This window comes from Crinia signifera, chromosome 3 (assembly GCF_055691185.1).
Source record: "Crinia signifera chromosome 3, ASM5569118v1, whole genome shotgun sequence".
NCBI classification, from domain to species: domain Eukaryota; kingdom Metazoa; phylum Chordata; class Amphibia; order Anura; family Myobatrachidae; genus Crinia; species Crinia signifera.
The window spans coordinates 180,887,762-181,007,222 of NC_139219.1; the positions used below are offsets into that span (position 1 = coordinate 180,887,762).

Genomic DNA, 119,461 nt, shown 5'->3' on the forward strand with positions numbered 1-119,461 from the left:
ACTCCTGTATCCAGCCTGCTTAGCCAGCTCCAGGACCAGCATGATCGGGGAATGGTCCGAAATACCACGTGACTTGTATTCGACCATCTGAACTTTGTTCAAAAGGTCTTTGGACAAAAACACCAAATCCAACCGCGAGAATACCCTATGTGAGTCAGAATAACATGAGAATTGTTTACGATCGGGATTTTTTAGCCTCCACGGGTCCCACCATCCCACCTCTTGGATGAAATCCCTAAACTTGCTGCCCTCATGCGTCGGGTGCACACCCGGCCTCCATCTATCTAATCTAGAATCTAGGACTTTGTTGAAGTCGCCAAGGCATACAACCGAGGCACGAGGGAAGCAAGCCGCAAATTCCACTGCCTTCTTGATAACATCATAAGAAAAAGGGGGAGGAATATAGACCGCCAATATACACAACTGGATCTGATCGATACGGCCCTCCATAAAAATATACCGCCCCCCCGGATCAATTTGATGGCTACCGAGAGAAAATGCTAAGGATTTCTTAATTAATATAGCAACCCCCCTAGACATATTAGTAAATGGGGCATGAATGACTGAACCAATCCAGGGCCGTTTCAGGGCAGAAGACTTTCCAGCACATAAGTGGGTTTCTTGGAGGCATATTATCTCTGCCTCATACTTCTTACATTGACCCAAAACAGTCGCCCTCTTGACCCTGTCATTCAGGCCCCTAACATTCCATGACAAAAAACGTACTCCCATAAAGATTCAAAGAAGTTATTTCCCACCCCAGCCAGTAACAATAGTAATGATCCCAACATCAAATCTAAACATTCTTGGAGGTGACCGGACCACGTAGGTTTCCCAACACACTTAAAACATACAACTACACAACCCCGACCCTCCTCCCCCCTCCCTGTAGGCCCATCCAAGGGCATACCTACCCCAATACACACGTACCCCCCCCCCTTTTTTGAGGCTTAGTCTAGTAACCACAAAAGGACCCCTCCCAACTCCCCCCTTCCCCCGGCCTGATTTACTTCCAGGCCACCAGTAAAGCCGATATCAAAATGTAGCCCCCCAAGTCTCCACATAAGGGACCCACCACCAATTTAGCTAACCAAGACTTGACGCTTTCCAGGATATAAGCGGTCTAGCCATTCCGCAACATCACCTGGGGAGAAGAAAATGTTAGACACACCATCAACCACCACTCTCAATTTGGAGGGGTATAACATATTAAACTGAATGTTCAAATCTCGCAAGCGGGCTTTAACCAGTTTGAACCTCATTCTGTCCCTCTGGACCTCCAAGGGAAAATCGGGAAAAGTGGAAATCTTCTTCCCATTATGTCCCAAGTCCCCCTTATCCCTAGCCAGCCGCAGAAGAGTATCTCTGTCCTTGAAATGCAAGAACTTGGCAATAATTATTCGTGGTAAAGCCCCTGGCACAGGGGGTCTCCCTGGAATACGGTGGGCCCGCTCAATCGCAAACTGGGGGGAAAAAACCTGTCTTCCAAACGTTTGGACCAGCCAGTCCTCTAGAAACTTTTCCGGCTCTTTACCCTCCACTCTTTCGTCAAAACCTAGAAATCGGACATTACTCCTTCGCAACCGCCCTTCCATGTCCGTAAGTTTTAACTTCAACTCCCCCACTTGTGAGGAGATGCTTTTAATTTGAGAGTTTAAAGGGGTGGTCATATCCTCTAGGGATGAAATACGGGCCTCAGCCTCTGTCATTCGTTCTCTCATTTTTTCAGCGTCTTGTCGAATTAACATAATATCCGACTGTACCTTGCCCAGCTGTTCCGCAAGGCGGGTCTCACATTTATTTATAGCTTCAATAACCTGCTGCAAGGTAATGTCCGGCGTAGCCTGGGCCCCATCTCCCTTGTTGGGGGAAGATGTGGGAGTTGATGTACGGGAACTACCTCCCGGCTGGGTTTGGACCTGGGTTCTGGCATACCTCTCCAGCCTGGCAGCGGCCGCAGTTTGACCTGTCTTTCCCATGCTCATCAGACAGAATGAAGCCACCTGCTTCCTTGATGATATAAATAATAGTCACTAACGCCAGCCTTAACCGCACACACCGTTAGCCCCAAATGAACAAATAAACAATGGGCAGAGGGCCGGTGTCTCAGTCCAGAGTTATTAAGCTCTAGCCTGCTTTGTCGTGCCCTGCTTCACCGGAGATGCCGGTTATATTTATAGTCGCCGACTCATAAGGGCATAATGGGTCCGGTCTGAGCACCTTACATCCACTTATCACACACTGAATCAGGGCACTCACGGTTACAGCAGATAACGAATGCGGCCAGAATCTTCAGGCACGTCAGCCACAAACTTCGAGCAGACCAAACACCAAGCCAGACTGCGGATCACACAATAATTCTCCCACTAAGGGGCAGGACCCGGGCTATTCGGGCAGACGGGATCCAGGCTAAGGTATCCTCACACGCGCCAAACTGCACTGGAGAGATGCCACTCACGTGGACGCCAGATGTCCCGGGCTTTCGGCAGGCGCGTGCTGATGCTGTGTCCACGTGCAGCTTACTCCGGAGCGTTGCTCTCCCCCAGGGCTCAGACAGCAAATCGGGTCAGCTTAGGAGGCATGCGGGAGAAACGTAGCCCGCAGCAGGTATCGGCAGCCTGGCTCCGTCATCGGGCTTCCATACCCGCCGGAGGGGGAGGGAGGTGGGAGCGCGTCATCCCGCGCTACGCAACGTGCGCCGTGGTCCGCCTCTTCCCCGCCAGTGAGCTCAGCTAATTAGTTACACCTGGGTAACTCTCTCCTGCAGGAGAGTTCAGTGTAAACTGAGCATGCTCAGCCCACTGATTAGTTCACCTGTGGGTTCCCTGTGCTTCCTATAAAGGGCAGCCTCTGGGAGACAGAAGCTGCCAGAGTATAGGTTCACACCAGCTCCAGCGTCCTTGTGCTTAGTATATTTCCAGTTTCCTGATTACCATATTTGACCCCGGCTTGTTCCTGACTATTCTCCTGCCTGATCCTTTGGTACCGTATCCAGTGACTCTGTGTATGACCCAGCTTGCCGTTTGACTATTCTTCAGCCTTATCCCAGTGTACCGCGAACTGTGCTTCCAGTGTATGACCCGGCCTGTCCTTGGATACTCCTTTGCATTTCCCTTGTGTTCCTACTTGCCCGCACTGATACCAACTCGGCTAGACGACCACGATTCCATATTTCACAAGCTACCGCCACTCATACGGGGAACCTGACCAGGGGGCCGCGACCGACGTGTCGGGTGCCGCAGAAGCCCATATCCCGCTTGGAGGGGTCACTGGCAGAAAACCCCCGGCACGGTTAGACTCCGCGCCCCTGTGTCAGGTCTAGCCAATCCCCGAGTGGTAGTGCACCCCAAGGTTGTGACAGAATACTCTGGCAGCCAACTGGAATATGGAGTCCGCTAGTGGTTTGTCTCAGAAAGAACTCCTGGAACTCCTGCTGGTCCAGGTTAACAAGCAAGAACAGGACCAAGCTCTGATTATGCAAAGCTTGCAGACCCTGCAGCAGCAAATAGACTTCGCTCCACCCTCTCCAACACCTGCTATATCAGATCCAGGCACTATTGGAGTGCTTCGCCAGCTAATACAGCAGTTACAGGGGCTGCTGGCCAACATCCTCACTCTTGTCATTAAATTGCTTGGCGATTCCGCTATGGGTTTGGTACCTGCTAGACCCTTAGATTCTAGTCCAGGAACCCCATCGGCAGATGCATCTGTGTCTTGTAAGGACAGGTTCCTGAGTCAGCCTCGTCCTCAGCTGACAGATGAGGAACGCCAGCGGCGCAGGTCCTTGAACTTGTGCTTCTATTGTGGAGCCCAGAACCATTTTATCCAGGATTGTTCCCTCCGTGAGGCCAGGATTAAGAGTACTGCTTCTACGCTCACTCCGGAAAAGTTCCGTGGTTATCACTGGGGTCCCAGAACTAAGATCGTTTTACATAAAGACAGTAAAATTTTGGGCAAGCCACAAGAGGAGATCCTGTCGGTCCCAGCCCCAAGTGGGGGTCTGCACACATCCAGATGCCCAAAGTCTCCAACCCCAACAAGGGGAATTCCCAAGCATTTTGCCCCAAGAAGGGTTTCCAAGTGTTGTGTTCCAGAAGGGGCATCAAAGTACTACACCCCAAGTGGATCCTCACAGCGTCGAGTTCCTAGAGGGATCTCAGAATAGTGAGCCCCAAGAAGGGATACAGAGTACTTCACCTCAGAAGAGGTCTCGGAGGGTAATTTCCCAGGAGGGTTCTCAAAACTTCAAGCCACAGAAAGGGGTTCAGAGTGTCATGCACCAGGAGGGGTCTCAGACTGTCAGGCTCCAAGCAGGGTCTCAGAGTACCACACCCCAAACAGGGTCTCTGAGCATTGCGCCCCAGGTGGGTTTCCTGAGCACTGCACCCCAAGAGGTGTTTCTGAAGGTGGTACCCCGAAAAGGGCTTCTGAATTCATTACCCAAAGAGGAATCTCCGAGTGTTGCACCCCAAAAGGACCCTCTGGACGTCACACCCAAAGAGGAGTCTCTGAGTGTGGCTTCCCAAGTAGGGCCACCGAGCACTTTACCTCAAGAAGGGGCTCTGTATGTCACCCCAAGTGGGGGTTCCGAGTCTATCACCCCAAGTGGGGGTTCCGAGTCTATCACCCCAAGTGGGGGTTCCGAGTCTATCACCCCAAGTGGGGGTTCCGAGTTTATCACCCCAGGTGGGGGTTCCGAGTCCGTTACCCCAGGTGGGGGTTCCGAGTCCGTTACCCCAGGTGGGGGTTCCGAGTCCGTTACCCCAGGTGGGGGTTCCGAGTCCGTTACCCCAGGTGGGGGTTCCGAGTCCGTTACCCCAGGTGGGGGTTCCGAGTCCGTTACCCCAGGTGGGGGTTCCGAGTTAAGCACCCAAGAAGGGTGTCCCCAGTTAATCACCCCAGATGGGGATTCCGAGTTAATCACCCCAGATGGGGGTTCCGAGTTAATCACCTCAGAAGGGGATTCCGAGCCAATCACCCCAGATGGGGGTTCCGAGTCCTTCACTCCAGACAGGAGTTCCGAGTGTGTCACTCCCAGTAGAGATCCATCTGCCCTTGCCTTTGGGCATGAGGACCCATCTGCCCTTGCCTCCGGGCATGAGGACCTATGTGCCACGGCCTCCGGGCCTGTCTCCGTGGCCTCCGGGCCTGCCTCCGGGCCTGTCTCCGTGGCCTCCGGGCCTGTCTCCGCGGCCTCCGGGCCTGTCTCCGCGGCCTCCGGGCCTGTCTCCGCGGCCTCCGGGCCTGTCTCCGCGCCCTCCGGGCCAGTCTCCGCAGCCTCCGGGCCAGTTTCCACAGCCTCCGGGCCAGTCTCCATGGCCTACGGGCCTGCCTCCAAGGTCTCCGGGTCTTCCTCCGCAGCCTCCGGACCTGTCTCCAGTACCATCAGGGTCTCTAAGGTTCCAATGCCTGCCATTCAGGAAGATTTACCTGCCGTGCTGGAAGTCCCTACCCTACCCGAACTGTCCTCCCAGTCCATTCTTCAGGGGAATCCAGTTCAATTAGATCCATCTAAAGAGCCTCGGTTCGTCCAATTTGATGGAAATCTCACCCATTTCCAAGCCCTAGCAGACTATTATTTAGATGCTATGAACTCTGATCCATCCTCTGGGGTTAATTTGGCAAACATTGTCAAGTACTTAGTGTTGTCATTCAAGGGAGAAGCTATGGAGTGGGTTAGTCCACTCATTGAGACTCATGATCCCAGGCTAAAAGACCTAATTTCTTTTTCCAGGGCTGTGGTTGAAAGATTTGGACCCAAGACTCCTGGTGAGAGGTCTATCCTTGCCGCACCTGAAATCAGTCAGAGTGGTGAGTCAGCTAGACTACATTCTAAAATTCCCAGAGCATCTCCAAAAAATTTTTTGAGACCAGATTCCTTGAATTTAAGAGGTGGAGTTATATGTGTAGGTTCTTCCAAGTTGGTGGTGGATCCTCATGAACTCCCTACACTGATCATGGACAAGGATTCAAGTTCAGAGTGTGGCTCAGATCATGATGTCACTGCTTTGTTGGGACGTCCAATATTCTCTACTGCCCGTTTTGTAGAACCAAAGGCCACATCTCAATCAACCAAATCCAAACGATCTTCCAAAAAGACGAAGCACCGCAGACGACCTTAAAAGTATCCATGTGGGGTGTTCGGAGCCCACCCCTAGAGGGGAGGGTAATGTCACAACATTCAGTTATTGTATTGTTTCTTACCTGGTTTGTGGCTTCTCCTGTCTGTTCAGCCTGCTCCATGCTGCAAGGAAGTTCTGTGTGGCCTGAGCTTTGCTAATTACAGCACCTGGAGGAGTCCTTGCTGCTGACAATCTCTGTATAGCTGAACTGTGCTGTGAGATCTGAGCTCAGCTAATTAGTTACACCTGGGTAACTCTCTCCTGCAGGAGAGTTCAGTGTAAACTGAGCATGCTCAGCCCACTGATTAGTTCACCTGTGGGTTCCCTGTGCTTCCTATAAAGGGCAGCCTCTGGGAGACAGAAGCTGCCAGAGTATAGGTTCACACCAGCTCCAGCGTCCTTGTGCTTAGTATATTTCCAGTTTCCTGATTACCATATTTGACCCCGGCTTGTTCCTGACTATTCTCCTGCCTGATCCTTTGGTACCGTATCCAGTGACTCTGTGTATGACCCAGCTTGCCGTTTGACTATTCTTCAGCCTTATCCCAGTGTACCGCGAACTGTGCTTCCAGTGTATGACCCGGCCTGTCCTTGGATACTCCTTTGCATTTCCCTTGTGTTCCTACTTGCCCGCACTGATACCAACTCGGCTAGACGACCACGATTCCATATTTCACAAGCTACCGCCACTCATACGGGGAACCTGACCAGGGGGCCGCGACCGACGTGTCGGGTGCCGCAGAAGCCCATATCCCGCTTGGAGGGGTCACTGGCAGAAAACCCCCGGCACGGTTAGACTCCGCGCCCCTGTGTCAGGTCTAGCCAATCCCCGAGTGGTAGTGCACCCCAAGGTTGTGACATGGTGCCCCCTAGCACCGCCACTAGTTCCGCCTCTGACCCTGCTCCCCTTTCCCAGCACCATGAACCCTCATCATAGCAGTCAACATTTTGGTGCTCCTACCCGCAATATTTAAATAGAAACAGTGCACACATTCGGTGCGCAGTCCATACAGGGGTGTGTTCTTGCTGGGAAGGGGCATGGCCACCCAATAGTACACCCAATTCAAATTATGTCACACAGTAGTGCAACTTTATTCACAATATATCATGCGATGGTGTCCCTTATTCACGTTACATCACACAGTAGTACCACTTTACCTTATGTACATTACTCCTCACATTATTCACATTATACCCTTAGAAAAAAATCCCAGAAAATATTGTATTTTAAGCACCTCCATGGCCACACTGCAACCCAGCACAAAGCAGTGTGTGCTGGGCAGAGGTGAAGAGCTGCAGCTGCTGCGGTCACTTAAGGGGAGGGGGCCCAGGGCCCCCACTTTGCCTTTCCTTCAGACTTTGGCCTGGGTAATTTGTACCCCCTACCCCTTTCTCTCCGCACCCCTGATAATAAAACACAGTAATGCCCCTTACACATGACACACATTATTAATGTCCTTATAACCATAATGCCCCTTACACATTATGCCAACCATTTTTAATGCCCTTCATACACATAATGACACACATAATGCCCCTTACACATATGTTGCACATTATTAATGCCCTTATACACATGACACACATAATGCCTGTTACACATGTCGCATATTATTAATGCATTTATACATGATACACATAATGCCCCTTACACATATTCCAAACACTATTGCACAACCAACCCACCCGCAGACAGCACACGCACAGCCACTAACACTGTGACCTCTGCCTCTGCTTGGATACAGATGTTTCCTCATACATCTTGCCTCAATAGGCCATGCAGCTCCTGGTCAGTTCTGCTAATGTTGGGTGCATTTTTTGCTGAAAATTTATCTTATTTGCAGGACACACAAGGAGCTTCTGATTATTAAAATGATATGTGGCATGAATATATTCTGTGTGCGACTGTGGCTGTACCTGCATACAGAATGCTATGTTACAGTGATTTCCATGAATACACTATTTCATATGCAGATACAGCCTCATACTGCTTTCACATTGCAAAAACCTGCTTTCAACCCGATTTTCTAAACGTGTCTTAAAACTGGTCAAAAGCCAGTTAAACCCCTTTCATATTGCATGATGTAAAGGTATATTGCAGTTTAAATACCGTTTTGTACCTTTCAGATTCAACCCGTTTCACCCATAGAAAGCCATACAATGTCATTTAAAAAAAATTTTTCCTGCTTGTGGGCGGGGATCAAGTGTGGGTATCATTTGTAGCAAATACCGTTTCTGAGCTGTTCAGACTGCAGGTAAAACGGCTCAGAAACGTGTAGGATCCTTCTTTTAACACGTGTCAAAATACCGATTTTCTGTAACCGGTAAATTGACAATGTAGCTTTCACATTGCAGCTGGAACCGTTTTAAAGCACTAAAAAAACGGCAATATACCGTGTTACAGCTGCAATGTGAAAGGGGTATCACTCACACACAGAATATAGTCATGCTGCATATCATTTTAATCAGCAGAAGCTGCTGATGCCCCTAGGCATTCCAAATGCCCTAGGCAATTGCCTAGTTTGTCTATGCCTAAGGCCGGCTCTGTTAGTAAACGTACCCCTAAGATTCTGCCTAAATTCACCTTTTTGGGGAACAAGAAAACAGAGATATATACATTCAAATAGAATCTCCAGTGCAATGTACCTACATTATTTATAATGAATAATGATCTATATGGCTTCATGCATTTTAAATAAGGTTTCTCATAGCCACTTAAATGAAACTCCTTGTAAAACAAAAAACATAAACAACCCCTGTCACGTACCTGTCATCTACAAAAGTTCTCTGATGACTCTGCTATTGTGGGCCTTATTGTAGATGACAAAGATAGGGAGTACAGAGAACTTGTGCAGAACTTTGCTACTTGGTGTCAGGGGAACCATCTTCAACTCAATACGAGGAAGACTAGGGAGTTGGTAGTTGATTTCAGGAAACGTCAGCATACCCCCCCAACTCCTGTGAGTATTCAGGGAATGGATATTGAGATTGTAAGAACTTACAAGTATCTGGGTTTTCATCTGAACAATAAATTGGACTGGACTGATAATTCTGCTGCTTTATATAGTAAAAGGGCAGAGTAGACTTTATCTGTTGAGGAGACTGAGGTCCTTTGGAGTGCAGGGAGCGCTCCTGAAGACCTTCTTTGACTGTGTAGTGGCATCAGCCATATTCTACGGAGTGGTCTGCTGGGGCAGCAGTGTTTCAACAGCCGACAATAAGAGACTTAACAGGCTGGTAAGGAAGGCCCGTTCTGTCCTAGGAATGCCTTTGGATTCTGTAGAGAATGTGGGTGAGAGGCAGTGGTGAAAGTGTGGCGGTACGGGGTGGTACGGCGTACCGCTATAACATATTCCGCCGGTACCCCGTACCGCCATAAGATCCCGGCACGCATGTCACTGCGCATGCGCAGGTTTGCGCAGTGACATCAAGCCGAGGCACGGCGGCAGCACGAGCGGCTCAGACATGCTGCCGACGTGCTGGAGACAGAGCCGCAGGGGGAAGCAAGGGGAAGGCTGCCTGTCACTGTAACTTCCGGCAGCCTGTGCCTCAATAGCGGCGCTGGGAGCAGGAGACTTCTAAAGCAGCGGCGGCCAAGTACAGTGAGAGGAGCAGGGGGAGGGGGGGGGCTGGTGTCTGGACACTGGACAGTGGCGGCAGCAGATGATCAGCGGCAGTGTGGCAGCCAACAACCATGATAAGGGCAGCAGCGGCCGGGACCACGTGAAGGTAGCCAAATGCCATATCAGGTGAGCAGCAGTGGCAGCCAGCAGAGGCCGGCCCCTGTGAGCCACCCAATGTTAGTAAGAACAGATCTACTTTCTCTTGTACCACCTCTTACTTCCCCCTCTGCCACCTCTTCCCCTTTCACCAAGACAATGTGACCTCACCCCCTGTCAGCATGCCCCTCACCCCTCTTGCCTCATCCCACCACCTCGCCCCTTCTCACTTCATCCCAGCACCTCTCTTTATACCACTATATACCACCACCTCGCCCCTTCTCGCCTCATCCCACCACCTCACCCCTTACCTCAGCCCATCATCTCTCCCTTTCTCACCACAGCCCGCCACCTCGCCCCTTCTCGCCTCAGCCCGCCACCTCGCCCCTTCTCGCCTCAGCCCGCCACCTCGCCCCTTCTCGCCTCAGCCCAAAACTTCTAACCGCAGCCCGCCACTTTGCCACTTCTCACCGCAGTGGTGCAAGTATTGTGGTATGGCGTTATGGCATGGGTAATATGCAGGGGTGTAAGCATGAAACATTGAAACCCCTGGCATTGAGCATGAAACCCATAGCAATGAGCATGTAGGTAAGCGGCACTTATGTGGCATATTATGTAGTGAGCATTACAGCGTGTGTAATGTATGTAATGGGTATTACGGTGTGTGGTATTATATGTAATTGGCATTACAGTGCGTGGCATAATGGTGTTTGGTATATAACGTGTAATGGGTATTACGGTGTGTGGTATTATTTGTAATAGGTATTATGGTGTGTGGCATAATGTGTAATGGGCATTATGGCATGGGTAATATGTATTGGGTGTGTGACGTGTAACCGGCAGTCCTGTGTACATTTTTGCCATGCGCCTTCGGCGTGTAATATCCCTATTATGGTTTGTCTGGCTCCTACACTTTGATCCTGACCCCTACATTTTTTGTTCAGGATGCAATGCACAAGCCCAAACAGAAATGTCATTGTGCTCTAAAGTTTTGTCATGTAGCCACTCCCCCTTGTGTCATATGACCACGCCCCTTAACTTCGCCCTGACCACGCCCATTTTTCGACGCGTGCCTTCGGCACGCAGCACAGTACCACTAAGACTTTTTTTCTACTTGCACCACTGGTGAGAGGAGAATGATCAGCAAGATAACATCATTATTGGATAATGCTTCACACCCTCTCAAAAATATTTTGACGGATCTGTGTAGCACTTTCAGTGATAGGTTGCTTCACCCTCGATGCTCAACGGAGAGGTACCGCAGGTCTTTTCTACCTGCTGCAATCAGAATGTACAACTGTCATGGTCTGTAGAGACCTACATGTTCTTAGATTCTAGATTTATATTGTTTGGACTTCTTATCTTATTTGCTATTTTCACCCTTATCTGTACTTGAACCTTGCTGTAACAATTGTAAATTTCTCCATTGTGAGACGAATAAAGGAATTCTATTTTCTTAAAAAAGTACAGTAGATCCAGTGGCAAAGGCAGGATTTCTAGAGGCGGATTTTCAAATGCAGGCCGCACGCTACCACTCTGCAGAACATTCGCGCAAATGTGAGAGTCTGGGGGAAAGGTTGAAGGATCTAGTAACGACCCTGGAAATAGATGTACACATTGTTCTTTTTATACACTAGATAATATTTGGAATACTATAATAATATTTAACAAAATAGGTCAATCATTCCCAAATGTTCCCAAACTTTTTGTGTCACAGCGCCCTAGGGTATAAGAATTTTATTTTACGGCACCACTAGACCAAGTTTCTTGAAGAATTTAGTTAAAAATATTAAATTAAGTAAATTGTGTTTATATGTCATCCATAGGTTCAGTTGTGTGGTGAGAGACAGGATTCACTTCTTTTTGTCCACATATTTTATGATGGGATGCCACAAGTACTAGTTTGATTTTTATACTGTCCAATTTGAATTTTAATTACTCCTGGACCACCAACCTGTAGCACCCCTGCAAATATCCCAAGGCACCTCAGGGTGTAGTTTGGGAACCACTGCTATAGCTTGTCTATAGTATAAACTGTATAAAACATTTAAATAGTATAAATAAGTGGTCAGGAAAGGTAAACTTACCATAACAAAAAATACATACACAAATATAATAGAATTAGTATTGAATATGTTTTCGAACCTCATGGCAAGGCTCCTGTCTCTTATTCCTTGTAGATACTCTTTGTTCCAGTGCACTGATTGAGTACTCAGTTACACACACACACACAGCAAACTTGGGAGAATAAACTGCTACCACTGGTCATGTGCAGCAGCTCTGCTCTGTACCTTAAATTGCACAATGTGGCTGCAGCTCTACTAATGGTCTTATATACAGCTGCTATAATTGTCATAATTTGAGCCACTTGCCAAGAGAAGGGGAGTAACCCCCCTCCCCCCCAGTTTGCCTATGAGATCTTACGAACTGCTCTGGGCTCATCGACATTTGGATGTAAGTAATTTTATGTTCAGCATGTGCCTTCACAATCTCCATGAAATGCTTTTTCAAAAGTAGGCAAGTATGCCTCATAGTCGTCTGGGTACGCACTATATTATGTGTGTACCTCTCACCCTTGCACCCCGCTCCCTCCTTCTATCGCTCTTTCTCTTATATCACTCTCTTATCCCTGTACCTTACGTCTTCCTTCCATCTTTTAACCACACACCCAGGGGCGTCAGAACATTTTTAGGTTGGGGGGAGAACAGTGGTGTAAGTTCGCCCCAGTTGCCTGGAGGCAAGATAAATATTGGTGCCCCCCCCCCCACACACACACACACACACACACACACCATCTTATAGGTATGTATGGACACAGAAGGTCTATTTTACGTTTTGGATGTCACTCTTGTCTTGATAAAGGAGAGACACACTCTAAAGTGAGCGGGATGTCTGTTGCCCTACTAGGAGGGGGAGTTAGCCACAGAAGCAATATCAAGCAGGGGAGGAGAGGTACCCCCTTGGGAGCAAGAGCCCGGCGGCAGATGACTCCATTGCCTCCCAGTGTTATGCCTCTGGGGAGTAAGATATAATCTTAGTTTGGTGTCCCTAAATTGCTATATGTCGCCCCCTGTGTTATGCCTCATATCAGTCCCATTTTTACCTAGTACAGCCGCAACTTTTTGCACCCATAGTAGTTATACCACTAGGTACAGCTGTAAGAAACCATAACAGCACTTATCTGAGGATCTTATGCAGGCTTTTAGCAAACAAAACCTAGTAGGGAGTCCCTGGCCTAGGTCCACAGACAGGATACAGATTGGGACCCTCCATCACGCACACAATCCCCTGACATTGACAAATATAAATACATAGAGACACTAAATTATTTAGTGCACCACTTCCACCTCTAAGCTATATTTAGAGGATGCCACAAATATTTATGGGGAACATGTGGATGCCTATGCGTGCTACCATTTAGCCGAACTCAAATAGCCTATGCAGCCAAGACTTGGCCCTTCCAAGGCAACAGATATAGGCTGATCAAGGCCAGCGTTGACTTCACACATCCTCCTTTAAAACACCTGGGCAAGCCTAAATTTTTCTGACACTCCCAGAAAACAACTGGTTACCACCCACAAATGCATGTTTCCTGCCAGTCAAATTGTGAGAGAATTGCAATTACAGGAGATCCTTTTTCTATATGTAACTATTTTGGCTCGTGCATGTGCACCATGATCTGTCAATAGATATTTGAAGAGATTGCAAATTTGCACAAGAACCATCAACTCTGAATCAGGCCCTTACTCTGTAATTCACAAATTGGGTTCCTAGGCACACTGGTGGGCTGCGAGACACTTGGAAGGGTGGCCTGAGTTAGTTGGTCAGGACCAATTCAAATTATTTATGGTCAGTGTTATAGAACAAACCAGTGCTTGTAGGTTCCAACAATAAAATATATGGGCACACACACACAGAAGCACAACCCTGTCCACTACCACATAACTGAACCTAATGATGACATAAACATAATTTACCTCATTCACCATTTTTAAGGTTGCCAAGAAGAGATAAAGCAACAGATAGGACAAACATTAATCCAATTGCATGTGAAGGGTGTGTGCCATTGCTGTGGAGTTTCAAGCCTGGCATCGGCACCTGATCTCATAAGCTTTGCAGGCTGGTTTCAGCCCCAAATCACACAAAGATGCTCGGAGGCCTAAGTGGCAGCGAGTACTTTTGCGTGAGCTCCAGTCGCCGTAAAATGCTGCCGTAATATATCACACCAGCTAATTGTATTCAGCCCATAGATAAATACATGTATTTACATACTGTATATACAGTATAGTACACTAATAGCAGGGCAAATACCTGTATATACATGCAAAGTGCACACCTGTCATCAGTGGTGTAGCTATAAATTTTGCTCCCCCAGCCAAAATAGTTTCTGACGGCCCCCCCCATAGTGCCCCCTTACACTATAAACCGCATACCATATACATTACGCTACACACCATGATGACACTTAGGTTAGGCCTCTCCACCCTCCGACAGCTCCCTCCACCTCTGTACCGCAGCTGCCATTACGCAGCTCCCACTCCTCACCTGGGTCGCCCCCGCACAAGGTTGGATTCAGAAGAAAATGAAAGGAGAATGTTAGCGGCCAGTGGCAAGTATTTTTGTGGGCACTGATGCACCATACAACTTTGCTGGGAGTTATCACAACTGCTAGATGATCACATTTGCTGGAGCTGCTGCTTTTCTTCTTCGGGGAAAAAATGCTTATGCCCCCGCATATTTCTATGGCCGCATAGCGAGGTCTGAGTCCTGCTATGGCATAGTGTAGGGATGGCGATAGCAACAGAGGAGGTGCCCCCAGCCAGCCACAAAACACAGCATCCCGTGACTGCCGGTTCATTAAGTAAGTACTGTACCTGCAGCAGCACCAGTTTATTCATGGCGCTCCCCACCATGGGGTCTGCTACATGATAGTTACGCCACTGCCTGTCATTACTCTTTCAATCCCTGGCCCACCCACATTCCCACTGCCATTGCCTGGTGAAGAGACACCGATGGCGGACCAGTAGAGGTGTTAGAGATAAAAGTACATTACAGTACACATTACTTTGATACTCTCCCCCCCCCCTCCCAAGCCAGCATTACTGTGACATTCTCCCCCTCCACAGGCAAACATTACTGTGACTCTTTCCCCTCCCCCCCAAAGATTAATGTGCCACTCTCCCCCCTCCCCCCAAACCTTAATGTGACACTCTCTCCCCTCCCCTGAAAAACCTTAATGTGACACTCCCCCCCCCAAAACCTTAATGCAGTGGTTCCCAACCCTGTCATAGAGTAGGCTCAGGCTAAGGCAGCAGCGCACAGCCAGGGTAGGCAACAGGGGGGTTAAAGGTGACACTCGTACCGGGCCCTGACCAGTTGCAGGGCCCCAAAGCTTTGAGGGACTCAGGGTCTCTATACATGGCTGCCTAATCACCTGTCTGGCTACCCATTCTAATGAGTTTAGTCACATCATGGAACACACCAAACCACACAACACGCAATGCTGTGCCCTCCCATCTGCCCTTCCCTATTATATTGCATTGTAAATATAAATTATCTATTCATTTCTAATAATAAAAAAAAAACACATTCAATATGCAATGTAATAACAATCTGCATTCTGTGTTGGGGGGCCCCAGAGATATCAGTGTTCCAGGCCTCGAGATTTCTGTTGTCAGCCCTGCGCACAGCATTATATCTACAGCGCACCTGACCTTCCGCTGCGCCTCTGTTGTATTACACAGGCGCTTGTTATGTTTATGTTTGCAGCTTTCGGCCTCACATGCGACCGGCCTCCTGGGAAAGTTCCCGGTGATTTAAATGGCCAATCCGCCCCTGCCTTTAACGTATGGGACGGTTGGACACCTTCTACATATACAACAGTACCATTTTCCCACTCCCCAAAGTGAGCACAGTGTTCCCCACGATTATAAACACAGCTAGTACAACAATAAAATACACACAGAGTAAACTAATAAAACAGAAGTGAAAAAGCTACAGTAGCTACTCTTAAAAAAGAGTTTTGCAAATATCCTCTGTGTGCATTTATATAACACTAGTTAAATTCCTGCCAAGATGGCTTCTGCTTTACTAAGATTGGAGTTCTATTTCACATGGGATGTTGCTACTTACTATTTATTTAGCACCTTCTAGAAAATAATAGTATTTGATTGGTTGCCCCTAGCAACATCCCATGTGAAACAGAACTACCATCTTAGTAAATTTCCCCCAAAGAGAGGTACAGTCATGAAACATACTGTAAACACAAGAACTTTAAAGGTAAGATAGAAATCTCTCCCCCCCCCCTTTCTATATAGTATATACACACATATAGTATATACACACACTGCTTGCAATAATATACCAGAATTTGGTGATTAAATAATGTATTTCATTGAAAATTGGTGACTATTATAATGGGCAAGAAAAATGTATTATATTATTTGACTTTAGGATTACAATATTACAGATTTTCATAAATAATGCAGTGTTATTTTGAACATTACTTTTACATGTCAGTTGGGTTAAATTAAGCTTACCTTGGACTATTAGATGCCATATCAGCAGACACTGCAGACTAACAACACAAAATACATCTCACACTCAGCTGTTTTATACCAAAGAGTGACATCCCAAAGGCTATTTATGATGTACTGTAAGTCAAATAGTCACCATAGTCAGCTGTTACAGCTCAACCTGTCTGCAACCACTGAGTTATAATCACTCATGGGCATCCTTACAGGTATAAATGAATGCTCTGTAGATACAAAATAAGTTCTCAAACAAGATTCTGGATTTCTCCTGTTGATATCAACCTAAAAGTTCCAAGAAGTTTTATATTTTAAGACAAAAACCATTGATATCCGTCATATTATACATAATGTACTTGTAGTAAATTTCCTGGTGAGTGCAACAGTATCTATCTACACATCTTGTGCAGCTCAGCGGGTATGTGTTCCCTGTGTGATAACTGTACTGTCCCTGCTTATATTGCTACCTACCTGGCTGCTACAATGACCAGTGGCGCCGCTGATGGCTGCCTAGGCGCTGTGCAGCTCGGCGGGTATATGTTCCCAGTGTGATAAATGTACTGTCCCTGCTTATATTGCTACCTACCTGGCTGCCGCAATGACCAGTGGCACCGCTGATGGCTGCCTAGGCGCTGTTCAGCTCGGCGGGTTCATGTCCCTTATGTGATAAATGTACTGTCCTGCTTATATTGCTACCTACCTGGCTGCTGCAACGACCAGTGGCACCGCTGATGGCTGCCTAGGCGCTGTACAGCTCGGCGGGTACATGTCCCTTATGTGATAAATGTACTGTCCCTGCTTATATTGCTACCTACCTGGCTGCCGCAATGACCAGTGGCACCGCTGATGGCTGCCTAGGCGCTGTACAGCTCGGCGGGTACATGTCCCTTATGTGATAAATGTACTGTCCCTGCTTATATTGCTACCTACCTGGCTGCTGCAACGACCAGTGGCGCCGCTGATGGCTGCCTAGGCGCTGTGCAGCTCGGCGGGCATGTGATCCCCGCAAGTGATGTCTAAATGCTCTCAATGTAATGCATATAATGTCTCAATGGAATGTGTATAATGTCTTAATGGAATGCATGTAATGTGTCCCCCCCCCCCCTCCCCCCCATTTCATCCCTGCTTGATGCTGCACTGTAATCCACAAAAAAGTCCTAGTGTGCGCAAGCGCACATGGCCAATAAAGTTGATTCTATTCTATTCTATCTTATGTGTTCTGAAAGACAGTCCATGATTGGACACATTTGGAGGGTTAAACAGGTGTGGTAGATTTACTAGTCCTGTTGCATTGATTTGCCATATGCAATTGTGATCATTTACTAATATAAGATCTGTGTTGTTGATCTATTTTTTATAATACAATATAAGAAGCTAACCCATGCAAAAGAATGCCCGCTGCGATTGCAATTATGTACAGCAACACATGATTGCATTATCGCACATCTGGTCGCCATGCAGAGCCAGAGTGTCTCTGTAGACACAGGCCTCTCCAGTAGCAAGTGTGATCACAACTACTAATGTACAGTATGCACACCCAGAAAACACCAACCGAATGGCCATAACACACCTGCATTTGCCCGATCACTCCCCATTGCTACCCACAAATGCTGACATCTTGTCAATCATTTTGCAACTAAAAATCTTGCTTCAAGCACACTTATTAGTCCAGCGGTGCGTGTGCGCACTTTGTGTCACCACCAAAACAACCCTGTAGACCACATGATTGTGCATTATTTCCCAATGACCGGACACCTCCCAGCAGAACTGCATACCTGAACTACTTATAATGGTCACCAAAACCTCATTACAGAGCCAAAGCGGTGTCACTCCACAACTGCAGCACTAGCAGCAGACAGAAACACTACTCACAATAAAAAGTAAAAATGCAACTCACTGTTTCACTGACATACACGTTTCTGACTGAAAAGTGACAATAAATGTCAATATTACCACATAATTCCCTGGATCTGACCCCAAAGGTTACCTATTGGTATATTGCATCTAGTCTTGACTAACTAATCATTATTATTATTATTATTATTATGGATAATGGACTCTAGCATCTGGACTCTGCTTTTTTATTATTATTTATATTTTGAGTCAGTGACTGGACAGTTATCTACCTGACTATACGAACAGAGCAGGATACAGCAGCTAGTTTAATATAAAATGTGAATGAAAATAAGTGAAATGTCACATCTAGCAGATTTAGAGATTATTAATTCATTGGGCATGATTCAAGTTCACCCGCAGTTTTGCTTAAATAGCAAAACTGCGACTGCTTTCTCTAACATGCTGGGGGTTAGGCATGGCAAGGCCATGCCTAGATTCTGCCTGCAATGCAATTACAATCGCATCATATAAACCCGTCCAGACACGCCTGCATTGTCCAGATTGCTTCGCCTTCCTCCACCGTCACTTATGGTGTGTACACACGGTCGACATGCTGCCGTGCGATGCGAGTCCCGATGCGATCTGATGGCATCGGGACTCGCATCGCACGGCAGCATGTCGACCGTGTAAGAACATGAAGGAGAGCAGAGGACAGTACCTGGGTGCCGGGATGTCAGTGTGCTGCGACACCCGGGGCCGCGGCACATGAAACAGCTTCCCCCCCGCTGTGCAGACATCAGGCCACACCCCCCGCCCTCCTCTATGTGCGGACTTCTTCCGGGTCATCAGCCCTGCAGCGCAGCCCCTCTCCCTCTGGCCGCCGGAGCTATAGTGAGTATTCAGGCACAAAGACTATATAGTGCAGATCTGCACTATATAGTCTTGGCTGCCCTCACTATGTCGCTGCCGATTTGCGCTCACTCGGGAGCGCACATCGGCAGCGCATCAGGCTCGTAAGCCCTGAAAAGTACACAACCGGTATACGATATGGCTTCCAATGTGCACTATATCGTCAACATCGGAAGCCATATCGCACCCGTGTGTACACACCTTTAGACTGTGGTCGTGTCACGGAAGGATTTGAGCCTTTGCCAAGACTGGATATTGATATTAATACAGGCTGAATATTCCTTATCCAAAATACTTGGGACCACCAGCATTTCAGATGAGGGATTTTTACAGTTTTACCATCGGGGGATTTACCTGGTCCCCCGATGGTCCCACAGCGTCCTCGGCAGTCTTAAGGATCTTCTTCAGCAGTTCCAGGGGTGCATTGCGCAAGTTTGCAGGCATGCCGAATACATCACCGGCACACCCGCGCAATGCACTGGGACCGCTGAAGAAGATCCGTTGTAGACATTGGGGGACTTAGCAAGTATGAAAAAAAGGGCAGGGGAAAAAAAAAAAATCAAGTTTTTGGGGAATATTTTGGATAGAGATCTATCTAGAGTGATTACATTTATATGGATCAAATCTAAAAAGCCATAAGAGAGATAATTGCAAGAATATAAAATTAATACATGATTGAATCAGAGTCAGCTGGGCAGTAATAAACCTTACATATTTAAATATTACCAAGTGCTTAAATAAAATTACATTATAAGGATACCTAAGAACACACAGTCCTAGGTACAGTGCAAGTTTAGGGGTGGCCTATAAGCAGCCCTACAGCAGCTGTAGATCTATATAGTAAGGGCACAGGAACAAAATATAACCTGGATTATTTCATTTATAAATGACAAATGTGCTTCTAGTCCTAGCAGTGCTGGATAAAACCCTGTGGAGGCCCTTAGGCAGTTGAAATCACTCAAAACCACCCCCCAATTATCTTATAATAAAATTTTAATTCTACCAACCGTTTACAATCCAAAAGTTGAAATAGGAATATGGTTTATGTACTCTAAGCTGTTAATGGTACATTACATTAATAAGGAATTTCTCTAGTCTTTAATGTAAAGTTTTCATTTGACTCAATTAATTTTTTCGGTACTTGTTTCTTATCACGGCCACAATCGTGGGGATCGTGTACCTTTAAGTTAAGGTACACGATCCCCACGATGGACCCGATTTCCTTTGAAATCAGGTCCATTTAGCCGGCAAAGGTACAAAATCGGGGGCATCGCGTCGGTCGGGACCATTAACATTGGTCCCGACGCGACCGACGCGATGCCCCCGATTTTTCCATAGACTTCAATGTTAAAATAATTTTTAACATTGAAATCGTGAGCATTGCGTCGGTCTTGTGCCATTATAATGGCACAAGATGAGATGGACTTGATTAAGTCCATCTCACATTGAAAAAAATGTGAAAAATGTGAAATGGGCCAATATAACCCATTTCACATTATATATGGCCCCGTCGTCACCCCACGATAGACGCAAACCCGAAGAGTGGCGAGCGCAGCGAGCCCGCGAGGGGCGGCGGTGCGCGTCCTCCGACCTTTTCATTCCCCTACTATCCACGTCGGCGTGGAGTTGAGAATATATAGTGTGGCGAGCGCAGCGAGCCCGAAGCGTGGCGAGCCCCACGAGGGGACGCGTATACCTGTGAAGTTATACGCGTCCCCGCTCGGTGGCTCGCTGCGCTCGCCACACTATATATTCTCAACTCCACGCCGACGTGGATAGTAGGGGAATGAAAAGGTCGGAGGACGCGCACCGCTGCGCTCACCACGATTCGGGTTCGCGTCTATCGTGGGGTGGGGTTTACGTAGTACAATTTGGGGGTCTAGGGAATATTTTACATTGAATCCAATGTAAAATCGGGTCCCAGGGACCCAATTTACATTGGATTCAATCAAAAAATCGGGTTGGTCGCATCAATCGCATCGCATGCGACCAAATCGCATGCGATGCGATCAACGCAATTTTTCCGACACGACCACCCTGATGTAAATCGGTGTGGCCGTGCTAGGAAACAAGTACCATTTTTTCCTATCCGGAAACAATTTAATAAATCATGATTGTTATTTTCTTTAGAGATCAAATCAATTTTCTTCCGTTGTCGTGGGGCCTATCGGCTGGTGCCTACTCTGCCTATTTGGTAGTTATCAGTAGTTCATAGTTAGGTATGATGTAGAAAATGTTAAATAATGTAGTGAGAGCAGTATTCAGTGTATAAAGCAGTCACCGAGTTGGTCATGTTTGCCCTATTACAAATGTAATCTAAAATGGCCACTGCACTTGATCCCATCACCATGCACATTTGTATAATTTGCTCCCATGGCTCATAGAAAAGTATTGAGCAGCAATCTCACAGAATGGCAATTCCATACCATGGCCCTTTTTCAGATCTAATCGCAGTACAAATTTGTTTGGAAAATGGGCAAAACCATGTGCACTGCAGGTGGGGCAGATGTAACATGTGCCAAGAGAGTTCAATTTGGGTGGGGTGTGTTGAACCTGAAATCTAAATTGCAGTGTAAAAATAATGCAGCCAGTATTTACCCTGCACAGAAACATAACTCACACAAATCTAACTCTCTCTGCATGTTACATCTGCCCCACCTGCAGTGCACATGGTTTTGCCCATTTTCCAAACAAATTTGTACTGGGATCAGATCTCAATAAAGGCCCACGTGTGCAATTTTGGTGTGCAAAATACGCACATACTGCCAAATTGTGGCAACTTTGAGTACGGCAACATCTGTGGGGTATATTCAATCTGTTTAGGTAAGCTATGACGGCAAGCAGTGCCTATTGCTTGCCATCATCATCAGCCCTCAGTATTCAACCAACCACCCTTCATCTGCGGTTTTCACTTAGTTGTTTCCAAAAAGTGAGGTGGAAACGGCGAGTGCAGCCGTCAAAACGGCGAGACTCATGGGTATATGCAACGGGCTCTCTGCATTTGTGGCAAACCTTGCCATTCTCTGGTGACGAGCATTTCCCTGGAACATAGAACAAGGCGAGTGGGTTAGACGGCGAGGATGGCTTGTTTTTAGCAATCCTCTCTGAAAAAAGCCATCCTGGCCATACAAACCCCCTTGCCGGCCGCATTGAATATACCCAGTATATCTAAGTGTATCCTAGATGCATTCAACGAAACAGACACATGCAATAGATGTCATTGTCATCAGCTTGCAAGTTGTACCAATGGTCGAATACATGCTAGTCGACCTATTACACCTTTGGCAAAGGGAAACACAAGTGTAAGACAATATATAATATGAATAGTAGTGTGGCGCCCTACAGTAATGATTTACAATTGATGATATCACAAAGTATGAAATATCTTACATCAGAGGAAGATTGATCCTCTGTTTAACAAATAACTTTCTTCACTTCCGCTAATTTTCCATGTACATGTAAAACAATAAATACAAACAGACCAATGTGCGGTAAAAGTCTTTCTTTACAGCAAGGAAAATTGTGCCCCTGCTCTTTTAGTCCTACATCTTAGTTCCACTTTCTACGCAAGTTAAAATATGTACACATTAAAACACCAATACAAATTATATTTATTCAGCTAAAAATACAATTAAAAGTACAGTAAGGATTAAACATTTTAAGATGAAAGTCAATTTCTAAAGAATAATATACAAATACGTTTTTTTTTCAAATACATATTTTTATTATCCTTTTGCGAGTAAACATAGGGGACATCTCTTAGAGATACTTAGATGACAAAATGATGCTTGGTAAACGCAAGCAAATATTTTTCCATTTGTGAATATAGTGTGACCACTAGAGGCAGCGTTGACTAGGAGCTCAAGGACCAATTAGCATTGGCTAATCAAAACATCAGCTTCCACGTTCAATAAAATAAGGAACTAAATAATATTCTCTGTGCACAATAATCTTTGTGCATGTATATCTCTGAACATTTATTGTAAAGTAAAAGCAAAAATGAAGCCCGAATTTGGGTATACTATTGCAAGAACATGCTGCATATTTTACATTAGGTTTTTAATCCAGTTTAGCATTTATTTTATGCTCAGTGATTATGGGGGTTAGGAGAAACCAAGAATTCTGCTATCTATTTGGCTAGTCTTCAGATGCAGAGGATTTTCTAGGTCGGAGAACAAGATCTTTGATTGTAGCAGACAGCTCTTGAAGTTCTTTTCTAATGCTATCTGACGACTTCTCAGGTTCATCGGTTAGATCTCCGGTCATGTCTATATCATCATCTTCCTTTTGCTTTGTGTGACTTATTAACTGTTTAACCACAAGGCTTTGGTAGTTGGCCAACAAGCTATGCTGATCCTGAAGCAGAAAACAAACAATGTTTTACTTTGGTCAATTACATATCACATTTACTCACTGCTCCCTTATGCAATTAATCATGGGACTAATTCTGTGTATACACGGTGCGAATTGGGCTATCGATTTCAACTTTATAGTCAAAATCAATAGCAAGTTGTACTGTGTGTGCCCACACCAGATCCAGATTCAAACCCAATGAGCGGCCCCATGCCATTGGAATACAGCAGTCTTTTTCTTCCATCTAGGAAAAGGGCCATGCTACTCAGTGCAGCATTGCCCCCGCTACCCCCCTCCCACCCGATGCCGACACCCCGCTGGCATCCAATGAGCCCCTGTGTACACACCTTTAATCAAGCAGCAGAAATAATCACGTCCTCACAGATGCACCTTGCACAGATAACTGAAGAGCATAGCAAACATTTTATTGCGTCTATAATTTGGTGCATGTCTGCAATTACCCATTATTTGGACAGCTCTGAATACTGATATTAATGAACCCTAATGTCCACAGGGACATGCTCTGTGTTCTCCTGGCAAATGGCCTGTGGCATTGTGCTTAGTACATTAGCACTGTAAGGTTATGAGCTTCGTATCACAAGAAGTTCAGGACATTTCAAACCACCAACTTTAAATAATTAGCATAATAATGAGTTGTCCTGCCACCCCTTTCATAATTACGGTAACGTCAGCGGTTACACTGCGCACACTATCATATCGGCCCTTATATTCATGATATTGCAGCTCCCTGTGAAGCCTAGACCCATATGAATCCCAGTCTTCTTCACACCAAGGTGCTGGTCCCGTTACCTCCTGCATTGCCTGCCACTGACTATGTATGCGATACCATTCGGACATCGTACTGTGCATGTCTATCATTATGTCTGCTTGATGTACGACATACAGTAAATGCTCTGCTGAGGGCTACTATTATGTTACATTTATTTGAGGTTTACCTCTAGTTGTACCCCTTCAAGGGTATATTTACACTGTTTATCCCCCACTGTCTTGAGCCCTCTGTGGTTTGACATGCAGGAATTTCATTAAGACCCCGCCATGGGCACATTGTCAACATTATATTACTCTGTTTTATTTTGTACTTTTTTTTTTCTTTCATTGTTTATTATTTATGCACTTTTTAGGGTTAGATTACCCTCATCGCAGCGTGCCACTACTAGCACCCAGTGGACGTACCTGTATGACATCACCCTGCTGCACAAGGTAGAGCTGTGGGCGGTTCATAGTAGTTCTATATTATAATATATAGTTGCAGCCATGCGAGGGGACGCAGTGCACTTTTTCGGTGTCCATGTCGAAATTCGGGACAAAAGAGTGAAAACCCCATTTCGACTGTCGACCTTCCCATATTCAACCTAATATTTGTGTCAACCTTTTGATCCTGCCGACCTTTTCCAAGTGTTGATCTAAGCCCTGTTGACCTTCAGTGGTCAACAATGCATGTCGACCTTAATTTGGTCGACCCAATGACCCATCCATGGTTTGCTGGGGGGGGGGGGGGGTTTGCTGGTCTGCGCACACTGTGGACCTTATTCTAGTTCACATGCAGCGCTGCAAATTTTGCAGCACTGTGTGTTGTTTTAAACATGTAGCCGCACTAATAATCACAACATGTAAAAGTTGTGAAAAAAGGGAGACTATGCGTTAAAATGTGTACAGTTTGTATATTCTTGCCGTGCGTGCATGGGTTTCCTCTGGGTACTCCGGTTTCCTCCCACAATCCCAAAAAATACTGGTAGGCTAATTGGTTCCCAACAAATTAACCCTAGAATGAATGTGTGTGTGTGTGGGTACTGTACATGTGGTAGGGAATATAGATTGTAAGCTCCACTGGGGCAGGGCCAGATGTGAATATTCAAATATATAATAACAAAATTAAAAACTTAAAAAATAATAATAAAAGGGGAACAAACCAACATTTGAATACCCCCCCATACTGTACATATATTAGGGCCAAGTAATTCAAAAGTCAAATCAACATTTGGGTGAGTTATGTTGTTTCTGTGCAGGGAAAATACTGACTGCTTTATTTTTACAATATATATCTCACTTTGAAGTAAAACCTGCAGAAGTTACATCTAACCCCCCCCCCCCCCCCCCGCAGTGCACATGATATTGTCAATTTGAGAAGGAATTTGCCTTTGCGAGTGAACCAGAATACCCGTTTAGTATTTTATTGTAATATTACTTTTATTCCAGAACATATTGATTCAGAATGCAAAATTCAAAATAGACCTTTATAACTGTACACATTGTGAATTAATGACTGTTAGTGTTTCTACCTGGGCTATAAAACTTCTTCAAAATGTTGTGTCTTAAGCAAGAATTCATGTAACTGATAATATTTAATTATAGGAAATACAAGGTCACTGCGTCAGACTCTGAAATCCATTCAGCAGCTGATTTGTAACAAGTGCTGGTGAAAGGGTTACCAGCGCTACATGGTTATGTAACAATAGCAGGCATTAAGAAGGATCATGCATTATTTATCTTATTTAGAGTTTCTTATATTGTGCAGCAGATTCCGTTGTGCTTTACAATTGGAGAAAGGTAGAGGACCTAAAACTGAGCCTTGTGGATCTTTCTGCTGTGTTTGACACTGTTGATCACACTCATCTCATACAAACACTACACTCCTTAAGTCTTAATGATACAGCACTTTCCTGGTCCTCATCTTACCTATCTGATCGCTCTTTGTGTTCGCTTCTCTGACTCTAACTCCTCTTCACTACCTCTGTCAGACACTGCAGAAAATGATGGGACAGACCCTAGCCTAGACAGAGGAGGGGACTGAATGGTGGACAGAGAGTGGCAGGATGGCGCCGAGTAGCAGGCAGATTGAGCTTTCCCATTTTATATTGGGCCCCTTTACTACTACTACTACTACTACTAATAATAATAATAAGTAATCTGCCTACTCTTTTGTGTGAAGAAAATACTACACCCCGTGTACTGTAGGTGTATGGATTTGTTTTCAGGATTCATTGCTGTGCTGTGTCTTATTCATCACCTTACCTCTGGGATCTTTGTGCTTAGGAATGCAATAATCGGTGGGACGCATCTTCCTGGTGCATGTAGCATACAATGTGTAGTCAACTGGAACAGTAAGACGGATGTCAAATGTAGAACAAGAGCTGCATCTTCTGTAACTTTAAGCTGCTCTATAAGGGCTTGCCTGTGCTGGAACAAAACTTGCCTGGAAAACCAAAAATATAGCATCCTTAAAAAATTAAAATACGGATCATTCCATACATTTCACAGAGCATCCTTAAATCACTTTACATGGATGTCAACTAGCGTGACATGTGCTGGTACATTATCAACAGTATAACTGCACACTTGAATATTAACTGTAACCCGTTTATGGGGAATCATCGCAAGGCGTTTTTTAAGAACATAAATTAAGCATTCCTCTAAAAAAGGGTGATGTATATTGTAATAATTAAATAAGCACTATGCTGATATGTAATTTATTCCAACTAATGTTGAGTAAAACTGCGGCATGACCACTTCTTCTTACAGGTAATTATGGATTGGTGCAAAATTCCAGAAAAACAATCTTTACGTTGGTCACTGATTTACCATTCTGTGATTTACTGGTACATTGTGCATAGACGACTAGAGGGAATTTTTAAACAAAAAAAACAACAAGTTCCATGGAAGACAAGTGGAATGTTGTGTGTGTCTTTTATTTTCTGAATTGAATGGAGCAGAGAACTGCCCAGATACAGTATGTGCAACTACAATTGGTCCATCACTAACATACAAGGCAAGCAGTTCATATTTTCTGAAATATATGTACATTTTTAGAATGTACAACACTACTTTTGTTTCATATACTTTATTGCACTGATGTAGGACTCAAAATAATACTGTGTGACATCCTTCACTACAATTTAGATGAACTTCAGATCAGAGGTTTATTGTCATAACAAATGATAAAAAATAATAAATGAGTGTAGGCCTGTTAACAATCTCAATCTACTGCGGTCTTGAATTAATTCTGAGGAAGCCGCTGACATCACTTGTAGGTGGAGAAACATGTCAATGCCCGACTGACCGGTGGAGAGCCTGCAAAGAAGCCCCCCAAACCACTTCCAGATAAGGCTACATTCTTGGGAAGCACCAGAAGCCAGAAAAAAGGGACAGGAGAAGCTTACAGGCATCACTGGACTGATTCTAACACTCAGACAAGTGAGGTACTGCAAAGCAGCAGAAATATAACCTTTAACAATAATAAGTTGATACGGATGGATACTAACATGCATGTAAATAATTTTGTTGACAAAAATTGAACTATAGTTTTGAATAGTTTTGGAGTTGCACTATTGTTTTTGGAGATCCAGCAGCAGCAGGACTGCGTTTAGCACTCAAGATTGTCCATTGTGAATAATTCTAGTATTTTTTATTGCCATAAAGCTGGGGCACATTTTGAAGAATCTTCATGACACATTTTGGTTGCTATACTACGTAAGTCCCTTAACATTTTAACAGTCTTCTGGACTTTCACAAGCAGGGACCTCTCTACTCATGTTTGTCTCACGTATTTGCCACCTTGTCTATACTTGCATTATTTGGGGGATTATATTTTGCATGCTCTGTAACCTATGCCCACGCTGTGGAATTTTGTGGCACTTACAATAAACAATGATGATTACAGCACTTTGACATATAAATGAAATAAGCATGGGATCACACAGTGCACACAGGCATTGTAAAACTGACACTAATCTAAGTGTACTGAACCTTGTACTTTGTTCTTTAGCAAAGATGGGCTTTAAGGTTTCCCTGGAGAACAATATAAAATGTATTTAAAAGTCCTACCCATATAACTGCATTGCATTTTACAGCGTGCCAATGCTTTAATCTCTGTAGGGAACATGACGCTTGTTATAAAAAGTGTGTGGTTACAGAAGTGCAGCTGCTAACACTATTGTTTGGACAAAAAGAATAAAAGCTAAATTATTAGACTTCAAGATTGCATGATATAGGTTTTATGGTGCGTACACACGGGGGCGATTATAGCAAATATCACTGGCAATATGGTCGCTTAGCGACCATATTGCCAGTGATTGGAGTGTGCACCAGCGATAAATCGCCGGGTGCGCGCTCCCGTTTTCAGCCCCTGAATGGTCGGGGGAGCATGCTCCTCCGACCAGCGACTTCCACTGCCTCTTCTCCCGGCAGTGTGACATTTTCATCTGTGACCATCTCTGGTTGCAGATGAAAACGGGACACTAAGCAATATGATTGCCGAGCAATATATTGCCGAGCAATATATTGCAGCGATCATATTGCCCCGTGTGTACGCACCATTAGAAAAGAAACACCTGTAAAACACTGCCATAAATGTTTGGTTTCACTTTTTTTCCTACAATGATTAGCTTAATAATGATTCATTCATTGTTATATATAAAACCCTGTACTTGTGGTTTTTGCTATTCAGGTACTATTGAAATCTCCTGAGAATCACACCAACTGTACTAATTTGGTAATTTTACAGTTTCAGAGAAGCTCCACAATGCATAAATCAGGGCTCATCAAGATGCAAGCACATACCTTTCCTTCTTCTTATCTCCTTTCTTCACTAAAAGGCCACATGCATCTGCAGCTGAATCCAGGCCAGACAGAAATTCTTCTATACTCTGTGAGATAGAATGCACACAGGTAATATATGTATCTTCCTAAGAGCAACACAACTAAATTGCAAGTAAATATAGGATTATAATGAGAAGAACATAAAAGCTGCTCACAGGGATAGCAATGATGGAGACTGTGTTACAGATGAGGGAGGTGGTATAGGTAAGGTGTTTGGGTAAGAAAGAGGTTTCCAGCGGTTAGGGGGTGGGGCAGGCAGAAATGTCCCAGAGGCGTGCTCATGGCCATGCATCCTGCAGCATTACACATATGTGATGCCCATAGGAGCTCTTTGACCATATTGAAAGATGTGTTAACGTCAAAAGGGTTTTACACGCAAGGTGTATTTACAGTAGTTATATTTTTGAGCAAGAGTCATTACAGCTCTTTCAAATGAGCACAAGCTCTAATTTATAAAGAAACTATTCAGATGCATTATATATATACTTATTTTGGTACTTATGTAGTATCTGGGAGTCCGATTTTGTGATTGTATGCCTTAAGCAGCCCATACACGCTGCTATAAGGGCTGACCCGATGTGTGCTTTGAGGTGCGCGCTCCCACGCACCTCATCGCACAGTACAAAACGTATGTGCTTGCACATACTTTTTGTACCTAGTTCTCATCAAATCGCATCGCATTGCATGCACAACGTGTGCACATGCAATGCAATGCGATTTGATCCGTGCTAGTACAGCACGGAACGCACGCTCACAAAGCAGCGTGTATGGGCAGCTTTACCTTAAGGCAGGGGTGGCCAAAGCGTCGATCGCGATCGACTGGTGGACCGCAGGCCTGTCCCCAGTCGATCGCGATGCCGAGCAGGCAGCTGTCGGGAGGCTGAAGCGCAGGTGTCCTTCCCCATGTCATGTAGGAGGATCCATACTATAATAAATACACTGACACTGGCAGGATCGAGTGCCAAATCATCACAGAACTACTGAATACTATCTATTTTAACCTGTTCATGTTGGTGCTCGTCCTCCCGGTGAGTGTGACTGGTGCTCTCTGCTCTCACAGGCTCTCTGCAGCACGTACGGAGAGATGAAGCCGGCACAGGAGACACACTGCACCGGAGCTGAAGCGCAGGTGTCAGACCCCTGTGTCAGATGCTGCGGCTTGCTGCAAATACAGAGGGACGAGGCACAGGAGACACACTGCACCGGGGACACACAGCCAAAAGGGGTCTGACACACTGCACCGGAGCTGAAGCGCAGGTGTCAGACCCGTGTCAGATGCTGCGGCTTGCTGCACGTACGGAGAGATGAAGCCGGCACAGGAGACACACTGCACCGGAGCTGAAGCGCAGGTGTCAGACCCCTGTGTCAGATGCTGCGGCTTGCTAAACGTACAGAGGGACGAGGCCGGCACAGGAGACACACTGCATCGGGGACACACAGCCAAAAGGGGTCTGACACCTGCGCTTCAGCTCCGGTGCAGTGTGTCTCCTGTGCCGGCCTCATCTCTCCGTACGTGCTGCAGAGAGCCTGTGAGAGCAGAGAGCACCAGTCACACTCACCGGGAGGACGAGCACCAACATGAACAGGTTAAAATAGATAGTATTCAGTAGTTCTGTGATGATTTGGCACTCGATCCTGCCAGTGTCAGTGTATTTATTATAGTATGGATCCTCCTACATGTGCGGTTTCAGTGCTTCAGCGGCGCTTAGCTCATCACTAACAGGGGAAGGACACCTGCGCCCCAACCCAAAATTGCCTACTCTACCATAAAAATAAAGTACCTTTTAATAGTGGAGGGGTCAGCTATGTTGGCGACAGGATTAGAATTAAAGGGGTTAACTGTGTCTTTGACAGCACTGGCAGGAGAGGGGTTAACAGTGTCGGGATACAAGAACCAATCAGACGCTGTGGTCTCTCCTGCCCTGTAAAAGCTTTGTTCTGGGGAAATGGGGAGGGGCCATTCAGTTCCACTCTGCACTAAACGGGCTGTGATTGGTTCACAGCCTGCCTGTAAGGGAGGGAGACATTCTATTGGTTGGGCTAGGAAGCAACTGTACCTCCGTCACCCTTACTGCCCGCCATTTGCTGTGAACACTGACACACAGCAGTCGTGTTAAGTGAGCTCTCTGTGCAGTGTAGGAATATATCTAAAATAGTGAGAAAATCTGGGCGTCCTAAGTATTCTGAGCCTGTTCGCTTTCATTATCTGAAAAATCCATCCAGGGATCTGGGTGCGTCCTAAGTATTCTGAGCCTGTTAGCTGGCATTATCTGAAAAATCCATCCAGGGATCTGGGTGCGTCCTAAGTATTCTGGGCCTGTTAGCTGGCGTTATCTGAAAAATCCATCCAGGGATCTGGGTGCGTCCTAAGTATTCTGGGCCTGTTAACTAGCGTTATCTGAAAAATCCATCCAGGGATCTGGGTGCGTCCTAAGTATTCTGGGCCTGTTAGCTGGCGTTATCTGAAAAATCCATCCAGGGATCTGGGTGCGTCCCAATTATTCTCTGCCTGCTAGCTTGCGTTATCTGAAAAATCCATCCAGGGATCTGGGTGCGTCCTAAGTATTCTGGGCCTGTTAGCTGGCGTTATCTGAAAAATCCATCCAGGGATCTGGGTGCGTCCTAATTATTCTGAGCCTGCTAGCTTGCATTATCTGAAAAATCCATCCAGGGATCTGGGTGCGTCCTAATTATTCTGAGCCTGCTAGCTTGCATTATCTGAAAAATCCATCCAGGGATCTGGGTGCGTCCTAAGTATTCTGGGCCTGTTAGCTGGCGTTATCAGAAAAATCCATCCAGGGATCTGGGTGCGTCCTAATTATTCTGAGCCTGCTAGCTTGCATTATCTGAAAAATCCATCCAGGGATCTGGGTGCGTCCTAATTATTCTGAGCCTGCTAGCTTGCATTATCTGAAAAATCCATCCAGGGATCTGGGTGCGTCCTAAGTATTCTGGGCCTGTTAGCTGGCGTTATCAGAAAAATCCATCCAGGGATCTGGGTGCGTCCCAATTATTCTGAGCCTGCTAGCTTGCATTATCTGAAAAATCCATCCAGGGATCTGGGTGCGTCCTAAGTATTCTGGGCCTGTTAGCTGGCGTTATCTGAAAAATCCATCCAGGGATCTGGGTGCGTCCTAAGTATTCTGAGCCTGTTAGCTGGCGTTATCTGAAAAATCCATCCAGGGATCTGGGTGCGTCCTAAGTATTCTGAGCCTGTTAGCTGGCGTTATCTGAAAAATCCATCCAGGGATCTGGGTGCGTCCCAATTATTCTGAGCCTGCTAGCTTGCATTATCTGAAAAATCCATCCAGGGATCTGGGTGCGTCCTAAGTATTCTGGGCCTGTTAGCTGGCGTTATCTGAAAAATCCATCCAGGGATCTGGGTGCGTCCTAAGTATTCTGAGCCTGTTAGCTGGCGTTATCTGAAAAATCCATCCAGGGATCTGGGTGCGTCCCAATTATTCTGAGCCTGCTAGCTTGCATTATCTGAAAAATCCATCCAGGGATCTGGGTGCGTCCTAAGTATTCTGGGCCTGTTAGCTGGCGTTATCTGAAAAATCCATCCAGGGATCTGGGTGCGTCCTAAGTATTCTGGGCCTGTTAGCTGGCGTTATCTGAAAAATCCATCCAGGGATCTGGGTGCGTCCCAATTATTCTGAGCCTGCTAGCTGGCGTTATCTGAAAAATCCATCCAGGGATCTGGGTGCGTCCTAAGTATTCTGAGCCTGTTAGCTGGCGTTATCTGAAAAATCCATCCAGGGATCTGGGTGCGTCCCAATTATTCTGAGCCTGCTAGCTTGCATTATCTGAAAAATCCATCCAGGGATCTGGGTGCGTCCTAAGTATTCTGGGCCTGTTAGCTGGCGTTATCTGAAAAATCCATCCAGGGATCTGGGTGCGTCCTAAGTATTCTGAGCCTGTTAGCTGGCGTTATCTGAAAAATCCATCCAGGGATCTGGGTGCGTCCCAATTATTCTGAGCCTGCTAGCTTGCATTATCTGAAAAATCCATCCAGGGATCTGGGTGCGTCCTAAGTATTCTGGGCCTGTTAGCTGGCGTTATCTGAAAAATCCATCCAGGGATCTGGGTGCGTCCCAATTATTCTGAGCCTGCTAGCTTGCGTTATCTGAAAAATCCATCCAGGGATCTGGGTGCGTCCCAATTATTCTGAGCCTGTTAGCTGGTGTTATCTGAAAAATCCATCCAGGGATCTGGGTGCGTCCTAATTTCTCTGAGCCTCCTGGCTAGTATTATCTAAAAAATCCAGGGATCTGGATGCTCTAAAATCGTTCTGGTCCTGCTGGCTTTTATTTCTCTAAAAACACAGGTGTACCCTGTTGGATTCATTCTAAAATACATTTTTATATTTAATTTGTGTTTTAGCATACTTGCTGAGCATGAGTGTTTCTAAAAGGCCCAAAACGTACCATTTTCATGAAGAATGGGAACATGATTTTTTTTTTACAATGTTTAAAGACAAATGCATATGTTTAATATGCCATGCTAAGGTTGCTTTGGCGAAGAAGGGGAATTTACAGAGACATTACTCAAGTCTGCATCAAAAATATGATGAAGACTTTCTGCCTAACAGTGAACTAAGGAAGATTAAAGTGAAATCCCTGAAAACTCATTTAGGAGCGCAACAGCTCACATTCACAAAACCTATTGTGCAGTCCCAGGCTGCAGCTGAAGCATCTTTCCGTATAACAAATATTTTAGTGAAACACAAGAAACCTTTCCAGGATAGTGAAATGTTGAAGGAAGCTTTCCTTAGTGCTGGAAGTGTTTTATTTGAAACATTTAAAAATAAAGATGACATCTTGAAAGCAATTAGAGATATGCCACTATCTCGTCAAACTACAGTGAGACGAGTAGAGGGAATTGGCAATGACTTACAGAGGCAAGTGAGAAAACACATCAGTAACTGTTGTTACTTTTCCTTGCAGTTTGATGAATCCACGGATATAGTGGATACTTCACAATTAATTGTGTTTATAAGAATGGTTTTTCCTGATATGAGTAGTATGGAGGAGTTTTTAACTCTCATCCCTATGAAGGGAAAAACTAGAGGTGAAGACATTTACCAAGGCTTTCTGAATTTTGCCAAGGAAAATAATCTTCCTCTTAGCAAACTAGTGTGCATTGCCACAGATGGAGCCCCAGCCATGGTTGGCAAGAATAATGGGTTTCTTGGACTATGTAAAAAAAATGAGGATTTTCCTGATTTTACAAGAATCCATTGTGTTATACATCAGAATGCACTGTGTGCTAAAGTTTTAAACATGGATGATGTTATGGACATTGCAATGAAAATCGTAAACTCAGTTCGGGCAAGGAGTTTACGAAGACGACTTTTCCGTACTCTACTGGAGGAAAGTGAGGCTGAATATGAAGACCTGCTGTTGTATAATGATGTAAGATGGCTTAGTCGGGGGCAGTTCTTAGAACGATTCCAGTCCTTGTTGCCTGAAATAACGGAGTTCTTGGAATCACTTGGAGAAAGTCCATCTCAGCTGCATGATTCATCATGGTTGCTACAGCTAGCTTTTCTAACCGATTTAACCAGTCACTGCAATGCATTTAACCTTGAACTTCAGGGCAAGGATAAAAATATTATCCAATTAATAAGTTCAATAAATGCTTTTAAATCAAAATTGCAGTTTTTAAAGTCACAGCTTTCAAAGGGAATTTTGAGGAATTTTCCCAGTTTTGAGAAAATGATAGACAAGAATCCCAAGAGCAGCAGCACATATGATACATTCTGTGCTGAGATCCAAAATCTTTGGGAAGAACTAGAGAGGCGATTTCAGGACATTAAGCAGCTTTAACCTATCCTAGCCTTCATGTCATTTCCATTTGCTGATGTTGACATTGCTGACATTTCTGGTAATATCTCCTCTATGTTCAATCTGAATACATCAAATGTAGAGGAAGAAATATTAAAACTGCAATCTGATATCCCTTTGAAAGCAAGAGCTTCTGATAATAATTTTTGGAAACTACTCAGTGCAGAACTGTATCCATGCTTGAGATCAGTAGCTCTTCATTTGACGGCATTTTTTGGGTCAACCTACCTTTGTGAATCTGCTTTTTCACAAATGAAAATAATTAAATCAAGATATAGAAGTCGTATGACTGATGAGCATTTAAAATACTGCCTTCATATGTGCCTAACTAGCTTGGAACCGTCGTTTAGGGAGTTAACACAAGACATGCAGCCTCATGCAACAACTTCACATTGCCAATAATTTTATGTGTAAAACACCCTTTCATTAGAGCCTAAAATGAATGTTTTGTTTGTTTATGTATCGCATTATGATTGTTTACTATGGTAGATCCCAAAAGATTTTTTACATTTACAGTAGATCCCCAAGTCCGAAAGTGTGGCCACCCCTGCCTTAAGGCATACAATCAGATGCGATGCAATGCGATTCGATGCGATTTTGCATAGGATTCAATGTTAAGAAGGTCCTGTTCATTTCCCCACTATCCAAGTGGGCATAGAGTTGATTTTATATAGCGTGGCGAGCGCAGCGAGGGGACACATATTTCTTAAAAAGTATTCTGGCTACGCTCGCCACGCTTCGGGCTCGGTGGCTCGCTGCGCTCGCCACAGGTTTATATCCAACTCCATGCCCACTTGGATAGTGGGGAAAGGAAAAAGACCCCTTTTTCCCATTGAATTCTATGTTAAAATGGACTCAGACCATTTTAACATTGAATCCTATGGAAAAATCTTGACCATCGCATCGCATACGATTTGGTCGCATGCGATGCGATTTCTAAATCGGACGCCCAGATACTACATAAGTACCCTTATTTTATTATAAGTTTGGCATAATTTTGTATGAATGAATTACAGATTTTCTAAATATTCTTACAAAAGTTTATCATTGTGAAATTGAGAAAATGTTAACACTAAACCACATTGTGGTAGGGTACTTCATGTTCTGACTAGAAATCTGTGGAATGGTTAAAGTTGTTGAGAGAACCACTGCTCATTGTTTGCCTAAAGGCCCATACACACAGCGATTTTGAGCAAAGCCACCCAGCGTGTACAGCCCGTGATGAACGGCTTTCCCGGCGATGATGCGGGAGCGCACATCTGCTGGTATTACAATGTCCTCTGCAGATGCATATTTTTCTATAACAATTAATAAAAAAGTGAACCAAGTGTAAATGAAAGATAGGTCTCTAAAATCTCTCACCTTTCCAGACAACAAACTGTTTAGCTTCGTCAATGGGCCTTTGGCTTCCTCCTGGAATTTACTTATCATTTTTTTTCTAACCTGTTAAAATAAGCATACAGTATGTTGAGTTACAACTTTTTTGGGTCCACAGAGAATATGTAACAAAATATTTATTGTTAATATATTGTTCAAGTATCATATGGGATGTTCTGCCCAGTAAAACAAATCATCAAAAGCAACTTAATTTAACAAGAATACATCAACCTGCTAATTATACGCCTCCTGTTTTTGTGTTTAGTGTAGTCCAGAAGAGGACTTAATAATTTCCTCCTTACTGTCAGACTTTCAGGTACCTTCTTCCTGTGCACCTTAAACCTTACAGGAATATTTAGGGAACCTGTTTCATAGACAAAGGATGACCTGAATAAAATATGGACAAAGAAGCTCCACATGGGACAACAATAGGTTGATTGATGTGGAACTTGGAGATACCTTTCAGCAAAAAGGAAGGTTTAGTATGGAGCACCACCCGGTCATCAAGAAAAACAAGATATGGAGAGAAACTTAGACACCCTCCTGGCTGAGGCAATTAGTAGGAGGAAGATGGTTTTCCAAGTAAAATATTTCAGGTCCATTATGTAAAGTGTTTCAAACAGAGCTGACAGCAAGAAATCAAGAACTAGATTGGGGTCCCATGGAGTTGGAAGGAAGAAATATGGGTTGCAGATAGAGGACCCCTGCCTAAATGTCTGTAGCTCAAGAAGCAAGGCCAGTTGATGCTGAGAAACTATGGACAGCACTAACACCTCCACCTTTAAGGATCCCAGGCATAGGTGTACATTCAGACCAAGATACATTAGCCCCCTCCTCCCCCATATATGGTGGTAATGTTGAGCCGAGACTGATTTGTGAGCCTTCAGCAGGGATGGAATTATAATTCAGAAGACCCTTTGGATTGCAGCCCCAGAAAATGCACTCAATGTAAGATGGGACAACCGGCCTTGTAGAAGCAAGTGTGCACTATATGGATCACAGTCGCCTATTTCCACTAGATACAATTCAAGACCTGAGAAAAAAGCTGGAAGCGAGAGATCAGGAGAAAATTCCACAGGACAGTAGGACTGTCTGCTGCCAGAGCTCCTGGATTTCTTGTTGTAGAGAAATAAAGAGGAACCTTGTGGTCCAGCAGAGACTCCACCACATATCCATCAGGTAGTCTTCATCAAGCTAGCAGATTCTAAAAGATATTTACAGTAAGTGAATGGAGAAGAGGATCCTGGTGTAATCGGTCTCACAAATTTTGATCCCGGGTGTAAACAAGCCAACTGTAGACAGAACGTGACTTTCTGGCCACTAAGGATGCGTGTTGCCTCCGTGATGTTATAATATAATGTTGAGCTGCTGGCAAGCCATTGGATAGTGCCCCAATTTACAGTACACTGATGGGCAACAATCCAGTTACCAAACATCACTTAACGGATACCATTTAAATTTCTGGAAATGTAAATGATCATTCAGAGATTTAAGATTGGTAATGGGTTTTATAGAACTACCCACAATCAAAATAAATTAAAATTCTCTATTGTACCCTACAGAGTGGCTACTCCGAACTTAGGCAACAAGTTTGATACTATACAGCAGGGGTTCTCAAACTCACCCTCAGGACCCCACACAGTTAATGTTTTCCTGGTCACCCGGCAGGTGCACATGTGCATTCATTACTCATTGACACATTTTACAAGGTCCACAGGTGAAGTTAATTATTTTACTTGTGATTCTGTGAGACCTGCAAAACATGCACTGTGTTGGTCCTGAGGACCAAGTCTGAGAACCTGTGCTATACAGCAAGGGCTGAAAACACAACACATTCCCTCAATAAGAATCCGTTGATTAACCCATCATATGGAAGGTTTACCTCAATGGCCTTCCGGCGATGGGAGTGGCAGGAATGATGCCCTTTAAATCGGTCACCCCTGGCAGAGGACAAAAGGGACCATGGGACCTACAAAAATGCAGCTTACCAGAGGATCAAAAGGAGTGAAAATAAGGGCCAGAGGAGCCCTGTGTTTTGGAATAGAGGATAATGGTATAAAGGAACACCTTCGCCAAAAGCCGGGGCAATGATATTGTCCACCTTAGGAATAAAAAAATAAAAAATCTCCTGAAAAAAGAAGCACTTCAAAAGGTTGACCAGGTTCAGCATGCCCCAAAGAGCCCTGTAAGCAGCAATAGCCAACCGGAAACCTTGCAACATATTAGTTCAACTTGCAGCCCTCCAGCTGCTCATTCCAGCATATGCCCTTACACAGTTTTGTTCTAACAGCAGAACTGTGTCAGGGCATGCTGGGATGTGCAGTTCTCTAGTAGTTGGTCAAGTGCAAGTTGAATACCCCTGCCTTATAAGAATCAGCTGGTTGACTGTTACAATCAAGTCTCAGTGGACAACAAGTCAATGGAGAGTGATGCTGCCATTAAGAGGGAATGGACAAAACTATACCTAACACTTGTAGCATCACCAGTCTTTATTACATTAAGCCTATCTGTAAGTAATTTAGCTAAACAGATGCTAGTTATTTATTAACAATTTCTTATATAGCGCATACAAATTCCGCAGAGCTTTACAGAGAATATTTGAACATTCACATCAGTCCCTGCCCCAGTGGAGCTTACAATCTATGTTCCCTACCACATGTACACGCACACACAGATATTCTAGTATAATTTTTGTTGGAAGCCAATTAACCTACTTGTATATTTTTGGATTGTGGGAGGAAACCGGAGTACCCAGAGTAAACCCACACAAGCACGGGGAGAATATACAAACTCCACGCAGTTAGAGCCATGGTGGGGATCGAACCCATGACCTCAGTGCTGTGAGGCAGTAATGCTATCCATTACACCATCCGTGCTGCCCCAAGATGCTAACTAAGATTTCAACAACTTCAGGAATTAAAATAGTGTTTACAATGTAGCAAGATTTTGTTAATTCAAAAAGAAAAGTAAAAGAAAGCTGCCAATACAGTACCTCACTAGTAATAGTGGTATAATCTTCCACAGCCATCATTATATCACCAGCCAAGAAATTGAAAATGAGGTTGGTAATATCTGTGCATACTGTCTTCAGCAGATGCTTGGCAAGGTTGCTTTGTGTTTCATCTGCATAATAAACAAAACAGTCATACAAAAATGTAAATACTATAAACTGCATTTATAAAGAACAAAATAAGTATTTCAGCATTAAATATGTATATTTGTTTCAATATTGATTGTCCTATTGTTTCATTACATGTACATGCTGGACATCCGTCGTGTTTGTATGACCACGTTCCATATATTTCTATTTTTCATGAAACTTTCCATAATGAAAGAGTACTTCTAACCGAAAAGAACTGTCCTCAGTAGGACATCCGCTGAGGTCTGATCTTCAAGACTCATGAGACTATATTGTCCTGCACTAGCTTTTGCACAAAATAAATAAGCTCATTCAAAATGAACAAGTGCTTACATAGGTTAGATACCTCCTCAAAGGGTATATTCTATACAGTTGCAAAAAGACTGATAGGAGCAAATTTACTAAGATGGCAGTTCTATTACATGAGATGTTGCTATGGGCAACCAATCAGATTCTATTTATTATCTTTTAGAAGGGCTAAATAAATAAGTAGATTCTGATTGGTTGCCCATAGCAACATCCTATGTGAAATAGAACTCCCATCTTAGTAAATTTCCGCCATAAAGTGATCTTGAATTATATTGAGAACTGGAGAGTATGAATATATATATATATATATATATATATATATATGAAAAAACCAGAAAGCGCACAAGTAAGCTTGTATGAAAGTACAAATTTTACTGAAATAATATGCTCACATACATGTAAGTTAGAGAATGCAGGTATGCGGTAATATAAACCCAGCACGGCAGAAGTCCACAATCAATGAACGGCACGGCGGCTAAGCATCAGCGGCTGGAAGCGGAGAACCCGGAGACGTCACAGCGTGAATGTCTCGTCATCAACGTCTACCTCAACCCAGGAACGCCCCAACGCGTTTCGTCAGCTTGTGACTTCGTCAGGAGGCGTGTCATGCATCACCAAAGAGGTACTTGTGGAGTATCACGGCTCCCATGACCTGCATCGTATGCAGATCGTATGCTAAAAATCGCATCGCATCGCATGCCATATGTAGTGGCATACGATGCGATGCGATGTTTTACCGATTTTTTGAGCATTTTTGCTCAAAAATCGTATGCCATCGCATGGCATCGTATGCCATATGTAGTGGCATACGATGCGATACGATGTTTTACCGATTTTTGAGCATTTTAGCTATTTTATTGTATTTAGTGTATTACGTGTATTTTTTATTATGTATTTTTACTATGTATTCATTCCTCGCTGTATTGTTGCTGCTCATTATGCTTTTAATGATAAATGCGGGTATATACCTTTAAAGTGATTAGTGAAAGTTCACGCAGCATACCTGTCGCTGGGTATATTAGTTCTATCTTTGGTATGCATGGCACGCCTCCTGACGAAGTCACAAGCTGACGAAACGCGTTGGTGCGTTTCTGGGTTGACGTAGACGTTGATGACGAGCCATTCACGCTGTGACGTCTCCGGGTTCTCCGCTTCCAGCCGCTGATGCTTAGCCGCCGTGCCGTTCATTGATTGTGGACTTCTGCCGTGCTGGGTTTATATTACCGCATACCTGCATTCTCTAACTTACATGTATGTGAGCATATTATTTCAGTAAAATTTGTACTTTCATACTAGCTTACTTGTGCACTTTCTGTTTTTTTCCTGCATGTTCCTACCTTTGGTGTTTGGTGAAACACCTAACGGATCACAGCTGCACTGCATGTCATATTGATTACGGACAGACCCTTTCCATTCTGGGGCTTTTTAGCGTAAAAATGGATTACCTGTATGTATATATATCTTACAGGATTTAGTAGTTTCATGTATACACATGGTTTCCTGCAGAAGCACTTTGCAGACATGTGACTGTAATAAAGGTTATACGTATATGTATTGTGATGTACATTTCATGCATTAAGAAGAATTCTTTATTTGGTCTGCCAGTACATTGGACTTGACGGAAGTTCTGCTGAGTGCACTATAATGCACATAAACATATGTAAATGTAATGATTTCATGCCAAATACTTTGGGCTCATTGAATAGAGCAACTCCTGTAAGAAACAAGTATTTCTGAATTTAAACATGTACAGTGACATCATTGACCTGCAATGTATAGAATTACTATTATTGTAGCTTCGTCATAATTGTTGATTTAGCCCTTTTGCCAATTTGTGTATCACAAGGTGCTTTAATGTTGTTGATGAATTTGTTAAAAAGGTAATTTTTAGTTGAAATTTGATGGATGGGCTCTGGTCTTTAATGTTTTGAATGAACCTTTCCTGGATATTTATCATTATTAATTTAGATTCCACTCCTCAATTTCCCCATCAAAGCGGCATTGTTAATATACACTGTGAATAAAAATATCTACCGGCTCAGGGGAATGGGTATGTCTGAGTATCAAACTAAAGAAGTGTACATCCATCCCACATAGACGGTTTAGTTTCTCATACATACAGACCTTCGTCTGTGTATTTCAGCATTAGGTATGCCATTGTACATCTAGGTGAATGTACAGATGTTTAAACTCCAAATGTTGTACCTTTCCGATGAGCTGGGTATTTTTAATGTATAAGCACCTGCTTGTAAAAATCCTCACCTGCATTAGATTTAAGCTTATGACTGCCAAGGATAAAAGGAAATATATAATTTTATTTAAAAAAAATATTTTCTCAAAGATTATACTACATTGTACAGTAGTAGATGCAATGGACAGGTGAAAAAAGTACTGTAGGTACAAACAGAATGGGCTGGCCACACCTTCATGTATGGAACACGATCATACAAATTTGATATGACATGACAAGCAAGAAACGTTGTTCTGTTACAGATATGAAAGTTGCAGACCTGTGAAAAGTTTGATTCCCTTTTCAAACAAGCGAATATTGTTATAAAGCGTAGAGAGTTCTTCTTGGAAGTCTTTCATAGTTTGTTTTCTGCTGGCCCCAGATGAAGATGAAGTTGACGACATGAAAACCGACCGCACCACCTCTTGGTAACTTTTTGTTAAAGGTCTGCAAAACATAATTGAATAAACCTAAGCTAAGAAAAAAAAATACGAAAGGCCATGAGTAGTTCATGCAGTGCACCTCTTTTTATGTAGATGCGGTAGTTCTACCAAATGTAAGGCCCATACACACTGGGTGACTTTGAGCTGAAAGCAGCTCAGTTAACTATTTTGAGCTGCTTTCAGCTCGAAAGTCGCCCAACGTTAACAGGGCAGCGATGAGCACTGATGAGCGCTCTCGCATCCTCGCTGATCCGGACGCTAATCTGCTGGTATTTTCAGAATGTCCTGCTATAGAAAGTCGTCCACCCCCGGAAAAAAAAAAAAAATCGCCAAAATGGGCGAAAAACACTTTTATTGTTTAGTTGAATGTTTTTCATCCCAGCGATTTTCCCCATCATCCATTAGCATACACACTGGGCAAAATCGCCGAGTGCATATGGACCTTAAGTATGTTGCACTTCTATTTAGCTCTAACACTGCTTTTGTCTTGTAGCTTTATACGGACTTATGAGGCATATACATGGAGCGATTTAAGCCCCATTTCTGACTAGATTGCTTAGAAATGAAGTATGGATTGCTCCATGTGTACACCCATGTGATCCTGCGTCTCAACATCACCCACAGAGATAGACAGTGCATGCACTGTCTATCCTGCTTAGATCGCAGTGTTTTGCCTATAAGCATAGGCAAAACCCTGCTCATCATAGATTACTCAGAACACATCGCAGGTGCATCGCATGTGTACAGCAGTGTGTGCTTAAGTACCTCGCTCAGTACGGAGACTCTCTTGCCCCGTGTGTATGGGGCATAACTGCAGACTTGTAAGGCTTTTATGGCTTCTTAACAGTATGTACTTACATTAATTTACCTTTACATCAGCCCGATAAATGACATAATGAATGTATTTTAATATGTTTTGGAGCAAAAGGTAGGCATGAAAAATTTAGGGCACAAATCCCCTGGTTTCAATGATGCATTTTAAAGGTGCCTTCAAATGTACATGATCTTAAAGATCACTATTCTAAGCGAGTCCATAAATATCTGCATTACTTGGAACACTACTTCCCACATTACAATTTGAGATTGGATGACTGTATTGGCTCTAATGAGCACCATGAAAAGCCTCAGTGGACCATACAAATGTTACATAAGCAATACCTTGGAAAAAAATATCAACCTCTGGAATGATAGCCAACCACTTTTAGAAAAAATTTAAAATTAAATAAATGTAAATTGTCAAGAAATCCAACATAACACCTGCCTCAAGATCAGATAATCTAGATAGCCTTAATTAAGTTGAAATGTTTTTACTTTCATACAAGGCAACACGTTTCCATGCACAATGATAAAACAAATATTTTATATAAAAATATAAAATTTACACTGATTATTTCTTTAGCTATTGCCATGCATTGTGCAATGTTTAACAAAACGGCAGTTCTAGAGCTAAAACACATCTGACGACTTGATCACATCTGATTAACCAACCTTATTAAATTTTCAGACAGCTCAACAATCAGCTCATCTGGAGAATCTGGAACATGTTTCCTTAAAACATTTTGAATTTCTTCCAGGGACATAAATGGGATCTCTCGTTCCTTTGGCTTATCTGATATAGAATCATAGTTAAACTGCAGGCAACATACATTATGGTGTCAAACATCGCCAGACCAGTATGACCACTATTTATCAATTTTATTACACTCAGAGGGAGGTACAGTGTTTCATTATTCCAGATTAATCATGGGAAAAACTGCATCCTGCCAAGTAGTGACTGAACTTTTGGCAGTTCAAAAATGCAGTGTGACCATGATATTATATTTTATTCGTTATAGTTTAAATTAATGCATTACTCTAAACTAGTTGAACAGTTTTTCTTACCGTTAAGGTAATTGTATAGAATAGAAATATATATTTAATGGGAAAAGCTGTTCAGTAAACTGCAAAAAGTAATAATAATCAGGCAAAAAACAATATAAATAACAAAAAGTAAAGGATAGGCTGGACATATTGCGGTTCAAGTCCCGCAGGATACTGGATGAACGTGGAGGTTTTTTTAAAGGGGCAGTCATTTACAACACATGGTTTTGCCTTATAAATGACTGTCCCTTTAAAAAAAACTTCAGAGTTCCGCCAGCATCCCACAAAGTTGCAAGACTTGCACTGCACTGGCTTTTAATAAACTGCTATACACTAATAAATGAATGGCAAAACGTTGTAGATTAATGTTCTATATTCTGATAGGGTTAGTTACTTGCGCTTGCAGCTTGTAACTCATCATCGCTATCTTCATCCTTTCTTGATTTCTTCTTTGCTTTTTTAATTTTTACCTCTCTGGCATTTCCCAAACCACCTCCTTTACTGCTTCCACCGCCCTCTGGTGAGAAAAATCACAAAATGCATGACCAACATTTCAGAATATGCTTTCAATTAATCAAGATGTGCCTGTAATATCTGCCTGCATTCATTAAATAACATAATCTGAAGCATCTGTTCTGAATTTATCACTCAAAGGGGGGTATTCAATGTCAGGGGCACGGCTGTCGAGCTAGCGCGACAGCCGTGCCCCTGTCCCGTTCTCGGTGAGCTCGCCTGGAGCTCGGCAGACGGGATTCAATGTCCCGGCCGCCGAGCGGCGAGAAGGGGGCGTGGCCGCGAGTTGCGACCGGGAAGTGACGAGCTGCAGCCGGCAGCTCGTCACTTCCCGGCTGTTCTCGGCAGAACGAGCCCGACAGCTAGAGATGTCGGGCTCGTTCTGCCAGGAAACCCTGTTCAATGCTGTCGGGGAAGACAGCATTGAATAGGGCCCGTCGAGCATCTCCCCCACGGGAGATGCTCGACGGAGATTGAATATCCCCCTTGGGATATTCAATCTCCGTCGAGCATCTCCCGTGGGGGAGATGCTCGACGGGCCCTATTCAATGCTGTCTTCCCCGACAGCATTGAACAGGGTTTCCTGGCAGAACGAGCCCGACAGCTCTAGCTGTCGGGCTCGTTCTGCCGAGAACAGCCGGGAAGTGACGAGCTGCCGGCTGCAGCTCGTCACTTCCCGGTCGCAACTCGCGGCCACGCCCCCTTCTCGCCGCCCGGGACATTGAATCCCGACTGCCGAGCTCCAGGCGAGCTCACCGAGAACGGGACAGGGGCACGGCTGTCGCGCTAGCTCGACAGCCGTGCCCCTGACATTGAATACCCCCCTTAGTGTCCAACTCTTGAGTCACTATTAACTGTGTGTTTTGTTTTTTTTGGTCACAAATGTTATGGACAGAAGTATTTTAGATATGGTAGTTTTTGTAATATGGAATATTTGCATACCGTAATGAGATATCTTGGGGATGGACTCCATGTCTAAACCAGCCACCGTTAACCACCTGAATTCAGAGATTCTGCCTTCAATTGGGATTACTGTATGTGTGCGCTCAAGTCCCATTACACAAATAGCATCTAATATCATACATTTAAGAAACTTACATTTAATAGAAATATGCACACACAAAAAGATAAACCATACCTCCCAACAATCCCGATTTCAGCGGGACAGTCCCGATTACCGGGTCCTGTCCCGCTGTCCCACCTGCGGCCGGAGGTGTCCCGCTGGGGGGGGGGGGTGTGTTCGCGGCTGAAAACGGGGATGCGGCTCATTTGCATAGGCCACGCCCTTGTTTGCATAAGCCGTGCCCCCTTTTCTGCAGCCGGAAAGTTGGGAGGTACGGATAAACTTTCCAAGCGTCTGGGACACACAATCCGAAGCATACTGAACTCTTTAATGTACTGTATTGTACATTCACACTTTCTCTATAATGCCTTTCCCCAACCTAAGCGATTGTAGTATCAACTCTGCATTTACATACTATGTTGGCAATCTACAGTATTCACTGTGGCTTCCTTGACTTTGAAAAGAGCAGTGTCTCAGGGGAGGGGGAGGTGACCAGCCAACATAAACCAGCTGCATTCAGAGGTGCTGTGTGTGTCCATGTCCCCTAGAAAAATCAGGATTTCAGAGACACTTTCAGAAATATTATATTGCGAGAGCCAGAGATGACATTGGTTTTACTTGTCTAAGGGCAATGCTGCTCGGGCGTCTCATTATGCTAGCTAAAACATAGGCAATGGGGAAATTGTATAAATCCCATAGCCAATATGGCCAATGAGCTGCTGGTTGGAATGATAATCTGTCCTTCTCGAATTATGAAGTTGTAACAGAATTAGAAAGGTTGTTTATACGATTAATATTTTAAATCCTCCAATATTTGTAGAGTAACAGCTGTTTCTCCATTTAGAAGTGCATAATAATTAAATGAACGGTATAATGACAGTGGTATAGTGTTCTCTAGTTACAACACAGCAAATGTGGATTTGTTTTTAATATATAGCTGCATTTACCTGAGACAACCTGCAGTTTTCCACCTCTGTCTAGCTGACACTTTTTTGGTTTACTTGGGTAAAAGGAAGCATTTAGTAACTACATTTATTTATCACTTCATAGGAGCCGATGTCTCTCCAGCATTAGTAATCTGATATAAAATTTAAATCCGGCAGTATGCCTGAAATCAATTATGTGTTTAATAATAACCTGAAACACAATGTTGTAAGATTGAAATCTCAGAACCAGGTTCTTATGGAAGGGGAGACGATTAGCTACTGAGGATATTGACCCAAAGATTCTATGATCCCCCACATCAAGGCTAGCAGCAAGTGTTGGAACCCATGGTGGGTTTGAATTAACGGGCCCATTATAGGCTATGGGAAAATGGGTCCACTTTGCGGCCTGATATCTCCGGCAAGCAACCGCGCTTCGGGTCCCCTCCAATTGTCTGCCCAGCTTCCTCAGCAGCCATGATGGCACTGCTGGGCTGCGGGGAGGTTATACTGAGCAATCCTGTGCTCCATTGGCTCAGCTCCTGTCAGGTAACCAGCTCCCTGTTGCACAGCAGGTGTGCCCAAAATTGGACAGCAGTGCGGGTAGGGGACCGGAGCTGCGGGTTGATCAATGCAGCATCTGTGCCTTTGTCAGCAGCCCCAGTGCGTTTTAACTAGGAGAATGAGTCGCATCTACAGCATTACCCTTATACATGTAAAACCTATGCCCACAATCCAAAAATATACTGGTAGGTTAATTGTCTCCTAACAAAATGAACCCTAGAATGTCTGTGTGTGCGTGTACATGTGGTAGGGAACATAGATTGTAAGCTCCACTGGGGCAGGGACTGATGTGAATGTTCAAATATTCTCTGTAAAGCGATGCAGAATATGTGTGCGCTATATAAGAAACTGATAATAAATAAATTATACAGTACAGTAGATGCATAATATATGCAATAGCATTTTCTGAAAAAAGTCTATTTAACATACAGTACTGTATTGCTCTATAGTGCATTTCAATGTAGACTTCATGCATGCGCAATGGTGATTTTTCCCCTTTAGTATTCTATTGGACATCTCACGCATGCACAGGGTTGATTTTAACAAGCGAAATCTGATGGATGATTGCTGGTTTTACAATCACCAGCAACACCAGGCTGTTCACCAAGTTGCGCTGCCTTACGCCCAGGCACGCTGCGACTCGTTATCGCCATAGGCAGATGAGGCAAACTCCATCTGTACAACTATCAATTTCTAAGCTACAGTTATCATTGGCCCATCACCACAGCAGAGGCAGCTCTGTCCTTGGCTGAGAAGCTACCAGGCTGAATAAGAGTACCAAGATCTCACACATGGCCAGTTGAGCAGGCTGGGAGGGGAGAGACAGTGCATCAGCAATAGGCTGCGGTGCTGTTAGCTCTACTCCCTCAATTCAACAAACAAGATGCTTATACATCTTGTCACTACTACTTCCTGCTACGTCTCGGTTGAGAGGCAACATAAGTAGCGCAAATCCGGACAAATTGTTTAGTTATAATACATCTACACCTATGTTTGGTAAAATATTTAAAAAAGTGACCTGGCAGTTACAAAATGTGTCCAATACAACTGGTGCTGAAATAGTGTTCCCCCTTTAGTGCCGGCGGTCGAGCCCACCCCTTTTCATGACGGCGCCGTCCGGGCCCGCTCCTTTTTTTGTCACGACGTGGCCCGGGCACCCCCCTTTTGTGACGTTGGCGGCCCGGGACCGCCCAAAACAGTGACGTCGGCGGGTCCAGTCCGCCCCCTTACACTGCCCCCTTGCAGTGGCACCCTGCCCACCCTAGTTCCTAGAAGGAACACTGTAAAAGGGTCCGAGGACAGCCTTCATACAGCCACATACTTCAGATGTGTTATATATATCAATAAATAGCTATTTGAAATTAACTTTCATTTCTTCTGTCCATATCTCTTAAGCCCTATTGCTGTGTACACACGGGGGCGATAGGGGCTGAAATCGCTGGGAATATGGTCGCTGAGCGACCATATTGCCAGTGATTGGAGTGTGCACCAGCGATAAATCGCTGGGTGCGCGCTCCCGTTTTCAGCCCCTGAATGGTCGCTGGTCGGAGGAACATGCTCCTCCGACCAGCGACATCCCCTGCCTCTTCACCCAGCAGTGTTTAAAATTTTCATCTGCGACCATCTCTGGTCGCAGATGAAAACGGGACATGGGGCAATATGATTGCTGAGCAATATATTGCTAGCAATATATTGCCAGCGATCATATTGCCCCGTGTGTACGCACCTTATCAGACATCTATAATTGCAATAAATAGAGGGAAATGAAAAAAATAAATAAATAAATTAGAAAATACATTAAATAAAATGTTCAGACTTTTTGAACTGATTATATTCTTAGGGGACACCCTTTATAGTAATTTTGATTCTGACACATGGAAAGTATAAAGTATATGAGATGCTCTATTTTCAGATTACCATTACATGTTAAATGCCCCCATATCAGAACTACTTATTTTAATTGCAGTCCTGATTGAACCAGTCTTCTCGTGCTGAAATTATTCCAACCTCCTGGAGATTCATGTTCCTGTTTCAACCAAACTAGATGATGAGTTCTAAATTTGCATGCAATTTGTGTAGTTTATCTTTAGCCTCCAGTTTATTTCAGATCCACACAGCCTACACTGCTCGAAATGTATTTGCAAAGAATGTGCTCAACTTCTGTGGAATCTCTACACATTTATTATGCAGGAATAAACCACCATAGAACTCACACATTTAAGTAGTATCTATAGCGAAAATGTGGTGGTGTGCTGCAGACCACCAGATCATCAGAACAATAATACATCTAACTATAAGCAAAGAAATGTTTAAAAGCTTGAATTTAACCTGCAGCTTTCTTCCGCCTCTCCTCCTTTTTGTCTTTTTTGCCAACGTACGTGGTTTCCAGTATCGCTGCTTGCTTGAGGTCATCTTCCGTTACTAGAAACACCGGACTTTTTTTCATTTCCTGGAAATCACATCACACAGTTATGCTAGAAACAAATCTACAGTTTCGCATACTATTAATTAGTAGACATGCTACTGAAATTTGTATTGGATTTCATTGGTGCTCACGAAGTGACAAATAAAATACATACATACCCTTTCAGCTTTGTGCTGCATGAGATCGTTAAATTTGCCGATGCATTCACTTATAAACTTCTCACTGACAACAATAGTGTCTCCAAAGATTCGAGCAGATGACGCTTTGTTTAATGTTCTCATCACTTGCTGGAGTAAGAATGAAGCATCTTCCATAGAAAAGCAACTTGGCAACAACGGCTAGGATTAAAAAAAAAATTAAAATAAAGATTTTTTTTTTGGGATGCTTCTACTATGGTCTCTTTGTAAGAAATGTAATTAATAAAAAAATATGATCAAAGAAAAAAAAAAAAGGGACCTCAGATTACATATATCTGACAGTTGTTGTGTAATTATCTGTACTAATTACTGATAAAATTGCATGATTAAGCAGCATCTGTACACATTTGTATAAAACAGGCAAGATCAGACACAAGGAACAGAAGATGCTGAATTACACATTTAGTTTTCTCAAAATGAGCTTCATTTGTTTACACCATTAATATTTTATTTAATAAAAATGTAGAAGTAAAACATTTCTTTGTAAGAAATGGGATTTCTATACGACAAGATCAAAAACCAATGCTAGATAAGCAAAAATGTTGCAACATCTAACCAGCTCCATTAAGCAGCAATAAAAATTAAGTAATGATGTCAAAATGAAAAAAAAAAAAAAGCATACAAAAAACAAACTTAAAAAGAGTTGAATAGAGTACTGTATATATGGAATGGGACAATAGATTAATTGGAAATTGAATCCAAACTGTGATATAACTTTAGTCAATCTCAAATTTTGAATAGTTCATACACTTGTGCCTGGTGAGTCCATTCCAGGGCCAGGGCAGCAAATCATGAATGTTACATTTTAAATGGTTACATCTTTCTGAACATGGAAACCACTAAAAATCTTTCTGGCAATCAATTAAAGTCAATGCAGTTTGTCATGTACTATAAAACAATACTTTCATTTTTTAATTCTTTAGGTGCACCCTAACCAAAAGACTGACTTGCATACCACAATGTCCAGCCAGGATCCTGAGCTTATTGCTTCTTCAGCCGAAGCTTCCACTTGATCCATAATACCGTGACCAACACATATTGACTTCAAATAAACCAACTGGGCAGACTTGTATCTTTTCCGGATATAACCAACAGGGTCTGGGATTCCGAGCCTAGATAATGAATCAAACTCTGGCACACAAAAACAAAAAATGTACATATCATTTTATATATTTTTTTTAAACTATTACAAAGTGTAAGAAAACTCTCTGGAGCATATAGACACTTGCTGTTCTGGTAAAACATGTTTTTCAAGGTTTTTACTGAACATATTATATTTGGGTCTCCGATCACATTACAACACAGTATGCTATGTACTTATCAACATGATCGCTTATTTGTAAGACATATCAGAAGCGGGCAGATGTGATACAGATTTTAGATAAAGGGACTGCTGGCGAGATCATACAATTTCAATGACTTGTAAAGCCTGTAGATATCACGACAGATGCTGTGTTGCCAATATATGACATCATTAGAGAAAAAATAAAAACAGATTTAAAAAAATATATACATATTTACATACATACATATGAATACTAGCGGGCCCGCTCAAAGCAAATGCTTCGAAACCTATTCTGCTACCTTGTGATTGCCTCTTTATTTGTGCATGTGTGAGAGAGAAAGATGTAATTTCACTCACTGCCAACAGATTGTGTTTTGGAGACACACAGAAACTAGACGTATATACACACACACACATATTATAATTATATATATATATATATATACTGTATATATACACATACATACATACATACATATATACACACACACACACACACACAATTAAAATAGCGTATTTTAAGCAACAGCATTGTTCAGTTTCTAGAACAAAAATGTGCACATAAAGAAAATGTGCTTGTTATGAGGCACTACTCATCTCCATGGGTGCTGGTTGCTTAAGCACACATTGGGGGGGTTTATGGACTCCCAATTTAACACCTTGCCAGTCCGGATACACACCAGGGACTCTATGGCAGGTATTCAATGCTGTGGGCGAGTGGTGACAGTGAGCAGAGCTTCCTGCTCGCTGTCACCACTCACCCTGACAGTATTTAATGCAGCAACCTCATACGCCAATTACCCCCTCGCTCCATTTTTTGAGTGAGGGGAAATTGGCGTATATGCGGCTCCTGAACCAGCGAGACTCGCGGCTAAATACAGCGAGTTTCCTGCATTAGCCGTGGGTCTCGCTGTTTTGGGGAATTCCCCGGAACATTGAATAGAGCGAGCGGCCAGCGCGGGGGTTAAACAGCGAGGATCGCTGGTTTTCTGCAATCCTCGCTGTTTAACCCCCTCGTTGGCCGCTCGCTGCAGCATTGAATACACCCCTATGACCGATTGATCAAGAAGCTACCACACATCAGTCAGTGGGACTCCATTAAGTATAAAACCTCTCTTGTCCACTACATAAGCATTGATTTTATTTGTGCATTTTAAACTTTTACTGTGATTTATATGTGCTACTAGATATATCCATTTCAAATATTATCAGGAATTAATAAGTATCTTTTATTGTACTACCGTATTGATCCATTTACTCATTTTTTAGCGCTCCACCAATCCCTGTTTTCTGATTATCACAGACGCTAGGATTTGAACATTACTGGCCGAAGCAATAAGGGAAATAACAGAAAGAGCCATTATAGAACTCCAGGGTATATGTATGAAGCAGTGATAAAGAAGGAGAAGTTAGCCAGAGGAGAAGTGGCCCATGGCAACCAATCAGCTGCTATGTATAATTTTATATTATGCATATTATGTTACTTCAGTGCTGATTGATTGACATGGGCCAATTCTCCTCTGGCTCACTTCTCATCGCTTATCACTGCTTCATAAATCTACTCCTCTGTTTGTGGGCTAATCGAACCTTTAAATTTGAGGGACAAAATGTCAAAGGCACTTACAGATAGTGTTCCCTCTAAGCTTCATTTGCAGGGTGCCGCACCTCTGCCCGTTTTTCAAACCTCAAAATGCATCCTGCCCTTTTTGTGTGTGTGGCACTGTGCACCCTTACGCTGCCCCCCCCCCCCTCCACACACACACACACCGTGCGGACATGCAGCTGAGAACTTTTGGTGTGTGGCATTATGTGTAATGGGTATTACAGTGTATGCCATCATGTGTAATGGGCATTATGGTGTGCGGTATAGTGTATAAGAGGCATTACAGTGTGTGCCATAATGTGCAATTGGCACTACGACAGAACATGTAATGGGCATAGCAGAGTATGAATGTTCAATGGGCGTAATCCTAGTACAGTGTGCAATTTTGTTTTAATATATGTTTTTTTTTTTTCCTAATGTAAAATTTCTAATATAAAATGTGCCTTCCCGATTGAAAAAAGTACCCTGCCTGGTGGTCAGCGCCCTGCCCTAAAAAATCCTAGAGTGAACACTATACAGAGGGTGCAGATTTTAGATATGGGAAATTTCTTCTCCTTACAGTACATGTCAGGCTGCATCTTATGTATATGCATTTTAAAGCGATACTGATTTATAAAAATATGATACAAAAAAATAGAAACATTATTATTATAGTTATTATACTGGGTATGGATCATATGGTCAACTATAAGTTGGTCAACAGTCATTAGGTCGACACGCTGAAAGGTTGACAGGTCGACACAAGCTTTAGGTCAAAATGGGCAAGGTCGACAGTCAAAAGGTCAACATTGGGGGTTTTCACCATTTTTTTACCCGAATGGTGACACAGTCGACATTGACACTGAAACGTAGCACCACTGCATTTGCCATGCTTCGGACAGGGCACATGTCAGCTCAAAAAACAGGGGAAATCCCCATGCGGACCTAATGCTTGTGTTGCCCTAATGACCTGTCGGCCTTGGCCCATGTCGACCTTTCAGCATGTCAACCTAATGACTGTCGATCAACATGCTGTCGACCAACTGACCGTATCCCATTATATTTGTACTGGTGAATGTTGCATTTATAAAAACTCATGGTATGGATGACTGGTTTAATAAGAGATTGTAACTTCCTCTTTCTCTGCTGCAATCAGACTATATCCTACTGTACATTTCTCCAAAATGTTAAATAATATACAAACTAACACAAAAGTTTGCTAGTCTAGAAGCACTGAAAAGTTAGCTTTTCCTGCCAGAAGGTGCATTCTCTAAATTACTTTAATGTAGTTCAAAACAAGATACACAAAGACCTCCTTGTTTCTTATACAGAGGGAAAAGAGAGTTACCTAGGTAACCGTTTTGCTTGAAAAAGGCGTCTATCCAATTGCTTTGTGTCCTGGCATAAATGTCAGGAATAAACACAGCCTTATCCTGTCTCCCGCCGACCACTGTGCCCTTTAAACGTCCACAGTTAACAAGCTCCTCCAACAGAGCTGAAAAAAAGGATGAAAGCAACAAGCACTATTCAAAGAATGTCTAAATAGTAGTTCTTAATTGACAAAGCAGCCTGAAACACACTGCATACAAATGTAAAATGCATTATGGAACGCTCCTTTAGAATTATAGAGCATACACAAGGTGAGATACAGTAGGCACTATTTTTTCAATACGATTTTGCATATAGAAGCAAAATGGAATGGACATCAAATGGTTTTTCTACATTCCCATGTAGTGTAAATCGAATAGAAAATAGTCTTGGCAGACAAGACTATATTGTGGAAATCTAATAGTAGATAGTGCAAATCGAATGTGTTCTCTGCAGCATTCGATTCCATTTCCTGACTGAAGCCAGTGTTGATCTAATAGCAAATCGAATGGATAATCAAATAGAACATAGTGGAAATTGAAAAGGAGTAGAACAAACTTCAGAGCAGGTCCAATAGTCCATATCTAATAGAAATGAAATCGAAAAGGAATGGAACAGTGTGTACGCACCAATAGTTTAGAAGACTGTGGCACACTACAGATGTAACAGTTTTGGGTACTTGTTTCCTAGCACGGCGCCCATCTTATGCCATCGCATACCACTAATTAAGGTATGCGATGGGACCCGATTTTTGGGTTCTAAGAGGCGAACTGTACCATTCTAATATCACGTCGCATCGCATGCCATTATAATGGCATGCAATGCGATTTGTAATTGTACAGGCACCCTGATGGGGTGTTAAATGCACCCCATTGTTAACGCCACCCCCACTATCAATGCCAACCCAAAGTGCGGGGAGCGCAGCGAGCCCGCGAGGGTCGGCAGTATGCGTCCTCCGACCTTTTCATACACCCACTATCTCCACGACGGCGCGGAGTCGATTTCATAAAGCATGGCGAGCGCAGCGAGCCACCGAGCCCCGCGAGGGGACGCGGAATATATGTAAATTAATCCGAGTCCCCTCGCGGGGCTCGCTGCTCAACTCCACACCGATGTGGATAGTGGGGGTATGAAAAGGTTGGAGGATGTGTACCGCTGCGCTCGCCACGCTTCAGGTTGGCGTTCATAGTGAGGGTGGCGTTAACAATGGGGGTGCATATAACATAGTAATCACCCATCAGGATGCCTGTACAATTAAAAAATCGTTCTGATCTCATCGATTGCATGCGATCTGGTCGCATGCGATGCGATCAAAACAATGTCATAAGATTAAAATCGTGGGCGCCGTGCTAGGAAACAAGTACCCAGTTTTGCTATAATCTGTGGTGAATAAAAGCAAACTGCATAAACGAAAGCATGATGATATCCATCAACACAACTACCACTTACAGAAAATAAAGGGCAGACGCAATAAACACAGGGTTAAAAATGTACATACTTACAGTATAGAAGATGCTCTGGAAAACCATGTTGAGAAATCAAATTAATTACTGGTGTTGGTCTAAAACAAATAGAATAAATAACATTACTCTTGTACAATATTTAAAAAGGTTCGTAAAGTGGATGTTCAAAGTATTCGGCCACTTGTTTAAATACTGTGAAAACTGTTTAGTTGCATTTGTTTAACTGCACACATATTAGGCGGGTGTGGTATAGGGGTCCGACAGTCGGGATCCCGACAGTCATTATGCTGGCGTTGGGATCCCGACTTGCCGGACCCAGACAGCATGGCGAGCGCAACCAAGCCCCTTGGGGGCTCGCTGCGCTCGCCACGCTGCGGGCGCGGTGGCTCGCTACACAAGCCACCTATTCTATTCTCCCTCTATGGGGTCGTGGACCCCCATGAGGGAAAATAGCCGACGGCCATCGGGAACCCAGCTGTCAGTGTTTTGAGAGCCGGGATCCCGACGTTGGGTGAATGCCTGTCGGGATCTCGTCCGGCACCCTATTAGACAACAGTTCAAACCACATGAAATAGAACGACAAGTCATAAGGACATTTTGTGGTTATTGGGTTATACGTGCAGTTAGTGATGTCCTCTGTCGTCTGTACATGCAGCTCAATCTGAGGATATCCTCAACAGCTTACTCGTGCATGTGGCCACTGACGTTATCATTTGTGAAATTGGTCATTGTATGCACTATATTCTTTGTCAGGGAGTTGTCAAGGAAAATCGCGAGTGACATTGCATCGTTTGCATTATTGTTTAATGTGTTTTTGAAAAAGTCCACACTTCCTGAGAAATAAGTCAATTAGATAACCGAAATGTCATTTTGTTTCACTTGCCTGGATCCAGAAAAATAACATAGATTTTGGTTGCTCATGGCAAGATCCCAAGTGAAATAAAACTTCCATCTTAGTAAATTTCCCCATTAGTATCAACCTTTTTAAGAATTTTCTTAATATGCACAAAATGACCCTAATTCAGACCTGATCACAAAGCCCTTTTTTCACAAAAGGTCCATGATGCACTGCAGGTGGGACAGATGTAACATGTACAGAGAGATTAAGATTTGGGTATGGTATGTTCAAACTGAAATCTAAACTACAGTGTAACCATAAAGCAGCCAATATTTACCCTGCACAGAAACAAAAAAAACTCACCCAAATCTAAATCTCTCTGACATTTTACATCTGCCCCCCTGCAGTGCAGCCCAAGTCAGCTTATTGCTGGATTGGTGACATCACTGCCGATAGGTCCCAAGCCATTGGAGAGTTAGAGTTCGTTTGCAGGGGGGTGAGAAGGGAAAGGTTAGGCTGGTTTCACACACTCCGGCTCCTGCCGGACGGTGAAATCCCGCACGGCCAGGGACCCGTGCCGCACACAGTGGTTTATCATGGAGGGGATGGCCACAGCCCGGCAGCCGTCCCTTCCAGTGGCGGGATCCGGCTGCAGCCGTGCGGCCGGGCCGCGGCCGTCCCGTGTGAATGGACACAATAGTGTCCATTCACAACAACTGTGTGCGGCACGGCTCCCTGGCCGTGCGGGATTTCACCGTCCGGCAGGAGCCGGAGTGTGTGAAACCTGCCTTAGGCTGCAGGTAGAATGGGGTTAGCATGCATACCTAAAAGATGTAAGGATCCGGTCAGATCGCACCCTCTGGTGCGATCTCATAAAATAGCTACTGTAGTGCAAACTTTGGAAAAAGTTAATGCTGATAATGATAGAATCATGCCAATGCCGACCCAAGTCCATCACCAGAGCCTACATTGGCCATAAGAGTGTGATAATTGAACAATGGAGCAATAGAAGAAGGTGGTCTGGCCTGCAATATAATGTTATGTTTTGAACCATGTGGACAGCCAGGTGCGTGTGCTATGTTTAACTGAGGAATAGATGTAGCCAGGATGCATTACAAGGAGAAGCAGCGTGATGGGAAATGATCTGCTGGGAAACACTGATTCCTGGTATTCAAGTGGATAGTCCTATGACACATACCAACTACCTTAACATTGCGGCAGACCAACTAAACCTTTTCATGCCAATTCTATTCCCAGATGGCAGAAGCCTCTATCAGGAGGATAATGCACTCTGCCACAAAAAAAGGTCAGGAATGGTATGAGCAACAGGACAAAGGGTTCAAATTATAGACTTGGCCTCTAAATTCCTCAGACGGACACCCCGACATGTGAAATGTAGGAGGTATTTGAGAACTGAAGCTGAAAACCCCTGAAGTACATGCATGTTTTAAAAAGCTGTGAACAGAAAGATGCATTTACAAAAAAAGTGTCCCATTAACTACCCCCTTGTGAAGGATTCTGGGAAATGCTCATATACAAATAAAAAAAATAATAATAAAAACTAACCTTGTAATTGCAGTGAAAAGACCACGGATTCGTGCCTTGTGGCGAGCAACAAATGTCTCTGTATATATGACACCCCTGTTGTTTTGATCAATCTTCCCTTGAATAATATTTCCAAGTCTCAGGGTCAGTGACTGTGGTCAAAAGAAAAGAATGAAGAAATATATAAAAATACTTTTGCCATTCCAGCTATTGCTGAACTGCATTTGGTTAAAGGAGTATCGGTAACAAATAAAGTGGTCATTGTTACCCATTCCTGACATTGCTGCTGTGCTTCACATACAGTATTACACACATAATCTATTCACATAGAATAGAACTTAAGGTGCATTCACACGGAACAATGTTGGAGCTGATCCAACATAGTTACCGATGATCTTTCATCGTGCGTACACACAAAACTATAAATACTTCACAAAAGATTGGTCTATGATCTTCCTGCATGCAAGAAAGATCACAGACCAATCTTAACGTTAAAATTGATCGGGAACGCCCACATCGTGCTTCAAATCGTTCCGTGTGTATGCACCTTTAGAGTGGATGGCTGCACCGCATCAAATGAAAGGCCTCAGACTTCATTATAAGTTACATATTGTGTCACTAATGCAATACATAAATGATCTGATCAGTTTTTAGTTAAGTGTAAAAGGCATCTGTAATGTATGAGAATCAGCTTATGTTAACCATGAAAACGATATTCCACAAATGTCATCTGTGAGGTGTAACCAATGTATGCTCTAAAGCAGAAGTGTATATATATATATATATATATATATATATATATATATATATATATATATATATATATATATATATATATATATATATATATATATATATATATAATAAATGCAGAGCTGCTAAAATAGGAGTCAGGCTGAGCCCTTTCTCACCTCTGTCAGGAAGTCTCCTGGAAGGTCGTACAGCTTACACAGTTCTGATATAGTCACTTGGCCGGCTTCCTGCAGTTTATCATTAACCTCCTCTGCTATCTGGTCCAGATAGTTGCTAATAAAACAAATACAGGTTGGCCATTTTGACATTTAAATCTAAGCTTAAATTCTTAAGCCCCATAACTTCATCTTCGGATTGAGATGAAGCGGGTCCAGAAAAGAGCAGCATGTATGATTCTACCTTCTGACTGTGGGAGAGTGTCTGGCAACCTGAACTCTCCCACATTAGGCATTCTTTATTGCCGCTTTGGAAAATACTGAGCATCGTGCACAGGTGCTGTCAGTATGGCACCCATGGCTTATTTAAAAAATAAGTATTATAATTTTTTTTTTTTGCACAAATCTCTGGCCGTTGGAGCAAAAAGCCAGGAACATTGCTTTGTGCGCAGTAACAACAGCTGCAGCGGTTGGAACAATCAGTGCCACTTGATAGCACTTTGGCATGCTATATTGTAAATAGTAATGTTGATAAAACCAGTGGCACCAAATATACCCACATCTCCACATTCACACATGGCTGCCTTGGGAGTCCACCAGACGCCACCTGCACGGCTGTGAATGGATGTTTTGCATAAACATCCATTTGCGGCCTTGGGTGCGGGGGAGAAATCATTAGATGGGCTGATTTATCCAGTCCTCTCTGGTGTCGCAGATCTGCGGGTGCCCCGTGTGGGAAGCAGACATCCGCTGACATCAGCTTCCTGCCCCCCACACTCGCGCCATCGGGGAACCACCATGAGAACGCCCAGCATTTTCTTTGGAATGCCCATGAAACACTGGGCTTTACCAAGGGCTCCACTGTTGTGTGCGAGTGCCCAGCCGCTCGCACACATCAGCTGCACATGTGCATACATGACTATGCACAGTTGCTAAAAATCGCTCCCCGGGGAGTGCATGTGGGGGAGTGATTAAACTAGAATGAAGTCCCTGGGCAGAAGCAGTATCAGTGCACATAACATGCACAGATACCACTTTACCAAGTAACAAAAAACAACGGTACTTATATGTTAGTTGGGAGCCCACTAAGCTATTTGCTTAGTTTTCTGCATCCGCTCGCCACGCTTCGGGCTCGGTGGCTCGCTGCACTATATAAAATCAACTCCATGCCGACAAGGATAGTGGGGGTATGAGCGTACTTACTATAGTGGGCGCCCAACTAACATACAAGTACCAAAAAAATATACTGTATCAAGGTAACAATTGCCATTTGAGAAGAAGTGCAACAAACATCTTTGAATGCAGCATTTTTCCATAATTTTTAATGAACTGTTCTTTATATAGCACAAACATATTCCGATGCACTTTGCATGAAATATTTAGCCCATCACAACAGTCCTTGCCCCCATTCCAGACCCCATGCACGTGAGGGTCCATTTTTGTTGGGAGCCAATAAACCTTAAAGTATATTAAAAGATTTTGGATACAAACCCTGTTGAAACTCATGCAAGCTAACACTTAAGGTGCCCATACACAGTGCTCTCCCGCGGTCATCCCATCCCATAGCACATAAAGTCTGTGCAGCCTATGCTTTTTGAACTAGGTATGATTGCATTGTTCACAAATTGATATGATAGCATGCGATGCGGTCTAGTTCAAAATGCACAGAATATTGTACTGTGTATGGGCACCTTAACACCCACTGTGCTGAGACACTTTTCATGATCCTGTATTACTCATAATGCAATTGTTTACTTACTTGTCCACAAGCTGTCCAAGTACCAGCTGGACACTTTTATCTAATCTAATGAGATCATTGGCTCTGCTTTCAATATGAGTCAGATCAACATTGACAACCTGTTAAGAAAAAGACAGAAAACAAGTTAAGGGCCTCATTCAGAGTGGCATATGCGGCTGCATCAAGGGACTTCGCACATGCATCTCTGGCTGCCTGTGTATCTTTGCAAATGTATGCACAATTTAAACCCCCACATGCACCTCAGTGGGTGGGGTCAGTGTGTGTATGGAGTCACACTATTGTCATGCATATGCATTCTAGATGCAAAATTCAGATGGATCCCATGCACATAACATAAAACACCCTGTTTGCAAGTAATATGCACTCAAAATGAGGCTGTAATTGGACCCAATGTCAAACTGATCCAGGCACTAAGCTGGCCATACATCAGGACGACCAGCATCAGATTAGAGTCGTCTGCTGGCCATACATCTGCAGATTGATTGTCAGATCTGGCTGGTTGGAACAAAAACCTGGTAATGGATGAAAGCAAATGACAGTTGAACATTCAGGTTTTTGTCCCAACCAGCCAGATCTGACAATCAATCTGTAGATGTATGGCCATACAGTTTCCCCCGCAGCTTCCCAGACACACACTTGATCTTATGTGTGTAATTTTACATAAGATCTATCATAAGATCTGCAACTCCCAGCATACTGGTCATTATCAGCATCTTCAGAACTTCCGTGTAGCACATAAAATCTGAGGATCAACCTCATGACCTGCAGGACTACGGATCGTACCGAAACACCTCAAGATTTGCACTCCAAACACACAAAATGCACCGCAGGACCTGTCTAAATCGCAACTAAAATCATTCTGATGTTTGGCCAGCTTAAGCCTGTATATTAGAAACATATTTTAGCAGATTGCCATTGGAAAGCAGTAATATTGAATTTTTCTAAGCTGTCAAATAGAAGTATAAGTGAAGCAGGGTTTACTGCAGTGAAAAGTATTAAGGCAAATAATGTTTTTGCAGATAAAAAAGGTTTCTCAGAACAGATAATAATCACAGGAGAAGCTGCCATCCACAAAAGGATATAGACACTCAACTGAGCCATTGCAAAGTCCTTAGCAACTGCATCAGCACAACATTGTTGTAAGTCTATAGCCACATGGACTAGCCATGGCAGTAGCGTCCCTGGCAATCACATCTGAAAGTAGATACATGTCCACGTTTTTGCTGCCACACCCCATTGCATTCCCCAAACGGTCCCTTCCTATTACTCTGCATCGAAAATCTCACTGCATGCTGAATCGCAATGGTACGTTGGTGCAATTTGCAGCGCGATTACGGCAGATGCGCAGGCTGCTCAGAAAATCTCAGTTGTGTGACCATTATGTATGAACTAGGTGCTTAATACTTAGCACTGATACCCTTTTGGCTGCAATAAAGTCTGCTGCTTCTGTATATTGAAATAAATAGTACATTCACTGAAGCTGATACTTAAAACGACAACCAAAAAAATGTGGCACTGTACCATGTGATTGCAGATTGGGACTGGAGCTGGCACCTAAATGTAACTGTAGATTTAAAAGTAAGCTCCTTACCCTGCAACCTCAGAATTCCAGTACTTCTTTAATCAAGTCCAGGAAGGAGAAGCAGTGACCATGTGAACCTATTATCACATGACTGAGCATGAGGGAGGGAACAGTTTTTCTCAGCAACAACAGTGACCAAAAATCTGCTTTACTCTTTCAGCAGGGCTGTGGAACACTGGACCATGTGACACTCAACAGCTGTCTCCAGGCAGGGCCCTAACTAGGGGGGGGCTAGGGGGTCACGCTCACCGGGCGCTGGAGGGTGGGGGCGCTAGTGTGAGGTCCTGGGGATGGGCAGCGGGGGTCCAGGGACTGGTGGGTTAACGCTGGCTCCTACCGGGGTCCCGGGGACGGGCAGCGGGGGTCCGGGGACTGGTGGGTTAACTCCGGTTCCTACTAGCGCTGCCGGGTGGTAAGCAGGTTTTGAAAAGACTTGCCGGACGCTGATTGGCTGAATTCAGCCAATCAGCATCCGGTAAGTCTTTTCAAAGTCATCAGCGCTTCCCGCTGCCAGGCAGATAGCGCTAGGAGATGGAGTGAGCGAAGGCTGCCGCTACACCAGTCCCTGGACCCCTGGACGCTGCCTACCCCTGCTGGCTGCACACAGGTATGTTGGCAGCGGGGGTCCAGGGACTGGTGTAGCGGCAGCTTTCACATACACAGCCGCTCGCTATTTGCCTGGCGGCGGGAAGCGCTGATGATTTTGAAAAGACTTGCCGGACGCTGATTGGCTGAATTCAGCCAATCAGCGTCCGGCAAGTCTTTTCAAAATCTGCTTCCCGCCCACCGCCCGGCAGCGCTAGGAGCCGGAGTTAACCTTCTCCAGTCCCCGGACCCCCGCTTCCTGTCCCCAAGGCAGTAATTTGGTGGGGTTTGGTGGGGGGGGGGGCAAATGACTGCCGACCCGGGCACCGAAACACCTAGTTTCGGCCCTGCTCCAGGGGAGGGAACCCTCAGGCTGCCGGACCGAGAACAGTATGCCCAAAGGCAAAAACCTGAAAGCACTGAAAGCTGCACAACATATTTGTTCATCCAAAGCCTCATGTTGTGCCATCTTGAGTTTGTCACTGCCCTTGTGGAATGTCCTAATACAGTACCAGGTGTGGTGCTGGATGCTACCTAGCAGAAAACCATAAGCTAGTATGATGACCGAGAGCAGCCAACCTTCCAATGGTCTGCCTTGAAGACAGCCAACCACATTTATGTGCACTGTAAATAACAAGCAGAGAATCTATGCGTGCAGTGGACACAAACATTGTCCAAGTGAATTCGCAGATCACGATTTATGTGCCTGATTCTGGCTGGTTGGCAAAAGCAAACTCCTTCTTTACTGGACAAAACCATATGCACTGCAGGTGGGGTTGAAGTAACATGTGCAGGGAGAGTTACATTTGGGTGAGTTATTTTGTTTCTGTGCAGAGTAAATACTGGATGCTTTTTTTTTTACATTGCAGTTTAGATTTCAGTTTGTACAAACTGGAGTTTGCTTTTGCAAACCAACCAGAATCACCCCCTATGACTGTAGAGCCAGATAATCTTGGAAACAGGAAGTTGCCGAAGTACAAAAAAAACCCTGGTAAAGAACATTTGTGTTTTAGTGAAAATAACATTTGGCTGGAACAGTACAGAGAACCACTTTATCGTCATGGAAGACGAGACAAAGGCGGTTTGCAAGACAAAATCCATAATGTCGTAACAAACCAAGCTGTGGCAATAGTCATAATGAAGACTGGTTCCTCATAACAAATTGAAAATCTGCTTAATGTAAGTTCTCAAACAGAGCATGTTAAGAGTTTATAAGACCAGATACAGAACGGTAGTGGAACACCTCCCGTAAAACGGTATGGGCCAAACGCTGTTAGAAATAGATCGAAAGGGATGAAATCTGTACTTTCAAAGAACAAAGCTTTACAGCAGCTTCCAAACCCCCTAAAGAAAGGCCAAACAACAATAGGGGGGAATCTAGAATGTATGAACCCTTGTTTTGATCACACCACAAGATGTACAGTGTCTGCACTCTGTGGCAAGTGGATGACAAAACTGGATTCCTGTTTTTAATTACAGATAACTGAGGAAGAGCCACGGGTAGGGACGGACCCTGTTGTAGCAAGCCTAGGTCCCGGTCTTTGTAGACACCGGAGTGCACTAGAGAAACCAGTCAGCTGTCCCTTCCCCACCATTGAAAATGACAAGCCCCCCGTGGCTCCCTGCAGCCACTTCAATCTCGCTGCAAGCAACGAACAGACCCTATGCAAAAAGAAACAGTAAAAACGTACAAATGAAACAACTAAGGCAGCACTGAATAGAATGTGTCTTTCTCTACAAGGCATGTAAAGAAACTGCAATCCCATGGTCCAGTGTTCTCCAGCCTTGCAGAACAAGAAATTATTAAATACTATAAAACAAATATAATAATGTGGCAAGTAGAAATCTGCCCAAAGTCAGACTTTTTGGCACACCAAAATCCAGTGCATTTGGGCACAACATGCACAGTAAGTAAGGGTAGCCCACGGCAATCTGGGACATCTGCAGAACAATTGAATATCATCCTTTGAGCGCCCATTACTTACACTGGCCCAAAAACAATTGAATTCCCCAGGGTTTTCTTTTTTTATAGTTTTTTATCAGTGACAGCAAAGCAAATATGCATGAACTTACCTGTTGTAGATCAACTATGTTCACTCTCCCTACAAAGAGAGAAAAATCTAATCAAGAATTAAATCAAACATGACCTGTCAAATAGTGACAGCAAATTTAACTAAAGCTCCCAACACCCCACTCCCCCCCTAAAAAAAATGTCTCACTCACCATCTCTAACTTGAAGCTCATCTCTGATCTCTTTACTTATTTGCGATGGTGTGATATATTCTTTTCCATCAAGAGTGTGCACTACATCCAGCTGTTTCTCAGCAATGAGCTTGGAGACAATCTCAATGCAGTTGCGCTCAGATAACCTAGAGGTATAAATTTGCAGAATGAAAACTTAATTTAGAAAAACCTTGTCCGGTTAAATAGAGACACATCACAATAAGGAATAGGTCCTAACTTGAGGAGGATCGACATTACTAGAATTTGGCTTCTTCCACACACCCCGTAAATGCTCCCATGAAACATGTTAAAATAATTTGGTACAAAAACAATAGATGCCACAAAGAATGAAAAACATATAGGATCTCGAAACCTATAAACTAAAGCCCCATACACACTAGCCGATATTGTTAACATTATCGCCTAGTGTGTATGGGGCTCTATCATCCACAATATCATCTAGTGTGGACACTCAATATTGTTATGTATGCGCGCTATGGCAATATAGCCAAATGACCCGCATGTTCGGTGGGTCCTGGTGATGTCATTGAACGGTATCGGCGGCTGATACCATTCACTGAGTATGGTTAACTATATCAGCCATGGCCACTGTCAGGTAATGTGTATGGGGCTTTTAGGTGTCAACATAAACAGATGGTGACAATACAGAGTTGGTAGCAACCTGGTGGTATCTGTGCACCCTTCCTCAAGCTCCACAGGCAAGAAAGTATTTAGAGTGGAGATACTTCCTTAGGACACAGTGGAGTAGGGATGCATAAATAAGTCCTGGAAAGGACCGGGGAAAGACACATTTCCCTGTAGCATGCACCACAAAACCCAATGGTCAAAACAGTCATCTGTATTCACTTAAACCTGGTAGAATTTTCTTAAATGTGTACATGGGTGTCCATGCTGCTGACTTACTTATGTAAATGATTCCAGGTGGTAAACATGTAATTCAATGATGAGTAGTGTAATGGCAGCGACAGGTCTCTTACAGAGTATTTATTGTGTTATCAGCACATAGGGCCTTATTCTAGTTCACTCTTTCTGACAAGTTCCTTCTTAGATGGACAAAACCATGTGCACTGCAGGGGGCAGATGTAACATGTGCAGAGAGAGTTAGATTTGGGTGAGTTATTTTGTTTCTGTGCAGGGTAAATACTGGCTGCTTTATTTTTACACTGCAATATAGATCTCACTTTGAAGTAAAACGCCATCCAAACCTAATTCTCACTGCACAAGTTACATCTGCCCCACCTGCAGTGCACATGGTTTTGACCATCTAAGAAGTAATTTGTTAAAAAGAGTGAACTAGAATAACCCCCATATTTTATGGATAATTCTAGCTTTAAATGTTACCCAAGTATTAAGTGATCCCTGTGAAATATCAGTTCAACAGATGGAAACTGATCCAGATACTGTTGAGGAATGAGGGACTGGATAAAAATTTACCTACAGTATGTTAAGATAAAAAAGAGAAATAACTTCAGGAAAGTGAGGAACATCTGCAATGGTAAAACACAAAGGGACAGATTCAGAGGAGGATACATTTATTATAGCCGCTACGGCTAAATTATGCTAATGAAACAAGATGCGTCTTGTGTAAAAAGATGCCTCCTGACAGCTTATGCGATTCATGGATCACATTATCTATCTGAGGGCTACTCAGGTGGCCGTCTCAGATCTGTAGCAGAGGCCAAGAGAAGGTAAATAGTAAAACAGTTAAAGTGTAAAAATATTTCAGTTGGATCGGAGAACCCACCCAAAACTTGTGGTTTCATTCCATAATGTATGCATACCTCCCAACTTTCAAAGCATTGACACTGCTAAATTTGGGGTGTGGCCTCACAGAAAAGGGGTGTGGCATTCAAATGACATCACTCTCGCTAGGTCAACCCCCCATTTTGACACTGCTGCCCCTCTGCCTGCGGGAATAGATGCAGATCTATGCTGCGCCATGGCATACGATCAGGGCGGCACTGGAGTGTGGAACCAGTGACTAACCAGTAGTTCACCATTTTGCTACCCTGAAAGATGGAGTAGCTACATTGCGACATAAGATTATAGACCAGGTGCCAACCTCACCAAGGGGAGATAACCGGGGTAAAAAATGAATGCAGTTGGAAGCAAGATGGATACACAAATTACATACAGTCCACCCGAGAGGGCTTAATGATGCCCTTTGGCTGGGCTCTTATAATTTTAATATTTAGTTAAGCAATGTATGGGTAGTGTTCTGTATTAATTCAAGCTAGAGGGTAACTACTAAAAAAATTAAAAGCAGTGGGTTAGTCAGTAAAGTATAATAAGTAGTTTGTTGATCATGATATATATATATATATATATATATATATATATCTATCTATATATATATATATATATATATCTATCTATCTATATATATATATATAGATATATATATCTATATATATATATATATATATATATATATATATATATATATATAGATAGATATAGATATATATATCTATATCTTGTTGGTCATAATTTCTTAAATACAGAAATATTTTATATATATTCACATTGCAAAACAAATTTTAGTAAAGCGCCAAAGCCTTTTGCTAAGGCGCTCTTTTATAACGGGCACCTTGTACTGTTATTTTTGCAGAGTACCTTATATACAGTATCACATTATTCAGTATCACATTATAGTTCTTATCACTTATTCCCCAGTTTTGGGGGTCGTATTGGTTACAATATTTTGTCTAAATTGTTTTTGATTATGTTGTTTTGTCCATGTATGTAATGTATTGTGTATAACAGTGGGGGCTCCCATTCACCCCACAACATCGGGAAGTGGAGTGTCTCCTGCAGTGCAGCCAAGAGTTTCCGGCGTACACTTTCGCCAGTCACAGAGGGAGAGGTGGGAGCTGGGCGTCTCCATGATAAAAGGACGCTGTGCAGTCTGTGCGTGCAGGGACCGGTACTTCTGCTGTTGATGGCGCAAGGAGGTGATGCTGGATGCCTGCCGTGGGGTGATGGATGACGCTCAGACAGTGGGGATCCCAACAGTCAGTATACCGACACCGGAATCCCGACAGCTGGTGCTCCAACAGGGGGGATCCTGACTCACAGGGGCTATTCTCCCTTGTGGGGGTCCACGACCCCTATAGAGGGAGAATGGAACCTGTAGTGAGCCACCGGGCCCGCACCGTGGTGAGTGCAGCGAGCTCGCAAGAGGCTTCTTTGCGCTCGCCACACTGTCGGAGCACCAGCAGTCAGGATCCCGATATTGGGATATTGACTGTCGGAAACCCCATACCACACCCTGTGGTGCACGGGGAACGACTTCTGAACAGGAGGGAGGAGTTGCAGGTATTTTGGGTATTTATAGAGCACTATCATTGTTTGTATTCACTTGCTGTGCGGCTTGAGAAAGGGGTGTAAGCCCCGAAACGTCGCCTAATAAACTTCATAGGTTTTTTACACCAGTTGATGGTCTCCGAGTGCCGCCTTCTCTCTGGAAGAAACCTATGGACACATTTTCATGGTCACACATCCAAATGGTTTTCATGTGGCTCACAAAATTGATGGCTCTTGTCTGAACACTTAAGAGAAATATAAGGATTCATTGTGAGGGCCATGCTATGTATATTGTTCATGTACTGTATGTTACAGAACATTATATATCATACAGTCTCTTAATTTAAAAAGAATAACGTATGTCACAAAGACATCATGACTTAATACACTGACACAGTCACGTCACTGTACAAACTGAAGCATCACCTATACATATTATAGATGGGTTAATATGCTAAAGATGTGTTATTGTTTGACAATTCTAGCTGCAGCATAATTTCTAAATGAGGCACTTAGCATAATATATTAATTCATATCTATGCATAACACAAGAGATAATCATGAAATTTGATATGGTAAACTTCATTTTATTGATCTCAGGGGCTGATTCAAAGATGCTCATAGCTGCTACAGGAAAATATGCAAAAGCAGCATGTGTCCGACTCTAAAGTACAGTATGTGCCTATGCACATCCTTGCTGGCGGGTCGCCAGAACGTACGCGCTGGCGACCCGCCAGCGAGGAGACTGAGACGCGCGTGCGTCTCACGCGCGTCTCAGTCTCCGTCGCTAGCGTGGCGGAAACCCTGTCCGTCTCCGCCTCAGGGAGACGGACGGGGTTAGGGGGGGGTTAGGGGGGATGCGGGCAGGCGGCGGCGCCATCCCCTGCCAAGATGGGAACAGACCCATCTGTATATAGACACCCCCTGCAGGCTTGTGTAATCAGCTGCTGCATCCTTTGTGTGAAGATCAGCCTTCTGAGGAAATCTGGATGCAGACCCTGGACTGGGAACACCTATAAAACAGTCAACAGCAATGCACCAATAAGGCAATGGCTCTGCGGGAACTTCCGTGCAACACATTTAGCACATGTGCAGTTCTTCCCCCCAATCAGACACTCAGTTTATTAGTTGAAGCATTTCATTCAACATCTTCTGCCCTGAGCAACAGGCAATTCCTTTATCCCTACTGAAAAAACATTTGCTTTCCCTCTCCTTCCTACAGCGTCCCTGCTCCTTTATAGTCTCTCGCTCCTCATGGCTTTCATACATAAAGGTTCTGATAAAAAGATGTACAGTGGTGAAGTAGTAGCTGCATCTTTTGTTGTGGCTGCTACTGCAAATATAAAGCTGATTCGCATACACAGGGTGCTCCCACAGCAAACAGACTGTTTGCCGGGTGCACGCACCCAGAACAGCGGACAGGGGGCAGGGAGAGGGCCGTGGGGCGGTGTGCAGCCCCATTAGCATATGGGATATCAGCTGCCCCCCCATTTCCTTCCCAGCATGCACACATATGTAAGTGACTTATGCATGCATCTTTATCCCTGCTCAGTGACCATATTGCCAGGGATATGTGCTTAATATCACCCTTTGTATACATAACTTTAGGGTTAGTCAACAGCAGGCATGTCCAACCTGTGGCCCGCCAGCTGTTGTGAAACTACACATCCCAGCATGCCTTGCCATAGTTTTAGTATTCCCTAATAGCTAAACTATGGCAAGGCATGATGGGACTTGTAGTTTCATAAACAGCTGGTGGGTCATAGGTTGGGGACATGCCTGGTCTACAGAGAGAGAGAGGGTTAGGCACATAGAAGGGAAGGTTTTTCTTAGGCTGCAGGTTAGGTGGGGTGGGGGGGTTGGTTTAGGCAGTTAGGCACTGGCAGAAAGGGTTAGGCTGCGGGGGAGGTTAGGGTTAATATACGGAAAGGGAGGGATAGGGGGTCAGGGTAAGTATACTTAGTGTTCATTTTAGCACCCGCCATCTTAGAAAACCCATGCAGTTCCTCTTCCCTGCCTGGAATGTTGTTGTCTGCTGTGGTGTTTCTGGCACAGGTCTGGTTTGCATATCAGTGCTGATATACAGACCACACCGTGCTAGAAGCACTACAGCAGACAGCGACACCATAGGCAGGGAAGAGGAACTGCATTGGTTTTCAAAGATGGTGGGTGGTAGAATGAACACTATGTACTTATACCAGCATTCCCTGCTTTGGGTTGCTGACATCAGTATTCTGAATGCTGGTATCCCTAATCCTGGTCATCTATATGTATCCCATATAAACACCTAGTTTGTCGAAGTGATGGAGTGTAAATTCACCCCCTCTGGCGATCCTTGCTAGAACCCATGGTGCATCTACTGCTAATGCGCTGTGTCTCTTCCCCTGGGCGGCTGCATTAGGCATGATGCGATATCCTGTGTAGCCCGGAGCTGCTAGCTGCCAAAGTAAGGGACAAAGCAGTCTTTGCTATGAAGAATGGGCAACCGATACCTGCAGCTGTTAAAATCAATAGGAGTAGGAATTGTTAGTACTAATATTGATCGTTTAGATATTACCTCACATATCGTTAATAAATAAAATATCAATATGCTAGCTTGAAGATATAGGGGCAGATATATTAAGCCTGGAGAAGAGATAAAGTTTAGATACAGTGAAAGGAGATAAAGCACCAGCCAATAAACTCCTAACTGTCATTTACAAACTGAGGGGTAGATTTATTAAGCTCAGTGAAGTGATAAAGTGTCTGGTTTTTATCACCGCCCAATCAGTTCCTACCTGTCATTTTTCAAACCAAGCCTGTAACTTCACAGTTAGAAGCTGATTGGCCGGTGATAAAAAAAAAAAACAACAAAAAAAAAACAGACAGTTTATCACTTCACCGAGCTTAATAAATCTGCCCCACAGTTCATTGGCTGGTGCTTTATCTCCTTTCACTATAACTCCAGTTTATCTATTCTCCAGGCTAAATACATCTGCCCCAATGTGCGGATATACAGTAGATGTGCCCAGATCAGTGAACACACACATATTATATACAAGGGCGTAACTACCACAGGTGCAAGGGGTGCAGCTGCTATAGGGCCCAGAGCTGAAGGGGGCCCATCTTTGCAGTCTAAGTAATGTGGGGTACACACCACGACGACCCGCTCACGATGCACATTGTGAGCGGGTCATCAGTGTTTCTGCAGACCCGCTCACGATGATGCGGGGGGGGGGCACGACCTGCTCACGATGTGCACCGTGAGCGGGTCCGATCCGATGGCGAGCCGCACCCAGCTGTATGGTCGTTATTCAGATCCTACCTGCAGCAGGTAGGATCTGAATAACGACCGACCCACGCATCGGATCGGTATCGGTCCACACCAGGACAGAAAAGGGCCCAATCAGCACACAATCTACATCCAATTGGTCGGAATTGGATCTAGATTGAGGGGATCGGGCCCTAGTCGTCCTGGTGTGTACCAGGCATAATATGTTTTACATACATTTATCACCATCAGCTGCTAAATAGGGGGCCCATACAAACTTTTGCTATGGGGCCCATGAATATGTAGGTACGCCTCTGAAATTTATATATATAGGAGAAGCAGTATCAGATTAATCTGCCCTATAAAACAAGATAAGATCCTTGTGTGTGACAGGAGAAGAGCAGCAGCCATAGGAAGACTGGTGAATGGTCAGACAGGGTGAGGAAGCATTAACAGCTGCTGTTGCTCAGGAACCCTACTATACCATCTCAATTCATAAAGATGTTTATGTAACAGTAAGTAACCCTGCATACAGTATTCACTGCAAATATTGTATTAGGAAGCAGTTGCAGTCTGTGCAGGGAAAGGGTTATGGTGACAGCAAGGTACAAACTACATGATGCCAGCTAATAATGGCTCCCACAGGCATGCAGCAGAAGTCAGACGGCTGGAGAGGCACCGCTGCGGACTGTGTGCACGTTATCTGCATGTGTAGCAGGGTGTTCTAGCTTCCGGCAGTCCGGTGTTACCTCTGCACGGTGTCACTGAGCTGGGCCCGCTGAAAGTCGGCCGCCAGCCGCCGTATCTCTTCCCAGTCGGCAGACATGTCTGTAGCGTAAGCGCAGAGCTGCCAGTTCCCTAGTCACACACGTCATCCCTCTAGCTACGGCGAGCGGGAGGTATCATGAGAACGAGTCATTGGAAACTGGAGAGTACCTTCGCGTTTAGATAATTATGCTTAGCCTTAGGGCCAGACTTGGCGGCTGGAAAACAGCACCCACCTTGACTATAGTAATATCTGCTAGACATGCTGTGCTGGAATTCTGTCATACAGCACTGACACATACCTCCTAACATGACCCTCTCCAGGAGGGACAGAATGCTCTGTTCCTGGACTTCATTGTTAAAATGCATGATTGCCATCACCTGTGGTGAACCACATTTCTGATCCATTAACTCAGGCATGTCCAAACTATGGCCCTCCAGCTGTTGTGAAACTACAAGTCCCATCTTGCCACGGTTTTGCTATTAGGGAATGCTAAAATGATGGCAAGGCATGCTGGGATGTACAGTTTCACAACAGCTGGAGGGCCATAGTTTTGACATGCCTGCATTAACCTGTTCAACAAAGGTGATGGCTATCATACATTAAGAGCAGGGTTGCCGACCCTCCCGGAATTTCCGGAAGGGTGGGCAACCCTCCCGGATTCAGGGGGGACCCCCGCTGTCCCCCGGATCGCGGCATTAAAATGCCGCAATCCTCGGGTCTCAGAGGAGGGTGCGGAGCTAAAATGGCACAATCGCGTCGGGGCTTAGTGATGTCACTCGTATGCCCCACCCCCTGAGCGGCTGCTGAAACTCTCCTCTCCGGACTTCTCCCGGAGAGGAGAATCTTAAAGTCGGCAGCCCTGATTAAGAGGGAAGTCCAGGAAAAGAGCATTGTGTCACTCCTGGAGCAGGTCGTGTTGGGAGGTATGCTGACATTCATACTGTAATGTACTTTCTATAGTCGCTGAGAAAAATGCTGTTATTTATTATGATAAATCGCAAAGCCCCTCATGATACATACAGTATGTGTAAACTAGTTCCCAGCATGACAGAATGATGGAACATGACATAACAGTTAAGCTGGCCATACTGTACATTGGGGCAACTTCTCTGGCAAACGGAAGGATCACATGCAAAATATCGCATGCGGTACTTTTGCATACGATATATCACATGCGATCCCATGGCTTGGCTGCAATCAGATATAGCTCTCCTACTGGCAGTATAACTTGCAGGCTCCAATGCGATGTGCACGGGACTGGTGTTCATCACATTGTACCTGCTGTCAAAAATGTGATTTGGAAACCTTTTATGTGAATGATTGCCACAAGTGACCAAATCGCTTGTACAGTATATCGCCCTAGTTGTGTATGGGTGCCTTAATGACTGCAGAGGTGATATTGCGCACCTGAACGTAGCATCACTTGAAATGCTCCGGTGGACGCCATGTACTGGCCGCAGCCAGTACGTGAAACAATCAAATTTGCCCATAGTGGTGAGGAACAGCGTTAGCCTTATATTATATGCGATCAAGCTTAAATACTCTTATGAGAAGGCAAGTTTCCCATCCAGCCACCTATCTCCCAACTGTCCAGATTTTCATGGAACAGTGCTTGCGCACAGTGTCTATTCGTTGAGGCAGTGTGAGAGGGGGAATGAACAACACCTCACAAAGCGCTGCCTATGCCCCAAACAGTGACGTGAACAAGCACTGCTTCAGATCGCGGCATTGGCACAAAGCCATGCCTATTTGTGTGAGTGTGAGTGTGGGGGGGGGGCAGCTACTGGGGAACCTATAAATGTTGAAAGGTATGGTATGCAATGCACCCCCCCTCCCCTCAGAGCCGCACACATCCATCTCACAGCTGGACAGATAGGGGAGTTAGGCTTTCCCTCTTCCAGAAGGGTTCTCACAGATGGCCATTCTTAAAATGTTTACTTCCTGAAAGCTACCTTCCCTCAAGATTTATTATTGGATTTGGAGGACCTACATTACTTTAGCTTAGGCATTCCCAACCACGGTCCTCAAGGCACACCAACAGTACAGGTTTTAGTGATATCCAGGCTTGAGCACAGGTGACTTAATTAGTACCTAAGTGATTTTGATTAATCCATCTGTGCTGAAGCCTGGATATCACTAAACCCTGCACTGTTGGTGTGCCTTGAGGACCGTGGTTGGGAATGCCTGCTTTAGCTGGTGTTTTACTCAAGACTTCAACTACAGATCATTCTGGCCCTTACAAGTTCTGTCTTTCTTGCAGGCAGTTTTAGATTAAAAGTACGGGTTTCTTTTGCAAACTCTATCCATTGCTATCCCACACTCTTGATTCATAGTACTCCACTGTATAGTTAGAAATATTGGGACCAATCAAGATTCTATTATCTAATTATCGAATGACCACACATGCGCACAGTTTTCTGCACATGTGTGAAGTCCCTATGTGAATGAACCAGTAATGTCTAGCCATTGTTGGCTGTTCGCAAGTTGATTGACAGCCAGGTATCATTTGTAGGTGCACCTCAGCGTTTTCTGGGAATGCCGCCTAAAACACAGGTTAGTCTGGCCTGTGGGGAGGGAGCAGTGGCCTCCATCTCCCCATAGCCTACACTCAAGCCGTGTACACACGGCAGCGATAGGGGCTGATATCGCTGGGAATATGCTGGCGTGATAAATCGCCGGGTGCGCTCTCCCATTTTCAGCCCATTCTAATCGCTGGTCGCAGGAGCAAGCTGACTACCTCTGTGGCACAGCCGGCAGAGGTTTCTTTTCATCAGCGACCATCTCTGGTAGCTGATGAAAAGGGGGCATTGAGCAATATATTGCTCGGTGATAGATCGGCCGGCAATATATTGCCCTGTGTGTACGCACCTTTACACAGTGCTGCAAACAGGGGGAAAACCATTAGATGGTTTGTGATTGTGAATGGTTTCTCCCCTGCATGTATGACTGCAAACATATTCACAGCTGTGCATAAGGGCAGGGAGCCCCCTCAGACGGGGCCGCATTTACCTGATTGCTGGGCTCTGAAGATTCACAGCCCAACGATTTGGTCTGAATCAGGCCCATTGTCTGTATTGATTATAGGCATTTTGAGAAACATTGGTCCTCCAGCTGTTATTAAACTACACATATCAGCATGCGCCAAATAGCAAGAATTGAGCAGGGCATGCTGGGATATGTAGTCCAACAACAGCTGGAGGGCCAAAGGTTCCCCATGCCTGCTGTAGCATGTCAGACTTGAGCACCTTGTCTTATCACTCATAGAGGGGTATTCAATCTTCGGGTCACGGCAGACGAGCTTGCTCGCCTGCCGTCACCCAGTCCCGTTCTCGGTCAGCTCGACCGAGAACATGCAGGCAGGATTCAATGTCCCGCCTGCAGCGGGACGAGAAGGGGGCGTGGCCGCAAGTTGCGGCCGGGAAGTGACGAGATGCAGCCGGCATCTCGTCACTTCCCGGCAGAACGAGCCCGACAATTAGAGATGTCGGGCTCGTTCTGCCAGGAAACCCTGTTCAATGCGGTCGGGGAAGACAGCATTGAATAGGGCCCGTCGAGCATCTCCCCCACGGGAGATGCTCGACGGCGATTGAATATCCCCCATAGGCTTTTCTTTGAATGAAATTAGGCAACCTCCCTAAGGTAGTTTCAAGACATCATATAAACCAAGGGATTGTGGTCACTTCTTTACAAGTTCCCGATTTTTCAATGGAGGCCCCTTGGTTGCCATGCGGGATTTATGTGGACTGGACAAGAGATCTTCATTTTAAAAAAATCCTTTGTCTTTAATTATTTTTACAAACAGGGCGGACTGTGGTCAGATTCCTCCATCTGCCAAGCTTATTCTGCACCTGACCTTTCTGATCCTTCCCTGGTGATTTTTTTCCACCAAAGCAGTGGCGACTTCTTGGGCAGTATGTGGCAACTCTAGTAAAGTAGCCAATTGGTCCTCTGCCCATAAAATCATCAGCTTCTATACCTTCATTTCTGTGGAAAAAGTCTGTGCGCAACAGTTTCTTAGTGCAGGTCAGGAGTGTCCACTCCTTTAGGTTGGATACCCCAGTATTATCCCGATTTCCTATGCCTTAAGATGAAAAGAAGATTTAGGTTTGTACCAGTTAAAAGTTTTTTTTGTTATTTGAAATCCATAGAGAACACAGGGTGCCTACCCTGACACACCTGGTTGCAGGGGTTTTCCATTTTTACTGGTTCCTCTTCACATCCACTGTATGCCTTGGGCTTGTTAACTTAACTGGATGTCTGTGGCTGGGGGCAAAGAAAACAGAAGGGGGATCCTGGGTTGCTGGAAAATAAATATTGGTGCCCAGACTCTAGCTCACCAGTCTATACTCAGTGTTATCCCTGTGTTCCCTTTGGATTGGAAGAAAAATACCATTTTACGCTGCATTAATGCCATACTTTCATGGATTATTGTGGCTAGATGGCACCGGTACCACCCTATTTCCAACTACTGTAAAACAAAAAAAAAACTAATATATGGCAATGACAGCTACATACCATATTGCTATATACAGATGTGTTCACATACATCTAGCCTCCTAGTTGCTTTATACCATGATGTAAATTGGTACTTATTTTGTGTGTGACTGCGGGTGTATCTGCATACGAATTGCTACATTAGTGTTTTACTGGAAAACACTAACATACTGTAGCATTATATATGCAGATACCGTGGACACGCACAGTATATAGGAATGCTGCATATCATTTTAATCAGCAGAAGCTGCTTGTGTGTCTTACACCATTTTGTGAATAAGATGCATTGTAATGGAAAAAGTTCTACGATACCAAGTTACACAGAGCATTAAATGTAACAAGGCTTGAAGTGCTGGGAGGATAGATATCTATGGACACATTTGTAGAATAGAAAGTGTGGCATGCGCTCTGATGCAACCCTTTTCAGTTCAGTACGTTCCACAACATTTTAGTTGGATTAATGTCAGGACTATGATTTGTCCATTCCAAAACTTTACATTTTATTCTTCTTTAAACTTTGGTCAAATGAAGTTGTGTGCTTTGGGTCCTTATCTTGCTGCATGTCCCATGTTTTCTTGAAAAGCCGCTCACAGAGAGATGTCTACATTTTCTTTAGAATATTCGGGTATATTTCAAATTCATATTTTTTCTGAGTCAACAACGTATATAGCAAAAAAATTGTTGAATTTTCAAAATGATGTTTCTAAGTACAGCATGATTGCCCATTCAGTCAATTCTGATGTCTAGAGTGCCATGATTCAAAAACGTTTGTGAACCATTGGTATAGTGGAATTTTAGAATTTACTTGTCACGATTTTCATTTGTTTTTACTGAACTTCATTTCGTTTGCTCTTCTGTTCTATTTATTGTTTTTACTCAAGGTAAAAAACCAACAAAAAAAAACAAACTAATTCATATACCAAGGTGTCAGAAACAATAAAAATTGCATTAAGGACTTTTAAAATTATGAAGATAGCCATAGACAAGCTTAAAGTACACATCTGTCTAAAAGAACCGAAAAGCCACAACATATGTATGAAATGAAAAGATCTATAATGAGATTTATTTAGTCCTCATGCTATAGCTGAATACAGTCCAACTTTCTGTGCTGTAAGTGTCATCACAACAAATGCATCACAGTCCAATGAAGAAACACACTACAGAAGATTTTTTTTCTTTATAAATGAAATATACTGAATGTATTTTATACATTTGATTATTTTGTAAAATGATCTATTAAGTAGATTGTCAATATTAAAAACTAGAAGCACATAGCAGTGTATAATTGCTAGGTTGTAAAAAAATGATTAGAATTCTGAAGACCTTTAATATGCCAAGTAGCAAAGTTATTCACATTCCATTTTCTTCAGGTCAATTTGGTTATTCCAAGGAATAGTGAGGATTACGAAGGTGCAAACTGTGCTCTAAAAGACAAAAAAATGGTTAGCATTTAAATTTTTCATGGAACAGTTATTTTATTATGTATACATTAGTAAAACGTATGGCCTGATGCAGTCTGCTGTAATCGCACCTGTGCTGCATGCATGGAACGGTGTGTATGCATCTCTGTGTCTTTACAACTCCCATCAAAAGGGGGTTTTTGTAAGAATTTACCATTCTAATCCCTTTCTCTGAGTCCATCCTGTGACACAGCTCAACCTTGGATGTAGGAGGGTCCGCAGGAGACAGGCACCTATGCTAACTTCTTTGAGAGGCAGGCTCCTCCCTTCTGCATCCAAGCATTCCTTAGTTCAAGTCCCAGAGCACACTACTACTACACAAAAACAACAACAACAACAACAACAACAACAACAACAACAACACATTAATATGCATCAACGATAACCATATAACATGATAAATGAACACGAAATGGTATAAACTTACTGAGCGTAAGGGAAGGATCGCTGTGTCACCAGGATGGACTCAGAGAAAGGGATTCAAATGGTAAGTTCTTACTAAAACCCCCTTTTCTCTTTCATCCATCCTGGTGACACAGCTCAACCATGGGACATTCAAAAGCCAGTCATTTGGGAGGGTATGCTCAGGTCTGCAGTTCTCAGCACTGCTTGCTTAAATGAAGCGTCCTCTGACGCGAACTCATGAAACCAGTAGAATTTGGTGAAGGTGTGAACAGAGGACCAGGTGGCAGCGCTGCATAACTTCTCTGCTGTAGCCCTGTGACGCACAGCCCAAGAGGAAGCAACTGACCTAGCAGTATGGGCATTAATCCTGGTCGGAACTGGACTGCCAACTTTTGTCGGTGGATACTCTCTATAGGATGAAGAACACAATAGATTAGTCCAGTGAGTGCCCGGAATTGGGAATCCTTTCTCTCTTTTGTTTGATTTGTACTAGTAACAATTATTCCTGGGAGAACCTCCAAAATTCAACAACTGACACATCTGGAATCGACTAATATGATATCCAAGAGATAACAAATGTCTGTGGGGACACTTCCAACCCTTCCACTGTCAACTTTTGTTTAAGCAAAGGCAATAACCGACCTCAACCAACCAGCAATGGTCTGCTTAGAAGCTGGCCACCCTCTCTTATGTACGTCATACAGTACCAGTAACAAGTCAGTTTTACAAAACTCCTTCACTGTCCACATAAACGCACAGCACGCGTACCACATCCAATTTTGGTGAAGAATGGATGGAAGAAATGGATGGAAGACGCCATGACGCTATTGACAACCTCAGAATGTCCGAATACCAGGACCTCCTGGGCCAATCAGTGCCAACAGAATGATCCTCGACCCCTGAGTCCTCACTCTCTTGAGGACCCGAGCGATCATGAGAAAAGGAGGAAAGACATATGCCAGGCTGAAACTCGACGGGACCTTCTTGGCTTTTACTGCCCACGCTATTGGATCCCTGGTTCTTGAACAGAACTTGGTCACCTGACAATTGTGTCTGGACACCATCAAATCCACCTCTGGGAGCCCCCAGAGACACAATGTCTTGAAACACCTCCGGGTTCAACGCCCATTCCCCTTTCAGCAAGTCCGATCTGCTGACAAAGTCCGCTTTTACATTCCGAATCCCTGGAAAGAATTCAGCCAACAGGGCCGGAATATGTGGTCCACCCACTGAAAATTTGAGACACTTCTCGGATCGCCATCTTGCTGCAAGTGCCCCCCTGTTGATTGAGATATGCCACAGCTGCGGCATTGTCCGACTGGATTCTTATGGGAGACCCCATCAGTAACTCCTCCGCCTGCTGAAGCGTCCTCCACACTGCTTGAAGCTCCAATGTATTTATTTGTAAAGATGATTCAGTGCTGGACCACAGCCCCTATAACCTGTAGAGCCACTGCTCCCCATCCCTTGAGGCTGGTATCGTTTGTGACCACCAACCAGTCGCACGACTGAAGGGAACGACCTAACTGAAGTGTTTCCAGATCCATCCACCAAATCAAAGAATCCCTTGTCTCCTGAATCAGGACAAGGGTTTCCTGCTTCATGGATTTTGAATTCCCTGACCAACTGGCGAGAATGTTCCATTGAATTGGCCTCGAATGAAACCTTGCATACTGTAGGGTCTCAAATGTTGCCACCATCTTGCCCAACACCTTCAAAACACATCCAGACCGAAGGTTTGAGTGATTGAAAGATGGAAAGGACCAATAGACGAATATCTCTGGCCTTCAATTCTGGAAGAAACACTCGATGCAGGTGTGTGTTCAGAACCACTCCTAAAAACTGCAGTCTCTGGGTGGGGTTCAATTGGGATATTTAATATCCACCTGTGGTTTTGAAAGAATTGTGTCGCCACTGTCAGGTGCTCCTGCAACTTCTCAGCCGACTTTGTCTTGAACAATAGGTCATCCAGGTATGGAATGATAACAATTCCCTTTAACCTCAGAGCCACTGCCATAACAGCCATCACCTTTGTGAAGACCCTTGGGTGCAGTAGCCAGCCCGAAAGGGAAAGCATGAAATTGTAGGTGTTGAGTGTCTATGGCGAAACGCAGCATAGACTGATGTTCTACGCAAATAGGCACGTGCAGATATGCATCCTGAATATCCACAGATGCCAAAAAATCCCCTGGTTCCATGCTTAAAAGCACCAACTTTAGGGACTCTATCCTGAAGTGATCCACCCACAGATAAATATTTAAAGATTTTAGATTTAGAATAGGCCTGAAAGACCCGCCTGGTTTGGGTACCAGGAACAGAAACCCTTCTTCATTTCCCCTGGTGGAACAGGGACCACAACTCCCTTCTTGAGAAGAGAAGCCGCCTCCCCCACAAGGGCTTTCCTCATGTGAGCCTCCCGAGGTAAAGGTGTTGGAAGAAACCATCTTGGTGGGACCCCCTTGAGGTTGATCTTGTAACCCTGCGAAATTACAGACTGAACCCAAGGATCCTGAGTGGAAAAGGCCCAAGTGTCCCAAAACTGCAGGAGGCGACCCCCCACTCTGATCCCAGAACAGGGAGTCTCCCGTCATGCCGAGGACTTATCCTCTCCTTTGGAAGACTGCTTCTTCGCAAAGGCGCCAAAATGAGACCTGGGTGCCCTTCCCTTGCCAGAGGGAAATTTGCCCCTACAGGGCTGCCCTCTAGTGGACGCTCTCCCTGAAAGGAGGAACGAAAGGGTGAACGGAAGGATCCAGACTTAAACCATGTTTTGTTGCTGCAGTAGGAAGAAAAGGTACCCTCCCCCCATGGCCTGTTTGATCAGGGACTCAAGTTCCGAACCAAACAAAAGCTCGCCCTTGAAGGCCAGTATTTCCAGTGACTTTTTGGACTCACTGTCAGCCTCCCATGCTTTGAGTCAAAGAGCTCTCCTAGCTGTTACAGATATGGCCGACACCTTTGACGCCATCTTAACGCCCTCTTCACTGGCTTCACAGATATATTCAGCCGCACACTTTAACTTTTCCACTAAGGAAAAAGCTTCTGAATCGGGTTGCAGCTGAGCACACAAGGTATGAGCCCATACAATCATGGTCTTAGAGACCCAGGCCTATGCAATTCCAAGGCGCAGGGTGAACCCTACCCCTTCAAACATAGCCTTAAGACAATCTTCAATCTTTTTATCAACAGGGTCATTGAATGCAGCACCCCTTTGAACAGGTAAAGCCGTGGTCTAAGTCCACCTTGCCACAGGTTCATCCACCAACGGAACCTTTTCCCGCAATTTCACATGCTCCTCAGGCATGGGATACAAATTGGCAAACCTTTTGGGCATAATTAGCCTTTTATCAGGCGTCTTCCACGCCTCCCCCAGAAGGTCCTTCATGCCCTCATCATAGGGAAAAGTCACCACTTCTCTGCGCGGCTTCTTAACAACACCTTGTTGTTGTACTTTATCAATATCAGCCAGATTCAAAGCCTCCTTAACTGCCAATATCAAATCGTCAATCCCAAGGGTAGAGGTCTCAATATCCTCTCTCTGGCCCCAAAACATGTCCTCTGAACATTCACCTTCTTCCTCCTCAGAGTCTAGATTAAGCTGAGGTGGTGTGGATAAGGGGTGTCAGAGAGTGGTAACCTCAGGAGTCTTAACAAATTGCTCCATAAATGCATTCATTTTATGGACACTCTGTGCAGTTTCCTGCATAGCCTGCAATAAGGCAGGATCCCCTTGTGATGGACCGAGTGAGCTCACAGAGGTTTTGTGAGGAAGGGAAAAGCCTTGAGGACCTACTGAGATTGTGCCTATTTAGAGCCTGCAGTAAGGCAGCCATGGATTTCCCCAGGGCAGCTGCCCATGCAGGTTCAGGCTGCTCAGACCTCTGCACTTGAGCCCCACTGGGAACACTTGTATGCAGGGCACAAATCCCCCTGGTCCATCTGTTCAGCAGTTAATTTGACACCACAAAACCTGCAGTCTATTAACATGGAAAACGCTCCCTCTCCCACAACAGCAGAAATACAAAATCAGGTTATTTTTAGGCTATTCAGCTAATCTTTTTAAAAAAGGTGTTACTAAACAACAAATGTTACTTTTCTTAATTACTACACAACCTGACTTTACTGTGCAGTGCAACTATCTTTGTTCATATATTTGTTTTACCTATAAGGGGGTGACACCCCTTCTTATTGTTGAAGGCAGTTTACTACAGGCGCCCTATCCAGATATTCAGGGGGAAATTTACTAAAGGAAATTTGTAAAAAAAAATAGGTGTATTTGTATCCAGAAATACAGTAATTTTTGACATTTACTATCCCGAAAATACGGCAATTCGTATTGATGTGCTATCAATACGAATTGCCGTATTTTCGGGATAGTAAATGTCAAAAATTACTGTATTTCTGGATACAAATACACCTATTTTTTTTACAAATTTCCTTTAGTAAATTTCCCCCTCAGTATCTGTTTTTAACAGCAGAAATACACCTTTCTGTCATAATATTACACTCACAGTGCAAAATGTCAGGCGTTGTTACAGAATAATATACCAGTGTACTTGTCTATCACCGGGGAAATCGATGCTCAGAAGAAACGGTCACTAAAGTCTGCAGTGAGAAATCTCCCTTTAAGCTCCCCAGTGTGGGGAAAAAGGCACCAGACCTAAGTGAAGGAAGAGACCAGTAGTTTTTTCTATCTTTCAGTGTCTCCCCTCCAAAGGGATAACTTGTAATCGCCCATCTGTGCAGGGCTCCTGTACCAGGTTTCATCTCCAAACATGGAGTTTGTCTGTAAGCCCAGTAAATGTTGGCGCCACCGAGGGGGGGGGGGTCAGTCACACATGATCCCCCTCTAAGCAGGGAGCTGGATCCAGGGCCCAGGAGACCTCTCTATAAGGAGGTCAGAGCGCTGTGCTGAGAGACCAAGCTGAATCTCTCAACACACAGAAATCTGACAGGACACGCTTCTGTCAGCCTCTGCTGCGCTGTCAGTGTAAATAAACTTCTTCTGGAAGCTTCATACTGTAATCTGCACTAACTAGGAGAATATTCATAAAAAAACAAACCCCTAGCTACTCTAAAATAAACCGGCTGCAGCCCACAGCCCATCAGCATAGCACCCACTCCAGTGGGCACCTAAAATGAACTGGGAAATGCTGGGATGCAGAAGGGAGGAGCCTGTCTCTCAAAGAAGTTCGCATAGGTGCCTGGCTCCTGCGGACCCTCCTACATCCCATGGTTGAGCTGTGTCACCAGGATGGACGAAAGAGAAATAGGTTTAGTTTCATAAAAGCCACCACTTACACTAGCTCTCTCATCTATGCACATGTCCTTTACTCAGGCCCTCATTCAGGTTGCTTGGACACCCTGCGTGTTCGCAAAGGGGAGCGATGTTGTGCAACTGCGCATAAATTTTATGTGCAGCTGCTTTGTGTGAGCCTGCACAGTGAATTGATTATTCACTGTCCTGTTTGCATGCAGCAGTGTGGATGGGTGGAGTGGAATGGGGGGGCAGTCGTTGCACCCATGGGAACGCCCAATGTTTTATGGGCATTCCCATGGAAATGTACCGGTGACGCGGGTGCCGAGGGCAGGCAGCTGACATCACCGGATGTTAAGATGACCGAAAATTGCAACTTTGCGGGTCAATCAGAAAGACCTCCTTAATGTGCGATTACCACCAGTTGTGCCCCACCACCACAAATGGGAATGTGAGTCCGCAATCGTGCCAAGTTGTGTATACTCATAGCCAGAGCATATGCTGTGTGAAAACCATGCCAGATACAATGGCAAAACTGACTAGCACTCATGTCTCCCTCAGCACTTTAGAGTCTTGTGAAAAAAAAGGCAATTTAAAAAAGTTTACGTAAATTGATATCTATTTACATTTACTAAATAAATACATTATATAGTAAAATACCTTCGCCATGGTGGGATCTGGATGAGATGGACAGTTGTTAATGTCTGTGGCTGGCTTTCTACACTCAGTTCGAGTCATTTCCAGGTTCAGAGTATATAGTATCCCAGAAACGAGCTTAATTGAAAAAAAAATAAAAAAAATTAATGAGATCTTCAAAGTCACGCATGATGATATTTTAGCAGGAAAAACCTGTGGAAACTGTTTGCAAACTAAAACATACTAAGGATACTTTTTTTTATTTTATTTTTTAGGTATTTCAAAGGATTTTCCACAAAATACTTTTATTATGTTTCTTCGTGTGGTTACAAAGTTTTGGGCCTCATATTGCATTTTAGCAGGATACAGTAAACCGGACCTGTTGTGTCTGTCCAGTGCCACAGTGATTGGGTAGTGAATAGGATTTCACATACACTCAAAATGTGTGTGTTATAGTTGTAATATAGTTGTGTAGAGGGTCACATAGAAATACATTTGCAAAATCCTTCCTGCCAAACAGATCCCGTTGGACGGGACGTATTAAAACTAAATGTGTGGCCCAAGCCTACGTCATGATCTTGAACAGTGGTTCTCAATTTTCCTCCTGAGTGCACAATTGCACCTATTTGTGTTACGTGTACCCCAAAACTTAGCAAAGAAACACATTGATAATATAATTGTTATTAGTTACCCCTACATATAAAACAAAACACAAAAAAAACCAAACATACATTGAATGAATAGTGCCTTTATATTTCTTATATTGTAATTTATGAAAAATATAAAATAGCGCAGGTGTTCGGCACTCCACTGTACACTTTCCAACGGCCCAGGTGCCTTTCCAAATCTTTGCAGATAAATAGAAGCCTTTGTACCACTGGTACTGGGACGGCACTCACGGGACTTCTCAATGCTCACAATGAACTGTAGACCACGCCAGTTAGATAGGTACTAACGTTTCAAAATGTTTATTTCGTTATCAAAGACAAGGTTACAATGCACAAACACTTACCTATATAAACCAGAGGACACCCGTGTAAGCGCGTCCTATGTCCCCCGGCGTGATCCACAGCGGCGTGGCAGCTGTGATGGATCAATTGCTGGATCAATTGTGGAAGTAAATTTGATAAAGGAATCTCCACTGTTGGCTAGTTGAAGACAGGCTTTGAGTGCATCCAAGGTTCCTGTCCAAATTAGCAGGATGTCGTCGATATATCTTGTGTAAAAACCAATCGACTGCAAAGCTACTGGTTGAGACAAAATCAATTTCTCCTCCATTGCAAACTTGAATGCATTTGCCCATTGCGCAGCCCCAGCGTTGCAAATAGGCTCCATTGAAGTAAAAATAGTTACGTGTCAACGTAAGTTCTAGTAATTGCAAATAGAACTCAATTGATGGACCCTAGGGTCCATCAATTGAGTTACACAAGATATACCGACGACATCCTGCTAATTTGGACAGGGAACCTTGGATGCACTCGAAGCCTGTCTTCAACTAGCCAACAGTGGAGATTTCTTTATCAAATTTACTTCCACAATTGATCCAGTTACAATAAGCTATTTGGACGTACAAATGACTCGTTGTGGGAGCACAATTGGTACTTTGTGTATCATGAAATAACCGACAGGAATACCCAGCTGGATGCAAGTAGTCATCACCCTGTTGCATCCAAACGAGGTCTCCCATTCTCGCAGCTGTTAAGAGTGAGACGCATCTGCAGCAATGAGGAGACCACACATGTACAAATGGACCAAATGGTCTCTAAATTTGAGCAGAGGGGTTATGATTTCAATGTCCTGGCCCAAGCCAAGGCAAAGGCGATCCCAAGAGAGAATACCCTGAAGAGTACCCCTAAGAAGACTTTGAAAGAGACCCTGCCGTTTATCAACACTCTACATCTAGTCCCTCTTCTATGAGTGCCTTGAAAAGATTTTGGCCGATGGTAAATAAAGATCCAGATTTACTTGCTTTGAAGAATATGAAAGTGATGCCCTGCTACAAAAGGGGCAGAAATATACGTGACCATGTTGTTAAAACAGATGTCACTAATCTGGGCAAGACAGTCAATAGACATTTTTTAATCGAGGAAACCAGGCAACTATAGGTGCACAGGCTGTGTCACCAGCAGGTACCTGGAACCGGGACACTTTTTGTGTATCCTCATTCTGGACAGCGTTACAAAATCAAACATGTGTTTACATGTTCAAGTCTGTATATCATATATATCATCAAATGCCCATGTGGGGAAGACGACCAGAACATTCAAAGAACGTATGGCAGCCCATAGGTCGTCCATTAAGGCATCAAGGCATCATTAGAAGGGGCTGCTTCAGACCAACCAGTCCTTCGACATTTTCGGGACTGCAAAAATCCTCTCCCTACACTCAAGTATAAAAATGATCAACCAAGCTACATCAAGTATACATGGTGGAGACAGAGTGAATGAATATCTTTCATTAAGTTGCTTGCTCTGATCATAATTTTCTTTATCCCACCATACCTCTTTTGTTGTGCTCTTGTTCCTAATCTCTTGGTTGCAGGATATTCTACTTTATCTACCTGCTCTACATAATCTATCCTTGTTCCTTGCATCTCTTATTGAATTTAGTTGTTGAGTATCCAATTGGTTTGAATATGCTTGTTATGCAATATACATACATGATCATTCTCTTGTGCCCTCTTTTCAGGCACTGTAATATGTTCTTATCACCCTGCTTCTGAGGCTGCATGCGGAGGTGTTGGTTTAAAGACGTTTATATGTATGTCTTTTCTTTTTCTTATAGCGTCGCCGCATCCCCATGGCAACGAGCGCAGACGGAGGGAGTGGGTGGTGTCGGATGACATCACAGCTGCCACGCCGCTGTGGATCACGCCGAGGGACGTAGGACGCACTTACACGGGTGTCCTCTGGTCTATAAAGGTACATTGAGAAGTCCTGTGAGTGCCGTCCCAGTACCAGTGGTACAAAGGCTTCTATTTATCTGCAAAGATTTGGAAAGGCACCTGGGCAGTTGGAAAGTGTACAGTGGAGTGCCGTACACCTGCTAAAATATAAATATATCAATCCAATGGCCCAGCACTCCACACCTAGCCGCATGCGGGTTTGAGGTTACTGGCTCCGGTGCCTCCTTAAGCATGCAGCTGTATATTTATCTTGGAGAAAGTGGCACTCGGGAGTCTGTTTTGCAGGTGAAAAAATTGCCTTTAATCCGACAATTGTTTTGAACCTCTCGGTTCATCGTCTTCCCTGACGACAAAACAATTGTTGGATTAAAAGCAATTTTTTCACCTGCAAAACAGACTCCCGAGTGCCACTTTCTCCAAGATATATAGATAGAATGAATATATACATACATACATACATACATACATACATACATACACACACACATACACACACACCCTGCCCAAAATCCATAAGGGACTTCGGCCAATCATAGCGGCACGGGAGTCCCTCGTCAGAACATATCTACCTATATAGATGCCCTCCTACAGCCATGTATCAGGGCTTCAGAGTGTCATCTTTTAGATACGACAGCATTTTTAAATGGTATCAATAGACTGCGCCCCATTCCTCAGGGCAGTCTACTGTGTAGCATCCACGTGATTAGCATATATATCATTATTCTCAACCAAGCTGGGTTGGAGGCTGTTCGTAGATTATTGTCCAACAACATCAATTATCAGGGACCTGATGTTGATTTTGTTATTTCATTATTAGAAATGGTACTTGCCCACAATTACTTTCTGTAAGATAGGACTTTCTACCTACAACGCGTTGGCTGTGCGATGGGGAGCAATTTTGCCTCATCGTACGCCAATGCGTTGATGATGGTAGTGGAACAAGAGATTTTTTTTTCAGTACCCGATGTATCACGTAGAGTTTTTTTCTATACGCGATACATCGATGACCTGTTCATGATCTGGACAGGGTCACATGATGAATTCACTAACAACATGGAGAACCATAACAAGTCCCCTAGTCCAGTGAAACTGACATATTCGGTTGATACTGAACAAGTGAACTTTTTAGATGTGACACTTACAGTTAGGGGTGGCTTGGTGGAGACATCGGTTTTCACCAAACCCACTGACCGTAATACTTTGTTACATGCTACCAGCTGCCACCCTAGTTCCACCAAGTACAGTCTGCCTTAGTCCCAATTTCTGCGCGCTAGGCGCATATGCAGTACAGATATATTGGCTGAGGAGCAGATTGATCGCATGTCCCTGAGGTTTAATGAGAGAGGTTATGATGCCTTTTTGCTGCGGGATGCTAAGGTGAAGGCCCTGTCTAAGACTAGGGAGTCCCTCCTTATGTATCGGGACAAAAAAGAAAATCGGTAACCATGGGTCAATCATTTTAGCACCAGCAGCACGGGCATCGTGTAAAAAAAAATTGTGGCCGTTGGTACACTCGTGGCAGGAGTGTGAGGGATATAGTCATGAAGAGTGACATAGGAAAATTACAACAGAGTAGTAGGGAGTTATTTTTAAGAGAAAAAACCAGGCTGTTTCAAATGTTTAATAACATGCAGGTCGCTGATCACAGGGGAGTCCTTTTGCCACCCTTTTAGTGGCAAGAAGTATGGCATTAGGCACAGAGTAACATGTACCACCAAATAGGTTGTATATATGATAACGTGCCCCTGTTCACTCAGTTACATCGGTAAAACTGAGAGCACTTTAAGGGAGCGCATGGCTGGTCACATGTGGCATTGGAGAAGGGTGTCGGTGACCAACCAGTGGCGCGGCACTTCTTAGAAGCCCGCCACACTATTCCCATGTTACTTTATATGATTATAGATCATATCCCTGAGTCTATCCATAGAGGTAACAGGTCCAAAAAACTACTACAATGTGAGGCGCAATGGATTCAGCATCTAGGCACTCTTGCCCCTAGAGGCCTTAACAAATTCAGAGGCCTGCTTTGTTTTCTATAATTTAAGTATGGTCCATCCTGAGTCCTATCAACTATTGTTGTACACTCTTGTATAAGGTCACTTTTTATAGTGGACACTGTAATTAAATGACCCAGTAACCTGCACTGCTTTAAATTATTATCGTTATATGTTTTATGCATTATGCTGCTATACTGACACTGTTCATATTCATGTTTATTGTATTAATGTGTAGTTTAAACTTTGTGGGGTATTAGTAAGTTTGGCCGTATTAATCACTGCTGTTTATGTATCTGTGTCAGCTCGATTCCAGACTAGATCCGGGCATGTTTATGTGCACAGTTGCCATGGTTATCTGAGACTGCATGGTTTGACCAATGGCTGTGTTGACGCGGAGTACGCTGGCACAGTGAACTACTATTGGTCTCCGGGCTGTTCTCCTGTAGATGCCAGGCAATGTGCTTTGTTGGGCACTATGGGAACGTGGGTGGTTCCTGGCGTCCTGATGCGGCCCCGTCGCTGGAGTGATGATGCGCTGGTGGTGCACATCATGCATAGGCGTGGGGACCCGCTCAGTGGCGCCAGACTTCAGTTTGCAATTTAAACCATGCTGGGTATTTAATATTCAAACCTTCTTGGGTGAATGGAACATGAAATCACTCAACGTCGCGTTTCTGTCCTCACAGGGACCGTCTTTGGGAGCATCAGTCCATACAGAATACTTGCACAAAACCCACAGCAAAACTAATGCAGCAGTACCTACAGGTATGGTTTCCTGCTTTTTTGGATAAAAAGGGTGTCTCAGTCGCGTTTTTGTCAGCTACATCAGTGTGTACTAATATGTCTCTAATACAGGCATTCCCAACCACGGTCCTCAAGGCACACCAACAGTGCAGGTTTTGTAGATATCCAGGCTTGAGCACAGGTGACTTAATTAGTACCTGAGTGATTCTGATGAAACCATCTGTGCTGAAGCCTGGATATCACTAAAACCTGCACTGTTGGTGTGCCTTGAGGACCGTGGTTGGGAATGCCTGCTCTAATATTTCTGCCACGACTGTAGCAGGGTAGAAGAGATTTGTTTGCAAGCCCACTGAGATTACGATCTGCCTGGATCACGGGCCATGCCCTCTTACCAGTGCTGATCAAGGGTTTACTGGCAGTAGAGACGGTGTTAATCCATATCAGGGATTGGGAAGCTTTATTGGTTTTAGTGCTGGTAGGAACGGCTTCTAATGCCACCAGCGCTTTTGGTTTAGCTTCGCGGAGCAATGTGCTGTGGTAGCCTTTTTGCAGAAATTTGTTAGTCATGAGATCCAATTGTCTGGATATGTTTTGCTCATCACTGCAAAATCCTAGCCACCCCGAGGAATTGCGAGTAAGGAAGTCCCCTTATCAGTGACTGTGGGTGATGGCTGGAGGCATGCAATAGATTGTTAACAGTCCATGGGTTTGGTGTAAATGGACGTTGCTAGTTTATTGGATTTATTGGTTATTTTGACATCCAGGAAATGGATCTCTTTCTCCGGTATGTCAAAAATGAATTTAATATTGGCATCTTTTGTGTTGGCCAACTCCATCATCTGTGTGAAACTTTCCTTAGAACCCCTCCAAAGCAAAAGCACGTCATCTATGTAGCACACAAAGAAGATAATTTTCTGTCTAATGTCTTGGTCTGAAAAAAACTATTTTTTTTTCGACATGGAACATAAAGCTATTTGCATACACTGGTGCTGAGCTAGAACCCATCGAATATCCCTGTTTTTGCAAGTAATACTCATTATTGAACAAAAATTAATTGTTCTATAAGGTTCTTGGTACAAACTGCTAGATTCAATAAGATCTCTAACCGCTTGCAGAGTGGGGGATGCTGGTATAGACTTATTACATCCGCTGTGCACAGCCAAGTTTCCTCTGGCAGAGGTCCCAGCTGCTTCAACATCTCCAGCAAGGTACCTGTATCCTTAGGCTGGTTTCACACACTCCGGCTCCTGCCGGACGGTGAAATCCCGCACGGCCAGGGAGCCTTGCCGCACACACTAGTTTATCAAGGAGGGGATGGCCACAGCCCGGCAGCCGTCCCTTCCAGTGGCGGGATCCGGCTGCAGCCGTGCGGCCGGGCCGTGGCCGTCCCGTGTGAATGGACACAATAGTGTCCATTCACAACTAATGTGTGCGGCACGGCTCCCTGGCCGTGCGGGATTTCACCGTCCGGCAGGAGCCGGAGTGTGTGAAACCAGCCTGAAGGTAACTAGATTCTCCTTGCACAACCGGCTGGAGGTAATGGTCTACAAATTTGGAAACTTTGTACAACAAGGAATCACGGGCGGCTATTATTGGCCGTCCGGGAGGATTGACCCTATCCTTACGGATTTTGGGTATAAGGTTAAATAGTGGCTCTGACATAGCCTGAAGTGTTTTACTGTCTATATAACCATTAGACATACCTTTCTGGAGGGGTTCTAAGGAAAGTTTCACACAGATGGAGTTGGCCAACACAAAATATGCCAATATTAAATTCACTGTTGACATAAAGGAGAAAGAGATCCATTTCCTGGATGTCAAAATAACCAATAAATCCAATAAACTAGCAACATCTATTTACACCATACCCATGGATTGTAACAACCTATTGCACGCCTCCAGCCATCACCCACAGTCACTGATAAGGGGACTTCCTTACTCACAATTCCTCGGGGTGGCTAGGATTTGCAGTGATGAAGCAAGACTGATCCAGACAATTGGATCTCATTACTGTGGCTCGCCACACTTTCTATTCTCAACTCCACGCCGACGTGGATAGTGGGGGTATGAAAAGGTCGTAGGACGTGTACCGCCTGCGCTCGCCACGCTTCGGGTTCACGTTTATAGTGGGGGGTGGCGTGGGGGTGCATTTAACATTGTAAGCACCCATTAGGGTGCTTATACAATGTTTAATCGCATCGCATTGTATGGCATTGTATGCCATATACAATGTCATACAATTTTAAAATTGTATGTCATTGCGCGATATCGCATGCCTTTTGGTATGCGATGCGATGGGCGCCGCTAAAATACACAAGTACCCTAACAAATTTCTGCAAAAAGGCTACCAAAGCACATTGCTCCGCGAAGCTAGACAGAAAGCGCTGGTGGCGTTAGAAGCAGTTCCTACCAGCACTAAACCCAATAAAGTTTCCCAAGCCCCGATATGGGTTAACCTTCTCTACTAGCAAAGAAATAGTGAAAGAACCTGCGCTCTAAACAAAGGGTGCAGCCCTATCATAAAAGATAGTCACCAAAACTACCCAACAATAGTAGATACAAAAAAGGGTTTTGATCGGCATCTATGCATATAATGAAATTCCACCAACGCGTTTCTGCTTGATCACAAGCCTTCCTCACACCCTGAGGAAGGCTTGTGATCTAGCAGAAACGCGTTGGTGGAATTTCATTATATGCATAGATGCCGATGGACTGGACTTGCCATTATACCAACTAAGGCTGTTGTGGGAGGACTCTTGGTGGACACCCGGGATCCCACCTGGAACTTTTCCTTTGATTATCCATTAAGCGATACCAATAGCCTTGATGATAAGGCCGGACACGGTACTATGCTAATTTTATAGGTGAATTGTTGTTTTTTTGAATAAATTGTTATAGTTTTACACTATGTGCACCATTTAATTTTAACCGAGGTATACAAGCAGAGGAGAAAGGGGAATACTATCCCAAACAGAGTATTAGACAACACTACACGAAAAATCTTGTGGCCTAAGAGAAGGCTCTTTTGCGGTACGGAGAATATTTTTTGACCAGAGATATTTTATTTATGTTTATTTTTAATACTCACACTATGAAGATGGCGATGTGTTTGTTCTTCTTTTTTTGAGGTACCGCATTCCGACAGGACCGACAGATATTGAAAAGATCCATATCCCAAGTGGGAGCGCCCTATCAAAACCCTTTTTTGTATCTAACCTTCTCTACTGCCAGTAAACCCTTGGTCAGCACTGGTAAAAGGGCATGGCACGTGATCCAGGCAGATCATAATCTCAGTGGGCTTGCAAACAAATCTTTTCTACCCTGCTACAGACGTGGCAGAAATATTAGAGACATGTTAGTACATACTGATGTAGCTGACAAAAATGCGACTGAGACACACTTTTTATCGAAAAAGCAGGTAACCATAGATGTTTGGGTTGTGCGACATGTTCCCACCTAGAAACTGGTGACACGTTTGTCCACTCGCACTCAGGGAAGTCAGGCATAGGCCGGCTATGTTTTGGCCACAGCGGCTGTGTGTGATGTCCACGCAGCCGCCGCAGCCCTACCCCGAGCAGTCCGTACCACTACCAGAAAATGCTTGGTCTCCAACCCCCGGTCACTACTTAAACTTCGTCAGGATTAATGGTGTCGTCAGTGCTGAGAAATACCATCAGGGAGGTGTCTAAATTTGCTCCAAATTTATTCTGCAGTAGAACAACCCCAAACATATAGCAGGGTTCGCAAAAACGCGCTATAGCGCGTATTTTACCCTAAAACGGTCCCCGGGGACTCAGTTTTTAAAACTAAAGGGGTCCCCGAGGACGCGCTGTACTAATCCTGTCAGCCGCCGCTGCGAGCCAATCACTGTGACTGCAGCGGCCGCCGGGACCCAATCACTGAACAGTGGCCGCCGGCAGCCAATCACTGTAGGTTTTATACAGTTTGCTGCCGCTGCGCACCACGCACCCTGCATGAGAGCAGGTTACCGTTTTAAACTCTGCATCCAGTCCACTCCGCTGCTGAGAGCGGGGAGGGGGGACGACAGGATGGGATGCTGTAACAGCTGCTCTCAGCAGAGTAGATGAGCGCGCTGTCATGGTGGCGGGGGACTGGATGTGGCTAATGCAACTCAGAGCAGCGTGTCAGCTATTCCAGCCACATCCAGTCCCCCGCCGCACTGATAGCCCGCTCACCTACTCTGCTGAGCGGCATGTTTTCCAGGCCCCCCCCCCCCACTGTGACAACGAACCGATATGCGCCCCCCCTCCCCCCCAATGGCAACCAGCATAAAACGTCCCCTCCCCATGTGGCAACCAGCATAAAATGCCCCCATCCCCCCCAGCATGTGACCCCTGCAAGGAGCATGTAACCCCTAGCAACAAGCATGTAAGTAAGCAGCACTTATGTGCTATAATGTATACTGGGCATTACGGGGGTGTGTGCTTTAATGTGTACTGGGCATTACGGGGGTGTGTGCTTTAATGTGTACTGGGCATTACGGGGGTGTGTGCTATAATGTGTACTGGGCATTACGGGGGTGTGTGCTTTAATGTGTACTGGGCATTACGGGGGTGTGTGCTTTAATGTGTACTGGGCATTACGGGGGTGTGTGCTTTAATGTGTACTGGGCATTACGGGGGTGTGTGCTTTAATGTGTACTGGGCATTACGGGGGTGTGTGCTTTAATGTGTACTGGGCATTACGGGGGTGTGTGCTTTAATGTGTACTGGGCATTACGGGGGTGTGTGCTTTAATGTGTACTGGGCATTACGGGGGTGTGTGCTTTAATGTGTACTGGGCATTACGGGGGTGTGTGCTTTAATGTGTACTGGGCATTACGGGGGTGTGTGCTTTAATGTGTACTGGGCATTACGGGGGTGTGTGCTTTAATGTGTACTGGGCATTACGGGGGTGTGTGCTTTAATGTGTACTGGGCATTACGGGGGTGTGTGCTTTAATGTGTACTGGGCATTACGGGGGTGTGTGCTTTAATGTGTACTGGGCATTACGGGGGTGTGTGCTTTAGTGTGTACTGGGCATTACGGGGGTGTGTGCTTTAATGTGTACTGGGCATTACGGGGGTGTGTGCTTTAGTGTGTACTGGGCATTACGGGGGTGTGTGCTTTAGTGTGTACTGGGCATTACGGGGGTGTGTGCTTTAGTGTGTACTGGGCATTACGGGGGTGTGTGCTTTAGTGTGTACTGGGCATTACGGGGGTGTGTGCTTTAGTGTGTACTGGGCATTACGGGGGTGTGTGCTTTAGTGTGTACTGGGCATTACGGGGGTGTGTGCTTTAGTGTGTACTGGGCATTACGGGGGTGTGTGCTTTAATGTGTACTGGGCATTACGGGGGTGTGTGCTTTAATGTGTACTGGGCATTACGGGGGTGAGAAGTCTTCTGTGCTGAGGAGGGGGGGGATGGGGTGTGGGGTGGAAGGTTGGCAGAAGATTTGCCTAGGATGCCGATATACCTAGCACAGTGGTCAGGGAACTCTGTCCTCATTACTCCACGCAGTGCATGTTTTGCAGGTAACCCAGCAGGTGCACAGGTGTACTAATTACAGACACATTTTATAAGGTCCGCAGGTGGAGTTAATTATTTCACTTGTGATTCTGTGAGGAGATCTGCAAAACATGCACTGCGTGGGGTAATGAGGACCGAGTTCCCTGACCACTGACCTAGCACCAGGTCGCGACGCTGCTTGTTACTGCACTTATGCTTCATGACAGTGATTAGTAGTAGATGCTGGGGCTGCAGAGTTGAGCTAAAGGTCTGTGGGAAGGGAATGGTCTTGTGGCATGCTGATGGTTAGGACTAGGGTTGCCAATCCCATGCTGTTTTTCAATCCTGGTATTCGGGATTGAAAAAATGTAAATCCCCGCCTCCTGACTGGGGAGAGGTAGAATGCATAGCCAGAGGCACAGCTCACCTAGGGTGGTTTAAAAGTTTGGAGCATCTGGAACACACAGGCGATGTGCAGGGAGGAGAGGGCACTTTCAAACATACCCGCTCCATTATGCCACTTCAGGATCCAGGGCCACAGTGACCTCTCACCTCCCTCATATGAGCTGAGTTCTGGCAAGACAGAGTGTTTCTGTGCCCAGATTCCAGCAGCAGTGAGTGATTCCTCCATACTAGCACAGTGCAGCACTGCCGTCACCTGCACTGTGAGTGTTCAGTGTGTGAGCCAGCATCGGGATCCCCCTGGGCATTGACTGAGGGAGGGGGTGGAGGTGACCGAGAGCTGCTGCTGCAGACATGGAGCACTTTATTCAGGCAGCACTGTGGGAGCCGCAGGGCAGTGTGTAAACCGAGCACTGCTGCTGCTCAGCAGTAAGGGATGAAATGCGCATGCGCATTTCAATCCCAAAATCCCAGGATTGGAGGGCCAAATCCCGGCCAAAAATGCCCGAAATCCCTAGTTAGGCTCGGTTCAGGGTATATGCCATGTGAGGGAGAGGAGGAGGTTTCAGTATGTGCCATGCTGGGGAGAAGGGGAGAGGAGGCTTTATTCCATTGGGACCCAGAAAAGGTAAGGTAGAACCCCTGCTTTTGTAAGTGAGGGGTCCCAGGGACCCACTATTTTTTTTAGGGTTTTCTTGATCACTCTATTTGCGCCATTATACGCGTATAACATAATGAATTTGGGTGTGAAGGTTAGTGCAAGTAAAGCCTCAAACACTATCTGATCCCCATCAACACCGATATTGGAAGCAGTTGGGAGCCAGCAGGGTGCCGGCATATGCAAGTGCATGCAAACTTACCAATGCAGGCGGGGGAGCAAGGGCAATGCTGCAGCATGGCAGTAGTTAACCAAGTCCTCCCTTGTCATTACATGCAGAATGAGGGAGGGGGTGCGCATCATCATTAACTCGCATCATTAGCGATATTCAGGCTCTTATTCTGGTTCAATCGCAAATGCAAATTTGCGATTGAACAAAACCATTTGCACTGCAGGGTGTGCAGAGAGAATTAGATTTGGGTGGGGTTTTAATCCATAGTGAGATCTACATTACAGTTTTCCCTGCACAAAAACTAAATAACTCACCCAAATCTATTTGCGCATGTTACATCTGCCCCACCTGCAGTGCACATTGTTTTGTCCATTTGAGAAGGATTTCGCCTTTGCATGCGAACCAGAATAACGGCCTCAGTGTACACACTAGAAAATATAGTAAATGATGTCGCTCAGAAAGCCCTTTCGGTACTTGTTTCCTAGCACGGTGCCACCGATTTTGATTGTATCCATCGGGTCAGAAAAATCGGGTCGATCGCATCGCATCCAACCAAATCGCATGCGATGCGATCGACCCGATTTCTACCCCTACTATCCATGTCGGCGTGGAGTTGATTTTATATAGTGTGGCGAGCGCAGCGAGCCACCGAGCCCGAAGCGTGGCGAGGGGACGCGGATACCTTCACAGGTATCCGCGTCCCCTCGCGGGCTTCACAGGTATCCGCGTCCGCTCGCCACGCTTTGGGCTTGGTGGCTCGCCACCGACGTGGATACTATGAAAAGGTCGGAGGACGCGTACCGCCACGGGTTGGCGTCAATAGTGGGGTGGCGTTAACATGGGGGGGGGGGGGGTCATTAAACATTATTTTTAACCATATTCAATGTGAAATGGGCCATATTGGAGACAAGTACCGCCCTTTCTGAGCTAGATCTTTCACTATATTCGCTAATGCAGAGGTTCTCAAACTGTGGGTCCTGACCCCAGAGTGGGCCCCGGCGTTTTCAGCATGGGGTCACGACTTCATGTTGCTGACCATCATGCTGATGACTTTTCTAATCTCAGTCATGATTCAAGAAGTCTGAAAAAAATCGGTACTTGTGTATTATCTGGGCGCCCGATATATCGCATCGCATGCCACTAGTTAATGCGATGGGATCCGATTTTGAGCCTTTCCCGGGCGGAGTGTACAATTTTAATATCGCATCGCATGCCTCAACTAGTGGCATGCGATTATACTCGATATTACATTGTACATGCACCCTGATGCCTGATTACAATGTTAAATGCACCTCCAGACCTGATTTTTCATTGTACACCCACCCTGATGGGTGATTACTATGTGAAATGCCCCCCCCCCCCCCCATTGTTAACGCCACCCCAGTATCAATGCCAACCTGAGGGTTTGCGCGTCCTCCGACCTTTTCATACCCCCACTATCCATGTTGGCGTGGAGCTGATTTTATATAGTGTGGCGAGCGCTGCGAGCCCCACGAGGGGACGCGTATTACTTCACATGTATTCCGCGTCCGCTCGCCACGCTTCAGGCTCGGTGGCTCGCCACACTATATAAAATCAACTCCACGCCGACGTGGATATGGGGGTATGAAAAGGTCGGAGGACGCGTACCGCTGCACTCGCCATGCTTCGGGTTGGCGTTGATAGTGGGGTGCCGTTAACAATGGGGGGCCATTTAACATAGTAATCACCCATCAGGGTGGGTGTACAATTAAAAATCGGGTCCAATCGTGTCGCATCGCATGCGATGCGATTTTTTAACGTGCGATGATAATACACAAGTACCGAAAAATCTATTGAATTGTCTGTTATTTTAGACTCCTCCCATCATTCTGTGCCTCCACAATGCTCCCATGTATGCGCTGTCTGCTGACTACATGTGATGTGATTACTTTCTACAGCTACTTTATGGGGTCCTGTAATTATTTTTATTATCTGATGGGGTCCCAGCGCAAAATAGTTTGAGGGCCCTGGCGCTAATGAATAGGGGGCTTAATACACTACTGCAGGGGTTCCCAAACTTTTTTGAATCACGGCACCCTAGAGCATCAAAATGTTTTCAAGGCACCCCTAGGCCAAATGTTTCTTATTGAGAAATTTAGAAAAAAAATATTAAAGTGCATTGTGTTTATAGGTCACAGTTATCTGGTGAGGGACAGGACCTGCTAATGTTTGTCCACATTTATTATGATTGGCAGCCACAAGCACTGGTTTTGCCTGGTACATTGACTATAAATAATATGAATTAATCCTGGTCCACCAACCCAAGGCACCCCTGCAAGTGTCCTGAGGCACCCCAGGGAGCCTAGGCACACAGTTTGGGAACTCCTGCACTACTGTGATTGCTCCTGCTGCGTATTTTTAGACTTTGAGGAAAAAAACAAAAACGCCGGGCGGCTAGGTGATGAGACCGGGCCAGAGCGATAGTATTACGCCCAGGACGAGGAGATGATGGGCGGCGCAGAGCTGGTGGCTTCTGCCGCTGGAGAGATAACGGTGCAGCAACCCGGCCCGCACTCACCTGTTTCTGTGTACGGCGCACTGCAGAAACCCGGCTCATATACATGTCGTTTGCGCGCTTGTTGAACTCGTATTCCGCAAACTTCAGCGCCCGTTGTACCCCGTCACTATTCACATTCGCATCTTCCTTCCCTCCCAGAAACCGCTCTGCTAGGGTAACTGTTACTAGCACCGCAAGCAGCGCCGCTATCACACAGAGCTTCGCCATGGCTGCTGAGCTGAGTTAGTGGAATAGTGGATTATACGCATTAGGAGCTAAGGGGAGGACAACAGTTATCGCAGTGTAAGCGCCATATTTCTTGTGGGCATATAATGGTTTAACAATCCATACTGTAAAGAAAATAATATTATTAGCCAGGGGAATGCAATTTGACTTGTAATTTATTCTATTAGCATACTTTACAATTAAACATTACTGATACAAATACAGTAGATGTGCCCAAAGTAAGTATGTCGGCCGGGGAGGGGGGGGTCTCTCTGTCACGTGACACTACTATGTAGCTGTAAACACTGAAATGTCTTTGTGTTCTAGGTTGGGATTTGGTATTTGCTTGATTGTAGTCAGCTTTACAATGCTATCATTTTTCTAATACTGTTTACACAATTCATTTGATTTTGTTTGTCTTCTACAGAGCAATAGTAGTTATAGTGTTAGTGTACTGAATGGAAATATATACTGCAAAACTCAATAAGCATTTGCATACTTGAAAGGAAAACTAGGTCATCCATGCAACTCAATCCTTAAAAGGTGCCTCTGGGAAAATGTACAGGAAATCCATGAATTGGGGTTGATTCATTTAACCACGAGGGGGAGAGTTGCCATTGCAGTGGACTGGAAACCATGACAAATGGCACCTAATCTTGTTTCCCCTTAAGGCCCATACATACTAGAAGATTATCTTTCCAATCTGGCTTATTGGGAGCAAATGACAATTGCTCCTACACATGGAAAACAGACACAAATTGGTCGATTTAAGCAGAGCCGGCCCTAGGCATAGGCAAGCTAGGCAAATGCCTAGTGCATCTGGAATGCCTATGGCATACCTCCCAACAGTCCCGATTTTATCGGGACAGTCCCGATTGTCAGGGCCTGTCCCGATGTCCCACCCGCGGGCGGCAGTGTCCCGCGGTGTGGGGGGGCTGTTGGGAGTCCCCCCTGTCAGCTGCTAAGCAGCGGGGAATAAACGCTGTACGCATGCGCACAGTGTCTATTCCTGGGGGCTTGGGGAATGGCTAGATGCTCACAGAGCCTCTGGGTCATGCCCCCATAGCGGCAAAATGGGGGTGTGGCCTCGCGGAAGAGCTGCGAGTATAGGCCACGCCCCAAATTAGGCCACTCCCCCTAAACTTTCGGCGCACCGGAGGCGCGCAGGAGCATCGTCCCGACTACACAGCTACAAAAGTTGGGAGGTATGCTATGGGCATCCAACCCAAGCCTAGGGCCAGCTCATTTTGACAGCAAGTAGCAGCGGTTGATTGGGGCACCAGAACACCTGGCTGGCTCATGCTTGCCTGGCCGAACAGAAGCAGCAGGTAGCTGTGATCAGACAGCAGCATATTGTAAAGGTTAGACGGAGTGCTGCTGCTTTGGCACTGCGCATGCCCCCCACTCTCCCTTTCTAATGGCTTGGTGTGAGGAGGGTTTGCACCTACCTCCCTGAAAGATGTCGCAGCCAGCAGACAGGGAGCTCAGATATGCAAGGAGCCACAAGTGCCCTAGGCCAAATACAAACTCTAGCCAGGGATGTAGTTAGCATCATGATAGCAGACATCTCAAAAGTATCAGGAGGAGGTTAGGGTTAGGCTGCAAGGAGGGAGCGTTAGGATTAGGCTGCGGCTGCAGGGAGGGAAATTTAGGGTTATACTGTGGGGAGTTGAGAGTTAAGGCCCCCATACATTAGCCCGACTTGTCCTAAGGACAAGTCGGATCTGATTTCCCCTGCAGCTCCCCGGGTGGGGGACACACTATTAGGCACTCCTAATATCATGTATCATATGCAACTCCCGGGGAGCTGCAAGGTGGAGGGAGCAGGGGGGGGCGACAGACATAGAGGTGGCGGACGGGGGACGCTGTGAGGTGGCTGGCGGGAGATGCTGCTAGTAGGGCAGAGGCAGCGGGCAGGGGATGCTGTGGGGGACAGTGACACAGAGGTGTGGCAGTAACGTAGAGCCGGGCAGGGGGAGCCGGAAGCTGTCAGTACTGAAAAAAGACCATACAATGAATGGGCAGCCTGTGATTGGCTGAGCGCTCTCTCAGCCAGTTGCTGACTGGCTGAGAGTGCGCTCAGCCAATCACAGGCTGCCTATTCATTGTATGGGCTTTTTTTTGTTCCAGCGCTGACCGCTCCTGGCTCCCCCTGCCCGGCTCTACGTTACTGCCACCTCATCGGGACCGCGCATCAGGTCGGACGGAGTGTCTGAACATGCGATTTGGCCCGATTTCACTGCCCAATCCATCTGAATCGGGTGAAATCAGTACCAAATTGCATAATGTATGGGGGCCTTTAGGATTAGGCTGCAGGGAGGGAGAATTAGGGTTATACGGTGGAGAGTTAGGATTAGGCTGCAGGGAGGGAGATTTATGGTTAGGCTGCAGGGAGGGATAGGCTACGGGGAGGGAGCTGGGCCGGCTCTACCATTAGGCAACTTTAGGCAGCTGCCTAGGGCGCTGGGATCTGGGGGGGCGCAACCAAGTCTACAAATAAAAAAATCAAGGGTGTCTATGAGGATCCTTGTTGTACCTAATGCAGGTCGGCGGCTGTGGAACTTCTAAGACCTCACCTCCATACGTTCCCTTGAGACATACTTCCGTACATTGCTGCCCCCTCCTCCTTGTACTCTGTTGTAGGTGGCAAAGGGGAGGGTGGACAGGGCCTCCAGGGAAAGCAGGGGACTTGCCCTCCTTCCTGTGGGGGGGGGGGGGGGGGGGCTGGGAGACCCACAGGATAATTTTTATTTTTGGGGGGGGGGGGGGGGGGGGGGGGGGAGTAGGTTGATGTTTTGCCTAGGGTGCCGAGAAGCCTTACACCGGCCCTGGGAGGGAGAATTAGGGTTATACTGCGGGGAGTGAAGAGTTAGGATGCGGCTGCGGGGAAGGAAAATTAGGGATATACTGCAGGGTGTGGAGAGTTAGGATTAGGCTATGGGGAGTTAGGAATAGGCTACAGGGAGGGAGTGTTTGGATAAAGCTGTACAGAGGGAAAGTTAGGGAAAGGCTATGGGGAGGGAAAGTTAGGATTAGGCTGTCGGGATGGAGAGACAGGGTTAAGCCAGCAGTGTTGGCTTACATTTGCCAGGTCCACTGGAAACTATTGCCCACTTGGATATCTTTTTATGGTAGAAGCGAGGATGCCAATTTGCCCCTGCACCCACGGGTACATTGTCTATCACAGATGCCTATATATTGATTGGTTTGCTTTACAGGCAGCAATGTTTACTACTACTGTGACCACGCTCATAGTGTGTTATATCCTGGGGATACTGTTAGGTACTTGTGTACATTCACGGCTCCCATCGCATGCCATATGTAGTGGCATGCGATGGCATACGATTTTTGCCGTTTTTATGCATTTTAAAAAATCGCATGCAATCGCATCGCATGCGATTTGATCACATGCGATTTGATCGCATGCGATTTTTTACAGAAATGCATCCAAATGCATTGAAATTAGTATCAAACATGTTCAATGGCCCCCAAATGTAATTTTTTCAGGCTGTACCACCCCCACTATCAACGCGAACCCGAAGCGTGGCGAGCGCAGCGAGCCCGCGAGGGGCGTCGGTACGCGTCCTACGACCTTTTCATACCCCCACTATCCATGTCGGCGTGGAGTTGAGAATAGAAAGTGAGGCGAGCGCAGCAAACCACCGTGCCCGAAGCGTGGCGAGGGGACGCGGACACCTGTGAAGCCCGCGAGAGGACGCGTATACCTGTGAAGGTATCCGCTTCGGGCTCGGTGGCTCGCTGCGCTCGCCACACTTTCTATTCTCAACTCCATGCCGACGTGGATAGTGGGGGTATGAAAAGGTCGTAGGACGCGTACCGCCGCCGCTCGCCACGCTTCGGGTTCGATGCGATGCGATTTTACTCTGCGATGGACATCGTGGGAGCCGTGATTGTACACAAGTACCTACTGTTACTAGTGACCCCAAAAAAATACTATTTTTCACTTTCTTTGCTCTAAAGGCCCATACACACTTGACGATTTTCACCTGAAAATCGTTCAAAACAGCCGTTTTGATCGATTTTCAATTGAAAATTGCCTAGTGTGAATGCCCCACAGATTGCCTCCTAGCGATGATGCGCGCTCCCGAATCAACGCTAGCGAGGACCCACGTCGGCTGGTTTTACCAGCATGCCAACGATGATGGATGGTTTTTTATCCATCATCGCTGTATTTGTACGCTGCACGGGCTGAAAGATTAACCACTTTCAGCCCGTGTGTCGCCCCGCCGCCTCCCCCTGCTCCCAGCACGGAGACGGAGCAGGGAGGAAAAGACTCACTGCCAGCAGCCGCAGCAAGCCCGCCGCCACGCAGCAGCTCTCGGTCCCCCCTGTCACCGTGACCTGTCCTCCTCTGTCAGCACTCGGTGCCGGCGGCAAAGTGCTCCCAAGTGTCCCCCTGCTGACGCAGCTTCACTGCCACCAATGCAAGGTGTCCCAATTTTTATATATATATAGTCACAGCTGTGACTCAATAAAATCGTTTTTTGGACACTGAACAAGGTCTGGAGTGCTTCGTCTACCAAGGCACCCGACAAGCAACAGGAATAGGAGGAAGTGCCCGGCATACCTACAAGTATATATATATATATTAATATAAGGAAGCCTTGCATTGGTGTCAGTGGTTTTACATATATACATATATATATATATATATATATATATATATATATAAAACCACTGACACCAATGCAAGGCTTCCTAATATTAATATATATATATATATACTTGTAGCTCTGATTCGCCGATAGATCTGTGTGTAAGAAATGCAGTAAGATCATTGGACATCCTGTCCGTCTTATTCTGACAGCGAGCGTCCGTAGACCACGCCCTCTGACGAAGTGTTCCACGAAAACGCGTTGGGGCGTGGCTACGGAGACGCTCGCTGCATGCTGTACGCTGTCCAGGCTGTCCTTCCTCCATCTGTTCCCGTACGAGGTTCCCGGCACGCTGTGTAACCCCTGGAGGGGAGAGCAGCGTGGGCTGTGAGTTCCTGGCGGTTGCTCCGGATAAAGGTTGGAGATTTGCCTGGCTTGGTTAATGTTTTGAACCCTGTGGTATCCAGCCCACACTGAGGATTACTTTGGTACGAGCACTCATTGGCTGGTTATCATTTATGCTGTGTGCTTTTATGTAAATAAACTGTTTTATGCACTATGGAGCGCCCCTCTGTTCTTATATTTTCTACAGACATCCATTATTCCTGAGGATCCCAGGAATCCTATATGAGGGAGCTGCAGTCCAAATAAACTGGGACTTTGTGCTACATTAGCCTATGGTATAGGCTTATTTTTGCTGGACTGAGAATCTTTGCCTTAGCGCTATATATCCTTTTGTTTATATGTACTTTGGTTCGTCTGGATTCACTGGATATAATAGCAGCTTTGTATTATACTATTTGTGTATTCTTTTATATCATCTGCTTCAAACATGTTTAGAAACAGTGATTTAAGGACCCAGCGGTCCCAAGAATGTGACCGTATTTTTTCAGATGATTCTGCTAAAATAGAGGGTATAATTATTGATGGTAACAGACCCGATACTTTATCATCTTTAGAGAGACTTCTGGTGAGAGAGACCAAATGTTGGTGGGACATTAGAAGTCTAGACAATTATTTGTCTTGTGGAAGAGTTCCACGTGGACTTAGAATGAATAAAACCCCCACATCTGGCCTTGATGATACCAAATTCATGGCAGAGTGGAACCGTATATTAGACGGGTGCTCATTTGAGCTCATACGTCTTCTTATAGGGGAGAAAAAGCGTATCCTCTTGGAGACTGAAAGAGAACTTGAGACTCTTAAACCTGCAATTGAACTAATACAGGACAGTGATTCTTTTAAAAAAAAGAAATTTGAGATAGATCAAAAAGTAACCAAGATCGAGTCTAAAAGTATTGAAACAAAAAGGAGAAAATATATGAGGGATAAAATGGATTATGATAATGACCAGGTGAGGACCTGGCACATAGCCCGTAAACAAGAGAACATAGCTCCCATTCAAAAGAATCCTTATAAAACTCCTAAAAGGAATCCTGTAGTAAGACCCCAATACAGTGAAAGACGGGAAACCCGCAAAAATAGACATGAATCTAGAGATTCTTGGGTAAAAGTTCCTTTTAAACATCAAAAGACCCCTCGCGGGCCAGGTAAACCTCAGTCTAATCAAAATAGGAGAGGTTTTGTACATAATAACCGCTTCGAGAGATTGAGGTCTACTAATGATAAAATTTATTCTGAAAGGAATTTTTTAGGGCAAGAACCCATGAAATACGGCCACAGACCAATGACTCATCCTACCCAAACCCCAGTAGGTCAAAAAAGACAAAGAGGGGAAAGAGAGGATCAGGAAGGAGTAGAGAGAGAGCCCAAGATGCGACATCTGCGCTAGAGGGTGAAACCAATAGTATTTTTAATCTCTCCAAAAAAATCCTCACCCCCTTAGAAACTAATGTCCTTAAAAAGGGACTTTCGTTTGCGCCATCAAGGCAACCAACTAAGTTTGATTTATATATTGACTTAAACCTTTTTGTAAGAAAACTCACCATCAAAAGGCATTTTCTGAGAAAATCAGATGCCGCCATTAAAAACTGGGAAAATAGTTTTCAAACTCAAACCCAGGAAAGACCCCAAAACTCCTCTGGACTAAAACCAAGGTCCACTTTCTATCCGGTTGAGTCAAAGGGAGCTCATATAGACATGTTTTCGGAGTTGGTGAGACGCGACTTCGAGAAGATGTATGAGAAAAACCCTGGAAATAATAAATATGGCCATACTCATCATAAAAATCTTAATAGAAAGGAATCTGAGGCTTTAAAGAACCTAGCTTCTGACACTAATATTGTAATAAAATGTGCGGACAAAGGGGGGGGCATAGTTCTGATGGACCGCGAATACTATGTCAATGAGGCTTACAGATTGTTAAATGATGGTATTTCCTATAAAAAACTGGGAAATAATCCCACTAAATTATACATCGATGAGCTACAGGCCTTACTTAAAAGGGGCCTTAATTCTCATGTTATAGTGGGAGAAGAGTATAAATATTTGTTGAATATGGCACCATATTATGCAACGTTCTACCATCTGCCAAAGGTGCACAAAGATCCGAAAGCACCTCCCGGTCGGCCAATAATAGCCGGAATAGGGTCCCTAACATCAAGGGTATCTGAATATGTAGACGTATTTATAAAAAAATACGTCCCAAGTTTAAAATCGTATGTGAGAGACTCGACACACATGTTGCAGATCCTAAAAGATGTAACATGGGAATCTGGTTTCAAGTTGGTAACCATCGATGTTGCATCGTTATATACTTCAATTCCTCACAAAAAAGGTATAGATGTTGTAAAGAAGGTACTTGAAGGCGATATCGATATATCTAAAGAGAAAAATGATTTTATCTGTGATTGTTTAGCATTTGTTCTTAGCCACAATTACTTTGAGTTTTTGGATGAGTGGTTTGTCCAGGTTTGGGGCACGGCGATGGGGACCATCTGTGCCCCAAGCCTGGCAAACCTCTATATGGGGGATTGGGAAACATCGACCGCCCTCATATCACAGAATGATAAGATAAAAATGTTTAAACGATATATCGACGATATATTAATTATCTGGGGAGGTGAAGAGTCTGAATTTGTAAAATTTATGGAGGACCTGAACCTTAATGATTACAATCTTAAATTTACATCCAATATACAAAATAGTAAGATTGAATTTTTAGATTTATGTATCAGTGTTGAAAATTTTCCAGTGATAACATCTATAGAGACATCTACTTATTTTAAAGAGGTAGACAGTAATAGTTATCTTGAATATTCTAGCTGTCACCTAGATTCCTGGAAAAACAATATTCCATTTTCGCAATTCCTCCGCTTAAGGCGGAATTGTACAAGCCTGGAAACCTTTGATAAACAAGCGGAAATATATAAGACACGATTCCGCGAACGAGGTTATCCCTCAAGCCTGATACATTCAGCCTGTTTGAAAGCCAGATCAGCAGATAGAGAGGAAACCCTCACTTATAGAGAAAGAACCCCTCAAGAAGATAATGAAAAATTAAACTGTCTTTTCGTTACTAAATATAACGATAGACAGAGAGAAATTAGGGGTATAATGGAAAAGAACTGGCATATCTTAAAATTGGATCCAGTGCTGAACCAGTACATTGAAGATAGACCGAAAGTGGTATTTAAAAGGGCTAATACAGTCAAATCAATGGTAGCTAAAAGCCAATTGATACAACCCAGCGATATGGCTACTTCCAGGAACATGTTGGACATAAGAGGGTGTTATCCCTGCGGACGATGCAAAGTCTGCCCTCATATTGATAGAGGTAATAAAATAAAGGACAACATGTGTATAAAGCAATTTATAAACTGTAACTCAGTCTTTGTGGTCTATTTGCTTACATGCGGTTGTGGGAAATCGTATGTAGGCAAAACAAAACGAAATTTAAAAATCCGCGCCCTGGAGCACATAAGAAACATAAAGAACGGTGTTCTAAATCACAGTGTACCACGGCATTTTAAGCAATTCCATAATGGGGATCCCTCAAGTTTAAAGATAAAAGGGATTGAAATTGTTTATCCAAACAAAAGGGGAGGAGATAGAGACCAGGATCTGATAAAGAGGGAATCATTCTGGATTCTCACCCTCAATACCCTGACCCCAATTGGGATGAACGAGGGGTATGAAATTACACCCTTCCTAAAATAATTTTTCCCTTGATATAGTGGCATGCTGTTATTAATTTTTATACATACTTTTTTATACATTTTAATGATATCTTTTCTAATCATGAGTTTGTAAATTACAATCATGGCGCATATAGTGCGGGACAGAAATATTTTATGCATGAATTGTTTAAATGATTTTTTATGTATTTGTGTATTCTTTGTACTATGTTATCTATATGTATTTATTTGTCTTGATATAGTTATTGTTTTTTAAAACGCTATTTAAAGGTATTTTTTGCCAGAGAAGGTTGCTTATATGAGATATAATGTTTTTAAATATGTATGTTGCCTAGCCTGTGATATGACTGGCAGCTTTTTCCGTCCATCAGTGTATGGGGTAGCGTTATTGGCCATACGGAGATTACTTATATCCAATGAAATAATGGCTCTGGTGAAAAAAGCACAAGCCGCTCAGCACGTGATGTGATTGGTAGCTCTCTCCATCCATCAGTGCATGAGGCGGTTGTTGCTTTGGCTGCACGTAAATGAGATGTTATGCAGCTCAGAACGAATAGCCACTAATATGATTGGCCCAGCCAGGGGAGTGTAACAATCTCTCTAACATTACTGGTTGCAGACGCCTTGTGGGAGTGACGAACGGAGCGCAAGCTCTGATTCGCCGATAGATCTGTCTGTAAGAAATGCAGTAAGATCATTGGACATCCTGTCCGTCTTATTCTGACAGCGAGCGCTATATATCCTTTTGTTTATATATATATATATATATATATATGTGTGTATACTGTGTATATATATATATATATATATATATATATATATATATTATATAGATATATCTATAAATAGATATATAGATATATATAGATATATCTATCTATCTATCTATCTATCTATATATATATATATATATATATATTTATTTATTTATTTATTTATTTACAGGTTCTTATATAGCGCAGCAGATTCCGCTGTGCTTTACAATAGTAGACAGTGATAAAACAAACTGGGTAACAACATACAGACTTGGAGGTAGGAGGGCCCTGCTGCAAGCTTACAATCTATAGGGATATTGGTGGAAACACAAGGACATATATATATATATATATATATATATATATATATAGAGGAGAGAGGTCCGGCACTCCCAGTAACGTTGTGGGCAAATGATTGGTGCCTTCACTGCAGGAGTCTGCGAAGTAGGTAGGAGAGGGTGCGGCACTCACAATCTTTCATTCAAATAACTTGATACGACCACCGATATGTCATCAACGTTTCAAAACCTTTACTGTTTTGTCATCAGGATAAATAATAACAAATAAACTGACCTTTATATAGAGGAATACATACACCACGTGCAGACGCCAGTACAGAGTGCGGGACTGGGTACCCGCCCCTTACACCGGCTGGAATGACGTCACCCTCCGGGGACGCGCATTCGAATTGACAACCCATCACCATAACAACAAGAGAAAACAATAACACAAGCAGGAGGCGATCCGGCGCTGTAAAAAACAAGTATAAATGCATGTCAGTTATACGCAGAACTATGAAGCAAGTACAGACTATACGAAATCATCACATGTATAACAGGTCTTAAGGAGACCTGGAGACCAATATGTATATACTTAACGAAATACCCCCAATGGTAACATTTCATTCAAGCCTCGTGGTGACATGGTGTCCAATTGATGGATCCACCATGATTCTTTGCGTAGCAGTGCTTTAGCCCTATCTCCCCCTCTTTTGGATAAGGGGACACAATCGATAGCCCGATATTTCAGGCTGGATAGGGGGTGTTTCTGATTGGCAAAATGCCTCGCTACTGGTTGATCACTTTTACCGCTCGTCAATGCGTTGCGGATGGAGTGCCTGTGCATAGCCATACGCTCTTTCATTTTGCGTTCAGTTTTTCCTACGTATGACATGCTGCACGGACAAGTGATGAGATACACAATATGTGTCGAATTACAGGTGAAATGATATTTTATGGGGTATGTTTTTCCCGAATAGGGATGGTTAAAACTATCCCCAGTCTGTAGAAATTGACAGGTGACGCAAGGGCATCTGAAGTTACCCTTACGAATGTTATCCATCCAATGGATATTGGTGATATCTGGTTGATATCGGATATCAGTTTTCACTAAGAGCTGTTTAAGACTCTTACCTTTAGTAAAACAGGGCATTACACGGATTTTATCAAAGGGGAGGTTTTTGTCACTGGCCAGAATGGGCCAGTTCTTTTTCACCGTGGATACAATGGTCGGTGCGGCAGTGGTGTAGCGGGTAACCATGGGCAGAACCCCTTCCATATTTTTGGTTTTACTGCTTCTATTTTCCAAGAGGGCTGTCCTCTCTAATTTAAGAATTTTGTCTTTGCAATTTTTAAGTTTGGATCTGTCGTAGCCGCGCTGCACAAGTTTGTCACAGAACTCATTCATCTGATGTTCACATGTTGCTATGTTGCTATTAATACGTTTGTATCGCAACATTTGGGAATGGGGCAGGCTCTCGATGAGCTTCCTCGGATGGCAACTTTGTGGTTGCAACATTGTGTTGCGGTCTGTGCCTTTAATAAAGACCTTGGTGGTTAGTGTATCAGAATCATGTGTAATATCCACATCTAAGAAATGTACCTGTGTGCAATTAATCTCAGATGTGAATTTTATGGGGCTGGCTGTGCTGTTGTGTTGAGCAATGAGATCAGACAAGGAAAGGGATGTACCCTTCCACAATACAAATAAATCGTCGATAAATCTTTTAAATAAAAGACAATTGGTAACGAAAATGGAATTGGAAAAAAATACATCAGCTTCAACAGAAAACATAAAAATATTAGCAAAGGAAGGGGCTACCGAGGAACCCATAGACACACCACATAACTGTAAATAAAAAACATCGTACGATGTTTTTTATTTGCAGTTATGTGGTGTGTCTATGGGTTCCTCGGTAGCCCCTTCCTTTGCTAATATTTTTATGTTTTCTGTTGAAGCTGATGTATTTTTTTCCAATTCCATTTTCGTTACCAATTGTCTTTTATTTAAAAGATTTATCGACGATTTATTTGTATTGTGGAAGGGTACATCCCTTTCCTTGTCTGATCTCATTGCTCAACACAACAGCACAGCCAGCCCCATAAAATTCACATCTGAGATTAATTGCACACAGGTACATTTCTTAGATGTGGATATTACACATGATTCTGATACACTAACCACCAAGGTCTTTATTAAAGGCACAGACCGCAACACAATGTTGCAACCACAAAGTTGCCATCCGAGGAAGCTCATCGAGAGCCTGCCCCATTCCCAAATGTTGCGATACAAACGTATTAATAGCAACATAGCAACATGTGAACATCAGATGAATGAGTTCTGTGACAAACTTGTGCAGCGCGGCTACGACAGATCCAAACTTAAAAATTGCAAAGACAAAATTCTTAAATTAGAGAGGACAGCCCTCTTGGAAAATAGAAGCAGTAAAACCAAAAATATGGAAGGGGTTCTGCCCATGGTTACCCGCTACACCACTGCCGCACCGACCATTGTATCCACGGTGAAAAAGAACTGGCCCATTCTGGCCAGTGACAAAAACCTCCCCTTTGATAAAATCCGTGTAATGCCCTGTTTTACTAAAGGTAAGAGTCTTAAACAGCTCTTAGTGAAAACTGATATCCGATATCAACCAGATATCACCAATATCCATTGGATGGATAACATTCGTAAGGGTAACTTCAGATGCCCTTGCGTCACCTGTCAATTTCTACAGACTGGGGATAGTTTTAACCATCCCTATTCGGGAAAAACATACCCCATAAAATATCATTTCACCTGTAATTCGACACATATTGTGTATCTCATCACTTGTCCGTGCAGCATGTCATACGTAGGAAAAACTGAACGCAAAATGAAAGAGCGTATGGCTATGCACAGGCACTCCATCCGCAACGCATTGACGAGCGGTAAAAGTGATCAACCAGTAGCGAGGCATTTTGCCAATCAGAAACACCCCCTATCCAGCCTGAAATATCGGGCTATCGATTGTGTCCCCTTATCCAAAAGAGGGGGAGATAGGGCTAAAGCACTGCTACGCAAAGAATCATGGTGGATCCATCAATTGGACACCATGTCACCACGAGGCTTGAATGAAATGTTACCATTGGGGGTATTTCGTTAAGTATATACATATTGGTCTCCAGGTCTCCTTAAGACCTGTTATACATGTGATGATTTCGTATAGTCTGTACTTGCTTCATAGTTCTGCGTATAACTGACATGCATTTATACTTGTTTTTTACAGCGCCGGATCGCCTCCTGCTTGTGTTATTGTTTTCTCTTGTTGTTATGGTGATGGGTTGTCAATTCGAATGCGCGTCCCCGGAGGGTGACGTCATTCCAGCCGGTGTAAGGGGCGGGTACCCAGTCCCGCACTCTGTACTGGCGTCTGCACGTGGTGTATGTATTCCTCTATATAAAGGTCAGTTTATTTGTTATTATTTATCCTGATGACAAAACAGTAAAGGTTTTGAAACGTTGATGACATATCGGTGGTCGTATCAAGTTATTTGAATGAAAGATTGTGAGTGCCGCACCCTCTCCTACCTATATATATATATATAGATTCGGTATGGAATCCCGGCGGTCGGAATTCCGACCGCCGAAATCCCAACAAGGGGGGACGGGGGGACGTGGATTGCCCCTCCTTGCGGGCTCGCCGCGCAGCGGGCCCGGTGCCTCGCTACGCTCGGCGCTAATTTATTCTCCCTCTATGGGTGTCGTGGACACCCACGGAGGGAGGAAGTTTCAGGATTTTGGCGGTCGGGATTCCAGCGTCGGGATTTTGACCGCCGGGAATCCGACCACCGGGAAATTAACCGCATCCCATATATATGCCCACCAATGTATATTATAGCGGTAACGGCCAGGGCGGAGTTTACCTGATCGCTGGGCTCCCAATATACGCAGCCCAGCGATCAGTTCTGAATCAGGACCCAAGAACAGAAACGCACTGCAATTAAAGGGCCCCTGCTCCCACTCTTGGAATATAAACCCCGCCCATTATGTAAATATACTTTTATAATGAAAGATTTTCATCAAAGTCTTTCGCCGGCTGAAAATCTCTCGCTCTTTGGTGAAAATAGCTCAGTGTGTACGAACTACTTTGGTGAAAGACATATCTTTCAGAGATTTTGGCAAAGTCTTTTGAAATGAAAATCTTTACGTGTGTATGGGCCTTTACTCAGACTTTGCTCTTTTAATACAGAGTTACACAAATTGAATACATAACTTGTTACATTGTTTCTCTAATGTCATGAGACAAATTCTGGATATATCATGCACTGTAGTTAATACATTTTTAATATATTTAAATTTGTATTATCCTGGTCAAATTGTGAGTTGAACCATCGGTATATATTTACACAATTCTGCTCAGTTTCTTTGTGTCGTTTCTAAGGGTTAGGTTTAGACTGAGTGAAGAGAGGGATAGTGCATAGGCGAATCTAGAATTATGGTAATGGGTGGTCCCAAATCTAGACATAACAGTAGGGGGACCTTAGCGCGGCGCAGCCGCGCGGCAAAAAGGGGCGTGGCCTCGTGGGAAGGAGGCGTGTCATCACAAAAATGCCCATAACACATTTTAGCAAACTCTGTAATACCCATTACACATAAAGCCACACGCCGTAATGCCACTTACACATAAGGCCACACACCATAATGCCCATTACACATTGTGCCACACATCATGATGCCCATTACATACTATATAACAAACCGTTATGCCCATTACATATTTGCCACATAAGTGCTGCTTACCTACGTGCTCATTGCTAGGGGGTTCTTGCTTGATGGCACCATAGTACCCATTACACATGATGCCGCACACCATAGTACCCATTACACATGATGCCGCACACCATGGTACCCATTACACATGATGCCGCGCACCATAGTACCCATTACACATGATGCTGCACACATAATGTCCCTTACACATGATGCTGCACACCGTAATGCCCCTTACACATTTAGCCACACATTATGCGTAATGCCCCCACATACTGCTACTTGTAGCGTCCCTTAAGCAATGCCCCCAAAAGTGCCACTTACTGTAAATTTTTATATGAGCCTTCGCTGCTGCTGCAGGGAGAGATGGAGAGCGGTGCAGCTGCTTCTATGGGGAGAGGAGCAGAGCGCAGCGCAGAGCACGCTCACACTCCCCTCCTGGTGTCCCCTCTATCCGAGTGGACATTTGAAATATTGTGCGCGCTGTTGTTGTGCGTGATGTCGGGGGAGCACGCCGGGCGCCGGCACCACATGATTAAAGGGGGGGGGGGGGGGAGGCTGAGGTGAAAGCGGGAAGAAGAATTGGAGTGGAAGCTGCAGGGGTGACAGTCATTGACAGCTGGGCAGAAAGCAGGGGGCTGCCCGGCTGTATTCAGAGCACTGCAGGTCACGGCTGTTTGAAATAATACCCCTTTCACAACAGAAAATTCAGGGATTTACCTGGGAATATGGTCCCAGGATCATGCAGGGACATTCCCAGGCTGACACCTTATACACCAGCCTAGTCCCTGCATTTTCTGGTGTGAGGGGGAGAGACAACCACTTCCCTCTCCCTACCCCCCTTTAACCAACCAGCTATATCTTCAGAACCAACTGACCCATTTACATGAGACCAGTATCATATTGAAGAACTTTTGAGTTGGCTTCTAATGATTTTGGTCCCATGAAACTGGGCTGTTTGGTTACAGAGAAATCTGCCCTCAAAGAACATAAAGAGTCATGAAATTACATTTAAGAAATGAAAAAAAAACAAACGGTTTAACCTCAATATCCCTGGAACCAATTAACCCATATGGATCCAGCCTGGTATCAGATTGAAGGCCCAGCAATTTGGGTTCGACTGAGATCAACCTCGAGCTTCAGTGATGCCGAAGGGGGAACTTGCAGCCGTTGAACTGGGTGGGGGTTGGAATTAGCGGGTCCCATGTTATCTTATAGGGAAAATGTTCCAACTTTGCCTGGTCGTATCTCCGGTTTCCAGGGGGCTAGAGACACGGGGCTGGGCTCGTTGGAAAGCTCCATCCCTCAGCTACAAAATGGGCTAATGGGTGGTCCTGTGCACCCCCGGACCACCCCCTAGATTCGCCTATGGGATAGTGTTAAGGTGGCCATACATCTACAGATTGATTGTCAGATTGGGCTGGTTGGAACAAAATCCTGGTAATGGATGAGAGCAAATAAAAGTTGACCATTTGCTTTGAATTGCTTGAAAACTGCCATTCAGATATTACAGGTTTTTGTTCCAACCAGCCCAATCCGACAATCGATCTGTAGATGTATGGCCAGCTTTAGGCTGTGGGAATTGCAGGAAGAGAGGGTTAGGCTGTGGAAAGGGAGGGTTAGTGTTAGGCTGTGAGAATTTAGGGTTTGGCTGTGGGGAGGTTTAGGCTGCGGGAACGGAGGGTTAGGCTGCGGGAATGGAGGATTAGGGAGGGGGTAATGAGTAGTATTAAAAACGATAATTTAATAAACCAGTGGATAGGAAAATAATAATACTGTATGCATTACTATTTAAGCTATGCAACTCGTTACCCCTAGCAACGGCTGGTTACCACTTACTCGACCATGTGCAACTCGGACGCACATGCGATTGAGCCTCTCACTGAGATCCCACAGTAATAATATACCAATATGGACAGTAATACACCAGCGACACACTAACTATACTGGTTGGTAGCTTGATGGATAAAGCTCTATGCTGACGCAGCGTCGGAGACGCAATTTCCCTTGATAGAGAAATAATGCAATCAACCACAGGTTATAATACGATCAAGGCTCTGACCCCGTGTCTGCATGTGTATTCAAGTCCAAAGCGGATGCAGGTTATTAAAAGGGAAACACACAAATTCACTAACAGTATTACAATAAGTATGCAAATGCAGGCACAGCTAACACAGGCAATTAGCACGAAATAAGGAATATCAATTACCATCAAGGGAAGCAGATACCACGGCCGGATACAAATCCCAGGTCCCTGGGTATGTGTTCTGGATAGATCACATATAGCCTTGGATCACACACTTGGGCCTTTTTAAAGCAAAAGGGGTGTGGGGTCAGGTTGAATGATCATTGGGTACAAGAGAGGGGCCTGGGCAACTCTTCATTGGCTCTTAGTTTCATGGGGACGTCTTCCTGTAAATGGGAATCTCGTCGGACCACTCTGGATTCTTTGTCTTTGTTCTTGGGGTGAGGTGGAACAGGGAACTGGTATGAACTGGAATTATAGCCATTGTTTCCCAAGCACACTGATTCATCATACAACATAAACTAGGTATCAGTAAGGTCATATATAGTGATCGTTTCACTACACTGACATTTGCGACTGACGGCAACTGAAACAAGTTAAATCAAAACAACATTTGGGGTTTATTCAGGGAGTTTCACGCCGACAGAAAGAGACAAAAAGGGAACATATCTTTAAGATTGTAACCATTAATGTTTCACGTCCGGCCCCGGTAGTTACGTTTAAGCTAATAAGACGCAAGTGGCGCCATGGAATTGCGCAGTGGACGGTCGTAATACGTTAATGGCGTAGAGCTGCAATTTAGACTTCCACAGTAGGCTGACTAATAAAAATTCTCACCATCAAGTGTCAATATTCTGACCACCAGCATTCTGAATGTCAGGATGCTGTATATCACATCTCTCCAGCCCAGTGGCATCCTCTGCAGTTATACACTAGCTGTACAACCAATGTGAACAGGCAGGGATACAAAAATATGGGCTCTCCTATATAACTATGCCTGTATCTCTCCAATAATGTCTCCTAACAATGGCTGATGGATACCCATCAATAAGAGTTCAAATGTCTGTAGGAAGAGGCAACAAGGAATTGATGACAGGAGGATGAGTATGGATGTGTCACCCAATAGATCAGAGGTCTGATGTTAAGCTGAGACATAATTTTTGTCATGTCTGGGGCGTTATTTGAAATTAAGGTTTAGGAATATAATTTTATACGAAGAGGACAGCAGATTTTGGGTAATATTTTTAAAAAAGTGATGGGGTTACTTGCCATGTGTGTGGGGCAGAAAAGAACACAAATCTAGGGTATTCTTTTTAAGAAGGAAATTGTGTGTGTAGGGGCATATCTGGGGTATGATATTTAATGAATTGTTGGGTCTGTGAAATATGTGGCCTGATTTTAAACAAAATGGGTCTGATCTGGCAAATTAATTTTAATGAGCAAGGAAAGGCAGTCAGATTTTGGGGGAAATTTGTAAAAAAAAATAGGTGTATTTGTATCCAGAAATACACTCATTTTTGACATTTACTATCCCGAAAATACAGCAATTCGTATTGATGTGCTATCAATACGAATACGAATTGCCGTATTTTCGGGATAGTAAGGGGGAAATTTACCAAAATGGATTCATAAAAAATAGGTGTATTCGTAGGCAGAAATACTCCTATTTTTTACACATTTGTATTTTTGGGATTTACAATCCCGAAAATACAACAATTCGTATTCCTAATGATGGGACATTCGTATTTGTATTTACAAATACGAATGTCTACACCATAGATAGAATATGACAGGAATCACCATTCAAAAGAATGGTGGTTCCTGATGTACTAAGCAGCCGTATTGATAATACGGCTGCTAATTGGTGTAAAACAGCCACGCAGACGCCGAGGAGGAAACATCTCTGCGGCTCTGACAGTCTGGGAGCTTTCCTGGAGTCGACGGCAGCATGAATAAGAAGCCAGAAGATGGAAGAAGGAAGGATGCCTGGACAACGTCGAACCAAGCCAGAAGAACTTCCATGGAGGACCTGGGTGAGTTGGATTTCCTTCCACAGGTCCACCATGGATTTCTTCGGACCCGGACCTGATGCCGACATGAAGATCGACATAGTGAAGAAAGACGACATGATCCGGAACCAGGACAAGGCACCGGATCAAGACTCTGGGACCTACATACGGGATCAAGATAGGTAAGTATCAGTGTGTGTAATGTATGTATTAAACTTTTATTTTTCAGGTGTCAGTGTGTATTTATTTAACTATTTTTTTTACTGTGGAACTACAAGTGCCAGTGGGCCCTTTAATGCCCCGCAGGCTGGGACTTGTGGTTCACCAAGTCCCAGCTTGCAGGGGAGGATTGCTGGGACTCATAGTTCCACAGTTTAAAACAATAGTTTATTGTTCTATTTTTTACACCAAGATCAGCCCGGTGGCCACCGCACAGGGCCACCGGGGACAGCACCAGGCTTCAGCCTGGTCAGGTAAGTCCTGGAGGGGGGGACCCCTTTATTGGGGGTGTCCCCACTCCCCCCAGGGCCCCTGGCCAGGCTGACTGGTCAGAGGGTTAATGCTTTGGCCGGGGGGACTTGTATAAAAAGTCTCCCCCCGGCTGTGGCATTACCCTGCTGGCTGGTTTGGCCTGGGGCTGGTTCTTAAAATACGGGGGACCCCTAGTAATTTTGTCCCCCGTATTTTGGGAACCAGCCCCGACCTGGAGCCTGGGGCTTGTTGTTAAAAATCGGGGAACCCCTATTTGTCGGGTTCCCTGATTTTTAATTACCGGCCCCGGCTCTTTCAGCAGGGTGCTGGTTACAGCTATGGGGGGGACCCCACGCCGTTTTTTTTTTCTATTTTTTTTACACACTGCAGTCTGCACGGATCTGACTGATCCATGCAGACTGCCAGAAAAATTCGTATTAGCTGGCCGTATATACGGCCAGCTAATTCGAATGAATACGACATCGGAGGGTTACAAAGCAGTCGTATATAACTGCTTTGTAATTTCCCCTCCGGAACACGACTTTGCATACGACTGAAACAGTCGTATGCAGTCGTAGGGAAAATACTAATACGAAAAACTAGGTTTTTCATATTAGTAAA

General features: G+C 44.5%; 2 protein-coding genes across 2 annotated transcripts; both read right to left on the reverse strand.

The window, feature by feature from the left end:
* Positions 1-22,709: 22,709 nt before the first annotated feature.
* Positions 22,710-72,596, reverse strand: UFL1 (UFM1 specific ligase 1). Its single transcript, XM_083177022.1, has 19 exons — positions 72,439-72,596; positions 65,113-65,258; positions 64,963-64,991; positions 60,723-60,820; positions 58,967-59,081; positions 58,077-58,207; positions 55,712-55,770; positions 54,190-54,336; positions 50,930-51,105; positions 49,936-50,115; positions 49,681-49,801; positions 44,684-44,806; positions 43,918-44,038; positions 42,267-42,433; positions 39,301-39,431; positions 36,294-36,374; positions 29,047-29,132; positions 26,503-26,683; positions 22,710-23,472 (listed from the first exon to the last, which is right to left on the reverse strand). Exons 1-19 carry the CDS (start codon positions 72,513-72,515, stop codon positions 23,254-23,256), a joined length of 2,388 nt encoding a protein of 795 aa, XP_083033148.1. The 5' UTR covers positions 72,516-72,596; the 3' UTR covers positions 22,710-23,253.
* Positions 72,597-77,986: 5,390 nt separating this feature from the next.
* Positions 77,987-99,891, reverse strand: LOC146064018 (cystatin-like). The gene is made up of 3 exons (XM_083177023.1): positions 99,635-99,891; positions 84,735-84,848; positions 77,987-78,376 (listed from the first exon to the last, which is right to left on the reverse strand). Exons 1-3 carry the CDS (start codon positions 99,839-99,841, stop codon positions 78,299-78,301), a joined length of 399 nt encoding a protein of 132 aa, XP_083033149.1. The 5' UTR covers positions 99,842-99,891; the 3' UTR covers positions 77,987-78,298.
* Between the last annotated feature and the right edge of the window lie 19,570 nt (positions 99,892-119,461).

What these genes read in the sequence shown, in the direction of transcription:
- UFL1 (XM_083177022.1), bottom strand. Translation starts at nt 72,515, where the DNA reads ATGTCTGCCGACTGGGAAGAGATACGGCGGCTGGCGGCCGACTTTCAG. An exon ending in GATCCTGGCTGGACATTGTG is followed by an intron (nt 50,116 to 50,929) that starts GTATGCAAGTCA and finishes TTTTAATCCTAG; the next exon opens with CCGTTGTTGCCAAGTTGCTT. An exon ending in TAAGCACAAAGATCCCAGAG is followed by an intron (nt 23,473 to 26,502) that starts GTAAGGTGATGA and finishes TTTCTGCTTCAG; the next exon opens with GATCAGCATAGCTTGTTGGC.
- LOC146064018 (XM_083177023.1), bottom strand. Translation starts at nt 99,841, where the DNA reads ATGGCGAAGCTCTGTGTGATAGCGGCGCTGCTTGCGGTGCTAGTAACA. An exon ending in TGCGCCGTACACAGAAACAG is followed by an intron (nt 84,849 to 99,634) that starts GTGAGTGCGGGC and finishes TTTTCAATTAAG; the next exon opens with CTCGTTTCTGGGATACTATA. An exon ending in CAGATCCCACCATGGCGAAG is followed by an intron (nt 78,377 to 84,734) that starts GTATTTTACTAT and finishes TTTGTCTTTTAG; the next exon opens with AGCACAGTTTGCACCTTCGT.